Source organism: Sapajus apella, unplaced genomic scaffold, assembly GCF_009761245.1.
Source record: "Sapajus apella isolate SASKATOON/1434 unplaced genomic scaffold, GSC_monkey_1.0 scaffold54, whole genome shotgun sequence".
In the NCBI taxonomy this organism is placed as follows: Eukaryota; Metazoa; Chordata; class Mammalia; order Primates; family Cebidae; genus Sapajus; species Sapajus apella.
This window is the reverse complement of record NW_022436994.1, coordinates 10345853-10484514: the sequence shown is the minus strand read 5'-3', so window position 1 is coordinate 10484514 and position 138662 is coordinate 10345853. Positions and strand designations below refer to the sequence as shown.

General features: G+C 49.9%; 7 protein-coding genes and 1 pseudogene across 26 annotated transcripts in view; 4 read left to right on the top strand and 4 right to left on the bottom strand.

The window, feature by feature from the left end:
* The window catches only part of URGCP (upregulator of cell proliferation), a 35849-nt gene extending 24005 nt beyond the window's left edge, over positions 1–11844 (bottom strand). For all 3 annotated transcript variants that reach the window (XM_032244400.1, XM_032244402.1, XM_032244401.1), the window contains exon 1: positions 11337–11844. In XM_032244400.1, the coding sequence (XP_032100291.1) occupies positions 11337–11350 (14 nt within the window). In that variant the 5' untranslated portion in view covers positions 11351–11844. The remainder of the gene's footprint in view (positions 1–11336) is intronic.
* Positions 11845–23586: 11742 nt separating this feature from the next.
* LOC116527385 lies at positions 23587–24114 on the top strand (annotated as a pseudogene).
* A 7375-nt stretch (positions 24115–31489) lies between these two features.
* On the top strand, positions 31490–56162 carry UBE2D4 (ubiquitin conjugating enzyme E2 D4 (putative)). 9 transcript variants are annotated; one of them, XM_032244391.1, is made up of 9 exons: positions 32451–32535; positions 39648–39736; positions 41705–41755; positions 45941–45972; positions 46067–46144; positions 51479–51584; positions 53158–53251; positions 55254–55295; positions 55705–56162. In XM_032244391.1, the coding sequence occupies exons 2-9, from the start codon at positions 39661–39663 to the stop codon at positions 55823–55825; spliced, it is 600 nt and encodes a 199-aa protein (XP_032100282.1). In that variant the 5' UTR covers positions 32451–32535; positions 39648–39660; the 3' UTR covers positions 55826–56162. The 9 variants fall into 9 exon arrangements, with proteins under 9 accessions (XP_032100284.1, XP_032100289.1, XP_032100290.1 ...); XM_032244396.1 differs by having other exon boundaries at positions 32458–32535; positions 41705–41768; XM_032244393.1 differs by lacking the exons at positions 32451–32535; positions 39648–39736 and adding an exon at positions 31490–32220 and having other exon boundaries at positions 41705–41768.
* Positions 56163–60585: 4423 nt separating this feature from the next.
* On the top strand, positions 60586–79464 carry DBNL (drebrin like). 5 transcript variants are annotated; one of them, XM_032244384.1, is made up of 14 exons: positions 60588–60743; positions 63051–63611; positions 69056–69111; positions 70903–71015; positions 71936–72010; positions 74641–74787; positions 75384–75461; positions 75730–75881; positions 76035–76083; positions 76469–76574; positions 76952–77047; positions 77141–77253; positions 77646–77751; positions 78339–79464. In XM_032244384.1, exons 2-14 carry the CDS (start codon positions 63529–63531, stop codon positions 78476–78478), a joined length of 1314 nt encoding a protein of 437 aa, XP_032100275.1. In that variant the 5' UTR covers positions 60588–60743; positions 63051–63528; the 3' UTR covers positions 78479–79464. The 5 variants fall into 5 exon arrangements, with proteins under 5 accessions (XP_032100279.1, XP_032100275.1, XP_032100274.1 ...); XM_032244383.1 differs by having other exon boundaries at positions 76032–76083; XM_032244385.1 differs by having other exon boundaries at positions 60590–60743; positions 76032–76083; positions 76493–76574.
* Positions 79465–80268: 804 nt separating this feature from the next.
* PGAM2 (phosphoglycerate mutase 2) lies at positions 80269–84361 on the bottom strand. Its single transcript, XM_032244389.1, has 3 exons — positions 82330–84361; positions 82046–82226; positions 80269–80472 (listed from the first exon to the last, which is right to left on the bottom strand). Exons 1-3 carry the CDS (start codon positions 82741–82743, stop codon positions 80306–80308), a joined length of 762 nt encoding a protein of 253 aa, XP_032100280.1. The 5' UTR covers positions 82744–84361; the 3' UTR covers positions 80269–80305.
* A 740-nt stretch (positions 84362–85101) lies between these two features.
* POLM (DNA polymerase mu) lies at positions 85102–95650 on the bottom strand. 5 transcript variants are annotated; one of them, XM_032244379.1, is made up of 12 exons: positions 95344–95644; positions 93675–93858; positions 93330–93413; positions 92803–92901; positions 92515–92685; positions 91683–91754; positions 89417–89537; positions 87183–87315; positions 86925–87027; positions 86577–86819; positions 86417–86500; positions 85102–86240 (listed from the first exon to the last, which is right to left on the bottom strand). In XM_032244379.1, the coding sequence occupies exons 1-12, from the start codon at positions 95529–95531 to the stop codon at positions 86154–86156; spliced, it is 1569 nt and encodes a 522-aa protein (XP_032100270.1). In that variant the 5' UTR covers positions 95532–95644; the 3' UTR covers positions 85102–86153. The 5 variants fall into 5 exon arrangements, 4 of the variants coding, with proteins under 4 accessions (XP_032100270.1, XP_032100271.1, XP_032100273.1 ...); XR_004258521.1 differs by lacking the exon at positions 86925–87027 and having other exon boundaries at positions 95344–95650; XM_032244380.1 differs by lacking the exon at positions 93330–93413 and having other exon boundaries at positions 95344–95642.
* A 25622-nt stretch (positions 95651–121272) lies between these two features.
* On the top strand, positions 121273–131347 carry AEBP1 (AE binding protein 1). 2 transcript variants are annotated; one of them, XM_032244371.1, is made up of 21 exons: positions 121273–121909; positions 123541–123882; positions 124426–124485; positions 124579–124650; positions 124757–124885; positions 124961–125038; positions 125807–125884; positions 126016–126093; positions 126194–126247; positions 126875–126984; positions 127067–127206; positions 127552–127636; positions 127740–127884; positions 127978–128063; positions 128356–128479; positions 128779–128975; positions 129066–129245; positions 129483–129834; positions 129916–130055; positions 130186–130285; positions 130459–131347. In XM_032244371.1, exons 1-21 carry the CDS (start codon positions 121657–121659, stop codon positions 131046–131048), a joined length of 3393 nt encoding a protein of 1130 aa, XP_032100262.1. In that variant the 5' UTR covers positions 121273–121656; the 3' UTR covers positions 131049–131347. The 2 variants fall into 2 exon arrangements, with proteins under 2 accessions (XP_032100262.1, XP_032100263.1); XM_032244372.1 differs by lacking the exon at positions 124426–124485.
* A 117-nt stretch (positions 131348–131464) lies between these two features.
* POLD2 (DNA polymerase delta 2, accessory subunit) overlaps positions 131465–138662 on the bottom strand; it is an 8359-nt gene continuing 1161 nt past the window's right edge. The window contains 11 exon segments of the mRNA XM_032244373.1: positions 131465–131723; positions 132078–132179; positions 132545–132672; positions 132889–133046; positions 133204–133284; positions 133594–133792; positions 133909–134023; positions 134396–134519; positions 134717–134838; positions 138103–138355; positions 138357–138379. Coding sequence (XP_032100264.1) covers positions 131563–131723; positions 132078–132179; positions 132545–132672; positions 132889–133046; positions 133204–133284; positions 133594–133792; positions 133909–134023; positions 134396–134519; positions 134717–134838; positions 138103–138355; positions 138357–138379 — 1466 coding nt within the window. The 3' untranslated portion in view covers positions 131465–131562.

The window sequence follows — 138662 nt, the reverse complement described above, 5'->3', positions numbered from 1 at the left end:
ATCCCAGTTAGAGTAGCTATTATCAAAAAACCAGGCCAGGTGCAGTCGGTCACACCTCTAATCTCAGTACTTTGGGACGTCAAGGCGGGTGGATTGCTTGAGGCCAGGAGTTCAAGACCAGCCTGGCCAACATGGCAAAACCCTGTCTCTACTAAAAATATAAAAATTAGCCAGGCATGGTGGCACACGCCTGTAGTTCCAGCTACTCAGGACGCTGCATGAGAATCAATTGAACCCAGGAGGCAGAGGTTGGAGTGAGCTGAGATCACTGTGCTCCAGCCTGGATGGCAGGGCAAGACTCTGTCTCAAAAAGAAAGCAAAACCAAAAAAACCACCCAATGCTGGTGAGGATGTGGAGTAAAGGAAACTCTCATACACTGTGGGAGTGCAAGTTAGTACAACCTTTATGGAAAACCTTAATGGAGGTTTCTCAAAAACTAAAAATAAAACTAGCATTGGATTCAGCAATCCCACTACTATTTGTCCAAAGAAAAGCAAATCTGCATGCCAAAGGAATACCTGCACCCATGTTTAATATGGTACTGTTCAAAATAGCCAAGATAGGGAATCAGCGTAACTGTTTAGCAACACACAAACTGAAAAAGAACATATGGTATACATGCACAGGAATACTATTCAGCCATAAAAAAAGAATGAAATCATATCCTGTGTGGCAACACGGATGAACCTGGAGAACCTTATGTTAAATGAAGTCAGTCAGGAACAAAAACACAAATATTGCATGTTCTCATTCATATGTGGGAGCTAAGAAAAACACTGAGTGAATGGAAGTACAGAGTACAATTGTGGTTATTAGAGACTGGAATGCATGGGAGAAGAGAGGACAGGGAGAGGTTGGTTAAGATACAAAATTACAGCTAGATAGGAGGAATGAGTTCTGGTGCTCTGCAATACTATAGGGTGAATATGGTTAACTACAATTTATTACATATTATAGTGTCAAAAAGCTAGAAGACAGAAAGGTTAGTACTGTGTAAGTTTTCCCATGCGGTGGAAAATAGGGCTTTAAAACACAGCCCCAATACTCCAAGAGCTTATACTACCATTAGGTTGGAGAGATCGGGGAACGGTCACTGCACAAACACTAAACAAACAAAAAACACTACAAACACACATATGCTAATCTGTAAAACGAGGCTGACCATCCCTGATGTGCATACCTCAGATGTGCTACAAGGATCCAAAGAGATTTACATACATCTTAAGCAAATTTCTCTTGGATTTATCCATATATTTACTGTGGATTTATTATTATTTATTATTTATTGTAGATTTATCCACACATTCATTGCTAGGAAACTTTCTAGGAATTTAGGATACATTAATGGAGGACACAAAGGTTCTACTCTTGGATTACAATTCAACAAGGCAAGGGGATATTGGTAATTGACAATATCCCCTATATTTAAGAAATATAGGACTTGTAGTCTCAGCTATTGGCGAGGCTGAGACAGGAGAATCACTTGAGCCCAGGAGGTTAAGGCTGCAGTGAGCCATGATCCTGTTACTGCACTCCAACCTAGGCAACAGAGTGAGACTGTCTCAAAAGAAACAAACAAATAATTTTTTTAAAGGCTATGCTAGAAGATGTTAAGTGCTACAGAGAAAACAAGGCATAGGCCAAGGTCAGGTGTGCTGAGAATCGGGGTGGGAAGGGCAGAGCAGCTTGGCTGGAGAAAGGGCTGTGTTAGTTACTGGTTTGGGAGGAGGTGAAGGCAGGAGCTATATGACCACCAGGGGATGAGGACTGCAGGAATAGCCAGGGCAAAGGCCCTAACATACCCAGGGACCAACGGGGAGGCCTGAGTGACTTCAGCAAGAGAGTGAACAATGAGTAGGAAGTGGCAGCAGGAGAAGCTAGAGAAGACTCAACTTTATAGGCCATAAAAGACTATGGCTTTGGGGAGGAAGAGGAGGAGGAAAAAATAAAAATAAAAAAGATTTTTAAAGAAAAGCTTATTCTAGAGGATGCGGTAGCCATGGAAGGGCCCTAGGTGCAGGGTGACAGACCTGTCTAGGCTGCCAGGCTGAGAATGACAAGAGTTAACCTATGCTCAATTATCCAGCCTTATATTCAGGAAGACAACAATGAAGGCTCAGACCTGGGCAGTAGCACCAGCAGCAATAGCATGTGGCTGGACTCTCAAAAAGCATCTGTGAAGGACTGCAACAGACTGGACAATATGTCTACAGACACGAGCCAAAATAAGTTCAAATTTTCCAGGTTCAATCAGTTGTTCCTTTCTCAGATAGGGAGGTCTGTGGGTAAAGCAAGACTTGAGGGGATCGTGAGCAAATTGGCACTGACAGGCTGGCCGAAGACCCCTACCCTTGGATATGCTAAGCACTGAGCTGGAAGCGGTTTGGAGAGCTAAAAAAGGTAATCGTTCACCATGTACAGGTGACACCACCGTCGGCAACTTCCCTACAGACACACGCTCTGCCACCTCCACCTGACACCACAGTGCACTCCCAACAAAGACAGAATCAACTTGCATTTTCTCCGTAATGCAAAGAAACGATGGTGCAGGCAGACCTGGAAAAAAACAAGAGATCAACCTGAAAACTATCATAAACAATGAAAGAATGCAGTAAGCCAGGGCATATAAAGTTAAAATAAATAACTGCCTTCCTATTATACAAATAGGTTAAAAACGTGGAAGGAGACCTCCCATTTACAGTAGCAACAAGAAAAATAATACATGTTATAAATGTGCAACACCTATATGAGAAGAATTTTGACTCCAAATAAGACTTGAACTGAAAAGGGCTGGGCACAGTGGCTCATGCCTATAAACCCAGGACTCTGGGAGGCCAAGGTAAGAGTTATCCCTTGAGGTTAGGGGTTCCAAAGCCAGGAGTTCAAGACCAGCCTGGGCAACACAGTGAAACCCTGACTCAACAGAAAATTTAAAAATTAACTGGGTCTGGCGGCATGTGCCTTAAGTCCCAGTTATTTAGGAGGCTGAGGAGAATTGCTCGAGCCCAGGAGTTTGAGGCTGCAGTACACTGTAGCCTGGGTGACAGAGCAAGAAGACTCTGTCTCAAAAAAATAAAAATTAAAAAAAAATTTTTTTTTAATTTAAAAGAAATCTGTTTCTGGATTTTCAGAGGAAAGAGTTTAAAAAAAAAGAAAAGAAAAACATAGGCCAGGCATGGTGGCTCATGCCTGTAATCCTAGCCCTTGGGAGGCTGAAGCAGGCAGATCACCTGAAGTCAGGAGTTTGAGACGAGCCTGGCCAACATGGTGAAACCCTAGCTCTACTAAAAATACAAAAATTAGCCAGGCATGGGGCGTGGTGGCAGGTGCCTGTAATCCCAGCTACTCAGGAGGCTGAGGCAGGAAAACCACTTGAACCTGGGAGGTGGAGGTTGCAGTGAGCTGAGATCACGCCACTGCACTTCAGCCTGAGCAACACAGTGAGAGTGAGACTCTGTCTCCAAAATATATATATATGATAATGAAAAGGTGTATTCTGTCTCAGAAAGGCTGAATTTTTTTTTTTAGAGATGAGATCTCTATGTTGTCCAGGCCCATCTAAAATCCTGGGCTCATGTGATCCATCTGCCACAGTCCCCCAAAATGCCAGGATTATAAGCATAAGCTACAATGCCTGGCCTTTATTCTAATTTTAAAAGTCAACTCTCTCCAAATTAACACATAAGTAAATTTAGGTTCAAAACCAGTTGATTCTGTGAAAAAATATTTATAAAATAACAATCAGGAAATTTTTGAAAAAGAACAGTGAAGGACAAAACTTCCCACATAACAGAACATAATAATTTAATAATTTAATAGTCTACAATAATTTAAGGTTGTTCATGAATACACAGAGAAATCAGTAAAAGGAGATCCCAGAAATAGGCCCAAATGCAGTCAAAAATTTCATCAATGATCTAGGTGGCATTGAATGTCTAGAACTTATTCGATCATGAAAACCAGGAAAAAAAATTAAGATAGGTCCTTACCACTTCTTTCGCCCAAATGACTTACCAACTGGATCTAAGATTAAGTTTTTTAGTGTCCTAAAAGAAAGTATTACAGACTTAAAAAATTTGCACCATGAGCATATATTACTTAAAATAAAGCAACTAACAATTTATAAAAAGTCACAATGGGCTAAGTGTGGTGGCCCAAACCTAAAATCTCAGCACTTTGGGAGGCTGAGATGGGAGGATTGCTTGAGCCCAGGAGTTCAAGAACAGCCTGGGCAACAAAGTAAGATCCTCTCTCTACAAAAAAAATTTCTTAAAATTCACAATAGCCAGGTGTGGTGGCATGCACCTGTAGTCTCAGCTACTCAGGAGGCTGAGGCAGGAGGACTACTTGAGCCCAGGAGGTTGAGGCTGCAGTGAGCCATGTTGGTGCCATTGCACTCCAGCCTGGGGGAGTGAGCAAAACCCTGTCTCAAAAAGAAAAAAAGAAAAAGTTGGCTAGGTGCAGTGGCTTAAGCCTATAATTCCAGTACTTTGGGAGGCCGAGGTAGGCAGATCACTTGAGGTCAGGGGTTCAAGACCAACCTGGGCAACATGGTGAAACCCTGTCTCTACTAAAAATACAAAATTAGCCAGGGGTGATGGCGCATGCTGGTAATCCCAGCTACTCAGAAGGCTGAGGGAGGAGAACCACTTGAACCTGGAGGCGGAGGTTGCAGTGAGCCGGGATCACGCCACTGCACTCTAGCCTAGGCCACAGAGTGAGATCCTGCCTCAAAAAAAAAAAGAAAAAGAAAAAGTGACAATTCAACAAATTTAAAACAGAACCACCATGTCTGACCTAAAGTGAGAAGGATGCTCCTAGCATACAGGTAGGTCCCTTTTTTTTTTTAAAGACAGGAAGACAGGGTCTCACTGTGTTGCCCAGGCTTGAATGCAGTGGTACGATCATGGCTCACTGCTGCCTCAAACTCCTGGGCTCATGCCATCCTCTGCCTCAGCCTCCCAAACTGCTGGGATTTTAGGCATGAGCCACTGTGTCGGCATTGGATACTTTAAAAAAAGAGCTCTTCTAAGTTATTCCATTTTCAGGCATTTTTTTGTTAAGCCATAATTGAAGGTATTGTCCGCTCTGTCAACACAGCTTCTTACCCATGTGAGCCATGTGAGCCTATCCTTACTTCAGCTTTATCAAAATGTTCTGGAAGATGCTACACGTGCTCTGTGATCACAACAAAAACTACAGAATCCAACACTTTCATTTGTGCCTCAGCAACGAAATTTAAACCAACTGTAATAATCCTGAATTGGGCCATTTTGCATTTTATCTTAAACTGCCTAGCCGAGCCTAGAAGCCCGCTTCTGTATAATAGGAATAACAGTACTTATTGAACAGGTTGCTGTGAAGATTGAATAACTTAATATATGCAACAGCATTTAGAATAGGGTCTGACAAGGCCGGGCGCGGTGGCTCAAGCCTGTAATCCCAGCACTTTGGGAGGCCGAGGTGGGTGGATCACGAGGTCAAGAGATCGAGACCATCCTGGTCAACATGGTGAAACCCCGTCTCTACTAAAAAACATACAAAAAATTAGCTGGGCATGGTGGCGTGTGCCTGTAATCCCAGCGACTCAGGAGGCTGGGGCAGGAGAATTGCCTGAACCCGGGAGGCGGAGGTTGCGGTGAGCCGAGATCGCGCCATTGCACTCCAGCCTGGGTAACAAGAGCAAAACTCCGGCCCCAAAAAAAAAAAAAAAAAAAAGAATAGGGCCTGACAGCACACTTGTTGGAAGTGGGCAGGATCTAAATTTAAAAGAACATTCTCTAGGACTGCAAAGTCCCTGCTACTCATGTTTCTAGGTGAGAGCCCTCCCCTGAGCTGGGGTGGGTGTGCTCTTGGGTCCATCCCCATGGAGAGGTCAACTGCATGGCTGTTGCATCCCATGAAGTACTGGTGCACTCTGCCACCTATGGGCAGGTGAGTGAAGTCTGGAGAGCTGCCCTGAAGAACCAGCGACACTGACATTTTTGACCCCTGCTATAGTTCTCCCATATGTCCAGTGTGGGGAACCCTCTGGGTGGCTGCTGGCTTGTTCGGCAATCCCACGTTCGTGGGCAGAGAGCCAACACAAAGTCTCAGTCCTGCTGGCAAATCTATGTCCCTTCTGCAGAAGTCACAGCAGCTACTAAGCAAGATAAGGGTTCGCTAGACTTCTCCCAAGAGCAAAGATACATCTTGTTTGAATTCTTAATGATTAATTCTCAAAGTGTGGTTTACAGGGCCCCCTTCCTTTCCTTCCCACACCGTGGCGAGAGGACCCATCTTTCACCCAGCGTAGAGGGCCTATGAGCTCTGTGGCTGTGGCCTGGCCCATTCGGACCAGGATGGATCGCCAGTGGGAATGCTAAGCCCTTCCCTTCCCACAAAATGACAATGGTGACAGAGAATCTTCCTGGACAGCGAAGGCAAAAGGTAAAAAGTAAAGGTACTTTTGACGGCCAATGGATGTTAATGGGGGTGCCTTCAGCTACCAAGATAGATGATTCCTTGACAATTCCCAGGGGACGAGATGTTCCTGAGAGGCATAACCAGGAGGGTGGATGAGGTCTCCAGCTGAATGTGTAAAGGAACAGTGGGCTGGGGGAAGGACCTGAGGAGATCGCAGGGGAGGAGGGAGGAGGGGCGGAGAGGAAAGAAGAGGAGTGAAGAGGAGAAACGGAGAAGGAAGACAGCAAAGAAGGAAGAGAAAATGGAGGAGAAAAGGGATGGGGGAGGGGAAGAGGGAGGAGAGGATGGCTGAGAGGGAGGAGGAGGGGGAAGAGGAGGGGCAGGAAAAGGCCAAGGTCCATGTGCCCTCCCTCCTCAGGCAAGGAATCGGTCCAGGGAGGAACCACTGGCCTAGGGTTTGCTGTCCAGTGACGGCTTCTCCTCTACCCCAATTAGCCACACATTCCTGGGTTTCAGTCACTGTCACCTCATCCACTACCTTGAGTCCCACCTCTATATAGCCAAGCATTCTCCATAGCCCCACTCAGAACCCACAGATCCTCCCACCCATTCTCTGCCCAAGTTCCTCCCTTCTAGGGCAGATCTCACTCCATTTCTCCTGGCCAGACAGGGACCATATTTTCTGAAATAAAGAGCTGAGGAGTGGGAGTTTACTTATGGAGATCAACTGTTACTCACTTGCTGCTACCAACTGAATCAAAGAAACAAACTGAGTATTTCTAAGGGAATATAGGGGTCAGGGATGAAGTTTCTATCTCTAAAGACCAGATAAGGCTGGGCGATTTGGCTCATGCCTGTAATCTTAGCACTTTGGGAGGCAGAAGCAGGAGAACAGCTTGAACCTGGGAGGCGGAGGTTGTATTACGCTGAGATCGTGGCACTGCACTCCAGGCTGGGAGACGGTGAGACTCCATCTCAAAAAAAAAAAAAAAAAGGTAAACAAAGATGCCATTAGCATCCTATTTCTTGACTTAATTATTCCATCAGACAGGCCAAACTTTTCATGTATGATGTCATCATGTGTTGGGAGGTATAGAGAATCCTCAAAATCTGACGGTGGCGGGGAAGGTGGTAAACCATTTAAGAGGATCATTTGGCAGCATCAAGTTAAAACAGGCAGGAAAGACAAAAAAACAACAGGCAAGCCCTCTGCTCATGTAGTCCAAGTCTTCGAATATACTCTACATATCCAGAGACACAGATGGGCAGCATTATCTTAGAGAAAATCGGGAACATCCTTAACTGAATAATCTAACCATGCCATGGAATATTATATATCTGTCAAAATGTAGGTAGACTGGGAACGGTGTAATGTGCTTATAATTCCAGCAATTTGGGAGGCCAAGACAGGAGGATGGCTTGAGCCCAGAAGTTCAAGATCAACCTAGACAACATAGTGAGATCCTCATCACTATTAGATCAAACTAGGCAATATAGTGAGACCCTCATCACTATTTAAAAAAAAAAAAAAAGAGTGAGAGAAAATGCAGGTAAAACAAACAAACAAAAAAATGTATATGGATCTGTTCCTTGTTCCGGCATGGAAAGAATTTCAAGCCATATTGTTGGGCAAATAAAGCAAGCTGCAGAACAGTATGATAGCATTTACGTAAAAACAGAGCAAGGAACAAACTTAGTATGCAAATGCAAGGAAAACATCTGTCAGGGCACCCACCAAACTCAGATGGGAGGGAGGAGGGACACTAGTTGTTTCTATAAAGCTGTCTCTCTGATAAGAATAAGTGACTATTTAAAATTTTTTTTATTTATTTTGTCTGGTGGCCAGGAAAATTAAAAAAAAAAGATTTTAAGATCGGTGGTCTATGAAAAGCCTATTACACTTGATCTTTATTTTGTGTTTTTCAAATTATCCATCAGTAACAACTTGAAAAATATAGACTTTGCATAGGCAACCCAGGTTAAAGAAACGGGAGGAGCTGTATGTAGTGTTGCTGGAAATGAAAATCTGGAAATTCAGGATGTATAGTTGTAACATTGTTATGGATAAGAGCCCCTTTGAAAATCTGTTGAAAGCTACAGACCTTGCTCCCAGGAAAATTACACAGGACTCCCAATGCTGCATACAATTTCAGAGAACAAAGGGACCCCCCAGAAGCCCATCCATGAATCATGGAGCCTAGGTTAAAAACCTCTGATTCAGACAACAGTTGCCACTAAAACAGATGTGACCATGCAGAGAACGTGTGTTGGGGCTACTAGCAGAGATGGATTACAGAGCCCAAGGAAACCCCAACGGTGAAAGAGCAGGCAAAGGAGTTAACAGACAAGAAAGACCTAGGCAGCTGTGAGACAGCCAGGCAAGGGGCAGAGACAAGAGATGGGCTGTTGAGTGAGGCCAGTTCAAGAGAGGGCAGATGGTAGCATGAGCTGCTCCATGTCTTGTGCCCTCTCTGCCACCTCTATACTGCTGTAACGTGGATTCTCTGAGAGCTCCACCAGTGCAAATCATGCCATTTACCTTCAGCAAGTGGTGGGCAGTGAGTCCACAAAGGGGGTCAGGTCCCATGGCCTGGTCCCAGTCTCATCCTATGGACTTGTCTCCACTTTGCTCTAAACACACTGGGCCGTGGGCGGGGCATTTCTCAAATATTTAGCACAATGCCTGACACATTCATAAGGTCCTCAAAAATGGTCAGCATTTCTTCTTTCCTTCCCAATTCATGGAGACTGTCACTTAGTAAAAACATCAATTTGGAGATTCCTCTATGACTCACCCAGGCCGGATCATCCCTCCCGTCCCATCCCTGCCCTATACCTCTGGACTCGTACACCTAGTGCAGTAGCTTTAATGTTTGCAGGCTGGCTGACTGAGACAGCCCTCAGGGTCTCAGGAAGCACTGTCTTCCTAGCTAGACTCTGATCTACCAGGGAAGCCTGTCGTAGTGGACACGTAGGAGCTATGTCTGACAATGTACATAATATGCATAGTTTTCCCCACCAAATGAAATAAAGCACCAGTCATGTGTCACTTAACAATAGGGATACATTTTGAGAAATGAGTGGTTTGGCAGTTTGGTCCTTGTGTGAACATCATAGGGCAAACTTACACAAACCTACATGACAGGGCGAACTATGCACCCAGGCTATATATGGTACATACAGCCTGTTGCTCTTTGGCTGCAAACTTGTACAGCATGTTACAGTATGAATAGGCAACTAACACAATGATAAGTATTTGTGCATGGGACCACTGTATCATGCAGTCCTCCATTGTCATTATGTGGTGCATGACTTGTATACTAAAGGTTTTGAGACCTCAGCTTTTGCAATGGATACCCCTCAGAAAATTACAGATTACAAACTGTAGATTCATGGGGGTCACACAAATAATTAGAACCGCAAATATCAAACATCACCAACTACAGGGATACAGCATAAGCCCTATTGGCTCACAGAAATACCAGTGCAGCATGAAGTCCAGCTCTGACCCACGTCTACAAAGCAGTGTACTTGGGCACCCAATGCACCACGATTTTTTTTTTTAAAAAGCTTCATTCAGGGCAGTCCCACACAGGTTCAGCCACCCTCATGTCGCCTCCAGGAGGCTCTACCTCACCCTTTCCTGACAAGTGGGAAAGGAATGCTGCAGGACCTTGAACCCCTAGGTCAATCAGCCTGGCCTTCCCAGGGATGGTTCCCTGCTTACTCTATTTATGAGCTCAAAGTGCTGGGTGCTCAGCTGGCAATGAAAAGTCCTGGTACCGGAAATGACCACTGCCCCAAAACCTAGAAAGACAGCAGGCAAGATTCAAATTCAGCTTGCTTCATTCAGGTCTACTGTAGTGAGCCAAAACACCCCAGGGCATGGCTCATGCCTCCTCTAGAGGAGGCACAATGTCCACGATCCCCGCCACACAGCACCATGTCCCCCCTCCCCCGTTCCGGCCCCTCAACACACACCTGTAAAGCTCTTTGGGAACTGTAAAGATGCACTCTGAATGCTAGCACAGCCACTAGGTCCAAGACCCTCTGAATGATGGGTAACAGTCAAAGAAGAATTTTAACAACTAAAGCGATGACCTTGAGCCTAATTTCCTTCTCTGTAAAACGAACATGTTGGGCTGTCATTCCCAGATTTCAGCACTAGTAAAATTACTAAAACAAAAAGATAATAATGAATTACTGAGGTTTTAGTTTGCCAAGTGAAAATTTTTTTTTCCAAAAATTACAAACTATGTGTGTCACCATCATTTCCTAAAAGGAACAACATTTTAAACCAAAAAAGTTGAAAAGAGGTAATATCAGAATAAGCGCAGGCACCCCAAGGCAAGCCGGTAGGCAACGGCCCAGACCAAGGAGATCCCGGAGTGGCTCTCGGGCTCTCAGCAAAGGGTCTGCATCTGCCCCAATACTGACATTCTGGGTACGTCTCAACGACGCGGCAAACAAGCGTCCACTCCTAACGCGAGCAAGTTTAAAACCCAGGAACAGAGATGCCAGGCGCCGGAGTGAAGCCTTTCCAGGCCTCCGCGGGTTGCCCCGGGCCGCGGCAAGGACCCGCACCCTGGTTCCCCAGCCGCTCGCCGGGCCCTCGCTCCCGCTGCCCCCCGGCGCCTCCGGGCCTCTTGTCCTCCCTGGATCCCCTAGACCCGCGTACTCCGACCCCCGCACCCCGGGGGGCCGCTGTCCTCGGCCGGGGCCCCCGCCTGCCCCCCACGCCCGCCCGGCCGCGTCCGCCCAAGGTCGGCTCGAACGGGCCGTGGGCCCAGAGGGCCTGGCGGGCGGGGGCGCCCCTGGCCGGGTCCAGGCCGCGTCCGAGACCAGAGCCGGCAGGCCGGAGCCGCTCCAGGTCCCGCTCCCGTTCCTGCCGGCAGCCGCAGGGGCGCGGGGCCTGCGAGACGGCACTCACCCGGGCGACGCCATGAGCACAGCGAGGTCTCCGCTCCCGCCTCCTCCGCTTCCTCCGCGCGGCCGCGGCTCGGCGCCGGGGAGGGGCCTGGCCCGCCGGCCGCCCGCCCGCTCCGGAACGCGCTCCAGGGATGGAGGTGGGGTGTGGTGGGCCCGGGGTCCCCTCGGAGCAGCCCGGGGGTGGCCGGGGCGGGGTGGGGGCGGGGCGGCCCAGGTCCGCCCGCAGCCCGGAGCCCGCCCAACGCCCACCTGCCCAGGTGCCCGGAGGCCGGAACTCGCCGGGCGGTGCCAAAGCTGCAGGATAACCTGCCCTCGGGCCGCAAAACAGCCCCAGGGCCTTACTGAAGTCCACACCTCTCTGTGATTGGAGTTTAATTTCTGTAAGACAAGCCTTTTCTTTAGCCCTGAAGCGTAAGGCGTTATTATTAAGCAAAACAATAACTTTCCTTCTTCTTACTTGCAGTGTTGTGTTGGACAGTTGCTGGCCTCTCTGAGACTGTACTTACTGTAAAATATGTGTAAAGTGGCATTGTGAAGCTCTAAGCAATGCAAAGCAATTTTATTATTCTTTACATTGTGTTACTAAGTAAAAATTATAAGTCTGCAGTTCCTCCAGTGAGGCTTCACAGCTTCTGCTACGGGTTATGAGTCCTTAGGCAGGTAGATTTTTGAGCTTCAGTTCTCTCTGCAAAATGATCTAAGTGAAAATGCTTAATAAAAAGCTCTGGACAATGTAAATCATTGTTGATAGCATTTTTGGTGTTACATTAAATATCATTGGCTGGACACAGTGGCTCACGCCTGTAATCCCACACTTTGGGAGGCGGAGGCTGGAGGATCGCTTGGGCCCAGGAGTTCAAGATCAGCCTGAGCAACATACTGAGAGGACCCCCTGCCTGTCCCGCTCCCAGCTTATTTTTTAAAATAAAATTAAAGTTAAAAATATATATATATCATTAACCACTATTTTAAAATGTTTACTACTAATAAGAATACAAGACAGCAAAGCAGTGATTAAAACCTTAGCTCTGCAGCACTGAAGTGTCCTTTGAAGTGATTTAAAAAACAACAACAAAAAAAACCTTAGCTCTGAAGCCAGAATACCTGTATTGGAATCTGGGCTCCACCAATTACCAGCTCTAGGAGCCCCAGCAAGATAGAACCTTTCCAGGGCCACAGTTTCTTATTTGAAAATTAAGGCTAAAAATAAGTCCCTCTCTGTGAAGATTAAATGAGTTAGTATTTGCAACCATTTGTAACTATTTTTAAATGTTTGTTAACATTGTGTGAATCAGGGTCCCTTTTCCTCCTGGGAGAATCCAGTCAATGTTTCTGAGCCTCCAGTAAAGAAATTCCTAACTGCTACCTTGAGTTCAGAAGATAATTAATGCTCTGTAAATGGGAGCTGATAAGTAAAGCCACGGGAACTTATGACACCCAAAATAAGAACAAATCCAGGAGGACCAGGGTTAGGAAGAGTTTGAGGAGTGGGAAATCCTAAATCCTAAATGCCTGATTCAAGGGAGTAATGAAATGAAGGAGATCAGACTAAAAGAGCTTTGAGCTTTTTTTTTTCTTTTTGAGATAGGGTCTTAAGAGTGCAATGGCAAGATCTTGGCTCACTGCAACTTCCACCTCCCAGGTTTAAGCAATTCTCCTGCCTCAGCCTCCCAGTAGCTGGGACTACAGGCGCTCACCATCATGCCCAGCTAATTTTTGTATTTTTAGAAGAGACAGGGTTTCACCATGTTGGCCAGGTTGGTCTTGAACTCCTGAAATAAGCATTCTTTTTAAAATAAGAAATACATGTTTACTGACATAAAATCTCCTTCCTAATGTTGGGGTTCAGAAACCAATAACTTCCAAATATGGCACTTTTACATGCTGAACTGAAGAAGCCTCGGTCTTTCTGACCTCCCTCTCCACTGGTTTCTCCCAAAATACAAGATGTCTTTACTGCCTGAAGTCCAGACCCTCTAAGGAGAACAACTGTTGTTCTTGCCCTCCTTGTAAGACTAAGAATGTAACCACACCTGAAAAGACCTTTTTACAGCATAGTGTACAAGTTAATCTCTGTGCCCTGATCCATTCCTTCTCCTACTAATCCTTTATTGCCTCTCAAAAGAATTCCTCTTTCTCACTCCCATAAGTTGTTTTGCCAAGATGGTCTATAAGCTTCTGAACCCTGTTGGGTGGTGGGAAATCATTCTGTAATTCTCCCTGTGTACACATTAATCAAATTTGCATGCCTTTCCTCCAGTTAATCTCCTTTTTGTGAGTTGATTTTTCAGTAAACCTTCAGAGGGCAAGGGGAAGCTTTCCCATGGCCCCTACACTTAACATGAATTTTAGCATCCCACTGTATGGTTAGACCATCATGTTTAACGAACCCCTAATGCTGGACATAAATTTTGCTGCCAGACTTTCATTATTATAAGGAATGTGAGCAACAAATATCCTTATAGCCAAAACGTCCCATAAACACCAATGATCATTTTCTTATACCAAATTTTGGAGAGTAGAATTTCTAGCTCAGTAGGATATCAGTATCTTAAGGCTCTTCTGATACATATATACTCTGTGTATGCGTATACCTACACATATACACAGTCGTACACACTAATATACATATACACATATATAAATACAAAATACACATATAAACATATTTATACATATACCTGTACACATATATACAGATATATAAATATACAGACACAATATATATAAACACACACATGTACAGATTGTCTTTCCAGGAAAATCACCCACACTGATAGTGCTAGTTTTCCAAAACACTGTATAAATTTTACAATTTTTCAAAATCATTGCCAATTTCATAGGTTAAAAACCAGTATTAAAAAAAAAAAAAAACAACAACCAGTATTTTATGGTAGGTATGGTGGTTCAAGCCTGTAATCCCAGCACTTTGGGAGGCCGAGGTGGGTGGATCACCTGAGATCAAGAGTTCCAGACAGCCTGGCCAACATGGTGAAACCCCAACTCTACTAAAAATACAAAAATTAGCTGGGTGTGGTGGCACGCACCTGTAGTCCCAGCTACTCGGGAAGCTGAGGCAGCAGAATTGCTTGAACCCAGGAGGTGGAGGCTGGAGTGACTGCAGCCACTGCACTCCAGCCTGAGCAACAGAGACTGTCTCAAAAATAAAAATAAAAAATAATTAATAATAATAATAAATAAAATTGGCCAGCACTATGCCTCATGCCTGTAATTCCAGCACTTTGGGAGGCCTAGGTGGACAGATCACTTGAGGTAAGAAGTTCAAGACCAGCCTGGCCAACATGGTGAAACCCTGTCTCTACTAATAATACAAAAAAAAATTAGCTGGGCATGTTGGTTGGCAAGTGCCTATAATCTCAGCTACTTAGGAGGCTGAAGCAGGAGAATCACTTGACCCCCAAGTGGCAGAGGTTTCAGTGAGCCGAGACTATGCCATTGCACTCCAGCCTAGGCAACAGAGTGAGATTGTCTCAGAAAAAAAAAAAAAAAAAAAAACAGCTAAGCATGGTAGTACGTGCCTGTAATCCCAGCTACTCGGGAGGCTGAGGCAGGAGAATGGCTTGAATCTGGAAGGCAGAGGTTGCAGTGAGCTAAAATCACCACTGCACTCCAACCTGGGTAACAGAATAAGACTCTGTCAAAAAAAAAAAGAAAGAAAGAAAAAAAAATGTTCAGGTACGGTGGCTGATGCCTGTAATCCCAGCACTTTGGGAGGCCGAGGCAGGCAGATCACGAGGTCAGGAGCTTGAGACCAGCCTGGCCAATATGGTAAAACCCTGTCTCTACTAAAAACATAAAAAATTAGCTGGGTGTGGTGGCACACACCTGTAGTCCCAGTTACTCAGGAGGCTGAGGCAGGAGAATAGCTTGAACCTGGGAGGTGTGGGTTGCAGTGAGCCGAGATCATGCCACTGCATTCCAGCCTGGGCAACAGAATGAGACTTTGTCTAAAAGCAAATTTACGAGCCAGGCGCGGTGGCTCATGCCTATAATCCCAGCACTTTGAGAGGCCGAGGCAGGCAGATCACGAGGTCAAGAGATTGAGACCATCCCAGCCAACATAGTGAAACTCCATCTTATTTAAAAAAAAAAAAAATGTACAAAAGAAACCGTTGAACAGTATTTTCGCAAGCTGGTAGACTAGGAAGCTCCAAGCTCTCCTCTCCCTATGAAAACAAGGAGAATACTAGAAGCTGCCTGAACCAACTTTGTAGGAGTTCTGGAAAAGTCAACTATAGCAACTAAGCAAACACTCAAGCAAGAAAAAGCCATCTTTACAACATTAGGGAAGTTTTGTGGCATATTTTTACTTGCCATTCTGAATCCCTTCACTGGTGTGTTGGCTGACTTGGTCCCCAGTAGGTAGCAGCCTATTTCCCAGATCCCCCTCCTTTGCACCTTTGAACGACAAGGAACAGAACAGACCTCATTTATACTTTACCTACCCTATAAGAAACAGTTAAGGGAGTCCTTCAAATTGTAGTGAAAGGATGCTGGACAGTAACTTGCTGCAGTATGAAATGCAAAGATGTCCACTAAAGATAAATACACAGTCAAATATAAAAGCCAGTATTATTTAATTTTGGTTTATAACTCCACATTTTATTTTCAACAAGACTTAAAAGACAAATGCATAAAAAGTAATTATAGATTTTAAATCTACCTTATTGGATATACAATATATTATAACATCAATAACATGAAGAAGAGTACAGAATGGTATGAGTTGGCAAAAGAGGTAGTTTTTATATACAATTGAAATTAAATTGGTGTAAATTCAAATTAGATTGTTACAACTTTAGGATGTTGTATGTAATCCCCATGGTAACCACAAAAAAAAATGTCTGTAGAATATACAGATAAGTATATACAAGAAGGAAATCACTACAAAAAGTCAACTGAACACAAAAGAAAGCAGTATGTCTTCTTTTGTTTCTTTCAAAGAAATGAGGAACAAAAATACTATAAGACATATGAAAAATAAACAGCAAAATGGCAGTAGTAAATGTATCAGTAATTACTTTAAATGTAAATGGATTAAATTGTCCAAACAAAAGGCAGAGTCTGCCAAACGGATTTTTAAAAACACAATTCAAATGTATGCTGTCTATAAGAGACTCACTTTAGATCTCAAGATACAAATAAGTGGAAAGTAGAAGTATGGAGAAAGACATTCCAAGCAAATAGTAATTAAAAGAGAACTAGGTTGGTTATACGAATATCAGACAAAATAGACTTTAAGTCAAAACCTGTTACAAGTACTGAGTGGTGGCATAAGCCTGTAGGCCAGGCTACTCAAGAGATTGAGGCAGGAAGATCCCTTAAGCCCAGGAGTTTGAGACCAGCCTAGGCAGCCTGTCTTGGCTGGGTACTGTGGCTCACCCCTATAATCACAGCACTTTAGGAGGCCAAGGTGGGTGGGTCATGGGTCAAGAGATTGAGATCATCCTGGCCAACATGGTAAAACCCTGTGTCTACTAAAAATACAAAAATTAGCTGGGTGTGGTGGCGTGCACCTGCAGTCCCAGATACTCGGGAGGCTGAGGCAGGAGGATCACTTGAACCTGGGAGGCAGAGGTTGCAGTAAGCCGAGATTGCACCACTACACTCAAGCCTGGGTGACAAGAGTGAAACTCTGTCTCAAAAAAAAAAAAAAAAATTCTGTCTCTACAAACAAACAATTAAAAAAAAAAAAAGACACTCTGTTATAAGAGACATATAAGGAAATTGTAGACTGGGCATTGTGGCTCACACCTATAATCCCAGCACTTCAGGAGGCCAAGGCATAAAGATCACTCGAGGCCAGGAGTTCAAGACCAGACTGGGCAACATAGTGAGAACTAGTCTTTTTCTTTTTACATTTATTTATTTATTTCTGAGACAGGGTCTTTGTTGCCCAGGCTGGAGTGCAGTAGTGCAATCATGGCCCAATGCAGCCTCAACTTCCCAGTTCAGAGTGATTCTCCCACCTCAGACTCCCAAGTAACTGGTACTACAGGCATGTGCCACCAGGTCTGGCTAATTTTTTTTTATTATTATTATTTTTATTTTGTAGAGACAGGGTTTTCCCATGTTGCCCAGGCTGTTCTCAAACTTCTGGGCTGAAGTAATCACCTGCCTCAGCCTCCCAAAGTGCTGGTATTACAGATGTGAACCACCATGCCTGGTCCCATTTTTTCATTAAAAATTTACACTATAAGCCTGTAAGATTAAAAAAAAAAAAAAAAGAAGAAGAAGAAGAAGAAAGAAAAAAAGAAAAAAATTTACACTACAAAAAATTTTTTTAAGTCCCAGCATGGTGGCTCACATGACAACCCTTTAATCCCAGCACTTTGAGAGACTAAGGCAGGGAGATCACTTGAGCCCAGGAGTTTGAGATCAGCCTGGGCAACATAGTAAGACCTCATTTCTACAAAAAATAAACACAATTAGCCAGGTGTGGTGGTGCATACCTGTAGTCCCAGCTACTCAGGAGGCTGAGGTGGGAGGATCTCTTGAACCTGGGAGGCTGAAGATGCAGTGAGCCAAGATTTCACTACTGCACTCCAGCCTGAGTGACATAGCAAGACTCTTTCTCATAAAAATAAATAAATTAAAAAGGTATTATATATTGATGAGTCAATTCACTAAAAAGATATAACAATGATAAACATGTATGCACCAAACAAAAGATCCCCAAAATATATGAAGCTAACATTGACAGAATTGAAGAGAAAAAATATAGACTTCTATAATAATAGTTGGAAACTTCAATATCCCCTTTCAATAATAGGACAATCAGACAGAAGAACCGTAAGGAAATAGAAGGCCTGAACAGCACTATAAGTAAATTGGACCAGCCAGGCAACGTGGCTCACACCTGTAATCCCAGCACTTTGGGAGGTAGAGGAAGGTGAATCCCTTGAGGTCAGGATTTCGAGACCAGCCTGGCCAACATGGTAAAACCTCATCTCTACTAAAAATACAAAAATTAGCTGGGTGTGGTGGTGCATGCCTGTAATCCCAGCTACTCAGGAGGCTGAGGCAGGAGAATTGTGTGAACCCAGGAGTCAGAGGCTACAGTGAGCTGAGATTGAGCCACTGCACTCCAGCCTGGGCAGCAGAGCAAGAATCCAAAATCAGGAAGTGTAAGTCCTTCAGCTTTGTTCTTTTTAAAATTGTTTTGGCTATTCAGAATCCCTTCAGATTCCATATGAACTTTAGAATGGGCTTTCCATTTCTTCAAAAATGCATTGAGGTTTTGATAGGGATTACATTGTATCTGCAGATCACTTTGGGTAATAGTAACATCTTAACAATATTCTAATCCATCACATAAGATGTCTTTCCTTTTAAGTATTTATTCTTTAATGTTAATTTTGTAGCAATTTGTATGACTCCCTTCAGCATTTCTTGCAGGACCTGTCTAGTGGTAATGAATTCCCTCAGCTTTTGTTTTTCTGTAAATGTCTTAATTTCTCCTTCACTTTTTTCTTTTCTTCTTCTTTTTTTTTTTTTTTAGACAGAGTCTTGCTCTGTTGCCTAGACTGGAATGCAGTAGCATGATCTTGGCTCATTGCAGCCTCCACCTCCTGGGTTCAAGCAATTCTCTTGCGTCAGCCTCCCGTGTAGCTGGGATTACAGGTGTGTGCCACCATGCCCAGCTAATTTTTGTATTTTTAATAGAGATAGGGTTTCACCATGTTGGCCAGAGTGGTATTGAACTCCTGACCTCAAGTGATCTGCCCACCTGGGCCTCCCAAAGTGCTGGGATTACAGGTGTGAGCTACCACGTCCAGCCTCTCCCACACTTTTGAAGGACAATTTGCTAGATATAAGATTCTTGGTTGATAGTTATTTTTCTTTAAGCACTTTAAATTTATCACTCTATTGCCTGCTGTCCTTAAAAGTTTCTGGTGAGTAATCTGCTGATAATCTTATTAAAGAGCCCTTAAATAGGATGAATCATTTCTCTCTTCACACTTTCAAGATTCTCTCTCTGTTTTTTGGCTTTTGAAAGTTTATTTTATTTTATTTACTTTTGAGATGGAATCTCTCTCTGTTGCCCAGGCTGGAGTGCAGTGGCATGATCCCCTCACTGCAACCTCTGCCTCCTTAATTCAAGTGGTTCTTCTACCTCTGCCTCCTGATTAGCTGGGACTACAGACGTACATGCCACCACACCCAGCTAATTTTTGTATTTTTAGTAGAGACAGGTTTTTACCATGTTGGCCAGGCTGGTCTCGAATTCCTACCCTCAAGTGATCTGCTTGCCTTGGCCTCCCAAAGTGCTGGCTCATACCTGGCCTATTTTATTTATTTTTTATAGAGATAAGTGTCTTGCTCTGTCACTCAGGCTGGAGTACAGTAGCATGATATCAGCTCAAGCTGCTTTCTTGGGCTCAAGCAAACCTCCTGCCTCAGCCCCCTGAGTAGCTGGGACTACAGGTGCTTGCCACCACACCTGGCTAATTTTTGTATTTTTGGAAGTGGGGTTTTGCCAGGCCTATTTTTTTTTTTTTTTTTTTTTTTCTGGTGTCATGACTTGGCTCAAGCTGGCTTTTAAAAGTTTAATTATGGCTGGGTGCAGTGGCTCACACCTGTAATCCCAGCACTTTGGGAGGCCAAGGAGGGTGGATTGCTTGAGTCCAGGAGCTTGGGATCAGCCTGGGCAACATGGTAAAACCCCATCTCTACCCACCCTCAAAAAACAAATTTAGCCAGGCATGCTGATGCAGTCCTATAGTCCTAGCTACTTGGGTACCTGAGGTGAGAGGATCCCTTGAGCCTGGGAGATGGAGGTTACAGTGAGCCAAGATCATACCACTGTACTTCAGCCTGGGCAGCAGGATGAGGCTGTCTCAAAAAGAAAAATAAAAAAGAGTTTAATTATGTGTCAGTGTGGGTCTCTTTGATTTCATCTCACTTATGTTAGAGGCATTTGAAACACAGCAAGTCCATCTGAATAGAGGCTGAGTAAAACAAGGCTGAGACCTACTGGGCTGCATTCCCAGACAGTTGTGTCCCTCAGATTTGGTAATTTCCATTATCCTATCTTCAAGTTCACAGATGCTTTTCTCTGTTCAAATTTGCTTTGAATCCCTCCAGTGCATTTTTTACTTGTTGATATACTTTTCAGCTCCAGAATTATTTTTTCGTTTTCTTATGGATACTACTGATAGAGACAGGAGACAGTCATATGCCGCACAGGTCTTGTGCACAGAGTACTTGCCTAAACATGCCCATGGTGAAAAATTCCATCCCTTAACACATGTACAGCAAGGGAAATCAATGTAGAGTGTCTCAGACTAAGGGCCGGCATGTGCACTGAAAGAATGGGGTGGAGCCACCAGGAATTTGCAGGAAAAGGAGCTTGGTTTCTTCAGCTCACATGTGTTGACTTGGTATTCAATCCTTGAGGTGGGAGCCTGTTGGCAGGACCCTCTCTTTTTTGCTAAGAGCTTTCTTTTAATAAATTCCACTCTCTTCACCTTCCAATGTGTCTGTGTGCCTAATTTTTCCCAGTTGTGAGATAAGAACTCAGATTTTAGTGGCGCTAAAGAGCAAAAAATCTTGCATCATTTTGGTGGCCCATACAGGGACATGAGGAGGGGAGGGTAAATGCAAACCAAAAAAATATGTTTCCCTTTCCTTTCCACACCTTCTTGTCCTCAGACTTCTTCTGAGGATAGAGGAAACCGCACCTCCTCACCCCATCACTCTCAGAAGTCAGGAATGTCAGCCTTGGTCCTACCCAGCCTTTTCTATGGCATTTTCCTTCTTCTTGCAGGACTGTGATGGCCCTATCTTTTCTTTTACAATATTGGGGGTGTTCCATCCCCACCCCAATGGCTGCAGGTGCATGCATGGAATGGACAAGCAAGTGATGGCTCCCTGCCCTCTGTCCCTCCCAGCTGGGGCTGGGACTTGTGGCCCAAGGGACCTGTGCAACTGGCTGAAGCTGGCTGGCCAGCATTCCACAGATCATGGAGTCTTCCCCTCCTCAGGCTGAGGGGTCCAGCTCAGTCCGAACCCCAGGGTAGAAATGGCAATTAAAAGTTTCTCTGTTGGAGAAACTCATTTGCATAAGAATAAGAGGTTTGTTCCCCAGGCATCTTTTTCTTTTCTCCATCCTGTCAGCAGTTAACACAGCCCTGCATTTAAGCTGTTTTTCTTTTCCTTTTCTCCACCAGGTCAGGAGTTGGTAGGCTGGTGCAAAAGTAGTTGCAGTTTTTGCAATTACTTAGAATGGTGAGGACTGTGATTGCTCTTGCGCCAACCTAATAACACAGCCCTGCAAGTAGAGGGGGGCTTCCCTATGCCAGAGGCTTTTTCACTTTTAGATGTTTTACTAGGCTAGGATCCCAACTCACAAAACACCCTTTTCTCTCTTTTGTTGGAGAAAGACTCAATTCCACAGCTTCACCTTAGCATTAAGCTTATGATAAGGAGTCCATGCAACATCCTGGGACAGTTATTCTGTCCCAAACTCAATTCCAAGCTTCTGGTCAAAGTCCTAGGAAAGAAAGCTGGATCTGAGGAACCCAGAGGCACAGAATAACAGAAGTAAAAAGGCACAGCGCTGGTAAGCATGACTAATTTCTGCTGATTAAACTAAGCCTCTTGTTTCATAGATAAAAGGTCATGCTAGTATCCATGGCATAAATGACATCTAGAGAATGCAAAGGCTATTGACAGCAGAGGAGATAGGGCATATACAAGTAAGAGCAGATAATCCCACTCCCTAACCTCCCCAATTAACATGGGTGAAAGCCAGTTTGACACCCATGGGCAGCACCCTGTCATGATTGCTGGGACTCAGGGATATAAGGACAAAAGAAAGAGGAATGCCTTGCTTTCTCTCCCTCATGTACCCCAGGTATTCGCTAGGAAGAGAAGGGTACCAGGGATGCCTTGCTCCCCTCTTTCTAGATGAGTAGCCATTCATCTTTTCAATGCATCCCAAGTCCTGGGGCTCCTTTGAATAAATGCCCTCTTATTCCTTTCTCCTCCTCTGTCCTCTCTTTACAGATGGGTGGTTGTGTCCCCATGCTGCAGGATGCTCTCCTGGGATGTATTCACCAAAGTGGGAGAAGTTAATTTCCCAAACCTTAAACTGGTTGGCTTGGGATTGAGCTCAGTGGGGAGGAAACCCAGAAGCCTGACATATCAACAAAAGGGTAGGAGTTTTTTTTTGTTTTTTGTTTCTTTAATCAGTCATGATTTTGGCCTCCCTCTCCCTGTATAAACCAGAAAGGGAATAATAGAATCACTGTTTGTATTATCTGTAAAGTTTTAATTAATAAAAAAGGATTTGTAAGGTTGGTCTTAAGCTGTAGCCAATCCGGTGTGCTCTGCAAGTCTCTCTGTATGGTTCTGTCAGAAAGAGGGGTACCTTAGGAAGCGATGCAGGTCTAGGACTCCAAAGGCCTGCTGTTAAAGCCGACTCAGCAAACTGGTCAGTGCAAACTTTGCTGCAGCCCTCTATAATTCCCACAACATAGTAAGACCCTGTCTCTACAAAAAATAAAAAATTGGCTGCAGTTCCAGCTACCTGGGAAGCTGAGGAGAGAGGATCGCTTGAATCCAGAAGGTGGAGGCTGCAGTGCCAGCCTGGGCAACAGAGCGAGACTCCGTCTCAAAAAAAAAAAAAAAAAAACAAGCAAAAAAAAACCACGGCTGGGCACAGTGGCTCACGCCTGTAATCTCAGCACTTTGGGGGGCTTAAATGAGCAGATCACTTGAGGCCAGGAGTTCTAGACCATCCTGGGCAACATAGCAAAACAATTGTCTCTACTAAAAATACGAAAATTATTTGAGTGTGGTGATAGCTGCCTATAATCCCAGCTACTCAGGAGGCTGAGGCAGGAGAATCGTTTGAACCCAACAAGCCGAGATTTCAGTGAGCAGAGATCACACCACTGCACTCCAGCCTGGGCAACAAAAATTTTTTGAGATGGAATCTTGCTCTGTCACCCAGGCTGGAGTGCAGTGGAGTGATCTCAGCTTACTGCAACCTCCGCCTCCTGGGTTCAAGTGATTTCCAGCTAATTTTTGTATTTTTAGTAGAGATGGAGTTTCACCACATTGGCCAGGCTGGTCTTGAACTCCTGACCTCAAGTGATCCGCCCACTTTGGCCTCCCAGAGTGCTGGGTTACAGGCATGAGCCACTGCACCCAGTCCCCTCAAAAAGGATTTTCTTAAAAAGCACTCAGCTTAATTAAAAGTGGATATCTGTCCAGCCCCGGGCCCCAAAGCCACCAAGATGGTGATCCCTAAGAAAAAACGGATTGCCATTTATGAGCTCCTTTTTAAGGAGGGAGTCATGGTGGCCAAGAAGGACGTCCACATGCCTAAGCACCCAGAGCTGGCAGACAAGAATGTGCCCAACCTTCATGTCATGAAGGCCATGCAGTCTCTCAAGTCCTGAGGCTACGTGCAGGAACAGTTTGCCTGGAGACATTTCTACCGGTGCCTTACCAATGAGGGTATCCAGTATCTCTGTGATTACCTTCATCTGCCCCAAGAGATTGTGCCTGCCACCCTACACCGAAGCTGTCCAGTGACTGGCAGGCCTTAGCCTAAAGGTATAGAGGGTGAGTGACCTGCAAGACTCACAAGAGGGGAAGCCAACAGAGACACCTACAGACAGAGTGCTGTGCTCCCTGGTGCTGACAACAAAGTCGAGGCTAGGGGTGGGTCAGCAACCAAATTCCAGTTTAGAAGTGGATTTGGTCATGGGCACGGTCAGCTACCTCAGTAAACTGGAGAGGATGATTTTGCATTGAATAAACTTACAGCCAAAAAAAAAAACTTAAAAAAAAAGCGGGGGCAGGGTGGGGAGTGGATATCCTGGCTGAGTACAGTGACTTATGCCTGCAATCCCAGCACTATGGGAGGTTGAGGTGGGCAGATCACCTGGGGTCATGAGTTCAAGACTAGCCTGGCCAACATAGTGAAACTCCATCTCTTCTGAAAATACAAAAAAAAAAAATTTAGCTGGGTGTGATGGCACACACCTGTAGTCCCAGCTACTTGGGAGGCTGAGGCAGGAGAATCACTTGAACCTGGGAGACAGAGGTTGCAGTGAGCCGAGATCACACTATTGTACTCCAGCCTGGGCAACAGAGCAAGACTCTGTCTCAAAAACAACAAAAAAAGTGGATATCCAAGTTATAGGTGTGTGTGTGTATATATATATATATATATACGTGTGTGTGTATATATATGTGTATATATATATATAATTTTTTTTTTTTTAAAGACGAGTTTTCACCCTGTTGGTCAGGCTGGTCTTGAACTCCTGACTTCAGGTGCTCCACCCACCTCGGCCTCCCAAAGTGCTGGGATTACAGGCATGAGCCACTGTGCCTGGCGTTATAGGTATATTTTTAAAGTCTTTTTGTTTTTCTCTTCTTGGATCTTGTCTTTCTGGAAAAAGGTTTTTTTTTCTCAGTTGACTGAATTCCTTTTCTCTATTTTGTCTTGCTACCCTTAATGCATGCATGAGAGGCCCTAAGATAATTTCTGATGGCCTGGATCTCCTTGGGAAGAACAGAAAATTTGCTATGCATTCCATTTTGGGAGAAACCTCTGTTTTCCACATGAAAACCTATGAATTAAAAGTGAATAGGCCAGGCACGGTGGCTCACGCCTATAATCCCAGCACTTTGGGAGGCTGAGGCAGGTGGATCACAAGGTCAAGAGATCGAGACCATCCTGGTCAACATGGTGAAACCCCGTCTCTACTAAAACTACAAAAAATTAGCTGGGCATGGCAGCGCATGCCTGTAATCCCAGCTACTCAGGAGGCTGAGGCAGGAGAATTGCCTGAACCCAGGAGGTGGAGGTTGCGGTAAGCCGAGATCGTGCCATTGCACTCCAGCCTGGGTAACAAGAGCGAAACTCTGCCTCCAAAAAAAAAAAAAAAAAAAAAAAGTGAATAGGTCCCTCTCAAAATCTGTTTTTGTCTTCTAGCTAAACCTATTTATCGGGCCCCAGAAACTACATGCTTTTCTAGGCCTGATCTTAGAGGGCCCCACTTGGAGGCCAATAGTCCAATGAGGAGATTGGCGAACAGAAAATCTTGTAACTACTGGATCTGCTTCTGTTTGTCTGTGCGGTTATATGTCTTGTGTGTGATGTCTATTAAAAAAAGAGAGCTCCGGCGGGGCGCAATAGCTCACGCCTATAATTCCAGAACTTTGGGAGGCTGAGGCGGGTGGATCACCTGAGGTTAGCAGTTCGAGACCAACCTGGCCAACATGGAGAAACCCCATCTCTACTAAAAATACAAAATTAGCCAGGCATGGTGGCACATGCCTGTAATCCCAGCTGCTCAGGAGGCTAAGCAGGAGAATCACTTGAACCCAGGAGGTGAAGGTTGCTGCGAGTCGAGATCACACCATTGCACTCCAGTCTGGGCAACAAAAGCAAAACTCCATTAAAAAAAAAAAAAAAAAAAAAAAAAGACAGCTCTAATTAATTGGCCTAAAGGAAAATAAGTGCTTTGATAAAATATTTTTGAAGGAAAAATAAAAGCTGTAATGCCTTTTAGTTCATGTGACTTTAATCTTTGAGAAATAAAAACAGTCTTAAAGATTACTGGTAAGGCCAGGCATGGTGGCTCATGCCTGTAATCCCAACACTTTAGGAGGCTGAGGTGGGTGGATCACTTGAGGTCAGGCGTTCGAGACAACCCTGATTAACATGGTGAAACCCCATCTCTTAAAAAAAAATAAAAAATAAAGATTACTGGTAATCTTTAAGATTAAATAATGCAAATGTTGTTAAAATGTAGACAGTGGTCTAAATGATATGGGACAGATATTAAGTTTGTTAAACGTTTTACAGTTACAAACTGCTTCTTTGGACTTTGAGAACTGTTTGACTTGCCTACTTTACAACTTGGTAAGGACCAGGACATAGGTCTTAATCTTAGCAAATAATTAGTCATATAATCTCAGTAAAATGTTCCAAGAAGGCATGGAAACGTAAATTTTTGTCTAGGGTTAAAGGATTATTATTTTTTTTATTGCATTTTAGGTTTTGGGGTAAATGTGAAGAACATGCAAGATTGTTGCATAGGTACACACGTGACAGTGTGATTTGCTGCCTTCCTCCCCATCACCTATATCTGGCATTTCTCCTCATGCTATCTCTCCCCAGCTCCCCACCCCCTACTGTCCCTCCCCTGTTTCCCCCCAAGAGACCCCAGTGTGTAGTGCTCCCTTCCCTGTGTCCATGTGTTCTCATTGTTCAACACCTGCCTATGAGTGAGAAGATACGGTGTTTGATTTTCTGCTCTTTTGTCAGTTTGCTGAGAATGATGGTTTCCAGGTTCATCCATGTCCCTACAAAGGACATAAACTCATCGTTTTTGATGACTGCATATTCCATGGTGTATATGTGCCACATTTTCCCTGTCCAATCTATCATCGATGGGCATTTGGGTTGGTTCCAGGTCTTTGCTATTGTAAATTGTGCTGCAATGAACATTCGTGTGCATGTGTACTTAGAGTAGAACGATTTATAATCCTTTGGATATATATCCAGTAATGGGATTGCTGGATCATAAAGGATTATTTTAAATTAGGTAAGATAAAGCTAAAGGTTTAAACGAGTTGTGGAAGTTTTCTTGCAAAAGAAATTCTGTATGTGAACACTAAATTGAAAAGGGTATTATATGTTTTTCTGTAAATAATTGAGTATTAAAAGCACAACAAGGTTTTCTTTTTCTTTCCTTTTTTTTTTTTTTTTTTTTTTTTGAGATGGAGTCTCGCTCTGTTGCCCAGGCCGGAGTGCAATGATGTAATCTTGGCTCAATGCAACCTCCACCTCCCACATTCAAGCTATTCTCCTGCCTTACCCTCCCAAGTAGCTGGGATTACAGGTGCAGGCCACCATGCGCAGCTAATTTCTGTATTTTGAGAGGGGGTCTTGCTCTGTTACCCAGGCTGGGGTGCAGTGTTGTGATCTCGGCTCCCTGCTATCTCCACCTCTTGGGTTCAAGCGATTCTGCCTCAGCCTCCTGAGTAGCTGGGATTACAGGCATTCGCCACCATGCCCAGCTAATTTTTGTATTTTTAGTAAAGACAGGGTTTCATCACGCTGGCCAGGCTGGTCTCGATCTCCTGACCTCAGGTGATCCACCTGCCTTGACCTTCCAAAGTGTTGGGATTACAAGCATGAACCACCATGCTCAGCATCATTTAACTTTCTGAGAAACTGCTAAACACTGCTTTCCAAAAATGACTGCACCATTTTATAGTCCCACCAGAATGTGTGAGGGTTCTGACTTCTCCACATCTTTGTCAACACTTGTTGTCTGTCCCTTTAATTACAGCAATCCCAGAGGGTGTGAAGTGGTATCTCATTATGGCTGATTTGCACTTCCCTTATGATTAATGATTACTATTTTCTTGAGACAGGGTCTTGCTCTGTTTCCCAGGCTGGAATGCACTAGCACAAATGGGGCTCACAGCAACCTCAACTTCCTAGGCTCAAGCAATCATAGCTGGGACTACACGCATACACCACTGTGCTCTACTAGTTCTTAAAATTTTTTGAAGTATCAGCTTTTTTTTGAGATGGAGTTTCGCTCCTGTTGCCCTGGCTGGAGTGCAATGGCGTGATCTCAGCTCGCTGCAACCTCCGCCTGCCAGGTTTAAGCGAATTTCCTGCCTCATCCTTCAAGTAGCTGGGATAGCTAGTATTACAGGCATGTGCCACCACACCCGACTAAGTAAAGACAGGGTTTCTCCATGTTGGCCAAGGTGGTCTTGAACTCCTGACCTCAGGTGATCCACTCGTCTCGGCCTCCCAAAGTGCTAGGATTACAGGCGTGAGCCACCATGCCCAGCCTCAAGTGCCTGCTTTCGGTGAAAAAAAAAATTTTTTTTTCTTGTAAAGATGGGGTCTTGTCATGTTGCCCAAACTGGTCCTGAACTCCTGGGTTAGGTGATCCTCCCACCACAGACAGTCACCCAAAGTGCTGGGATTATAGATGTAAGCTACTATACCAAGCCACTTTTTATGTTTGTTTTTTGACAAGGAATCTCACTCTGTTGCCCAGGATGGAGGGCAGTGGCACCATCTCAGCTCACTGCAACCTCCGCCTCCCAGGTTCTAGTGAGTCTCCTGCCTCAGCCTCCAGGGCAGCTGGGACAACAGGCGCACGCCACCACCACACCCATCTAATTTTTGTATTTTTAGTAGAGATGGGGTTTCACCATATTGGCCAGGCTGGTCTCAAACTCCTGACCTCATGATCCACCTGCCTCGGCCTTCCAAAGGGTTGGGATTACAGGCATGAGCCACCGTACCCGGCCTTTTTTTTTTTTTTTTTAAGAGACAGGGTTTTGCTCTGTCTCTTGCACTGGAGTACAGTGGCTCAATCATAGCTCCCTGCAGTCTCAAATTCCTGGAATCAAGCAATCCTCATACCTCAACCTCCCAAGTAGCTGGGCCCTAACATGCACATCACTACATCCAGCTAATTAAATTTTTTTTTTGTAGAGATGGGTTAGCTATGTCGCCTAGTCTGGTCTCAAAGTCCTGGCTCTAAGCAGTCTTTCAATCTCAGCTTCCCAAAGTGCTGGGATTACAGCCCTGAGCCACCATGCCCAGCCTGATTTTTTTAAATGTGCTTATTGCCCAGTTGAGTATCTTCTATGAAGAAATGTCTATTCAAACCTTTTGCCCAGTTTTTAATTGGGTTGTCTTTTTTATTCAGTTCTAAATGTTCTTAATATATTCTGGATCCTAGGCTGTTGTGAGATATTATTTCAAATATTTTCTCCCATTCTGTGTGCTGTCTTTTTGTTTTCTAGTTGGTGTTGCTTGAAGCACAAAAGTGTTCCATTTTCATGTAGTCAAATTCATCCATTTAAAAATCTTTTCTGTATTATTCTGGTTTGTTTTTTGTTTTTTTGTTAGACAGTCTCACTGTTGCCCAGGTTGGAGTGCAGTGGTGTAATCTCGGCTCACTGTAATCTCCGCCTCCTGGGTTCAAATGATTCTTGGGACTACAGATGCACGCCACCACAGCTGGCTAATTTTTGTATTTTTTGTAGTGATAGGGTTTTGCCATGTTGGCCAGGCTGACTTTGAACTCCTGGCCTCAAATGATCCATCCGCCTCGACCTCCCAAAGTGCTGGGATTACAAGTATAAGCCACTGTACCCGGCCAATTGTGTATTATTCTTCCAGCATTTCTGTACATCTAAAATTATTTCAGTGTTAAAAATTAAACATTACATATAAGCATACTGAAATGTTTAGGAAGCTATGCACTAAACTACAAACGGAATAGAAATAGAATTTTTCATTTTCTATCCTATACAATTCTGTTTCTTTTTTTCCTGAATTACACAAATGATGTTAGACATTTTAGAAATTAACACATTAGTAAACCTACCCTCCAAAAATAATATTCTTTTTGAGATCTGACACTTCGTAACCATCATATACATTCTTACCACATAAATAACCATTCATATATTCTTACACAAATATATAAACATTCACACAATCTAGAATCACTTGTTTTATGGGAGGGAAGGCCATGTCAATAATGTAGGAGGATGGATGGCCCAGGGACTAACACAAATTTCTGTTGTAAATGTTTGACACCAAGGGGAAGTGCTTGACCTGGAGCATTTGACGGGTGATGCTTGAGCTGGCTTTGGAAGGTGAGTGCTATAGTCAAGGAATGCAGATGGTGCAGTGATGGAAAAACGATAGTCAGGTAGGCTGGAGGTTAGGAAGGAGAAGGTAAAGCTGGAGGATACTTGATTTTGTTTCGAGTTTTTGTTTTTTTGAGACAGGGTTTTGCTCTGTCTCCCAGGCTGGAGAGCAGTGGTGCCACCACAACTCACTGCAGCCTTGATCTCCCGGGCTCAAGCGATCCTCCGACCTCAGCTTCCCGAGTAGCTGGGACTACAGGCTCACACCACCATGCCCAGCTAAGTTTTGTATTTTTTGTAGAGAGAGGGTTTCACCATGTTGACCAGGATGGTATAGAAATCCTGGACTCAGGGATCCACCCACCTCAACCTCCCAAAGTGCTGAGATTACAGGCATGAGTCACTGTGCCTGGTGGAGGATCCTGGATTTTGAAGGCCCGTGGATGACAGTGAATGTGATGCTGTCAGCCACAGGGCTTCCATGAAGAGTTCTGGGTAAGAATGTAGTGTAGTAAGATTTATATTTCAGACAGTTCATGAAGTTGGGTGGAGGACAGATTGGGGAAATAGGAACATGAAAGCCAGGGACAAAGCTGGGCAACCACTGAAATGTCTATAATACATTTTATATCCTAAGTACAAACATAGAGATGACCATGTATCCTGTCTGGCTGGAGACAATCTCAAATTACAGCTTTGGTCCCAAGGTAATTATATGAGCACCCACTTTCATGTTCAAACACGTCTCAGTCTGAAGATTAAATATCATCTACATATACACACCAACAAAACTTTCACAATTCTTACCTTTACTATGTGAAATGCACTGATATTGGCCAGGTAAGGTGGCTCATGCCTGTAATCCCAGCCCTTTGGGAGGCCGAGGCAAGTGGATCACGAGATCAGGAGTTCAAGACCAGCCTGGCCCAGATGGTGAAACCCCATTTCTACTAAAAATACAAAAAATTAGCTGGGCGTAGTGGCGGGCGCCTGTAATCCCAGCTACTCAGGAAGCAAAGAATCACTTGAACCATGGAGGTGGAAGTTGCAGTGAGCCAAGATCTCGCCACTGCACTCCAGCTTAGGCGACTTGTCTCAGAAAAAAAAAAAAAGAAAAAGAAAAAAAGAAACGGAGATATTTTATTCTACTTTATTTTTTAAATTTTTATTTATTATTTTTTGAGACTCTGTTGCCCAGGCTAGAGTGCAAAAGCGTATCTCAGCTCACTGCAGCCTCTGCCTCCTGGAATCAAATGATTTTCGTGCCTCAGTCTCCCAAGTAGCTGGGATTACAGGCATATGCATATGTCACCAAGCCCGGCTAATTTCTGTATTTTCAGCAGAAACGGAGTTTCACCATCTTGGCCAGGCTGGTCTTGAACTCCTGACCTCAAGTGATCCGCCTGCCTCGGACTCCCAAAGTGCTGGGATTATAGGCCTAAGCCACCTCGTCTGGCATTTTTTTTTTTTTTAAATGTTGGTTGCAACCTATTAAATTGATTCCGTGACACACTAGTTCATAACCCTCAGTTTGAACAACTCTGACCTAGAAGGCTGCCAAGTCTTGGGAAAATAGGAAGGAGACAAATAATTAAGTTTGGGACATGCATAGTCTAAGGCCTTGGTTCTCAACGTTGGTAGTGCAAGATCACGTGAGGTACGACTGAACAGAGATCTCCACAATTGCGGAGTTGTGCGTGTGCATGTATGCACAGACATCTACATGGAAATGGCTGCACAGCAGCTATAGGGCGTACAAGGGTATGTATACTTACAGAGTTAACAACCCCTACGTCAGGGGTTACATGACAGCCTGGGAAGACGCCCAGGAGGTAGGGACAGGGAGCAAGCGAGCGTGTGGCACCTTGAGGGTGCTCGGCGCGTCTCCATAAAGCCAACGAGCCCCTCCTCGTCGCTGGCCTCTCCAGGCCCTTGCTGTCTAATGGTGGAAGCCACATGACCAGGTGAGAGTGGCCAGCATAACCGGGCAGCCCCGCGGCTTCCCCTCGGCCGCGCCAGGACGCTCGGCACGCGGCGACTACGGCCCCACAGTGCCCCGCGCGCGCAAGCGCAGGCGGCGGCTCCCAGCCTGCAGCTCGCTGGCTGCTGACCCGGCAGCGGGCCGCCTCAGGCAGCCCCAGCCGGGCCGCCAGGGTTCCGGGCAGCGGGGTAGGATGGCGCTAAAGCGGATCCAGAAGGTACGCACTTTCCCACCCTCCGACTCTTTGGGTGTCCGAAGCGTCGAGGTGTGGGCGGGGCGCCGCTGCAGCGAAGTGAAAGGTGACGGAGGCGCCGCGCGGCGCAGATACACCTGCCTAAGAAGGAGGCAGAACCGCCGCCAGCGCAGCCTGAAAAGGGGACACAGCCTGAGAAGGGGACTGCGCGAGCGCGGGGCGGGGCCGGGCCGTGAACACGTGGGCTGCGTCACGCGGGCGGGGCGCCCTGGGGCCACCTGCAGCCTCCTGGACAGCGGGCTGCTGGGTCCCGGAGTAAGGCGGACTTGTACCTGTAGGGTATCCAGAAGGGCGGGACAGAGGTATCGAGGATGGAGCTGGGTCCTAAGGGATGACTAGGAACTCGGCAGGTGGGGAAGAGGGAAAAAGGCTTTCCTGGCAACGGGGAGATCGCGAGACTTGGAGGATAGACGGGGTGGAGGGGGAAGCTGAAGGGAGCATGGTGCAGACTCGGGTGGTCCTTAGGGGCAGTGCTGAAGTAACTGGTTTTTATCCTTCAGGTAAGAGGGAGTTCATGGGGGTTTAATGCATTAACTAAAATTGGAAAATGCACAGCAGTAGAAAAAAGAAGTATTTCTAATTCTGTCACTTTACTGTTTGTTAACATTTTACCATATCTACTTCCAGTTTTTTTCTATATTTAAAACAATTATACCGTATTTTGTATTCCACTTTTTCACATAATATTAAACATAAGCATGTTGTGAAATAGTATTTATAACTGTATTTTTTTTTTTTTGAGACGGTCTTGCTCTGTCGCCCAGGCTGGAGTACAGTGGCACAGTCATGGCTCACTGCAGCCTCAACCTTCTGGGTTCAAGTGATCCCCTCTCCTCGGCTTCCCGGGTAGCTGGCACTACATGCCACCATGCCTAGTCAGTTTTTTATTTTTTGTAGAGACAGTGTCTCACTTTGTTGCCCAGGCTGGTCTCAAACTTCCTGGGCTTAAACAATCCTCCTTCCTCTGCCTCCTAAATGTTGGGATTACAACATGAGACACCCATGCCCAGTCCTATAACTAATTTTTAACATTAACCTTCTACAAGTACATGACTAGTAACTTGCTTAGTCATTACCTGTAGTAGGTAAAAGTATAGACTTGGGTGTCAGACAGACCTGAGTTAGAGAATGTGAGGTCACTTATAGTGGGACCTTCGGCAAGGCACTTAATCATTCCTAGCCTCCCAGTCCTACATATTTATAAAATTGTTTTGAGAATTAAATGCTATGAAATGTGTTTAGCACATGGTTGCTGTATACCAAGCACTCAATATGAGTTAGCTGCTGTTAGTCTGTTTTGTGTTGCTGTAAAGGAATATCTGAGACTGGATAATTAATAAAGAAAAGAGATTTATTTGACTCACAGTTCTGCAGGCTGTACAAGAAGCATGGTGCCAGCATCTGCTTCTGGTGAGGCCTCAGGAAGCTTACAATCGTGGCAAGAAAGCAAAGGGGAAGCAGGCGTGTCACTTGGTAAGAGAGGGAACAAGAGAGATGCCAGGCTCTTTTAAACACCCAGATCTCTCATGAACTAATAGACTGAGAACTCACTCATTATTTGGGGAGGTCACCAAGCCATTCATGAGGAATCCAACTCCATAACCCAGACACTTCCCCCCAGGCCCCATCTCTGACATTGGTGATCACATTTCCGCGTGAGATTTGGAGGGGACAAATACCCAAACCAGATCAACCGTCATTGTTCAATGAGCCTTTTTCTTAATTCACGTTACTGGGTTTGATTGCCAGAGGTGGAATTACAGGATCTCTGGGAGTATGACTCATTTTTAAAAAATTAAATAGCTGTCCAAAAGAGAGATAATTTTGATGAGTTATTATCTGAAAGGGGTCATCTGTCATCCTAGAACTTTGAAGCCAGTGAGTGGCATGCTGAGGTCTGTATTATAAAAAAATCCTTCTGGCTACAGTGTGGCCTGAAGTGGGGCAGAGGGAGACTAGAGGCTGTTGTGAAGGTTTAGCAGAGGCTTTGTCCAAATTAATGAACATGGAGTGGATACTAGGCCAAAGCAGTGCCTGGACCATATTGCAGAAGTGGAATTGACAGGACTTGAAGAGAGGATGTGGTGAAAGTGAAACAAGGAGATGCACAAAATGGGTCACTTGGTAGATAGTGGTGTCATTGTCTAGGATAGGGAATCAAGTTTTGGGGGCAGAGAGGAGGGTAGGAGAGATTAAGGAGTAAAGGTTTGAGCCTACATATTCAAAGGTGTCAACTGATAAGATTTATAAAACAGAAGATTTGGAAAACAAGTTTGGACCTTGAGCATGAAATGTCAACTATAGATCCAAGGTAGCTGAAGTCATAAGGCCAGGGAGAGCTTTTCCTTGATAAGAAGCAAGGACAGGCCAGACTCAGTGGCTCACACCTATAATCCCAGCACTCTGGGAGGCTGAGGCAGGTGGATTGCTTGAGTCCAGGAGTTCGAGACCAGCCTGGGCAACACAGTGAAACTCCATCTCTACTAAAAATACAAAAAATGGCCAGGCATGGTGGCTCATGCCTGTAATTCCAGCACTTTGGGAGGCCGAGGTGGGTGGATCATTTGAGGTGAAGAGTTTGAGATCAGCCTGGCCAACATAATGAAGCCCCTTCTCTAATAAAAATACAGGCCAGGTGTGGCGGCTCCCGCCACCAGCACTATGGAAGGCCAAGGTGGGTGGATCATGAGGTCAGGAGTTCAAGACCAGCCTGACCAAGATGGTGAAACCCTGTCTCTAAAAATGTAAAAAATAAAAAAATACAAATACAAATACAAAAAAAGTTAGCCAGACATGGTGGCGTGTGCCTGTAATCCCAGCTACTCGGGAGGCTGAGGCATGAGAATTGCTTGAACCCAGGAGGTGGAGGTTGCAGTGAACTGAGGTGGCACCACTGCATTCCAGCCTGGGTGACAGAGCGAAATCCTGCCTCAAAACAGTAAAAATAAATAAATAAAATTAAATGAAGAAAATTTGGAAAATACCCCCAAAATTCGGTTTTTAAAAAAGTCATCTCTAGTCATCTAAAGTGGGTCACTTTCTCTTGCTAGAATGTGTGCCATCCAGTTCCCCTCCTGGGGGGCAACCAATGTTAAGGTAGTCTTCTAGAAATATATATATATTCTACCCACTCAGGTAATTGTGTTAACATTTTGGTGGATTTTATTTCAGTGCCTTTGATGTGTGTGTTTCAGAGTGTTGTCATCATGTAGCACATCACATTTTATACTCTGCTTTTTCTTGCCCTTTTCCTTTAATGTTGTATCATGGCATTTTCTCCTGTTATTCTGTAGTCTTTAAAAACTGTAATTTTTAGTGGCTGCATAATACTTGGTTCAGTTTCTCAAAAAAAAAAAAGTTTAGTTAACTTCTGGTTATAAAGATAGTAATTGCTCTTTAAGAAATGTGGGGCCAGGTGTGGTGGCTCACACCTGTAATCCGAGCACTTTGGGAGGCTGAGGCAGGAGGATCAGTTCAGGTGAGGCATTTGAGACCAGCCTGGCAAACATGGTGAAACCTGTCTCTACTACAAATACCAAAAATGGCCAGGCATGGTGGCACATGCCTATAATCCCAACTACTCTGGAGGGTGAGGCATGAGAATTGCTTGAACCTGGTAGGCAGAAGTTGCAGTGAGCCAAGATGGCACTATTGCACTCCAGTCTGGGCAGCAGAGTGAGACCCTGTCTCAAAAAATAAAATAAAATAGAAATAAAGAGAACGTGGAAGTATAGATAATACCATATTCATGTACTTCAAGATGAATATTTTTTTCAAATGTTCACATATCTGAAATTATGAATTGATGCTTCTTACAATAGCTGTCAGCCAGGTTACCTTCACTTAGTTGTCACTATCTGTATGAATAAACTGGATCATTGCAGTTCATTATGAGGTAAGTGCATTTCTGGTACTATATTTGTTGAGTTTAACTGCTTTAAAAATATTTTCAAAAAGATAGTGTGATTTAGCACTGAAAAGAAAAGATTTTGTGAACACAGAGGCACAGAAACAGGACAGTGGAGAGTAAATTTCCTATTAGTGGAGCAAATATTTGTTGTTGTTAGAGGAAAGACTGCAATTTTCTAATTCCATGTCAAGCAACCAAATTCTTCATAGCCCCAGAAAGAAAGGTACCACCTACCCTCAAGTTGGTGAGGCTGGATCATTTTTTCTTGCTAGAATATGTGCAAAGAGATTGTGTATCACGGGGCCATTGCAGAATGAGTCTTGATGGCTTGAAAGAAAACTTCAGAAGCAGTAGTAGAGGATTCTAAGAATTTCCACATTACCATTAGTTTGGAAGACACAGAGGATGATACTGTGTAGACATCAATGACTCAGTGCTGGGCTCTGAATAGGAATACCTGAACAAATCAGTTTATTTATTTCACTTGTTTTTTCTTTTTTTTTTTTCCTATGCATGAATGACAAAAAGAAACACACAAAGCTCTGTTTAAGCCTAAAATAATTATTTTGATAAAAATAATTTTAATTTTTTAAATTTTTTGAAATAGAGTCTTTTTCACACAAGCTGGAGGGCAGTGGCACCATCTTGACTCACTGCAACCTCCCCTTTCCAGCCTAAAGCGATTCCTTTTTTTTTCTTCTCCCACAAGGAGAAAAAAAAGTATTTTCACTTTCAACAGGGAAAAAAAGTATTTTATTTGATAACCAAGTACACACACGTATTCACACACACACTTGTATATACAACTAAAACAATTATTTTACTCTTACCATGTGGGATGGATTGTGAAATATTCTATGTTCTTTCATTTAAAGAAAAATGCTGGTCACCTTTTAGTAAACAAAAAATTTCACAAATCACTGATATGTTACAACCCATAACTGCTCTAGAGCATTAACAATGCTAAGCTCTAATTTTAAGGAAATATATAGTCATGCTCCTCCTTAGAATTAGCCCATGTGGTATTTTAGGTACTCAACTCAGAGAAAAAAAAATTAACATAGCCTTGTTACCATGTATCCAGCCTGGACATGGTACATACTTTCAGTGAGCTTAAATCACCTACCTTCCTAGGCCCAAGATCTGAGGGAATGACTTGAACTATGTAACAGGACTCTTTGTCTGTATTACACATTTTTTTTTTTTTTTTTTTTTTTGAGACGGGGTTTCACCATGTTGGCCAGGATGGTCTCGATTTCCTGACCTGGTGATCCGCCCCGCCTCGGCCTCCCAAAGTGCTGGAATTACAGGTGTGAGCCACCGCACCCCGCCTTGTATTACACATTTTATATGTGTCTTTTTATGTACATTATTTCACTTGATCCTCACAACAACCCTGTGATGTAGGCGGGGGAAAATATCAGATTCACTTTATAGATAGTGAAGTTAAGGTTCAGAGAGGTTAAGTGACTTTCTTAGTTACCATATACCTAGTACGAGGCAGAGACAGGATAGGAACTATTAACTTTTAGGTTGGGGGCCCTTTTCTCTAAACCACATAGCTTCTGAGAGTATAATCTAACCCAAAATATTTTTACTGCTTCATCCTTATTTTCTTACTGTTATTCAACTTTTTACAGGATACCATAAAAGACCTAATTCCAAATTCATCATGCTAAATTTATGCTTCTCTACCAATGAAAACTTATGGCCACAGAACACATGTTTTTTTTTTGGAAAGCACTGTCTCTTTGCATCTAGTCTAAAGGAACATAAGCAATGTAAAAGATCCTAGAGGCCAAGGAAATTGAAGAGAAGTCAGAAGAAGGGATATAAAGGGAATGCATTAACGGATTTTAGTCCCTTTAAGCTAGTACTTTTGTGAGAGAGCTTTTGTGGGAGAGCTTTAATGCAGATGAGACTTGAAGCTTTTGAAGATCTCAGTCTTAATGAAGTTATTTAAACTCAAATCTTGAATGCATGATGATGATAGGCCGTGGTCTTCAAAAACTGGTACTCAATGATCTCCCAAAGTGCTAGTATTTGAATACCACAATACGTATTGATTGATGTTTTTGTCCATTAATGGTCCATGAATTTCTTTAAGTTAAGTCCATTTTAGAGTCCACAGATATCAGTGTCCTGCAAAACTGTTGGGGATTGGAGGCTCCCAGCAGACCGCAGACGCTCCGCCCTGTCCATGATGTCACCCTCTAAAGCAATTCTTGTGCCTCAGCCTCCTAAGAAGCTGGGATTATAGGTATGTGCCACCACGCCCAGCTAAGTTTTGTATTTTTAGTAGAGACAGGGTTTCGCCATGTTGGCCAGGCTGGTCTTGAACTCCTGACCTCAAGTGATCCACCCGCCTTGGCCTCCCAAGTGCTGGGGTTACAGGCATGAGGCACTGTACACAGCCTGATAAAACTAATTTTTAAATAAAGTATATGTGCAAAGAAAGCATTTGGTGTTAGTTTATTTGCCAGCACATTTTTTTTTTCTTAAGTGTATGTAAATTAAAAATATGTGTCTTACAAAGGATGGAGTCTTGGAGTTGATGAAACACAGTGAAGGAATAACTGAGTGTGTACCATGGTTTGCTTAACTCTTCTCTACTAATATTCAATACTTTCTCTTTTTCAGGACTTCTCACTTTTATCATCATTACTTGTAATAATAATTATAAACAATCTACTTAACCCTTTACAATTAATAAAATATTTTATTTGTATATTTAATGATTTGGTAATAAATTCCCACGGTCCAAAAGGTACAAAGGATATACAGGGCAAAGTCTCCCACCCAAGACTGTAGCCAGCCATCCAATTCCTCTCCTGGGGGAGGGCAACCAATGTCAAAATATTCCTCTAGAAATATATATATATATTCTACTTATTCGTCTCCTTTTTATAATGCTAACTGTAGCATCCGCTATATTACTATTGTCTTAATATTTACTGGGTGCTCTTGCTTACATTATATACATTAAAAATTTATATACAAAATTTGTAGCCACACAGTAGTGCCAGCAAGTTGGCAGACAAGTATGATTACAACCTAACAGATGGTTATACTGAGGCCCAAAGAGGTGAAAGTGATTTCCTCAGAGACAGAGCTGGGACTCAGACCTGAGTCTTCTAACCCTGTGAGGTGAGCACAGGAATTCGATGTGTGAGTGGACCAGTTTCTTTTAAGTCGCACCATTCTTCCTTGAAATGCCAGTTAGCATTCGAGACTCCTAGGTGCTGGTTGGAGTCTATCAGTAGAGATCTGCATGTGGCCTTTCAGGGATCATTAAGTGCTGGTGTAACCGTTCATCACACCTCTAAAGGAGGGACATGGATTCTGCATACAGGCAGTGCAAAAGCATGGAGTATGGGAAAACCTTGTGAGGTGGAGGGGAATTGGCCTGTACTGCTGGCTTTTCCTGCCCCTGGCTGCTTATATAACCTATTTAGGATTTGCCTTAACCATTCTGTCATAGAGCTCATTCATCCATGCAGTGTCACAATGTATATGAACTGTTCCCCTGCAAAGTGATAATGGAGGTGCTGAGGGGCACACAGCAGAGAGGTAAGCAAAAAGGAACTGTTCTGCAGAGATTTCTTTCTTTTCTTTTCTTTTTTTTTTTTTTTTTTTGAGATGGAGTCTCGCTCTGTTGCCCAGGCTGGAGTGCAGTGGCATGGTCTTTGCTCACTGCAACCTCCACCTCCCAGGTTCAAGCAATTCTCCTGCCTCAGCCTCCCGAGTAGCTGGGGTTACCATACCCAGCTGATTTTTTTGTATTTTTAGTAGACATAGGGTTTCACCATGTTGGCCAGCCTGGTCTTGAACTGCTAACCTCAGGAGATCCACCCGCCTCAGGCCCCCAAAGTTCTGGGATTATAAGTGTGAGCCACTACACCCGGCTGATTTCTGTAGCTCTTGCATTTCTGAGCCTGTCCTTGGTCTCCTTGTCTGACCTCAGTTGTTCCCCAAGTTAAATTATCTTTTGACCACTCCTGATGCTGCTTCCTGAGTGCTTGCAAAGTAACATTCATTTTACTTACGAGTAAATGTATTCAGATATATTAGATACTAATTGAGAATTGGCCAGTGGTATACCGGTAGATGTTTAAAGATCAACTCTTGGGGAGAAAACATGGCCCTGATTTGTAGCATGTGCTGGCTTTTGAGATGTTAATACTTCCATCTTGGTTGATTAAATTTGAAGCGAAGGAGATAAATGCAGGATTTCCAGAGAGGTGGTTACTGAAATGATTAGCATGTCCAGAGACATATGGTGAAACCAGGAGAGTTTGTGTAGATAGGACTGTGTTTGGCTTAGTTCAGCGAAGGAGGAATGTCATTAGCCAGGTGTGAACTTTGTATACATGCCAGGTCCCTGAGGAGTTTCCCTGCCACACAATGCATGATATACTGTTGCTTGTACCTCCTTCCTTCCTTTCAGAACCTGTGGAAACCTAAGGCATTTACTAAGATCTGGAACCTGGGAAGAATAGGGGGTATTGTATTAGGAAACTTTCTCATACATGTAACTTTTCTTTTTTTTGAGACAGGATCTCACTCTGTCACCCAGGCTGGAGTGCAGTGGCACAATCACAACTCACTGAAGACTTGACCTTTCAGACTCAAGTGATCCTCCAGCCTCACGGGACTTTTTTTGTTGTTGTTGTTTTTGTTGTTTAAATAGAGATAGGGTCTCACAATGTTACCCAGTCTAGTCTTGAACCCCTGGGCTCAAGTGATCCTTACACCTTGGCCTCCCAAAGCGCTCAGATTACAGGCATGTGCCCAGCCCCATGCAAACTGAAGTTTGAGAGTCACTGCCCAAAATCTTGGGCCTTGAGGCTCATGCCAGACCAGGCTCACTTTAAAGGATTATGGCCAGAGTTGGTGTCCCATAAAGGGAATCTAGTTGTGGTGTAGTCCCTGATCCCCACTGGTGTAGTGTTTGTTAGACTTTGGCTTACGTGCCAAAGTCTCCACATTCAGAGCCCTAGGACTTGCCACATAACCAGTGGTGAGTAGGGTGATTGGGATGGTGGTTGGGGAGGTAAAGTAGAGAGATGAACACTTCCTTGGTGCTAACTGCTTCCATGCATTAATTCATTAGCCTACAGTAAAACCTGGCACCTATCCTCCCAGAACCTCTCCTGGGCTGTTTTTCTTCCATATCCTGAGCACCTGGGGGCCTGGGGATGTCCTCTACCTAATCAGGTGGGAGGCCAGTCTTGGGGGTAAGGCAGAGCTACCTGTGACTGACTTCTTACCCTGCCGTCTTCCAGCTCTGTACCTTGAGTAGGTAACTTCATCTCTTTACAATTCAATTTTCTAATGTATAAAATGGAAATGATAAGACCTACTTCTCTGGCATCTTTATAGCAGGGAGTAGACTTCCATGACCCACCTTGTCTCTAACCCCCTCCTGAGGCCTAGGAGCCTCCTCCCACCAGGAGAATTCCTTCCAGCTACCAAGATTGGTGTGTAGAGGCAGCATCCCCACGAACAGCAGCTCTGACCCACTATCTCATGTTCTAGGAATTAACCGACTTGCAGAGGGATCCTCCTGCCCAGTGTTCTGCGGGACCTGTAGGTGATGACTGTAAGTATTTTTGGGGGCTTCAGGTTGCAGGAGCATTGTAATTAAGACCCCCAAATTTAGGCCAGGCACGGTGGCTCACACTTGTAATCCCAGCTACTCGGGAGGCTAAGGCAGGAAAATTACTTGAACCCACGAGGCAGAGGTTGCAGTGAGCTGAGATCATGCCACTGCACTCCAGCCTGGGCAACAGAGCAAGACTGTGTCTCAAAAAGGAAAAAAAAACAAACACCCAAATTTATCAGCCAAGCAGTGTTTAAGAAAACCAATCAATCAGTCGTTTTCCCCTCGTTTGCTTTTTCATTTGAGGTCTAGGCCATGAGTTCACAGTAGCTTGACTGGTCAGGTGATACTCAGAGTAGTACCTGCATTGCCTTTCATGTCCCATAGTCACCACTTCCCTCTTCTGGGGCATGAGAAAGCCAGCTTGCCCTGAGGAGTCACATCGGCTGCTGGAAAGTGCCCTTGGCCAAGTCAAACTTGGGTGCTGGTGTAAATATTTTTGGAGTTGCTTTAGAGGGCCTGGTGGTGTTGCAGCTCCTGGGAGCAGAGCAGGATGGCCAATGAGGGGCAGAGCAGGGTAGGGCAGTGGCCACTTGCCTCTGCCTCTGCCAAAGGGAAGGACAATCCCTATTCTTTTCTTTCACTTCTGCTTTTCCCTGGGGGAGACTAAGAAGCAGCTCTGGACAGGTTCTGGGGAGAGAGAGGGAGAAGCAGCACTGCCTGCGCCAGGCCTCTGCCATCCTTCAGAGGTATTGGCAGAGGCTGAGCTGCCCAGCATTAGGGTTTCCAGGTCTGTTCTCTGCCCACTCACCTCATCTCCACTTTGTGGGCTTCTTGGGCTCTGGGACACATTCCTTCCCTGTGAGGCTTCAGTAACTGCAGCCATAGGAAAGTAGGCAGGGAGGGGAGATACTGTGTGTTCAAGGAGAGTGGTGTCAGAGGTACACATACCAAAGAATCAAAAACAGACTGAGATAGAATGTATATGCCAATGTTCACAGCACTATTATTCATGATTTTTAGAAGCTGGTAACAACCCAAGTGCCCATCAGTGGATGATAGATAAACAAAATATGGTTCTGATACACAGTGCAACATGGATGGGCCTTGAAAACATGCTAAGCGAAATAAGTGGGAAAGAAAAGGATGAATATATGATTCCACTTACAGGAAATATATAGATTAGGCAAATTCATAGAGACAGATGGCAGATGAGAGATTACCTGAGGCTGACGGGAGGGGAAATGGGAGAAATGTTGCTTCATGGGTACAGAGCTTGTTGGGGGTGATGGAAAGTTTTAGAAATAGATAGTGGGAATGGTTCTAGAGCATTGTGAAGGCATATAATGCCACAGAATTGTACATTTAAAAGTTGTTTAAATTGCATATTTTGTATATTTTTTACTACAAAAATAAATTTTACCAAGCTGGAAAAAAATGAGGGCATGGTGTCATATGTGTACCTGCATGTTCTGGGAGGGGACCAAGCTTAGAGGAGCAACGGGTAGGCAGATGGAGCCACTGAAAATGGAGGACTTTAAAGGCTTTACGTGGGAGCTGAGCTGAGCTCCCACGTAAAAAAAATCTTGTTTTTGGAGCAGAACAGAAATGTTTCCCAGCTGCCTGTGCAGAGTGTAAGAAACAAGAACAACTCTGCTCCACTGTCTCCTGATACCTGCTCATCACCCTGCTCCCCACTAATCAGTGTTTACCTCATGTTGTCCTCACAAGCACCCCAGGTCTCCGTAGCATGCTTCCTCTCTTACCTGTCACTTAAGATCATATCAGATTAAACTGGGGTCGCTGTAAGCTTGAACTGGTTCTTGTTCCACCTTAGCTGTCTAGAGGCAGCTCCCTGATGCTCAGCTCAGCTCACATTTACCTTGCACCATAGCCCAGTGCTAAGAGAGGCTAGCATCAAGGCCACCCACCACAGTCAGACCTCATTGGGTGAGGTTTAGAAAGCATTGAAAGCTAGCCTTTGGGGCCATTTCACACCTGCCTTATGGGCACACAGCTGCTTCCAGCATCCCTCCTCTGTTTCCTTTCTCGTCCTCTCGCTTTTGGGGCCTTCTCTTCTGACTCCGCCCTCAAGTCCTGCTTAGTGTCCCAGCAGCCCTCAGGGTTAAATTGAAGGAGACCAGAGGATTCTAACCTTCTGTTCTGAAATATATTAATTATCAAAAACACTTTATTTAATAAAGAATTCCATTCACATTAATATTAAGCAAAGTTATATCTACTGCCAACTAATGATTAATGTTAATTGGAATAAAAACAGTCAAAGGCAAAAAAAAAAAAGTGATATTTTCATTAACTCAGGCAGCCTTATTACAGGTAAAGGTATTCTCTTCAGCACCATTTCTTTGAAGTATTGAAAAGGGCTCATGGGCCACCTTGACTATTGGACACCTCTAGGGATTGGGAAACTTCTACTTATGTCCCTGCACTTATGCTCCCACCCCAAACCTTGGTACTTTCCTGGGCCTCCTGTCGGGTAGAGCCTGTGGGGTATTTAAACAGGACCAGGTCTGAAACTTTGGGCTAGTTCCATACCCACTATGAACCCATATGAGACAGAATTCTGTTGCGAATAGCAGGCCCTTTAGATGGTCTCAGCAACCCGACTGGATGATGGCATTTTCCACAAAGCCTCTCGAGCCAATATCCCTGGGACCATTTGTATGACTTGGGAGCCTTCGATGTGGGTGTTTGGGCCACACTAGGCTAGCCTTGCTGATACACAGGAGCTGTTCTGGGAATGGGTAGAGCAGTAAAAATCACCTGAGACACTGGAGAGGGTGTGGGATGTGTTGTGCAGCAAGAGGAGGTTCTAAACCCCCATCAAAGGGTGGCGACCTGGAAAGGAAGTACAAGAGGTGCTCATTGTGATCTTGTTACTGAGTGCCTAGAGCATAGGGCACTGCCCAGGGGCTGGCCAGGAGAGGACTCGGAGGCAGCACCAATGAGGCTCCAGGGCCATGGGCGGTTGGCTCTTGAGAGAGAGTCTTTGGAGAGGGCTTCAGAATGAATCAGGGGAAACCAAGGAATAGGAGGGTTTATAAAGAGCAAGAAGGAAAATGGCTGAAGCCTAGCTAAGGCTTAATTCTGTGCAAAGAACTGACTGAATTGTAGTTATTGGCACTTGTGTAGTAAAGAACTTAATCTTGGCCGAGCACAATGTCTCACGCCTGTAATCCCAGCACTTTGAGAGGCTGAGGCTAGCAGATTGCTTGAGCCCAGCCTGGTCAGCATGGCAAAACCCCATCTCTACAAAACAACAACAACAACAAAAATTTAATCTTGTCCCCAAAAGATCTGGCCTTCATTCTTAACACTTAGGGGGCAATATCTAAGATATCATACCTGCTAGGAGTGTCTTTGTTTGGCTGGAAGCTTTGATGCACACTAACAATGTGGTTTCGGGTGAGGACTGGCCACACCAAGTAGACCACTCATGTGGTTTAAGGTGAGAGCCTAGCCTGGGCAACATAGCAAGACCCCATCTCTACAAAAATGAAAAAATAACAGTAAAAATATTAGCCAGATGTGGTGGCATACACCTGTTGTCTCAGCTCCTGGGAGGTTGAGGCACAAGGATAGCTTGACCCTCAGAGTTTGAGGCTACAATGAGCTATAATGATGACACTGCCCATCAGCCTGGGTGGCAGACCATCTCAAAAAAATAAAATAAGGTGGGGGCTTGGATCATGCCTGGAGGAGCTGGAGACCGGAGCCTGATATCAGCCCTGTGGGCACTCAAATCAGTCAATCATGCTCTCAGGAGCCCCAATAAGAATTCTGAATATGGAGGCTCTGGTGAGCATCTCTGATTGGGAGTTCTCTGTGTGTGTTGCTGCACAGCAATGCCAGGAGAATAATATATCCCGACTCTACAGAGAAAGAAGAATGGAAGCTCTGTGTTTGAACCCTCTTGATGCTAACCTATGCTGTTTCCCTGTGATAACTGGCCATCATGAGCACAGCCACTTTCAGTGAGCTCTAGGATTCCTAGGCATCTTGGGTGGTTTGGGGAACCCCAATTTGTAGTTGGTGTCAGAAGTGAGGGCATCTTGTGTGGACGGTACCTTGTAATTTAGCAGTGCATTTTCAGTAGATAGACATGTTTCTTGGGGGATCTCTTACATGCCCGTCTCTCTTTTGTCTTGCAGTATTCCACTGGCAGGCCACCATCATGGGCCCGGTAGGTAGTGGCTGCTGAGCACACCGCTACAGTTTTGCTTCTTGCACTTTGGGCTTAGCACATGCACTTATCTCTTTCTGTCTCATCCTTCCAGAATGACAGTCCTTACCAAGGAGGTGTTTTCTTCCTGACCATCCACTTTCCTACAGATTACCCATTCAAGCCCCCAAAGGTGAGGTCCCCCTCACAACTTCCCTGATGTTTGGATGAAGGACAGCATGTGACAAGGGGCCCTTCAAATCGGGTATAGGTAAAAAGAGCTGTATGTGGGGCTTCTCTTTGGGCCCACCGCTCTACCCTGTGGTGACAGCCTCCCAGGACTTTAACCACTGGACTTTGGGAATTAGCACCTGTTGTGAGCAAGGGTCAGTGGGGTGAGCTGGTGCTGGCCTCCTTACTGAGACCACAGTTTGAATGCTGCTCCTTGTGGCTGTAGCTGAGTCTGGTAATGTCTCCAGGTTCTGGCTCCCTTCTCTGCAGTCCTTTACTTAGAGTTAGGACAGGGGTTCTCAGCTGGGATGATTTTGCTACTACCCCAGGGATATTTGGGTAACATCTTAGGATATTTTGGGTTGTCAAAACTGTGGTGAGGGGGTACTACTGGCATCAAGTGGGCAAAGGTGAGGGTGTTCCAGGGATTCCCTATAGTGCACAGGACAGCCTCCCTTCCCATGAGAGAGAATGATCAGCCCCAAGTATCAATAGTGCCAAGGTGGACACACCCTGGTTTAGGACTGGTGAGTCACACATTCACTTTCCTTTATTAAGTTAAAAGAATAGCAGGCCTCCTTTGCTCTGTATGCAGACAGCATCCCCTCATTGGAGCTTTAGAGAACAGTGTCACCAAAGGGAAGGAGAAGCCCAGGGAGGTACCTTGACCATCCTGCTCTAGCACGTCTTGTTCACTGCAGGTTGTCTTGCTTCCTGGACCCTTGCACCTCATAATCCTCCTCACCTGGGCCCTGCATGGGTGGTCGAGCCTGCCATGAGGCTCACAGTCCTGTGGAGGAGACAGGGCGTTTAGCACATACGCCAGTGGGCACTGGGGAGGAGCATCAGCAGGGGTTGGCAGCAGGAGCTGGGGTGGCAGGGAGATTACCCTGAGGAGGGGCACTGTAGAAGCTAAGCAAGGGGGCAGACAGGTCTCCAGGAAACTGGTCCAGGGGAGTGAGACTGTGAGGAGCTGGGAAGGATGGCCCCAGGAGTGGGGTCTGCACGCCCTGTGTGGGGATTGCCACACCAACAGGATCACTCTGCGGCCTTGTGGAGAAGAGGCTGGGTAGGGATCCCAGCCAGGTGAGGCTCTGTGGTGAGGCATGGCTGGTGGCATGGAGGTGGGGAGAAGAGGTGAATTTAGGAGTGTTAGGTGGAGCCGGCAAGGACAGGCTACAGTCAGGTGTGGCCACACAACAGGGTGTGTGTGAGTCACATCATTTTTAACATCTGCTTTTTTCTGATTGCAAAACTGGTGAAAGTTCATTATTATCAGATAGAGAACTAAATTCGCTGATGATAGCCATGGCCTAATGCAGACCCAGAGAAGACCCAGCTGGCGTCCTGGTGTCCAGTCTTCCAGGGTGTTTCCTGCATACACTAGCATATATTTTTATTCTCTTTTAAAAATAAAGACATCAACTATCTTTTGTGAGTGAGGAAACTGAGGCTTAGAGAAGTTGTATCATTTCCTGAGATGACATGGCCCATAATGGAGGGTGGGACTGGAACCCAGATGTGGCAGCCTTTTAAAAAAACTTTTTATTTTGAGTTAATTTTAAACTTAGAAAAAAATTACAAAAACAGTACAAAGAGTTTTTATGTATTTCTTATCCAGCTTTCCCTGATGTCACCATCTTACATTACTATAGCACAATGATCAAAACCAGGGAATTAATGCTGGTCGCGATACCACACACTAAAGACCATACTCAGTTTTTTTTTTTTTTTTTTTTTTTTGGGACGGAGTTTCGCTCTTGTTACCCAGGCTGGAGTGCAATGGCGCGATCTCGGCTCACCGCAACCTCCGCCTCCTGGGTTCAGGCAATTCTCCTGCCTCAGCCTCCTGAGTAGCTGGGATTACAGGCACGCGCCAACATGCCCAGCTAATTTTTTGTATTTTTAGTAGAGACGGGGTTTCACCGTGCTGACCAGGATGGTCTTGATCTCTTGACCTCGTGATCCACCCGCCTCAGCCTCCCAAAGTGCGGGGATTACAGGCTTGAGCCACCGCGCCCGGCCTGACCATACTCAGTTTTTACCAATTTCCATCAAGTCCTCTTTGTGTTCCAGAACCCAGCACTCATTTATTGCCATGTCTTCTTAATCTTCTCACTCCGTAATAGTACCTCAGTTTTTCCTGGTCTTTCATGACCATGATGCTTTTGAGGAGTATCAAACAATTATGTTGTCAAATGGCCCTCATTTTGTGTTCGTGTGATGTTTTCTCAGGATTGGACTGAGGTTGTGCATTTTGGTTTTTTGATTTTGTCTTGGTTTTTGCTTTTTGAGATGGAGTCTCACTGTATTACCTAGGCTGGAATGCAATGACATGATCTCGGCTCACTGCAACCTCTGCCTCCCGGGTTCAAGCCATTCTCCCACCTCAGCCTCCTGAGTAGCTGGGACTACGGGCATTTGCCACCACACCCGGCTAATTTTTGTATTATTTTTAGTAGAGATGGGGTTTCACCATGTTGGCCAGGCTGGTCTCCAACTCCTGGCCTCAGGTGATCCACCTGCCTTGGCCTCCCAAAGTGCTGGGATTACAGGCAGGAGCCACTGCGCCTGGCCAGGTTGTGCATTTTGGCAAGACTTACTCCGAAGTCCTGCACCTACATCGGACACCGTAGCCGAGGGGTTGTGATGTTGCTATGTCTCACTACCTTGACTTGGCCTTGATGGCTCGATTTGAGCCAGAGGCTTAGCTGCTGTTTTGCATATTGTTTATCTGAGTCAATGTGAAGAAGCCCTTTCTGCGCTCACCAGCTGTAGCTCTGTCCAGACAGCACCACCAGAGGCTACCTGGTGCCTGAGCATTTTAAATCTTGGTTAAATATGTGTAGGATCCCAAAGACCTTTTCAGGTTTTGGCAAGGGAGTGGGGTGTGTGGAGCAGAGCAATGACAGATGCTAAAATAGCTTCACCGCATTGGAGTACAACTGCTGTTCAAGGGGGTTTGGCTGAAAAAGCATAAACATGCTTCACAGTGCTCTGATTCACCTCCTCTCCCTTCCCTTGTGGAGAGACTGTTGGCAGTGTCTTATCAAGTAGTAATTTTCTAGCTTACCTCTTTCATTACCATGTAAGCAGCTGAGGATTTTCCTTAAACAGATGCTGAGGTAGTTCTGAATGTCCGTTGGTTGTTTTCAGGATACCTAATTGCCCAAGGACAAAGGAGAAACAGTGGTTATTATTAAAAGACTAAGAGGTGCTGGGCGCAGTGGCTTATGCCTGTAATCCCAGACCATTGGGAGGCCAAGGCGGGTGGAACACCTGAGGTCAGGAGTTCGAGACCAGCCTTTTCAACATGGCAAAAACTTGTCTCTTCTAAAAATAAAAAAAATTAGCCAGGTGTGGTGGCGGGCACCTGTAATCCCAGCTACTTGGGAGGCTGAGGCGGGAGAATCACTTGAACCTGGGAAGTGGAGGTTGCAGTGAGCTCAGATTGCACCACTGCACTCAAGCCTGGGCAACGAGAAAAAAATCTTCCTCAAAAAAAAAAAAAAAAAAAAAAAGACTAAGTAAGCTCTGTGGGTGAGTTGGGATTATTTTAACAAGGAGAGATGTGAGGTGAAAGGTAACAGTGACACTCTGAGAAAGAAAGTGCTTCTGCCTTTAAAAAATCTCCTTCCGCAGGGAAATAGGAGCAACTGGACTTATGTTTTGTCACAATTTTTCTGAAAATAGGAGAAATCTGGCAAGATTGCATGATCTTTATTGGAGATATTGAGGCAGATAATATCTGAGACCCTTTTGAAGTTTGATCCTTCCTGGGAAAAATTATATGGTAATAGATATTCAAGTTCACAAGCACACAACTCTTTTGTCATATTCTAAAGTAAGTTTAAAAAAAAAACTATTAAAAACTATATCAAGCATGCAAAAAATTGTAGATGTTTGTGCTTAATGATATAAAGGATGATATAAAGGATGTTAATGATATAAAGGATGTTTGTGCTTCCTCCATCTAGCATAAAAAGTACCTGTGAGGCCGGGCGTGGTGGCTCACGCCTGTAATCCCAGCACTTTGGGAGGCCAAGGCAGCAGGATCACAGGGTCAGGAGTTCAAGACCATCCTGGGCAACATGGTGAAACCCCATCTCTATTTAAAAAAAAAAAAGTACCAGTGAGTTCTCAGAGCTAGCGGAGGAGGCGAAATCCTTATGTTACTTTGTCCTAGCCCCTGCAGTGGGGTCACTGCTAGCCCAGTGGGGGTGTAGGTGAGGCAAATTCTAGTGGAAGCTGCACGTGACTCAGAGCACCTTGCATATCACAGAGAGCAGACTCTCCGTGGGTCTCACAACATCCCTGGGAGAGGTACCATGAACCTAGTTACTGTGAAGGCTCTGAGGTCTAAGGAGGTCATTTGAAGAAGTAATGTGTGTCTGTGATTTAAAAAAAAAAAAAAGGTCAAATGTAGGAGAGTATAGAGTAAAAATAGGACCTTCTTCAAACTTTGTCTCTCTAGCCATGGCCCCCCACTTTCCTTCCACAAGGCACTGAGTCCTACTTGTCTTTTCGTTTCTCTTCCAGGAGTAATCTCCACCTGGATAAGCACTTGTTTGTGCTCCCTTGTTTCTCCCAAGAATGGAACAGACCTTTCCATGAATCTGCATCTTGCTTTTCCCACAGCAATACATCTTGGAAATTGTTCCATATGATCACATTCATGTTTTAAAAATTCACCTCATTCTTTTCAAACAGTTGTGTAATATTCTATTGCTCATATATAACATTAATTTAACCAGTCATCAGTCTGAACACATATAGGTTTCATATCTTTTGTTACAGTGGGTATCCTTATGTATTTGAAATGCACAAGGGTATTTTAGAGCTCAATTCTGTGAAGAGAGGGGCCTTACAAAGGGTGAAATAGAAAGTTGGGGAGGGTTTGTGGCCTGGCAGAGGGTTCACAGCCAGGGCTTTTCTCCTGATGATGTGTCTTATGTCCACAAAACATCACTGCTTTTTGCATAAAAATTCTGGGCTTTTGAGTCCTTTTCACCACCCTTGTTACTCCCTCAGAGCATACTGCTTTCTCAGAGATGGTATCAATCCCCTTATGTTCAGAATGATAATCCAAGAGGGAATGGGTCAAGGAACTTCTGAGTGATCACTCACTTCCATATACCATTAGAGTTTGGGAGTGGGTGTCTGGCTCAGCCTGCACTGTGGGGCCAGATATGCAGCACACTGCAGGTACATCCCAGCAGCAGCTGCTTCTGCTTTACGTGGTTCATTTCCCAGATGTCCCTGTGTTTGTCTGATTTGGGATCTCTTGTCTTTTCAGGTCGCTTTCACAACCAAAATTTATCACCCTAATATCAACAGCAATGGCAGCATCTGCCTTGATATCCTGCGGTCTCAGTGGTCTCCAGCATTGACTGTGTCAAAAGGTAGAGACACTGATGGCATGCTCTGTGTGCCTGTCTCTTACTCGTGTTTTTACCCCAGCACTGTCTGAGTGGAGATAGAGGCTCAGAGAGAGCAGGCACTTTTCTCAGGCCACACAGCCCTGTCCATAGTTGTGCCCATAAGTGGATATCCTTGCACCCCCCAGGAGGCAGCACCAGCAGAACCTTGTGCCTTGCACCAAGGCGGTTCTCAGCAGTCGATTGCCAAGGGGTGCTCAAGACTGTCACATGAGTGCAAAAAGAAAATATTGATTCTACTTAGATTTTTTTATCTAAAAATAAGAAAGGCAAATATTATATTACCTTTTCTGTTCCCTCATTTATTCATCCAATAAGCACAACACGGACTGTGAGTCAGCCCTGAGGGAAGAGATACAGGACATGCCCCTGGGGCCTTGAAATTGGTGGAGAAATCCTCCCTTCACAAAATAAATGATGTTGAGCATAATAAACCATGTCTGTGGTTGAAGTTGAAGAAACCAGTCTAAACTGAGCTTAGAAATGCAGATATTCCTCCTGAACTAAGATGGGCTGAGCATGGGCTGTGTGTACACAGGAGACCTGAATGTAGACGGTGCAGTATCCTGCCAGGTGGAGCGTGGGTAGGATGGTGAAAAATCAATCCCCCACAAAAAACAGAGCCCAGCCTAATTTTTAAATTTTTCTGTAGAGACAGGGTCTTTGTTGCCCAGGCCAGTATCCAACTTCTAGCTTCAAGCAATCCTTCCACCTTGGCCTCCCAAAGCACTGGGATTATAGGTGTGAGCCACCGTGCCCAGCCAAGTATCTTAAGAAAGGCAAACCTGCCCCCAGCCAAGTATCTTAAGAAAGGCAAACCTGACCCGTCATTTGTAGCTTTACATGTGGGGAACTGTGGTCAGGACTTTGATGGACTCGCTGAATCCAGTTTGTTTGGAATCATATGGTGAATTGAAAGCAAAGCTAGGAATGAGAGTCCACATTTCCGTCTGGGACCCCAAGAATCCGGGCACCACAGTTCTGCTCCCCACCACAGCCCTAGTGGGTGATTCCCTTCCCCCAGAGTTACTGAGAGCCACGCTGAGTGCACGTCCTAGAGACGGTGCTGGCATCTGCTTTATGGTTAGACCTGGTTCAGAATCTCATTTTTGCCCATTTATTGGGTGTTCCAAGTCTGTAACCTTGGACAAGTTACTTGAATGCTCTGAACTCTTGTTTCCTTACCAATAAACAGGACTCTTGGGACTAAACACCAGAGATGCATGATGTGGGGTACAAACAAGGATGGAAGGGCAGTTGGAGACTAAGATGGGGTACTTCAGTGGAGAAGGGGAATGACAGCCAGGATGCACCCAGGAGGAAAGTGTCCTAGCACAGTGTGCCTGAGGCCACACAGTGAGGACTGCCTCGGCTGATACGTGGGACAGAGCAAGTAGTGCATGAAGCAATTTAGATTGGGCTGTTGAAGGGAAGACAACTGCTTGGTCAATAGAGAATGTGAGTTCAGGGAGGTTCACCCTAGGGTGACCTAGCCACCTCATGGCTGCAGCTGACCAACCTTTCCTTTTCTTTCCAGTTCTCTTGTCCATCTGCTCACTGCTCTGCGACCCCAACCCCGATGACCCTCTGGTACCAGAGATAGCTCACACCTACAAGGCCGACAGAGAAAAGTACGCGTCCTCTTTGGGTTGCCTTTGCACCATGGCTGCCCCAGGCAGCTCCATGCAGTACCTGTGCTCTGAGCAGGTGCTTCAGGGCTACAGGTTCCCACGGACATCTTCCTGCCCATGCTGAGCCATGCGCACAGTGGGTGTGCCCTGGGCTTGGACTCCTGGCTCTCTCACTAACATGTCCTTTGAGTCTAAGGAGGGAGAAGGAGATAAAAGCAGTTCATCCTCCTGGATAACTCATTAGCTGCTGCTACTATTTACGAAACCATTGCCAAGCCCCGCCCTTGAGGCCAGCAAAATCAGTGGTCAGCCAAGAATGGACTCAGAAGAATCTGACAACAAGAAAATTCTGATTTTAATTCTAAGGTTTATAGCCTAAGACAAGGGGATGTCTGCTTGGCTCTACCCAAGGTGAGGCTGAGGGCAGTCAAGGTGGGAAAGACTGCTGTGGTCATTTCGCTGGCTCAGTCTCAGAGGTCAGCAGTGTGTTGCCGTCTCACCAGCAGAACTTCACAGCCAGCTCTCTGTTTAAACACCAATTAACAAACCCAGAATTGTAAAATTCTGATTCCCCGTAGGCCAGGCACAACCGTATGCACTGTAGCATGAGGATGTCTGTAGTTGGTTGGGCAAGCACAAAGAGTCATCACCATGTGTTAGTCTCTGAGTGCTGACAGCACTGTGAGAAAGGGCCAGGTGTGGTAGGGGCTGCAGCCCCATGAGTAGTGTGAATCTCAGTTGTGGGCCTCCAAGGAAGGCATTGCTGGCCCTTTTAAAAGGCATTTTTAGTGAGTGAGTTCTTCAGCTCATTACTCATTACATCTTTTCTGTCTGAAGAGATTAGAATGGAGTATGTTTTTTCCCTTTTTTTTTTTTTTTTTGAGGCAAGGTCTCATTCTGTTGGCCAGGCTGGAGTGCAGTGGTGCAATCACGGCTTACTGCAGCTGCCACCTCCTGGGCTCAACCTGTCCTCCTGTCTCAGCCGCCTGAGAGGCTGGGACTATAGGCATGTGCCACCACACCTGGCTAATTTTTTGTAGAGACGGGGTTTTGCCATATTGTCCTGGCTGGTCTTGAACGCCTGGGCTCAAGCAGTCTGCCCACCTAGGCTCACAAAGTGCTGTGATTATAGCCATGAGCCACCACACTCACTCAGCCACATGGTTTTTTCAAATTTTATTCTTCTTAAGACCTTTATAGATCTTATTATTTCCCTCACTGGAGTTTCTTCAATAACATTCAGCATTTCTAATTGACTGAGGTTTAACTTATATTTGTTTATTTTAACACTTATGAAATATTTTAGACATACCAAAGTGATTTTTTTTTAGTGCCTCTTGTAACTATAAATCTCTCTAATTTGTAGTCTCATGGCATCAAATCTCATTACAATGATGAGAGTAAGTGCACATACCTGCATAGCCCTCAGTGGATGCCCGGCCTCCTCCACATGCTTTACATACAGGCTTGTCTAGTCTTCCCCACAAGCACACAAGGCAGATACTCTCCCCATGGCAAGAAATAAAAAAATCCAGCACACACAGGGTCAGAACAACTGCTGAGGATGGTGCTGATTCACACTCCGGTGGGCAGGTTCCCTAGCCCTTGTTCTGGAGTTTGTGTGCTGGACGGCCTGTAACTAGTACAGACTGACCTTTGTGTGTCTCTTCTCTCTCCTCCCTGCATCCATATTGTAGGACAGGAGAGAGAAAGGGAGGAAGTCTGTTGCATTATTAAATCTTCCACAGCAGATAGTTATGAAGAATCAACAGTTTGGGGTTTGCACATGAGGGGTTCACCAAGCTGGGGGTTACAGCCATGTCTGATATGCTCCTGGTCCGGGAAAAGCCTTTATTCCATTCACCCATCAGCCCTAGATGTTTGACAAGCAGCAGCAGCAGCAGCAGCAGCACTCCCCACATCAGTCCTGTTCTCTGCACCATAGTGAAGGGAAGTGACCGTTTCAAGTGAGGGTGTCACTCCCTCTGCTTTTTTCTTCCAGGTACAACAGACTAGCAAGAGAGTGGACACAAAAATATGCTATGTAAGTGCCTCGGAGATTTTACAGGAGACATTGTCCAAGAGAAGCTAGCAGAGAGGTCTTCCCTTAAAACTTTGGGCTGTTGGCTGAGCCATTCAAAGAGTGTCATCTGTTCTTCAAAAAAATTTGGTCTCCACTCTCTCCAGCTGCAGCATGTTGGTGCCATTCTCAGCGGTTATGGCTTTGACAGTGCCACCTCTTTGCTGCCAAATCAGCAGCCATTGTTGTTATGATCTGCAGCCTTCCTGGTTACACTGGAATCTCTCTCTGCCACCCCAGTTTATCTGCTGGTCTCTTGGGGGGCCAGACCCTGCACGTCTCTCCTACCTGGCCTCAAATGGTGCTGCTGCCCATGATGGTACCATACCAGGGCCTCAGCCTGGTCCTTTACCACATACCCTTTGCCTTTTAGAACTCAGTGCCATCCTGGGTGCCCAAGGCAGAGCAGGCTTTCCTCACACCCGTCTGCTGCAGAACCTGAGGAGTCTCTGCCCATCCTGGAGGGAATTGGGAACAGCATTACTGGGAAGTGAAGGCCTAGCCCTGAGGCTTCCACCAGTCTCCTCCTGCAGTGCCACGTGCTGGCATTTCTTCCCTCACACCAAGAAGCAGCAAGTGGAAAATTTCAGGATACAAAGCACATAACATCCCATAAGAGATGACTATGTTTTTAGAAGCAAGAGCAAAATTATGAAACCTCTAGAGATTTGGGTTATGTTACTCCATTTGATGAGGATTCTCACTACCCCCTGCTCCTCCCACTAGGAGCCTACACTAAGTCCAAGTGTGAGCCATTCACAGACTAGAACACAAGGAGGGAGAGAGACTCTTAAATGTAAATAAAAATTCACTCATAATTCTAAATGATAATTGACATTTCAGTCTCTTTTTCTTTTAGGTAGAACAGAAGATACACACTTTAACAATTATTTGGAACCTTAAATTACAATCGCCTGTTGGGTGACTGGCTTTCTATCTTGGCTTTCTGATGCAGCACATTTTTTTTTTTTCTTTTTGAGATGGAGTTTCACTCACGTTACCCAAGCTGGAGTGCAATGGCGCGATCTCGGCTCACCGCAACCTCCGCCTCTTGGGTTCAGGCAATTCTCCTGCCTCAGCCTCCTGAGTAGCTGGGATTACAGGCATGCACCACCATGCCCAGCTAATTTTTTGTATTTTTAGTAGAGATGGGGTTTCACCATGTTGACCAGGATGGTCTCGATCTCTTGACCTCGTGATCCACCCGCCTCAGCCTCCCAAAGTGCTGGGATTACAGGCGTGAGCCACCGTGCCTGGCCTCTGATGCAGCACATCTTGAGGTTTGCCTTTAAAGCTGTGAGCCTTGAGACTAGGTTAGCTAGGAAGAGGACAGAAAAGGGAGGGGATTATTCTAATAAAGCTTCCAAAGAGGGAAGAAAATTTAGGAGCTTCAGATCTCTAAAGCCAAACTCGACCTGATTTTTCTAGGTTGCTTATAAAGCTGGTCTACCCTCCAGGAAGTGATGCTTGAATAAGAACAAGAGGGGAAGAAGCAGTAAAACTGTGACCAGATGGCCAGATGAGGCCTTTGCAGGCTGATTGAAAGGAAGTCTACAGACCTAATACCTGCAGTCAGCCAAAGGTGGCTATGGGAAGTTGATTTCTTCCAGACACTTCCAAGTTGTGGCTGCAACTTTATTGCCAGATACTCTCCCACTGAGGATACTGAGGTTATTAACATAATCACTTTCTTAGCAAAGGAAAAAGCACTTTGAACTTGGGCAGCATTTCCTTTGGGATGATCCACATTTAGGATCCTCCTGTTACCATAAGGCCACTTTTGGGGTCCTATGGGTGTGGCTCCATCTCACCAAAAAGGATTGCCTTTTTTTTTTCCTTTGAGAAAGAGTCTTTCTCTGTCTCCCAGGCTGGAGTGTAGTGGTGCGATCTTGGCTCACCGCTCCACCTCCCAGGTTCAAGCAATTCTTTTGCCTCAGCCTTCCAAGTAGCTGGAATTACAGGCGTGTGCCACCACGCTGGGCTAATTTTTGTATTTTTAGTAGAGACAGGGTTTCACCATGTTGGCCAGGCTCCAGGTCTCAAGCCTGCCTGCACTGGCCTACCAAAGTGCTGGGATTATAGGCGTGAGCCACTGCGCCCAGCAAGGATTGCCTTTTTAATTCTTGTATCTTCACTGCTTCTTTGGCCTTTTCTTAAACAAAACCATAAATCTTAATAGTTGGGGAGAATGCTGTTTCCACGGTGTCCTCTAGGAAGGCTGTCAGCATACAGCTCTACTGAGCAGCAATGCCATCTGGTGCCTGAGATCATGTGCTTCATCAAGGCAGTTGTCACAGTGCACCTGCAGCCAAGCATCACAGAACACTTTACTCATATGATCAAGGAAGGTGGGACTGATTCACTTGTTAGAGACAGGTCAGATGGGAAAATTCGGGCCCAAATTGGTGTTGGGGAATAATCATAAGCTGGTCTTTCAAGCGTAATAAGTTATGACTCCCAAGAAACTGGTGAATTTTCTGAGTTCAGTCAAAATTTCCCAAGCTTCTCTCTCTGTTGGTTATATGTAATAGAGAAAGTCAAATCAGCCCTTTGGGGTTTGTGGTAAAGATTCACACACCAATTGAAGCCTGAGGTGCTTTGTACCTTCCAGATCTCTCAGCAAATCTCCTGGGCAGTAATGTCACCTGCTTGCCATACCTTCAAGGGGCTCAGATCAGCCTGAAGAACAGGCTCCTTAGGTCAAAAACCTTGTTTTAAGAGCCACTGTGTTACAGTCAGTGTAAGCCACTGTAACCAATATGTGCAGAAGCCATGCTTCCAAGGAGAGTCCCAGGCTGGCAACTAGACAGCAGATCTGAGAAGCCAACTGTGGAGTAATGTGTTTTTTTCTCTGTGTACCACAGAGATAGAAAGGTGCTTGATCTTAAACAATTGATCCATGATGAACAAATGACCATTAACTCTCCCCCAGTAGCTTCTGGGTTTGCTGAATGAAGCTGAGATTTTGATCCACTATCAGAATCCAGAAAGATCCAGGAGTTCCAAGAACATGGCAATGAGTCAAAATCTTAGGATAAGGGATTAAAATGTCAATGCAAATTTCCAACCGACCCAGTAGCTCACAGCTGAGCAGTATATCAGCACGTTAGAATTCCACACTGCCTCACTGCAGTTGCTCAAGGATGGGTAGGTTTTTGTCTCTGAAATTCAGGAAAAAGCCTTAAGTGCCAGAGATGGTGCTTCCAAGACTGTCTGCAGAATTCCTTTGATAGGGTTTGTCCCAGGTACCCAAAAGTGTAGAGAAGGAATCCTAAGATTAGCATAGAACCACTCATCTCTCCTCCCCTCCCTACCCCTTTTTCCCATGCTTCCATTCCCCATGGCTGTCTCTTCGGACCGTGACGCACACTTCCTCTCCAGCAGTGTCAGGAAAAGTCTGGACCTGTATTGAATCTAGCCATAATGGAGACTGTGGCTGCCAGCACCTGCAAGACAGCACCCTCATGCCATGCAGGTAGCAAGCCCATCCTGAGTAGCATTCCTCCTAGAGGCTGCTCCCTCACCTGCTGTTCACTGGTGAGAGGAAAAGGGATTTGTTCTCCCTTGACCTGTTTTCTGGTTTTCCTGTTCCCACCCTGGTCTTTGCCTGGTGACAGAGAAACTTTCTAAAAAAAATAAAAACAAAAAGCTATTTAAAAAAAAAAAAAAATCTGCATGCCAGGCACAGTGGCTCAAGCCTGTAATCCTAGCACTTTGGGAGGCCAAGGTGGGTGGATCACCTGAGGTCAGGAGTTCAAGACCAGCCTGGCCAACATGGTGAAACCCCATCTTAAAAAAAAAAAAAAAATCTGCAAACCACCCCATCAGAAGTCAATAATTTCTTTAAAAATACATCCAATGGGCCAGGCGTGGTGGCTCACACCTGTAATCCAAGCACTTTGGGGGCCAAGGTGGGCGGATCACCTGAGGTTGGGAGTTCAAGACCAGCCTGACCAACATGGTGAAATCCCGTCTTAAATAAATAAATAAATAAATAAATTAAAAATACATCTACTTCCTTCCCATCCTTCTCATCTTCTCCCATGCCTCCAGACAGGTGTGTTTGCTGGTATCCAGCTACCTACATCAGATCTCCTCTTGAAGGCAGGTGCTCAGCTGGGCTCCATGTTGGAGGGCAACAGCAGAGCCACTTGTAGCTGGCCTCTCAACCCTGCTGCCCCCCCAGCCTACCCAGAATGGCTCAAAGGGCTGGTCTTCTGAGAAAGACTTGCAGCTAGCCAATTATCACAATCACTTTCCAGTTATGTTAAGTGGTATCAAAGCATTGATTGAGACCTTCCCGTAAGCAAAATGTGGTAGGAGGAAAAGGGAATTATAGAAAGAAAGCATGCAAACGTATAAAAGTCACTGATAGACTAGATACACAAATGAGAAAGAAATCAAGCATTATCATCACAGAAAACCACCAAATCTGAAAAGATAAGAGAAGAAAGGGACCAGGCATGGTGACTCATCCCTGTAATCCCCCACTTTGGAAGGCTGAGGTGAGAGAATTGCTTAAGGTCAAGAGTTTGAGACTAGCCAAGGCAATACAGTAAGACTCTGTCTCTTATTAAAAAAAGGAAAAGAAAAAAAAAAAAATAGAAAGCAAATTAAAAAAAGAAAAATTTTTCAAGAGGAAAAAAGAACAAATGACATACAAAACAATCAGAAACCAATTGACAAAATGATAGGAATAAGTCCTCACTCATCAATAACAACCTTGAATGTAAAGAGTTTAAACTTCCCAATTAAAATATACAGCCTTGCTTAGCCAGGCATGGTGGCATATGCTTGTAATCTCAGCTACTCACGAGGCTGAGGCAGGAGAATCACTTGAAACCTGGAAGTGGAGGTTTCAGTGAGCCGAGATTGTGCCACTGCACTTCAGCCTGGGCAACAGAGCAAGACTCTGTCTCAAAAAAAATACAAGTAAATAAATATATATACATACACACACACACAATTATATATACATATACATACATATACATATATATATACACACATATATACATATATATATACACATACACATACACATAGGTCACATCCTCTCCTCTTTAAAACCTATCAGGGATTCCATTACACCTAGAATAAAATCCAAAGCCTTTCCCTTGGCCTCTCCTTCTCCCTGTGTCCCATTTCTCAGACCAATTAGGCTGGCTCCTACCTCAGAACCCAGTCTCTGCTCCAGGGTTAGTTACTTCCTCTGAGGCCTTCCCTGGCCCATCAAGCTGAAACAGGTTTCCATGCACTACAACAGGAAGCAGAATCCTGATTCCTTAACCTTCTCACCACCAGAGACGACTCCTCATAGTCCTCTTTACATGGAGCCTGGTCACCTCACTGAGCTGATCTGATTCCAGAACACAGAGACCTGCTTCTTTGGCCTGTACAACCTGGTTTCAGGTAAGGGTAGCTTCTCCTCAGGTCAACTAAAATTTGAAAAGCGCTCCCAGACCTTCCAGGGCTTCCACCTGGGACTGGTGGCCAAGTGGGTAAAGGAACCTGACAACAGGAAGGTGATTAAATAGGAGTATTCCCAGAAGAAGAAGAGAAAGAACCACAGAAGAAAGTAGAAGAACCATAAGACTGATGGCCAAACTCCTCTAGAATATGGAGATTGGGGGCAAAGGGACCAGGGGCCAGAAAGTCACCAGAGGGCCTGATCTGAAGGAAAAATAAGCAGAGATGTTACTGAAGTAAGGGGGGAAAAGATTGAAAATTAGGATACCTGGAGAGCCCCTATTTATGCAAATTCACTTTTTTCTGATGTAAACACAGTAGTGATGTCAAAGTAGAGAAGCAAGGAGACCTGCACTGCGGAAAAGAGAAAAGATTGAAAAGAAGATCCAGGATGAATTCAAAGGAGGGGTGAAGGCTGCAGAATGGACTCCTGAAGAGAAGGGATATCTTGCCAGAACCTGAGACTTCTCCAGGTTGGGATGAAGTTATTGTTCTCTCAGAAATGTCAGAGCTTCTGCCTGTAAGACAAGTGCTATGGTTCGAATGTGTCCACCAAAGTTCATGTCTTAGGGACTTATCTCCAATGTGATGGTGTTGAGTGGCAGGAGGTGGGAGGTGATTAGGCCATCATGAATGGATTAATGCCATTATCTTGGGAGTGGGTTTGTTACCCATGGAGTATGTCCAGGTTCTCGGTGTCCTGAAGAAAGAATTGAACAAAATGCACAAACATAGCGAGGAAAGAATGAAGTAACAAAAACAGAGATTTATTGAAAATGAGGGTACACTCTACAGAGTGGGGTGGCCTGAGCAAGTGGCTCAAGAGCCTGGTTACAGAATTTTCTGGGGTTTAAATATCTTGTAGAGGTTTCCCATTGGTTACTTGGTGTACACCGTATGTAAATAAAGTAGTGGCCCACAATCAGTCTGATTGGTTGAGAGTGGGGACATCAGCCGCTGAAGTGAAGTTAGAAAGTTACACCCTATGCAAACTTCTGATTGATCCTGGAAAGGCTGAAGTGAAGTTACAAAGTTATACTACTATGCAAACGAAGACTTGGCCTATGACCAACATAATTGGTTGTGGGAGGGGACCAATTAAAGGTACTTTCAATTTTTCATCTGCCATGCAGAAAAAGGTGGGGGCAGTCACAAAGGGAGTAGCCTCTAGTCCTTTTGTTACTTAGTCCTTAAGTTGGGGTTTTCCTTTTAATTTGGTTCTAGGTTAGTGTAAATCAGCTTTAGGTTCCCTGCTTACAGCCCCTATTCTCCTGTTTATTATAAAAGAATGAGTTTGGCCCCTTTTTGTCTCTCTCTCATCCTCTTTGCCCTTTCACCACATTATGATGCAGCAAGAAGCCCCTCACCAGATACTAGTGCCATGATCTTGGACTTCACAGCCTCCAGAACTGTGAGGAAATAAATTTCTGTTCTATGTAATTACATAGTCCGTGGTACTTTGTTATAGCAGCACAAAGCAAACGACAACAAGCAACAATGATGTGAACAGAAAGAAAAATGGACATGACAAATGAACATTTTTTGTCCAAATTAGGTCCACAAGACTTTATCTGCACCATCCAGACCCAAACACCTTAAGATTTTGGTAGTTCATTTGGTAGCAAAAACTGACCTTAATTGCCATGAGGATATTTAGAGTCTTACATTCCACTTAGCTGATTATTCACACATATCACAGCAAAAGTATAAATGTGTCTGATTACCATTTCCTGCTCCAGATTCTGTGATGAGAGCTTACAGAGTATGAAGGATATACATGGTATAACTTTTCTGAAATCTTAGATTGAATTCCAAAGCATATCTGGGCTTAAGGGACTGTGGATTTGTATTTTAAGGAGGTAGGGGGGTTGTTCTCCATGGCAGTGAAAGAAGCTGTGAGCTGCCTTGGGCTTTGGCATATTTCCCTATCACGCAGATAAGAAGCTAGTTCAGTCAGTGTAGATTTGGCAGATTTGTGGATGGAAAAAACTGGTGCTCCCTGGAGGAGGGAAGCAGATTGAGGAATTACTGACACCTTCTAGGGGGTGACGATCCCAGATGTGCTGGTGAAGCACAGATAGGTTCTCTTCATGCCTCCGCTACCCTGGCCTCGACCAAACTGCAGAGGGAGAAACTCAGGTGAGAGTGAGAAAGCACAAAGGCACTTTCAGTTAGGTTTGTATCGGTGTGATCGTCACTTACCACTCATTTATTCGTGTATTCACACATTTATGCATGTTTAATTCATAGATCAAACTGGAGGGTCCACAAACAGGCTGAAGATCTCGTCTGGAGGGAGACTGCAGTGAACCCAAGAGCTCTCAAATAAGCGCATTGACATAAGAAGTATTAGAAAAGAATGAGCACAGTGCTGTGAGAGCAGCTACCAGAGGGCTGAACTGGGTCCCCTCGGCCAGGCTTCCAAGTCGAGTCGCTGGCTGGGTGGGACCAGAAGACGCTCTAGGCCTCGCCCAGGATCCCTCCCTGAGGACAAGCGGAAGGCAGGGTCCTCTCTTTTCCCTCTTGTCCTTCAGCGTTCGCGGGACCCGGATGATAGATCCGCCGTCCAAGCGCCCAGCTAGGATCCGCGGGTGCAGCTGGCCCCTGCCACTTCCGCTTCCGGCCGTGGGGCGGGGGTTTCCGGTTGTCGGAGGCGAGGCTTCGCTGCTGTCAAGGGGCGGTGCGGCCCGGAAGCGGCAGCGGCGGCGCGGAGACAGCCGGGCGGGCCATGGCGGCGAATCTAAGCCGGAACGGGCCGGCGCTGCAGGAGGCCTACGTGCGGGTGGTCACCGAGAAGTCCCCAACCGACTGGTGGGCGGCGAGGCGGGCCGGGGTCGGGCCAGGGGCTGCTACGGGGGTGGGTCTGTCTGGGGCGAGTTGGGGACTCGGGAGGAGCCGGAGCTCCAGCGCGGAGTGGCGCCGCCGTAGGTGGCCGGGGGCTTACCTGTCTCTCCCCTCCACGCCGCAGCGGGAGTGCTATCTCACCCTCGTCACCCCTTGCCCCGCCGATTGTGGACAGGTTAAATCTGGCTGGGGGGACCCAGTGAGTCCTGCCCCTCCCCCTGCCGCTCGCCACCCAGTGTGGGCTCCGCGGGCTTCCATGTTGGATCCTCGGCCTGATTGTGCTTGCTAGCTTCGCCAGGCTCTTCTTTCCAGCCCTGGGACTTCCCTGGAGAAGGGGGTCCTGCACAGCCCTCCCTAAGAAGGCGGAAGCCATGTCTGGTTTCTTGCAAACGCCGTATTCAGGGATGGGCCGTTGAGAGCGGTCTGGCAGCCGGGCTGGGAACGTGAGCCTTGCTCTGGGGGCTTCAGATGAGGAGCTCCGGGATCTGGGTTCTTGGTTCTTTGCGAACGTGGACTTCAGAACTTCCGTTTCTCCAAAAAGTGTACTCTTTCCTGTGCCTGAGCCATGGGAAGATGTACGAAAGTAGGAGGCTTGCTATCTATTTGGGAAAAGGTCCCATTTTCCCTCCGCCACCCACGATATCCTCACTTTCCCCTTTGCTTAACTGTTTTTAGTGACCGGTTTTGGGAAATTCCAGTTCTGAGAAATATGCTGAGTATGGTGGGCTAAGGTGACCAACTTTGGGGAATAGAAACTGGGCATTGGAGGCTGAGTCGTGCAGGGGCCACGCTGTGGTCAGCACTGAGGGCCTCCCGACTGAGTCTTCCTCTTGTGTGGGGGCCATCTCCACTTTTATAAGTGCTTTCTCATCTCCTCTGCACATCCCTAGTGCCCAGCACAGAGCGGCTTTTATACAGTGTACCTTTGTGATACTGACGATGTTGTAGCTTTGCCTTTTTCTCAGTCCCGGGCCATTAGGGGGAAGAGCTTTAGAACACCAGTTGCTTGGGTCTGTGAGTTCTCTGTAGACTCTCCTATCAGATCTGGGTGATAGGATGATCAGGTCTGGGTGCCCTGGATGGCACTTGTGCCAAACAGCACATCTTCTGTTTGGGAGGCATCTAAAGAAGGGTGTCTCTTCACTTCCTTGGTAGGGTTTTCTGCCTGCTTTATAATCCCTCAGAAAATTTACCCACATGTCAGTCACTGTTGCTTTTCTAAGGATGTCAGATGTCAGCCTAGATGTCAGCCCCCTGTTTTGCCTCTCTCCTATTCCTGTTCATGTTTCTCTTAGACCCCTCCTGTTACTTCAAACCCAGTCAAAGGTATCTCTGCAGTGAGTGCTCCATTTTCATGTCCACATGTTACCATTTGGCTTTAGAACCCAGAAGAATCTTTGTGCCTCTCCAGCCCTGCCCAATTAAAGATTTTGCTTCTCTACATGCTCTTGATCATTCTGTTTACCCTTGCCAACTTACCTGGGAGCCTCCTGGCCCTCCTGATCTATTTCCCTTCTAGGTCTCTCTTCATCATCTGTCTTCTCAGGAACCATCACTGATTTGGGATGATGCCTCACAGCCCATCTGGCAGTTTGGGCTTCCCTCTTCAGACCCCCTGTGTTCCTAGCCTTTCTTTGGTCTGCTTACCACAGCTGTCTGCTACCACTCCTGGCCTCACATGTTAACCCACCACATCTACTCTCTGTCCCTCATGAGGGTTATGGAGCCTACTCCTCTTTACTCTCACAAAGTCAGAACATACCAGCTTGTAAGATTTGAGGAAGAGGCACCTAACTGAAAGTGCCTTTGTGCATGAAGAACCTGTCACTGGACTCATCTGCCCAGACAGCCATGCCCTGCCCCCTCCCTACCTCCAGGCTCCTGCAGCACTGTAGGTTGTGTCACTCAGCAGCATAACCCACTGGCCTCCACCCTCATTGTCACAGCCATTAAGGTAGTTACTCAGCAGATACTGTGTAGCATATTCCCGCACACTGCGGAAAATATCTGGACCATGTCACTTCCGTGCCTGTAACTCTGCAGTGGCTTCCTGTTGCACATTAAATAAAGCCTAGACTCCTTGCTCTGCTGATGACCCAGAACCTACCACCCCTCCCATTTACCACACTGTGGCCACACCTGTTTGTCACCACTCTGGCTTTATTTCTTTTCCTCAAACTTACAAGGTGGTTCCTCTTCGGGATCCTTGCTCTGCTGCATCCTCTGCATAGAGCACACATCTTCCACATGGTCCCAGGCGGCTCCCCAGCCTTCACTTCTTGGCTGCTCTGAGGCTGCCTTCTCAGAGAGGCCTTCCTTGATTCCTGGCTTCCTGTCTGTAGGCACTTTTTCCCATCTTTCTGTTTGACTTCCTTCAGAGACATACCCACACAACATATGCTGGAAATCCTTAACTTTTCTTGTCACCTTTCTCTCTTACTAGAAGGGGTGGGGTGGGCCTTCTCTTTGTCCTTGGTGCCTGAGGCACAGTTGTTATGTGTAGCAGATGCTTAGATGAAAGGTGGACTGAGAGTAAAAAGTGGAGGTATCAGAGGAAGAAGAGGTGGTCTCTAATTTGGTGGGTCATAAGAGGTTTCACACACACAGTGCTGGCATTGGGGAGGCCATATAGAGTGGGGAGCCGCCATGACATCAGCTCTCCGTCTTGGATCGTATTGTTCTCACCTGGTTCATGTTTCACCTCCTGCACCTGCTTCACTCTGATAGTACATTCGTGTTAGGTGTGTGTTTTTTTTGTTTGTTTGTTTGTTTTTTCTGTTAGGGAGTAAGTTCCATGGGCAGGACCTTTTAGGGATTGTTCATAGCTTCATTCCTATCATTAGTAAGCAGTAGGCTCTGGGTACTTATTTTCAGAAGGAATGATTGAATTATAAGATGCTTGACACTCCATATTCCTTGCTGTTCAGAGGCCAGTGCACTATGTTTTTTCATGGTGATTTGAAACTTCCTTTGCCCCTCTTTCAAAGGGCCTCTGAAGTGGGAAAGAGCCTCTGAACTGGGAACATTCTTATTTTATTATTACTTTTTTTTTTTTTAGATGGAGTCTTGCACTGTTGCCTGGGCTGGAGTGCAATGGCGAGATCTTGGCTCACTGCAACCTCTGCCTCCCAGTTTCAAGCAATTCTCCTGCCTCAGCCTCCCGAGTAGCTGGGATTATAGGTGCCTGCCACCATGCCTGGCTAACTTTTTGGATTTTTAGTAGAGACTGGGTTTCACTATGTTGGCCAGGCTGGTCTTGAACTCCTGACCTCGTGATCCGCCCGCCTTGGCTTCCCAAAGTGCAAGATGTGATTACAGATGTGAGCCACCATGCCTGGCAGCTGGGAACATTCTTAAAGGTGGCCTGGGGCAGAGGGGAATGCAATCAGAGAGGTAGGTGGCAGGCATTGAGCTTGGTTCTTACTAGCTGCTGAGTCCCCCCCGCTTTTTTTTTTGAGAGGAGTTTCGCTCTTGTTGCCCAGGTTGGAGTGCAGTGGCATGATCTTAGCTCACTGCAGCCTCCCACGTTCAAGTGATTCTCCTGCCTCAGCCTCCCGAGTAGCTGGGATCACAGGTGTGCGCCACCATGCCCGGCTAGTTGTGTATTTTTAGTAGAGACAAGGTTTCTCATGTTGGCCAGGATGGTCTCAGACTCCTCACCTCAGTTGATCTGCCCACCTCGGCCTCCCAAAGTGCTGGGATCACAGGCGTGAGCCACCACAGCTGGCTGAGTCCCTTCTTGCAAGAGCTGGGTTGAGCTGCCATCTTCTGTTCCCTGCTGCTTGTGCTAGCTCGCTGTCTTCTGGCAGCCAGGGCTTTGTGACCACCAAGAGGAACGGGCTTTTTTCATCCAGCGAGTTCTACCAGCTCTCGCTGGCAGTGTACAGTCTCTCAAATCTTTCTCTTGTTTCTCTGTCGTCTTTTCTCTAGTTCCTTTTCTCTGAGTGTTTCTTGTTCAGTGTTTCTCTCCTTCTGTATTCTGTCTCCTCACCCGTTAAGCAGTGGCTCTTTCCTGGTGGCCTGTTTCCTCCCTAACAACCATATCCTCTGGGCATGGGTCTAATTTCTTCCATCTTTCTCAGACATAAGCATTTCTACCCCGTGGCATTGGCAAAGCCCTAGGGAAGCCAAGTTGAAGCTGATAGGGTTCCTGTCCGACTGGAGCTTCTGTCTGGCCCGCCTCAGCAGGCCTGTGCTTTAGAGGCTGGGGAGATGACACACACTGGACTGGGTTTTGCCTTTGACTTGCAGTTCAGTGGGTCAGTGCTCCCAACCCATGTCCAGCAACGCTGCTGGGGATGTTGAGTTGCTGCAAGGTTTGTGCTAATAGCTGGTTTTAAGTGTACTACGGGGAACCCCTCACACAGGTGACTTTTTACAGAGACCACATCTTTCCTCTGGGGCACAAGTTTATAAACCAGAATGAATCTTTTCCAGAGGTTTTTTTTTTTTTTTTCCTGCAGCTTCAACTTCCCAGGCTTAAGCAATCCTCCCACCTCAGCCTCCCAAATAGTTGGGACTACAGGCATGTGCCACCATGCCTGGCTGATTTTTATTTTTGGCAGAGACAGGGTCCTACCATGTTGCCCAGACTGATCTTAAACTCCTGGGCTCATGCGATCTTCCTGCCTCAGCCTCCCAAAGTGCTGGGATTACAGGCCTGAACCATCATGCCTGGCCCAGAGTTCTTATGAATAATTAATCTTACAGGAAAAGAAAGTCATGGCCTCATGTCACCCATGGAGAGATAAGACTCTGCTAGATAGAAAACTTGCTCATGGGGACCTGTCCGTGAAGGGCTTGGCAGGTTCATGGTTTTAACTGTGTGATTTCATGTTGTGGCATTGCCTTGTGGTTTCCGATTAATACAACCTGTAGAAGTGTGTGTTTACCAAAGAGTCTCAAGCCTGGAAGAACCTACTACCCTACCCACCAGGCTTCACTGGAGCCAGGGCAGACATGCACAGGAGTGGTGGGCAGCCTTCCAAGGGGTCCAGTGCATGTATTCTCCAACTTGCTTCTCCTTATGGGTGCTCTGGGTTCAGGAATATGTATGTTTTTTCTCTTCAAATCCATATACCTGGTGGCCAGGTGAGTATTTGACACATGACTGTGTAGCAGTCGCTGCGAAACTCCACAGCTCATGTTTTCCTCACAGTAGATGTGCGCTCCCCCAACCCCATGGTAAGTCAGGCCAGCATCATCCCAGCTGCAGAGCTGAGAAGGCTGCGTAGTTGCCTACTGAGAACCTCCCTAGTGGGTCAGAGCAAATTGAGAACAGGCCCGTGTCTGCTCACAGTGTTAGTGTCAGCCCAAACTCTTTGGGGTATAGTGGGAAGCCATGGTAGGTGCGGAGTGGAGAGACGGAACCCAAGATGCTAGCCACAGAACTCACTTGTGTTTCATTTCAGGGCTCTCTTTACCTATGAAGGCAATAGCAATGACATCCGTGTGGCTGGCACAGGGGGTGAGTATGACTCCAAATGGACTTGGGGACACCAGGAGGTAGGGGGTGAGGTGTGCAAAGGAGAGAGGATTGTGACCATCAGCAGTCCATCTCAGCTGGCATTTCAGCTCTTACACAGGAAGAAGGGGACTCTTATCACACTGGTGGCCTCTGCCATAGCTCAACACCTTCCTCCACTGAGGGTGGGAAGTGGGCTGGAGCCTGCCTCCTGCAGACCCACCTCAAATTAACTCCACTGGGGGTTCCCTGGCCCCCTGATCAGGACATGAGCTGGCAGGACTCGGGGCCAGAGCATTCAGCTGTTTTGGTCCACCAAGCCACGTGGGGTTTCCAGTGCTCACTGGCAACTTCTGGCAGGCTTTAGGTTTCAGATATGTGTAAATGAAAATACTCCTCCTCAGCTCTCCTCCTTTCAGGGTGCAGGAGAGTGCTTTCTCTGTGTCTACTTGGGGAGAGCTGAGTGGGAAACAGGCTGACCCTCTCCAGCTTGTGGGCAGCCTGCGTCCAGGGAGCTGCGGTGGGAAGCTTACCAGTCCCAGAACTGGTCCTGGTGGAGAGAAGGTCCATAGACATGTCCTTTTCTCCCTTTGTCCTGTCCTGGCCTCGTGCCGAGTGCTTGCAGGGGCCCCATCCTCACTGGGAGAGGCAGTATCACTACAGATAGTCACAGGAGAGGCTCTGGGGGTCTCTACAGGAAGGACAGACTCTTGGCCAGCATAAGGCAGAGGTTGTCAGGATAGGCTGGGTCAGAGTGTGACCTGTGGGCCCCCAGCTGACATCCCTGACTGCTCTTCCTCCAGAACTTGCCTGACCCCTTCTTCTGTCCTGAGCTGGACACGGCTTCATTGTTCAATGAGTGCTCAGAGTGTGTTTGCCATGGTTTCGTGGCTGTTGTTGGTAGAAAGCCCCTTCCTTTCACAACCTTTTCAGGAGGTGTACCCTTTCTAGAAGGATCACCATTGAACAGTAGACATGTGGTGTAGCAGGTGACTGGGAGTTGCAGGGATCAGCAACTCAGGTTTCCTATCATCATCCCCAGTGGCACAGGACAGGGCTCTGCCACAAACTCGACAAGTTGCTGTCCCCAGACTGGGGACTCATAACCGCCTCCACGCACAGAGCCCTGTAGCTAAAACACCTCATCAGTTCCTCCTCCTTATAACCTGGGAAAGCTTGTGGGGGCTAAGCCTAAGTGGCAGGGGAGAATCGTTTAGAGCTGCCCACTCCTGTGCTCCCCCCTGCTCCCATCATCCTCTCTTCTGTCTGAGAGTCTGTGAGGGCTGAGCCAGTTATACCACTGCAGGGCTTTCCATCTGGTCTGGCCTTCTGGGCAGCCCTGGAGCCTGAGCAGACACAGATGCAGGGAGGGGTGACTCCACAGGCCCTGCTATTCGTGTCCCCTTTGCAAGGTTGAGGCAACAATAAAATTTTGACATAGAGATCCTCCATTTGGAAGTCTGGTGACTGGTTTGCCGTGGAAATGACCCTGTTTTTCTTTCCAGAATTACCTCTGGATTTAGAGAAGTGGTTTTTAAATGAGTGTGGCTAAAAAAAATTACCTGAGGTGCTTGTCAGAATTGCAGACACCTGGGTCTCACTCAGCTCTCATCAGTCGGTTTAGTAGGGGTGGTGCCCAGGACTCTGATTTTAAACATACCCCTAGAAAGATTCTGATACAGTTAGAGGTGAGAAGCCCTGGTTTAAAGGCAGCTCGGCTTCCCTTCCTGGTGGGACCGGGGCCAGCAGGGGATGTCAGGGCCACCCCTTACCTTCCTTGTGACTCTACTGCAGAGGGTGGTCTGGAGGAGATGGTGGAGGAGCTCAACAGCGGGAAGGTGATGTACGCCTTCTGCAGAGTGAAGGACCCCAACTCTGGACTACCCAAATTTGTCCTCATCAACTGGGTATGTAGAGCCCGTTTCATCTAGGTGTGACCCAGGAAACCCCATCGTCTTCTTTCCTGTTTTGTCTTAACGTCAGGAACAGAGTGTTTTACTGGCATGACTTAGTAGATCAACAGAACAGCTCTGAGCTGGTGAATGAGCAGGGTAGTTGATAAGAGTCATTGTGGTCCAAGGAATAACTGTGGCTTTGCTATGCAGAATTCACCCTCCAAGCCTAGAGTTCTTTCTGCAGAATGGAGTAAAAGCATTCCCAGGGAGTCCTTGCCCCGTCCTCTTCAGGGTGGTTGTTCTGATGGAGTAGAGAGCCTGAGGGAGTGTTTAGGAGCCTGGGAGTGCAGGGACAGGGCCTCTTTCATCCCTTGGTGGAGATCAAGAAGACTCACGAAGGCCAGGTGCAGTGGCTCACGCCTGTAATCCTAGCACTTTGGGAGGCCGAGGTGGGTGGATTGCCTGAGCTCAGGAGTTCGAGACTAGCCTGGGCAATGTGGTGAAAACCCGTCTCTACTAAAATACAAAAAATTAGCCGGGCATGGCAGCATGTGCCTATAGTCCCAGCTACTTGGGAGGCTGAGGCAGGAGAATTGCTTGAATCCGGGAGGCGGAGATTGCAGTAAGCCGAGATCGCGCCACTGCACTCCAGCCTAGGTGAGAGAGTGAGACTCTGTCTCTAAAAAAAAAAAAAACCCCAAAAAACTCACGAAACCCCCTCTACAGTGGAAGACGGTAGCTATCCTGCTCGGAGAGCGTGCATGAGCCCCTTGGAGGCATGGGAACTTACCTGTGTGACACAGTCAGAATAGGTTCTGCTTTGGGTGTTTCAGTTTTCTCTTTTCTGAGACACAGGGTAGATACTGGGTTCCCAGGGGAGGGAAGCGGCTTTGGGGGAGGCCTGGGTCATTCTGGACATACTTGTGTTGCAGACAGGCGAGGGTGTGAACGATGTGCGGAAAGGAGCCTGCGCCAACCACGTCAGCACCATGGCCAACTTCCTGAAGGTGAGGCCAGGCAAGGCCTGCTCCATTGGGCACAGGTCTCACAGGCTTGAGGTCTCCCAGGTTCCTGGGTGCGAGCGAGCGGGAATCAGAACTGGAGTCGGGAGTGTGCTCATGACTAATGCTCTCTGCCTGCCCTTCAGGGCATCACCAGAGGCTGCTTCACTCTCGATCAGCAAGTGCATGGGAGGTCAGGATGTGGCCAGAGCCAGCTACAGTGGGGCAGGGTGAAGGACCATGATGGAGCTGGTGCAGTGGGAAGGCTGGGCCCTGGTTCTGTTTTGTTTTATGATCCCTCTGAACAGCTTAGTAATACCGTCAGGATTTGGAGGAAGGGGAGAGTGCCCACCACCTTAGCACACACGTGCCCTTTGATGCATTCCTTTCCAGCCCATTTCTATATGGATTCATGTCAGTCCTATAATAAAACCTTTTTAAATTTTAAAAAATACTTGTAGCAAAAACATTTATTGGTTTCTTGTCAGGTAACATTTTGCATTTCTCTGGTTGCATTTCTTTTGGCAAAGGAGATTCAGAATTTTGATATCTGGTTCTGCCGACATTTCTTCAGCTATACCTCAGTTTCCATCTAGGAGCTGATAAGAGAATTCCCAGCTTATCGAATATACAGGTTTGAGTATCCTTTATCTGAAATACTTAGGACCAAAAATGTTTTAGATTTTTTCAGATTTTGGAATATTTGCATTATATACTTACCAGTTCAGCATCCAAAATCTGAAATTCTCCAGAATCTGAAATGTTTTGAGTGCTGACATGATACTTAAAGGAAATGTTCATTGGAGCAGTTTGGATTTCAGAATTTTAGGTTAGGGATGCTCAACCTGTATAGTAACACACTTTTCTTTGTGTTGGGAACATTACAGTTTTTCTCTTCTAGCTAATTTGAAATACACAATAAATTATTGTTAACTGTAATTTCCCGCTGGGTGTAGTGGCTCATGCCTGTAATCCCAGCAGTTTGGGAGACCGAGGCAGGCGGATCACCTGAGGTTGGGAGTTTGAGACCAGCCTGACCAACATGGAGAAACCCCATCTCTACTAAAAATACAAAAAATTAGCCAAGCGTGGTGGCACATGCCTGTAATCCCAACTACTCGGGAGGCGAGGTAGGAGAATCACTTAAACCCAGGACGCAGAAGTTGTGCTGAGCTGAGATCGTGCCATTGAACTCCAGCCTGGGCAACAAGGGCAAAATTCCGTCTCAAAAAAAACAAACAAACTATAATTTACCTTCTGTACTATTGAATACTAAAATTTATTCCTTCTATTTAACTGTATTTTTGTATCTGTTAAGCAACTTCTCTTCATTTTCTCTCCTCCATGCCCTTCCCAGCCCCTGGTAACCACCATTCTCTCTCCCTCCAGGATACCCACTCTTTTAGTTCCCACCTATGAGTGAGAACATGCAATACTTGTCTCCTGTGCCTGGCTTATTTCCCTTAACATATGACCTCCAGTTCCATCCATGTTGCTGCAAGTGACAGGGTGTCATTCTGTTTTATGGCTGAATAATATTCCTTCATGTTTATATACTACATGTTTTTACCCTTTCATCCATTGATGGACATTTAGGTTGATTCCATATTTTGGCTGTTGTTAATAGTGCAGAACACCAGAGTTGCATATATCCCCAGCAGTGGGATTGCTAGATCATATGGTGGTTATATTTTTAGTAGAACGAAAATACTGTTTTAAAAGCTATACTATTGGCTGTGTACAGTGGCTTATGCCTGTAATCCCAGCAATTTGGGAGGCCAAGGCGGGTGGATCACCTGAGGTCAGGGGTTCTGAGACCAGCCTGGCCAACATGTTGAAACTCCATCTCTACTAAAAAAAAATTCAATTAGCCTGGTGTGGTGGCAGGCACCTGTAATCCCAGCTACTCAGGAGGCTGAGGCAGAAGAATCTCTTGAACTCAGGAGTTGGAGGTTGCAGTGAGCCTAGATTGTGCCACTGCACTCCAGCCTGGGCGACAGTGAGACTGCGTCTCAAAAAAACCAAAAAACAAAAAAACACGCTGTTTTCATAATGGCTGTACTACTTTACATTCTTATAAGTGTGTGGACTTATTTCTGGGTGCTCTGTTAGTTTCCATTGTTCTGTGTGTCTGTGTTTATGCCAGTACTGTGCTATTTTGATTACTATAGCTTTGTAGTTTAATTTTAAATCAGGTAGCATGAAGCCTCCAACTTTGTTCTTTTTGTTTAGGATTGCTTTAGCTATTCAGGGTCTTTTGTGGTTTCCAGATGGCATTTAAAATTAGTTTCCATTGATTAGAAGGAAGGCCTTTGATGCAAATCATGCCTGGGTCATCTACTGATATGCAGCAGGGAATATATATAGCTATAGAAGGAACTACTGGATAGCACGTGGAGGGCGAGGGTCTCACATGAGCTGGGGCAAGTATGAAGGGTTTGCTCCAAGTTGGCTTGTTCGAGCCCTTGAGGGGAGCTTGTGTCTTGGTTCTCAGCAGCCAGACAGGCACCTTCTGGTTTCCTGATTCCAGTCCTGTGTGGTGTAGTGGTGGCCTGTGCTGTGTGGACTGACAGGAGTTTGCCCCATCTTCTCCTGAGCTTGCAAAGCCTTTTTTTCAAGTGCTGCTCCTGCTGCAGGGGGCCCACGTGACCATCAACGCACGAGCCGAGGAGGATGTAGAGCCTGAGTGCATCATGGAGAAGGTGGCCAAGGCTTCAGGTGCCAACTACAGCTTTCACAAAGAGAGTGGCCGCTTCCAGGATGCGGGGCCCCAGGCCCCAGTGGTGAGTGCTGCCTGTCCATCGCCACCCTTTTGTTGCTCAGGCCCTGAGGGCAGGGGGCCAAGAGTGTGCACTTTCTATCACCCAGGCTGGCTGGGCACTTGCCTGCCTAGTTTCTGCAGATGGTCACCCCTGAGCTGTGGTGGGTGTCCACTGATTAGATGAGCAGGATTAGCCCTCTGACCTTGCCTGGGGATTGGACTAACTGTTCCAGAGCCCTCATCTGGAGCCTACCCTGTGCCGTCAGAATGGAGGCTCTGCAGGATGCATGGCTGTGATAGTCTGGCGTCCTTGAGATCATGACAGTGGCACATCCTTTCTTGCCCTGGCCCCCATCCATGAGGATCAGAGATCACCAGAGACCCCTCCGGTGTTTGGGATTGAGCCTCCCGCTTTGGGCAATGTCCTGGGCTTCTTTCAGGTCATCTTGGTGTGTGTCTCCTTGAGGGTCACTGGGCAGCGCTCTGTTGCCACTGCGGGGTCCAGTCCTGGCAGTCCTCACCTGTGCTGTTGCGAGTTTAGTGAATTCTTTCCTCTGGTGCCTGTGGGCCTGGGCTTCCACCTGGGTTCAGGTCTCTAATGAATGCTGTCCCCTGCAGGGCTCTGTATACCAGAAGACCAATGCTGTGTCTGAGATTAAAAGGGTTGGTAAAGACAGCTTCTGGGCCAAAGCAGAGGTGAGTGCTTCCCCGGGCGTGCCAGGCACGTGGGAGTGTTCTGCCTGCTGTGGCTTAGCTTTCCTCGCAAGCGAGCTTGTGCAGCGTCTGCACTCCTTGGTGCCCATTACAGATGGTCATACTGAGGCTCGGGTAGGTTAAGGCACAAGGCTAATGAGTGACTGGCTCTGTTGCCCGCCTTTGGCTATGTGCCTAAAACCCAGTCATGGACAGGGGATGAGGCTAAAGTGTTAGCACAGGGCTGAATGGGCAGTGGCTCTCCCCACAGAAGGAGGAAGAGAACCGTCGGCTGGAGGAAAAGCGGCGGGCTGAGGAGGCACAGCGGCAGCTGGAGCAGGAGCGCCGGGAGCGTGAGCTGCGTGAGGCTGCACGCCGGGAGCAGCGCTATCAGGAGCAGGGTGGCGAGGCCAGCCCCCAGAGGTGAGACAGAGGTGGGGGCTGGACTGGGGAACCCACCCCAGGGCATTGCTGGGCACCTACTCTATCCCGCGGATGCGAGGAGGACTGAGCAGTATGGCGCGAGGTGCAGTGTGGCTGTCCCTCAGCTGTGCCCCACCCGGCCCTTCCCAGCAGGACATGGGAGCAGCAGCAAGAAGTGGTTTCAAGGAACAGAGATGAGCAGGTAAGATGGGGGTGCTCTACTTGTTTGGGCCTGTCCTGGCCACACACGGAAGTCCCTGATCTCAGACTGAGGCCCTAGCCCAGACCTGGGCAGAGGCCACCCTACTCTCAGCTAGGGCAGATTGACATCTGGGCACCTCAAGAGAGGAAAGCCAAGGGGGAAAGCTTCCGGCATGGACCGCACCTGGTCCCAGGGGAGGCCCTGTGAACCCCTCGGTTTCTGTATTTTACTTTCTTTTTTAAAATTACTTTTTATTTTTAAATGACTTTTCACCTGAGGACATGTTTTGCCTCTTGGCCCCACACTCACCTTTGAGGGGCTACCCGGCCAACAGCTAGAGCGGCTGTGATCTGGGGAGAAGCGGTGAAAGTTTCTCCCACTGCAGGGGATGACATGTGCTTCCCCGCAGGAGTCTGCTGTGCACCCACGGGAGATTTTCAAGCAGAAGGAGAGGGCCATGTCCACCACCTCCATCTCCAGTCCTCAGCCGGGTGAGACCTCCCTCTAGGCCTGGCCACAAGGCAACAGCAGGCTGAGGGGGAGCCTGGGGTCATATGTGGGCTCCCCCGAGCCTAGTGACAGATGTATCGGTGACAGGGTTGAGTGAGTGAGGAGGAGGCACACTTGGGGCCCTTGACCTCATCAGTGACTACGCTGGTCACCAGTTTGGCCTCCAAAAGATACTGGGCTGCACTGTCTACCAGGTCACCAAATAACACATAGTCCTGGGGTATGTACCTGCACTAGCCTGGGCAAGCTCCTTGAGACTGCCCTGAGTACACCAGGTTGGAGTGTGGAGGGTGTGTGTGTGTGTGTTTCAGCAGGTAGTGTTTCTGAAGTGATGTCATGTGTTTACCTGGGTTTGCAGGCAAGCTGAGGAGCCCCTTCCTGCAAAAGCAGCTCACCCAACCAGAGACCCACTTCAGCAGAGAGCCAGCTGCCACCGTCTCAAGGCCCAGGGCAGGCAAGGCGCTTGTCACTCCATGGGGACCCTGGAGGACAGTGGTGGAGAAGGGGGATGTGTGGGAGTGAGAACCTACTGTGTTCCCTGGTGCAGATTTCCATGAGGAGCCGGTGCCCCAAACTCCTGCATGTCTGGTGCAAGCAGAAGAGGAGGCTGTGTATGAGGAACCCCCGGAGCAGGAGACCTTCTACGAGGAGCCCCCACTGGTGGGTTTCTGCAGTGGGGCTGGGGCCAGGAAGGGGCTGCGTACTCAGAAACACTTATCACGGGGCGCCTGAGTTTTCTGGGGGCATGGTCCCCAGATCCCAGGTTTTAAAGCACATGCATTTTTGGAGCAGCCCTGTGCTATAAGTTGTCAGAGCAAGCACAAGTTTGTAGGAGGTGCTGGGTGGGGAGAGGGCCTTGTGGCCCATGGCTGGGGGATTTGTGCACTGCCTGTGGCTTCTGTACTCTGGTAGGGTGGGGACAGCAGCAGCCCTCGAGCCTGTAGACTGCCTGCCCTCTGCGTACTCCCAGCTTGAACTGAGCCATGTGGGACAGAGCAGCGATTGGCTGTAAGGGCTAAGTCTGGGGTAACACCTTTGTCATCCCTGGGCAGGTGCAGCAGCAAGGTGCCGGCTCTGAGCACACTGACCACCACATGCAGGGCCAGGGGCTGAGTGGGCAAGGGCTCTGTGCTCGTGCCCTGTATGACTACCAGGCAGGTAAGGTGCCCTGGCCTGGCTGGCATGGACCACAAGGTCCTAAGGTTAGGAGACAAGAGGGTCTGGGGTTTTATGGGAGGATGGCTCCAGGGGGTGTCAGGAAGAGAAGACAGGAGGGTGGGCGGTGTGTTTGGAGGTAGAAGCACCTCTGGAGTATCCTGCACAGCCCAGGCCTCCCCATGTGCTCCTTGTAGCTACTTGCTGGCCGCTGATGTGAATCCCGGTTGCCATCCTTGTCATAGAACATGGAGTCTGAACAGGGAGGTGGGCCAGGCCTGGATGCTGGTTCCTCAGGCATCCCTGGGTGGAGACCTTGGAGAATGGAGCAGAGGCTCCCCACGGAGCAGGCTGGCAGGTGTCTAGCCTTTTTCAGGAATGCTCTGTAGGAGGGTGTGCCCTGGGGGTGTGGTCACCAGAGCTGCACTGGGACAGGGTGCAGTGTTGGCCAAAGCTTAGCAGGGTAGCAGGGGTGTTTCTGAGGGGAACCAGAGCCACAGGGAGCTGTACTGCAGGAGGGTGGGGCTGCCTGAGCAGGTAGGATGTGGGAGGGAGCCCCTGACGTGCATCTGGGCTCATCCTCTTTGCAGCCGACGATACAGAAATTTCCTTTGACCCTGAGAACCTCATCACGGGCATCGAGGTGATCGACGAAGGCTGGTGGCGTGGCTATGGGCCGGATGGCCACTTTGGCATGTTCCCTGCCAACTACGTGGAGCTCATTGAGTGAGGCCGAGGGCACGTCTTGCCTTTTCCCTCTCAGACCTGGCTTCCTTCTTGCTGGAAGAGGAGGCCTGGGAGTTGGCATTCTTTCAAGAATGGGAACCCCAGTGAGGATGGGGCCTCAGGGCTCCCTCTGGCTTGGCAGACTCTGCTTGTCACAAATGCAGCAATGACCTGGTGATTCCAAAACATCCTTCCTGCATCCTCCCAACCCTCCCAGAGAGCTTGGCTCTTGCCTCTGACAGGACATTGAGCCAAGCTCCACCTGTGGCCAGCCCTCTGGTGACCTCTGAGTGGCCACCACCAAGCTGGGGTGATGGATCCTGAGCAGGGCCATCTGGGAGGCTCTGGCTGCCTTTTGCATTTATTTGCCTTTTTCTTTTTCTCTTGCTTCTAAGGGGTGGTGGCCACCACAGTTTAGAATGACCCTTGGGAACAGCGAACTTAAAGAATTGTTTTAGCAGAGTTTGTGACCAAAGTAAGAGTGGATCATGGTGGTTTGGCAGCAGGGAGGTTGTCTTGTTGGAGCCTGCTCTGTGCTCCCCACTCCATTTCTCTGTCCCTCTGCCTGGGCTGTGGGAATGGCCAAGCTCCCACCCTGGGTATTGAAAACAGCAGACACAACGTGTTCCTCCACGTGGCTCACTCGATGCCTGCTGGCTCCAGTGTGTGCCTCAACTGATTCTGACTTCAGGAACAGTAACACAGAGTGGCCTTGGCCTGTTGTCTTCCCCTTTTTCTGTCCCAGTTCATCCATGTCTCTGAAGAACAAATATGCTTTTGGCCCATGAATTGCCAGTTTGGTCTACACAGGCTCACAGCTGTGACCCACCCTCCTGTAGCCTGAAGGCTCCTATGTGGGAACAGCCCCCCCACTTGCGCCCCGCCTGCCAGGTGTCTGCCTCTGCTCTGTGTCTGGGGTAAGCGCCCTCACCCTGAGACTGCGGCTGATCAGCCACCAGGAAGAAGCATAAATGTTAAGATGGGACTGAAGTTGGAGCCTTCCTGCCTTCCATTTTCTCTGGGAGAGGCCAAGGTCTGCCCTTCTCTGCGCCTCAGGGATCCTCTGCCTACATGGGATGGCATGCTATGTGTGGTGTGAGGTACCTGGCACCCACGGAGCATCCAGGGAATTAGGTTCCTCTGGGCCCCAGGGCTGCTAGGCGGACATGCTTGACTCGCAGTGTCACCTGCTGGTGCCTGGGGTGAAGGCTGCATGGAGCCCAACCCTGCTCCCGGCCTTCTTGTGCTTTCCCCTTTTTGCCAGGGCTTCCTGGTGCCTCTCCCATGAAGAGGGACTTCCTTTCCACTCCCATGGAAGACCCAGGTTTGGGCTGTTGCCAGCTTTGAGGCCCCCTGTGGGCTTGCCTGTCCCCACCCAGGAGGCAGGGCCCCAAGTGCTACCCTGGGTTGCAGGGACAGCAGAGGACCACCTGTCCTCTGCAGGAAGTTACCTGGGAAGCCGTGCCCTGGCTGTGGTCCTTGCTCCCCATGGGGAGGGCTGGGTTACTTGGCCTCTTCTCTCTAACGGGCCCCAAGCATGCCAGTTCTACAGTATGGTTACCAAGAAGCTCTGAAGGTTGAGGGTCACCACGGGCTTGTGCTGACTGCAAACTCATGGAGTGGCTGCAGCCCTGGCTCAGTGTCCTGATGACTAGGGGTGGGTACTAACTAGGCTCATGCCCCTGGTGACACAGGCATGGAGTGGGGGAGGGTGGATGGCTGCACCCCTTGTTCTGGAGTCCCCACAGCTGATAGTGGGTGAGCCTGGCATGCCGGCTGCGCTGCACTCCAGGCTGTGGGAGGAGGTGCCTTTATTGCCCAAGCCCACCCCTCACTTGGCCTTGCCCTGGGCAGCCACAGCCTCCATGGCCTTCCGCACCGTTTCCTCGTCACCCAGGAACTGCATGGGCTTGGTGGGCTTCAGCTCGTTGTTCAGCTCATACACAATGGGGATCCCTGTGGGCAGGTTCAGCTCCATGATCGCCTGGTCTGACATCCCTGTGCCGGAGGAACAGGTGTCCTTAGCTCCTCTGTACCCAGCCTGTTCACACAGCAGACACTGTGACATTTATGGGCCACAGAGCCAGTTCCCCTGGCACCAACCCTCCTAGCCCTGAGAGCGAGGCCACAGAAGTGTCCCTAAAGGTCAAGGCGTAACTGAGTTAGACCAAGCAGCCTACAGAAATAGCCCAGTGGCGAAAGAAATGGTGACTTTAGTCCCACTCAAGTGGCTGTGACTGTGGTGGTGCCGTCCACAGTCCCCTCAGCCCAGTGTGACTCCAGCCAGACTGAAGTTGAGGGTCAGGAAGGACATTCGCCCTTTAGTTTCTAAAGTGCTCTAAATTCTAGACATCCTGAACAGAGGAGCAAGTGCCCAGTGGAGCTGGAGGAGGAGGAGGGAGGCAGTGCCTGGTCCGAAACCCGACCCTGCCTGCCTCCTGCAGCCCCCGAGCTGGGAATAGCAGCTCGACCTTTGGTATTCGCACCACTCCACCCCCGCTCCGTGCAGGAGGGTTTAAGAGAATGTTCTCTGGGGAGTCTGGCTCCTCCACTCCACTGAAATCCCTTCACATTCACCACCAAAATATCAAGCTGTGGGAGGGCCATCGGGCTGCATGAAGCCCCCAAAAGGGAGAAGAGGCAGGTGGTCCTTCCCTCTGCCTGGCTCCAGTGCTGGGTGCCAGGCGTCCATGTGTGCAGCAGGCAGGCTTGGGGCTGGCCCGGTCTCCAGGACCTGCCGATCTGGGTGCCCTGGTCAGCTGCCCATTGGCCCCAGGAGCAGAAGGTTTGGGGCACACCCTTCTAGCCTTTCCAGGACTCGACAAGCTTGAAGGGCATTAAGATGCTAATTTAGACTGCCCTGCCGTTTGAGAATACGAAGGTGGGAGGCAGAGTGGAGGTGCCTGTCACTGTGGGCGAGGCCACCCTATACCCATGCATCCTGGGCCCATTTGTCCCTTGCTCTTCAGTGGGAGCCCCAGCTCTAAGCCTGGAGTCTGGCCACGCCAAAGTCTCTCACCCTGCTTTTGATTGGTCTTTCCTTTGCCCAGAGAGGGAGTCCAGAGGGAGATGGGTGGTGGGGCTCATGCAGGAATTCTGAGGACCTGATGGGGGAGGGCCCTGCGAGAGGTTCAAGCCTACATCAAGAGGCAGTACCAGGGGGAGTCCTGGGAGCTCCCTGCTACCCCAGAAAAGGTAGGGGCCCAGAGATGGAAGTGGCTTGTCCAGGGCCCCACGGAAAGTTGGGATTTGGAGCCAGATGCACTAAGCCCAGCCCTTCCATTTCCTGGCTGGGTGGCCCTGGGCAGATGCCACCTTTGGAGCCTGCCCTGCCTCGGGACACAGCGAGTTTCAAGTGCAGTCAGCCCCTGCGGAGTACGTCCCAGTTATACAGAAATGAGGAAAGTTTCATAGCACTAAAAAATGGCTTCTCAGCCCTCCCTTTTCAGTGAACAGTATGGAACCCCACGCCTAGAGAGTGGCCTGGGCCAGCAGGAGCATTTGCTGAGATGAGAAGCCAGCCAGGGCTGCTGCCTACCCGCCCTGCCTGGGTTCCCAAGGGCGGCCTCACCTTCCAGGTGCTTGACAATGCCCCGCAGACTGTTCCCATGGGCTGCGATGAGCACTCGCTTGCCGGCCTTGATCTGGGGAACGATCTCCTCATTCCAGAAGGGCAGGGCCCTAGCAATGGTGTCCTTGAGGCTTTCGCAGGTGGGCAGTTCCCCAGGCTTCAAGCCTGCGTACCGACGCTCCTGGAGAACACAGGCACACTGCTTTCCCTCCCGAGGCAGTGGACCCCCGCCCGACTCCCCACCCCACAGCCTCCCAGAGGCCGTCCCAGTGGAGGCAGCCCACCTTGCTAATGGAGTTGTAGTAGGGGTGTTTGTCGTCCATGGGGGGCGGTGGGATGTCGAAGGAGCGCCTCCAGATCTTCACCTGCTCTTCTCCATGCTTGGCAGCTGTTTCCGCCTTGTTGAGGCCCGTAAGGCCCCCATAGTGCCGCTCATTGAGGCGCCAAGTGCGGACCACAGGCAGCCACATCTGGTCCGTGATGTCCAGGATGGCCCAGAGGGTGCGGATGGCCCGCTTCAGCACCGACGTGTAGCAGATGTCAAACTCTATCTTGGCGTCCTTGATGGCCTTGGCTCCCCGCTTGGCCTCCTCAGCCCCCTTCTCACTCAGCTCTGCATCAAACCAGCCACAGAAACGGTTCTCCTGATTCCAAGTACTCTCACCGTGCCGGACCATCACGAGGCGGTGGGTGGCCATGGTGGCAGCAGGGACTACAGAGGACTCTGGACAGGGACGGCTGTTCCCCAACACTCCCAGCTTTATAACAGTGTTTTCCCAGCCCCCACCCCAGCCAACTGCCAATCAGCATTCTAGGCGGTGGCAGATGACCAGTGGCTGAGCTTCTGGGGGCCAGGGGAGTGCTGGCCAAGAAGATGTGCTTAAAATAGCCTCATGAATCCAGGGGCTCCTGGCCTGGGCTCAGGTGGCATGTCCATAACCAGCTGGCACCCAGAGCCCAGCCTGGGTAGGGCTGCTGCTCAGGGATGGGCATTATGGGCAGAAGTCTGGGCCAGGGGAGGTGGGGGCAGCAGGGGACAGAGGGTCTCTCCAGGGCAAGGCTCAGTGACCCAGTCAGTCCTTCTATGCTCAGGCAGAGGCACAAACAAAATCCCAACCCCTTTCTCCTGTGACTGGCAGCCAGGTTGGGAGGGGCCCCTCAGCAGACAGAGGAGGAGAGCTAGGGGAGCTGGTGCAGGCCACAGCTTTGCGGGGAGGGGTCTGGCTTTGTAGAAGGTACCAGGCAGCAGCATGGGCAAGGGCTGGGGCTGAGCTGGGTTTCCAGGACAATGGGGGGAAAGGGTCCCCATCTCTCCTGTGGGGTCCCTTTGTCAAGGTGTCATCCATACCTGCCACATGCTCCTACCCTGTCTGCCCTCACCCAAACCACGCTGATCCTCCTAGCTGAAACCACCTTGAAAAAGAGAAATCCAAGGGCAAGGTTGCGGGGTAGGACTGAGGACTATCAGAGGTCTTGATTGTTAGGTAAGTGCTCAGCTTAGCAGGAACCCACAACATAAGCGGAGGGGTGGCATGGAGTTTAACTCAGGACCAAGACTTCTGCATTCAGGTTTGGGGGATGAGGGCCACTGAGGCAGGGAAGAGACCATGAGTAATAAAGTCACAGTTGGGACCCTAACGAAGGGGTCTTGGCCAGACCCTTGGGCATGGGCCCTATCCAGGGCCTTCCACTTCCTCCCACCCCACCCCAGTGACCACACTGTCACCTGCCACACTTGTGATAGCAGGAGAGGGTAGGTGAGAGGCCAGCAGAGGGACCACCACTCGAGACTTGGATCCGAGTATGCAAGAAACCCTTGACATGCCTCCATCCATTCCTGCTGGCCCATCTGGGGAGGGGCTCATGGCTTGGGGCCTGTGAAGCTGAGGCTTCACAAAGGTTGGCACACAAGTCCCAGTGGGCAGAATCCTGTGGGCTGCCAGGGCCCCCAAGGCTGGTAGGTGCACTCCAGCTTGGGCAACAAGAGCAAAACTCTGTCTCAAAAAAAAAAAAAAGAGTTGAACAGACACTTCACCAGTGAGGATGTAGAAGCCCATGAACAGATGCTCAACATTGTCAGGCATTAGGGAAATGCAAAATAAAACCACACTGAACTACTATGTACCTACTAGAAAAGCTAAAGTTAACAAATTCTGAAACTATCAAGTGCTGACAGGGATACAGAGCAACTGTCTACTGTGAAGTGTTTAACTTACAGGGGTGCTCACACTGCTGGTGGACTGCAAAATGACAAAGGCGCTGTGGACAACAACTTGGCTCTTATGAAATAAACATGTACTTACCAAATGACCCAATAATCCTATGTCTGGCTATTCACCCAAGAGAAATGAAGACCTATGTGTTACACAGAAACCTGTACTTGCATGTCTATAGAAGTACAATTCATAATCTCCAAATCCTGGAAACAACCCAGATATTCTTTTTTCTTTTTAGGCAGAGTCTCCATCACCCAGGCTGGAGTGCAGTGGCACAATCTCAGCTCACTGCAACCTTGGCATCAAGGTTCAAGCAATTCTTATGTTTCAGCCTCCCGAGTAGCTGGCAATACAGGTGTGAGCCAACATGCTCAGTTAATTTTTGTATTTTCTGTAGAGACAGAGTTTCACCATGTTGGCCAGGTTGGTCTCAAACTCCTGGCCTCAAGTGATCCACCCCCCTCAGCCTCCCAAAGTGCTGGGATTACAGGTATGAGCCACGGCGCCCAGCCACAACCCAGACGTTCAATAGTTGAATGGATAAACTGTGTAACACCCATGGCATGGAATAAAGTACAAACTATCAATACACCCAGCAAACTGCAGGAACGTCAAAGGCATTAGGCTGTGGAGAGGCCACTCCAAAGGTAAAATATAGTTTGGTTCCATTTACATGACATTCTGGACAAAGCAAAACTATAGGGATGGAGAGCCGCTAAGTGGGTGGGGGTGGAAAACCATGTGACCACAATAGGACAGTGAGAGAAGTGTTCTGGGGATGGACCTGGTGTGTCCCACACGTGCAAAACTGCACCCCAAAAGAGTCAACCTTCCTGCGTGTTCATTTTTAAAGTATTTTTTAATGTAATGAGTGGTCTGGGAAGTCCTCGCCTAACAAAGTGACTTCTGATTTAAGGCCTGAAGAAGGGGAGGGCACACTCCGGGTGGATGGCATGGCCAGGGCAAAGCCTGAGGCCAGAGCGTGCCTGGGAATGTGAGGGACATGGAGGACACCCGTGTCCAGCCCACCTCAGTGCTTCTGCAGTGAGAAGGGGAGGGAGTCTGGGTGCATCAAACAGGAAGCCTGTGAGAGGCAGGAAGTAGCTCGGGGCCAGTGGGGCTGGAGAAAGGGGCTGGCAGAAATGCCAGAGCCCAGGACCACATGCAGACTTAGGGTTTGGAGCCATTAAAGGGCAATGAGCCAGGAGTGGCAGGAGATGACCTATTTTTGAGAGATCGTGCTGAGAACAAGCCTTAAAGGCAGAAGCCCAGGGCCTGGCTTGGGGCACTGCAGTACTGAAGCCCTAGAGTTGAAAATTCTCTTCCTCCTAACTCCTACCCCGTCCCTCTCCCTGTCCAGATGCCTACAGCACACTCCACAGTATGCTCCTTGTGGGCAAGAACCACAGCCTCCAAGTCATGGCTCAAACGCAGCGCAGGGACACATCGTTCTCTTCCGGGAACTTCTGGACAGGGTGCCCTACAGGAGCCACAGTAACTGCAGTGCAACTGATGGGACACTGCACATCAGGCAAACAAACCACTTGCCATTCATGACTACGGGCTCTGCCAAGGCTCCACAAAGTGGGCCCCACTCACACGCCCTGTCCAGGGCAGGAACGTGAACCACGGGGAGGCTAAGAGCAGACCCAAGGTCACACAGCAATGAGGCTGGCACCAAAAGCTCCCCCCTGCAGCACACCAGCAGGGGCTCAACTGATTTCCTCAGGCACAGCTGACCTCTGGCAGAGCCAGGCCCTGGTGGGGAGGGGCTCCTCCACTTGGGAGGGGTGAAGGTAGGGGTCGGGGGCAGCATATCTGCCTGGAGACATTCAGTGGCCAAGTTGGGGGTGGCCCAATTTCCTGAGTAGAAGTGGGGGCCACAGGCAGGCTCAGGCGTTTCTCTGCTCTGGAGGAAGGTACTCAAGGCCCAGGTGTCTGAAGATGTCTTCCTCTGAAGCTGCATGGAAAAACATCTTCTGCAACAGAAGCAGGACTTCTGTGACCTAGGAGTTAGGCCAGGACTGCTTCCCTGGAGGAAGGCTGGAGCAGAGGCAGAGCCCAGCACGAAGGTGGGGTATGGGGCCATTTCAGATTGTGGGTCATGGAGCAGACTATGGGTGCTGTTTCCTGTCCCCAGTCCCTAACAATGTACCTGCTCTGGGTCAAACAGCCCATGGCTATTCAGCCACAGGCCCTTCTCCTTCCGGCTGAAGCGGCGCAGCTCCCGCTGGAAAAGCTGCAGGAAAGGGATTGTCCTCAGCAGGGCTGGCCTGGGCCTGCCCCACAAGTTGGCCCAGCAACACACTGCCTACCTTGGAGCCAGTCCAGCCGAGCAGGGCGAAAGGGAACTGGCTGATGGGTACAACCACCAAGTCCACCCTCACAGCCTTCCAGGATGGGCAGGACCTCGGGGATGCCCCCATAGCAGCCCCTGGAGGTTGTGGTAGGCGGAAAATGCAGAAACTCCTCTCAAAAGCATCCATGTGGCTCTGCTGGGCCAGGTGGGTAGGGGACTCCCAGCGACTATGCTGGTGCTGGTGGTACAGGATGAGGCCCTGTGGAGAGAGGTGGGCGTGGCTGAGACCACCCTGTGGCATAGAGAGAGCAGGAAGCAGTGGCATTGGCCAGCAGTGGCTCTTGGGGAGCAGGGAGGCCCTCACCTGGTCCTGCAGGCGGTGCATCACTCTGGGCAGCAGCCCCGCCTCCTGGCCCTCCTTGGGGTGGGTGATGAGGAAGTCCACGTCATGGCCCTGCAACTTCCCCCTGCGGGGGCCGGTCTAACTTTGACTCAAGGACACAGCTTGCTCACTCCATCCCTTCCAATGAGTGGGAAGGCCTGCTTCAGGGTCCCCAACTCAGGTCCCTTCACTGGGGAGGGGTCTGATGCCAAGCCAGAGGGGCACATCTGGCCTTCTTACCTGCGGAAGCCACCGGTCAGTGTGACAGTGGCCCCAGGCATGGCCTGCCCCACAGCTTCTTCCACCGCCTGCTGTAGGGCATCTACATCGGACCGCAGGACTGGGGTGCTCAGGTCCTGGTGGTGCTGGAGCCCTGGGGGCAGCACCAGCCCTTCTGACTCACCCAGCCCATCCACCATGCCAAGCCCCCACCCCTCACCAGCATGAAGTGGTCACCCTGGGGCTGCAGGACTGGGAGAGGCTTCGGACAAAGGTGAGGCTAGGGCAGGGAGCAGAATGAGATCCCAATCTAAGCATGATACTATCTTCTCTCCCCCTTTAAATATTAAACTTTTATTTTGAGATAGTTGTAGATTCACTTGCAGTTAAAAGAAATAGCACAGGGAGGCTGGGCACAGTGGCTCACGCCTGTAATCCCAGCTACACAGGAGGCTGAGGCAGGAGGATCACTTGTGCCCAGGAGTTTGAGACAAGCCTAGGCAACATAGTGGAAACAAACAAAAGAAAGAAAATAAATAGCACAGGGAGATCCCACGTGCCTTTTACCCAGCTCCCCAAAAGGTAACACCTTGCAAAACTATAATTTTGCAACCAAATATAAGGAGACTGATGTTGACACAGTCATGACACAGGTCATCTCTTTTGATGCCTCAGTTTTCTTGTGCATAAAGTGGGACCAAGAGGTGGTGAAAAGACGGAAGACGGCTCTGCCACTGTGAACACCTCACTCTGGCCTCCTTCTGTCTCCTTACCGATGAGCCTCCCACATCCAGTTAAGGAAAGGTTTGTTTGTTTGTTTATGACGGGGTCTCACTCTTGTTGCCCAGGCTGGAGTGCGGTGGCGCAATCCGGGCTCACTGCAATCTCCACCTCCCAGGTTCAAGTGATTCTCCTGCCTCAGCCTCTAGAGTAGCTGGGATTACGGGTTCCCGCACCACACCCAGCTAATTTTTGTATTTTTAGTAGAGATGGGGTTTCACCATGTTGTCTGGGCTGGCCTTGAACTCCTGACCTCGGGTGATCCACCTGCCTCAGCCTACCAAAGTGCTGGGATTACATAAAGGTATGAGCCATGGCGCCTGGCCAAGGAAAGGTTTAAATGTGAGGAACAGCAGCACCTGGCACAGTGAGCCCTCCGTAAACGCTGCCAGCCATCCCTGACTACTCTTGTTGTGGGGAGAGGCGATCAAGAGGAACCAGCTCTGCGGGTCTCACTTCCTGTCAGCTGAACTGGGCAGTGGCCCAGGGGGAGATCTGCGAAGAGGCAGTGGAGCGGGCAGTGCCTGCTGGGCTGTGGGATTGCTTCAGCAGAGCCCTCAACCCGAGGGAGGTCTCAGATGGTGTGATCAGAGTAGCCAGACAGGCCATGCAGAGAGAGCAGAGTACTTGCTAAACACCTGCCACTTGCTGGCTCTCACAGGGGAGCTTCTGAATTCCATGCGGTCACTTCCCACTTGTTTTTTTTGTTTTTGAGATAGGGTCTTGCTATGTTGCTCAGGCTGGAGTGCAATGGCTTGATCTCAGCTCATTGCAACTTCCACCTTGGCCTCAAGGCTTGACCTCCGGGGCTCAAGTGATCCTTGTATCTTGGCCTCATGAGTAGCTGGTACTACAGGAATCCACCCTTATGCCTGGCTAACTCTTGTAGTTCTTGTAGACGTGGGGTTTTACCATGTTGCCCAGACTGTCTTGAACTCCTGAGCTCAAGCGATCCACCCACCTCAGCCTCCCAAAGTGCTGGGATTACAGGTGTGAGTCACCGTGCCCAGCCTGTCTTCTCCCTTTTACAGAAAATGTAACATACTCAGAGAGGTTAAGTCTTGGGTAACGGTCACCTATCTGGCAAATGGTAGACAGAACTCAGACCCGAAAACTCGAAAGCTGATGTTCTTTCCCCTGCATGGTGCCACCTCTGTAGGCCTCTGTGTACCAGGCACCCTCTGGGCAGGGTGCCCAAGGCCCAGGCTGTCCCCGGTACAAAGTCTAACCAGTAGGTAACGTAGTGACACAAGCCGCTGGCATGCCATGGCAGTTGCTGTGGTCAGCATCATCCATTGAGAAAGGGCTGTGCTAGGTCCTGACTGCACTTCCTGGAGACCCCAGGAAACCCACCACACAAGGCTGCCGTCAAGCCCTCTGCGCCAGCCTGCTCTCTTGCTTCTAGGGAGTCAGTGCTCAGGGATCCAGGATGCAGTTTGGGGAAGCCCAGGGCCCAGGCTCTCTGGAGGGCTCACCTGCTTTCTGCTGCTGGGTCAGTTTCTGGGGCTGCTCTCGGAGGTCATCCAGGGTTCGCAGTCCTTCCCGGTACCACCGGTCAGCAGTCCTCACACCGACCCCGAAGACTTGGGTGAAGAGCTGTAGGGAAAGGCGCACAGCCCGGTCAGGCAGAGCTCTCATGGCTGGACTTGGATGACCACCAGCTCCGGGATGGTGTGGCCCATGGAGCCACCGTGCACCAGGCAGGCGCTGTCCCCACTCACAACCTGCCCTAGACCACAGGGCAAGGATTCAAACCTGGAGCCTGGCTACCCAGCCTGCCGTCTTGGGGAGCAAACCCACACACACCTCTCTGCTCTCCTCTATGAAAGGTCTCTCCCAGGCCTTACACAGCTCTAGCCTGTGATTCCAACATAACCAAAACAGTCACCCTAACACATCAGCACAAGCAGCTCCTAAGCTTGGAAAAACCATGCCTTTCCCACCTAACAGCAACTTGAATGAATTTTTGTGGTTCCCCTTAGCAAAGAGCAAAAACAATGAGGAATTAACAATCAAAAGGGTAAATTTAGGAGTGGGGCTGGTGGGGCTGGTGGGGCTGGTTGGGGCTGGCTGGGGCACTCACACATCTTCCCACACAGCGTGGGCCCCAGGCCAAGCATGTCACCTGCTTCAGGTCAGCCACTAGGAGACCCTCCCTAGGAATTCTGGATCTGAGACTGCGAGCAGGCCCACGCAGTGGTGGAGGCTGCAGCCTGTGGCAGCCGAGCACCAGCACCTCTTATAGCCACATTTCCAACTGGTGGAGGAAGCTGGTGCACGGCAAGAGAGGGTAAAGCCACAGTGCAGAGAGGCAGAGGGGAGGAGGAGTGGCCTGGTGATACCCAGGTCGCTGAGCCCAGTTCTCCTGCAGACTGGCCACAGCCCTCCCATCCTGGGCACTGCTAGCCCTCCTTTCCTTGATTCTGTAAACCAAGGGTGTGGGGTGGGTCACTATCACTCATAACCCACAGAATCCCGACTAAAAATGATGAGATTAACCCAATTATATTGTTAATAAACTTCTAATTACTAATGTAATTTTCTGGCAGTCGAGGTGCCTTCCGGTCTGGGGCTGACAGTGAAAGCACTCACTAACCCCCCTCCACTTTAAGGGCATCTCATCTTCTCCAGGCCCCTCACTCCCACACTCACCACGGTGGTTACGCTTATCTGGTCCCCTGTCCCTGCCAGTGCCCCTTACCCTTTTCCCTGCATATTTGAGCCCATTTATCATTCACACATTGCTCAAGTCTCCCCTCTTTGAAGCCCTCCCTATCAATCCTGACAACATTCTGTGTGACCTCCCATGGCCCCGTCCACCCAGGAAGCCACACTTCACTGACAGTTATCCACATGGCCACCACTGTGACATCTGCAGCTACAAAGCCAGTTGGCAGAAGGGTGTCAGAGCAGGCACATCCAATGCATTCAAAAGAGCTCAGACAGCATTTCCTATCGGATCAGGAGTGAGCAGAAACAGAGGGGAGATGGCCTTGGAGACAGCCAGGCTGACAACACTGAGAAAATCATACACAAGGTCCTGCAGCAGGGGGGCAAGGGCAAGGCCAGCACACTCAGTGGCAGCACCCAAGCAAAGGGTACATTTGGCTCAGTGTGCTCTGTTTAAGATGCCACAGTGTGTAATCTACTTAAGAACATTCCATCAAAAATAGTCAAGGCAGATCGCAGTGACTTACGCCTGTAATCCCAACACTGGGGGCCAAGGCAGGAGAATCATTTGAGCATGGAGGTTTGAGACAAGCTTGGGTAACATTACCAAGAGCCCATCTTGACGAGAAACTCTTTTTAAAAACATTAGTCTGGTGTGGTGGTACATGCCTGTAGTCCCAGCTATTCCAAAGATGGAAGTGGGAGGATGGTTTGAGCCCAGGAAGTTGAGGCTACAGTGAGCTGTAATTACACCACTATACTCCAGCCCGGGCGACAGAGCGAGACCCTGTCTCAAAAACAAAATTAAAAAAACAAAACCCCCAAAAGCCAGATGGTGCTGAGTGATCTAGAAAATTCTGTCCCCAAAACAAGCTTCTTCCTTGCCTGTCTCCACTTGGCTGCCTTGTGCATATCAGGTATCAGCTTAGCTGCCACTTCCTCAGCAAGACCTTCTCTGACCCTTGGGCTGGGTCAGCTGCCCCAGCTTGCCTCCCCATACATGGTGTGGACCGTGCTGTCATTCCCAGGGCAGGACATTCCCGGGACAGGTCCCAGCCCTGCCCAACGCACCTTCATGGTCTGGTACCTCTCCGAGCCTTGAACTCTCTCCACCTCCTCACACACTCCATGCTCCAGCAGCTCCTGGGGGAGGGAACAAAGCAGAACTCTAAGCCTAAGGGCATGGGAGGAAAGAGAAAGGCAGGGAGTTAGGGTCAGGGCTGCGGGCCCAAGGACTGAGGCAGTCTCCTCCAACATCCTGCAGAGATAGCTTTGTGGGGTCAGGGTCCAGTGCGACCTGGAAATGGAAACTGTGCCCAGAGAGGTGACCAAAGTTGCTGCCACACAGCTGCGAGGCTGGGGCTCCAGCCTCAAAGCTCCTTCAGGCCTGGAGTTACAACAGCTGAGATTCCAGGTAACACGGATCATCTCTCAGTTGAATAAGTCCCAAGACACATAAATATCTGCTTTTCAAAGCATGTGAACTCATTACTACTTCATTTAAAAGTATTTTCTGTCACTACATATTCTTGTGATGAAAGTGCGCTAAAGGACAACTCAACACATTGGGGCACTGAAAAGGGATGCTCACGCTCAGCGTGCTCTCTTCCATTCCACTGTGGAGGGCAGTTTGGGACTCATGACAATGACAACAGTGTCACCCCTAGCCCTGCCAGGCCCCTTGCAGTGCCATTCACTGGGTCCTCTCAGCCACCCAGGGGTAAATGGCTGGTGTGCACAGGAGGATTCTGAGCACAGAGGGTGGCCTGTTGAGGCCTTAGAGCAGTGCCAGTACCCATGTCTGTCTGTCCCCACCTGCCCCCACAGCACCCTCTGCTGTCTCACCAGGCCCCAAGGCCTCCCCACCCACCCACTTACCCTGCTCAGGTTGGCAAGCACCTACCTGGACAACCCTAGAGGAGTGTTCTCCAAGCTGGGGCAGCCCCTGCAGCTGGCTCAGTGTTGTGACAGGGCTGGGAAGGGCTTTGAGCACCGAGGCTGCTCTGCAGAAGGCGAGGTGGCGGCCCTCACTGCCTTCAAAGCCCGCCGCCTCTGCCAGTGTCTCCAGAGCCTCCTGCAGGGATGGGACCTAGGTAAGGGGCAGGGTGGGCACCTCCAACCAGCCAGCTACCACCCATCTGTACCCTCATCCCCAACCCCCAGGGCTGGCCAAGGCTCAGAAGTAGCTCACTGTGAGGCTAGTATTGTGGTGTGTGAGGGGCGTGGAGCGCTGGCAGGCATAGGTAGGTATCCATGCTGGGCTTGGAGGCCCCTTCCCGGGCCTGGCCACCTGGGGATGTGCAATAAACAGGTTGCCGTGAGGCGCAGGGCTGGCAGGAGAGCCGGGCCGTACCCGGGCCTTGCTTCTCCTGGGGTGTCCAACTCAGGCCCTCTGGAGCTCAAGGGACAGAGGTGGGCAAAAAAACACTAGAGGCATGGGGCCAAGGGAGGTGCCACCCTGTAGAATAGGCTGTGGACAGGGCTCCTCACAGCAGGGTAGCAGCAGTCATATCTGCCAGCTCTTTGGGCACTTCTCCTGCTGCTGCACATGACACATGTGCTCCATCGCCCCAATCCTCACAACCAAGTGGGCTAGGGATGCTGAGGCCTTGGAGGCTAAGGAGCTTGTCCCATGACTGTGGCTCACAGCATGGGCCAGGATTTAAACACAGGCAACCTGGCCCTGAGCCCACATCTGTCAGAGGCCGGGAGCCTTACAGCATCCTGAGGACAGGCTCCTGCTGATCCATGGGTCATCCTCCTCAGAGTTGCCATGTCATCTACCTGGTGAGGAAGAAAGGCCTGAAGAAGGTAAAAATAAGGGGACCCCAGAATTTGCACCAGTCGTGAGAACAGAAGCTGGGATGGCCTGGCTCCCTAAGCCCCTGCTGTGGTTCCTCTACTGGCTTCCAGGTGACCCCTGGTGATCTGGGTAGAGTCCTCACTGCCCACCTCCTCTGAAGGACATTGAGGCAGTGCTGCCATGTCACCTGTCCCAGCTGAGTAACAGTCTACACTGGGGCCTTCACTGTAGCCCCAACTCTAGTCTTCCATCTAGCTCACCTCCAGGCGGTGCCGGCACTCCACAGGTACAGGCTGCCCAGCTGCCAGGCTCTCTGTGAACCAGCTTATGTCCAGCAGAGCTGGGGGGCTACAACCTGGGGGAGCAGCTGCCATCCTGCGTTCCTGCCAGCTGATGGCCTCCTCTGCTGAGGTCTGTTCCATCACAACATGTGTCACTTCGGAGCTAGTGGAGGGAGGGGGGAAGGGAGAAGAGGAAGAAAAGGGAAAAGGAAGAGGAGGAGGAGGGTGAGGCCCAGAGCCCTCTCTGGTTGGCTCTGTACCTCCAAGGCTTCATTCTTGCATGGTGAGTGCCCATTCATCCTGCAAACAGCCCGTCCTCCCGTTAGATGAACACAACCGCCACTCAGCCCTCAGAACTGTAGTTCTCTGCCTTGGCTACCCTCACAAGCACAGCCCAATCTTGTGCTCTCTCTCTCCTTCTCCACCTCAGAGAAAGGAATTCCTTAGGGGTCAGGACCAGGTGGTCTTCATCTAAGGGCAGGGGTTTCAGCAGAGATGCAGGAACCTGACTGGGTCTGAACCCCAGCTCTGCCACATACTTGTTTCGCTCTTGGGCAAGCCACGTATCAATACTTTGATTTCCTCTTCTGTAAAGCAGAGATAATATTAACCCTGTGGGGTTGTTTGGTACAAAGATAGTGCCTCCTACACTAAGCTGCTGTCATCATCCTCTCCTAAGTGGGTCTGACGGTGCACTACTGATCCCGAATAACATTAAAAAACCAAACACAACTGTAGGGGTATACTAACTCTGAGTTTGTTTGCGCTCTCAACCTCCAAACTAGGGGCCACCCCCAACTCCCTTGCTCTGGGTGTTGTCTCTATAGCCGCCGTTTTTTCTCTTCTTGGTTCCCTCCCTACTCAGGCCTGAGGACAGAGGAGCCAGAGGTCTCCGGGTCTTCCGAGCAGTCTTGCTCACAGGTGGGACTTGGCCCAGGCAGAAGGGCCGTTAGTAAATACAACTGCTTATTAATTACTCCTGACCTCTGGTTTTGATTCTCGAAGTGATCCTTTAAAACACTTCTGGCCCTAATTAATAGCACTCTACAGAAGAGGAGATAGAGGCCCAGGGAAAGGTCACACATCACGAAGTACCACAGCAAACTTAAAATCCAAACCAGGCGGGGAGTGGTGACATGCCTGTGAGACGCTGGGGAAGCACTTTGAGAGGCTAAGGCGGGCGGATCACCTGAGGTCAGGGGTTCGAGACCAGCCTGAGTTAGAAACCCCGTCTCTACTAAAAACACAAAATTAGCCGATGGGCGTGAGGCGCATGCCTGTAATCCCTGCTACTCGGGAGGCTGCGGCAGGCGAATCGCTTGAACCGGGAGCCGGAGGTTGCAGTGAGCCGAGAGCCCGCCACTGCACTCCAGCCTGGGCAACTGTCTCATTAAAAAAAAAAAAAAAAAAATCCAAAACCGCAGGTGCCGCTGCCCCCGGCAGCTGGGTGCAAGTCATTTCCAATTTGCGATCTCAATATCCTCTGCTGCCAAGAGGCCTTCCGGGCCAGGCGAGAGTAAAGTGGCCAGCCTCACTCCAGGGTCGCCGCGAAGTCATCTACTGCGGCTCCGCACCCTGAACGCACACCTCCCGCGCCCCGCGACAGGGCTGCCCACGGAAGACCTCGCTGCGCAGCGCCCCCCCGCACCTGCAGGAGTCGAGGACGCGGAAGCCTTTGGAGCGCGCCAAGCGTGTGAGGAAGGCCCGGCGGCTGCGACCCATGTGAGGCTCGACCAGGTAGACGGCGACGCCGGGGAAGCGCGTGGAAGGAAGTGTGGAGAAAGCGGCATCGCCGCTAGGGGACCCGACCCGCGCTCGCCGCCGTTTGGGGAGCATCGGGACCACAGCCGCCGGCAGCGCAGCACCAACGCAGAGGAAAATACGGAGGAAGACGGAAAGAAACCACAGTGAGACTGGCGGAAGCGGGCGAGCGGGCGCCCGCTGGAAGAGGACGTGACCCCGCCCTATGCAAATGAGGCCTCTCCGTGGGACTCGCGACCTGGGCCAATCGGAGCGCTGGGGAGGGTCCGGGCTCCTACAGGATTGGGTGTCCCGGCAGCTCCGGAAGCCCCGCCTCCATGCAAATAACAGCATAGGACACGCCTTTTATTTAAATTACTCCCTCCGAAAGCGTTGCTCAGCCCCACGGGCTTCCAGGAGAGGAGGCGGGGCTGGAGAGGGGCCGGGAGGGTGTTGAAGAGGGTGGAGGAGGCGGGGTCAAGGGGGCGTCCTCTGCCTCTGCGGGGTGGACTGGGACCTACGCCCGGGCGGGGCGGGGCGGGCTGCGTCCTCGGCGCGGGGGGTGGGTCTAGGGTTGAGCTGGCGGCTCGGGTCGCGCGCGTTCGGGCCCTACCCGGTCCCTCTGCGCTCGGGACTGTCACACGGAAGCCGGCGGCCGCGGGACGGACACGCGGGTTTCCAATGCGCTGGTGGGGCGGTGTCTTCAAACACGCGGGAAGATTTTTCAGTCGAATGGCATTAGGACAACTGGCGGGCCATTTGGAAAAATAGAAGTTGGTGCCCTTCCTCATTCCTTAACACCAAAATAAATTCCAGATGGGTCAAACATTTCCATTTAAAAAGGAAACCAAAAATGTACTGGAAAAAAGTCAGTGAATGTTTTTATGATCTAAGTATCACAATAAACTTGAAAACTCTAAAGGAATGGTAAACTGGACTACAGACAAATTTTAAATGTGATTAAAGTCAAAAGATAAACCATGGGGATAAAGTGTGACATATTTTGGAATTAAGATCTTGTAATCATAATAATCTTATCAAATTGTCCATAGATAAGAAAAAGACAATAATCTAATAGAAAAATTAGCAAAGAAACTCAAATAGATGATTCTCAGAAGAAATCCTGGTCAATTAATTTATGAACAGAGTGCCAACCTTGTCCAGTTGTTACAGAATACCTAAACGAGAGTGTCTTCAGCTGTAGGTTTATCAAACGTTCAAAAAACTTGATCACACATGTTGAAGCTGTGAGGGAATTTGCAATCTGTAGGATGGACTCTGGAAGCCAATGTGGCAACCACATCCAACAAAATGAAAACAATATCATACACATTGATCCAGCAATTCCTTTTCCAAGATTGGGATTGCATTGACTCTATAGATAAAGCTGGGAAAAACTGATGTGTTGACAATGTCAAGTCTTCCGTCTATCTTATTTAGATGTACCCCGTTTGTAATCTCTGTTACAGTAGTGTGGCACTGCTCAGCCTAACCGATGGGACAGGCCAGATCAGATGCAACCCTCTTTCTCATGCCTCTCCTCATCACTGCCCCATGGTCCTCAGTCTTGAGACCCACACACCCTGAGCACCTATCCTTTTTATTTGGCCCCTCTCTGACATCTTTAGTGGGCTGGCTCTTGCCCATCTGCGCACTCACAGCACAGGGCTGAGGGGAACAGAGCACATGGCATCTCCCAGCCTCCTAATTTATCTACCTCCAGGTCTGTAGAGCTTCCTGGGCCTCAGAACCCACTCACAGAAGCCAGGAGGCCTGCATGTGGTCCCTCTCTCCCCACCCTCCCCTTGTGCCAGCAGGGATGGGCAGGCTCTTAGGGTCAGAGCCCAAGTTCTTCATCTGTGGATCTGGCTTCTACCCTCCTCAAGGAGGAGGCTCTGCTGGAATATCCCCGGGCAGACTCCTCTAGCCGTCTATCACCTAAAACCATTTCCATTCCTCTCAATGTCCTCTGTCTGGCCAGAGCGACTGGGCACCCCTTGGTGCCCTTGTTCTCTCCCGGGAAGGCAGAGGCAGTTTTAAATAGTCTGTCAGAGCTGGATAACTAAAACACTGGGCAACTGTGCAAAAATATTTGTGCAAGGAATTGCATCCAACTGACACTGGAAGAAACCACCTGACTTAGAAATCAGCCAGGCCTTCTGAGTGGTTGCTGCAGTGTCTGCTAGGACAACATAGGGTCGAAAGAGTCATGAAATGGGTCAGAGGGGGCAAAATCGGGTGAGGAGGTGGAGAGAGGGACTTGCCTGCTATGCAGGAGGAAGATGGGCCCTGTACCCAGGGAGAGGTGGCCTGCTGTGGAGGTGAAACTGCCTTTGCAGAATTATAAGTCATAAGAGAAATCTAACATGACTGACTCCCTCTTACTTCTAACCTCACAGGCTAAATTGCTTTTTTTTTCTTTCTTTCTTCTTCTTTTTTTTTTCTAAAAAAAAAGAAAAAGAAAGAAAGAAAAAAAAAGAATAATAAAAAAAAAAAAATAAAGGAGAGGAAGAAAGAGGAAGAGGGAGAGAGAATGGGGGTATTACTTTATTGCCCAGGGTAGAATGCAGTGTAAAAATGGGTATGCCTATAATTGTGCTTAATAATAAAGACATGAAAAAATAAATAAATAAATAAATAAATAAATAAAATAACAAAGAATACCAAAAATCAGAACGCCTCTCCCTCTACAGGGGATCACAGTTCCTCATCAGCAACGGAACAAGGCCTGATGGAGAACGAGTGTGTTCCATTAACAGAAGCAGGCTTCAAAAGGTGGATGATAAGAAACTTCTGTGAATTAAAAGAACTTGTTCTAACCCAATGCAAAGAAACTAAGAACTTTGAAAAAAGGTTTGACGAAATGTTAACAAGGATACACAATTTAGAGAGGAATATAAGTGAATTAATGGAGCTGAAAAAAACAACACGAGAACTTCACGAACTATGCACAAGTTTTACAGCCGAATCGATCAAGCAGAAGAAAAGATATCAGAATTCGAAGATCAACTTAATGAAATAAAACAAGATGACAAGATTAGAGAAAAAAGGATAAAAAGGAACGAGCAAAGTCTCCAAGAAATATGGGACTATGTGAAAAGACCTAATCTACGCTTGATAGGTGTACCTGAATGTGACGAAGAGAATCAATCCAAGCTGGAAATACGCTTCAGGATATTATTCAGGAAAACTTTCCCAACCTAGCAAGGCAGGACAATATTCAACTCCAGGTAATACAGAGAACACCACAAAGATATTCCTCAAGAAGACCAACCTCAAGGCACATAATCGCCAGATTCACCAGGGCTGAAATGAAGGAGAAAATACTGAGGGCAGCCAGAGAGAAAGGTCAGGTTACCCATAAAGGGAAGCCCATCAGACTCACAGCAGATATCTCAGCAGAAACCCTACAAGCCAGAATAGAGTGGGGGCCGATATTCAACATCCTTAAAGAAAAGAACTTTCAACCCAGAATTTTACATCCAGCCAAACTAAGCTTCATAAGCGAAGGAAAAATAAAATCTTTTGTGAACAAGCAAGCACTCAGATTTCATCACCACCAGCTCTTTACAAGAGCTTCTGAAAGAACCACTACACATAGAAAGGAACAACCAGTATCAGCCTTTCTAAAAAATACCAAAAAGTAAAGAGCATCAACATAGTCAAGAATTTACATCAACTAATAGGCAAAACAGCCAGCTAACATTAAATGGCAGTATTAAACTCATATATATTATTATTAATTCTGAATTTAAATCGACTAAATCCCCAATCCAAAGACACAGACAGGCAAAAAAAGCCGAAACCCATCGGTATGCTGCATCCAGACCCATCTCACATGCAAGGATACACAAAGACTCAAAACAAAGGGATGGAGAAAGATTTACCAACCAAATGGAGAGCAAAAATAAATAAATAACTAAAAAGCAGGAGTTGCTTTAAAGCAACAAAGATCAAAAGAAGCAAAGAAGGATATTACATAATGATAAAAGTATCACTGCAACAAGAAGAGCTAAAGATCCTAAATATGTACGCACCCAATACAGGAATACCCAGATATATAAGACTTATAAAGAGACTTAGACTCCCACACAACAATAGTGGGAGACTTCAACATCAATATTAGACAGATCAATGAGACAGAAAATTAACAACGATATCCAGGATTTGAACTCAGATCCGGAACAAATAAACTTAATTAACATTTATAGAACTCTCCACTTTAAATACACAAAATACACACTCTTATCAGTACCACATCACATCTATTTACACGTTTCAATGAAATATTGGTTGGCTGCTTGTTTGTTATTTTCTTTTTCTTTTTAACTTCTTGTAGTGCAGAGGCCAACATAACTATGAGAGGAATTTAGTTTTTTTCTTCTTCTTCTCATATATATATATATATATATATAAAGACGGGATTTCACCATGTTGGTCAGGCTGGGCTTGAACTCCTGACCTCAGGTGATACGCCCACCTTGGCCTCCAAAGTGCTTGGATTACAGGCGTGAGCCACCATGCCCTGCCAGGAATTTAGTTTATAATTAAAGGCAAGGAAAAGTGACTCCCTCCTTGTTCAGAGATTGAAAACACATTCATAAGACAAGGTTAGAATCGTGATGGGGCCTGAGCTTTGCTAAAGAATGGGCATAAACAGTGACCTGCCATTGCTCACTTAGCTTGCTTTGCTATAGTGCTTACTACCCTGGACTTACATAGCCGGAAACGGCAAGTTTTCTAACTTCTCCAACTGCTCATATAAAGGCTGGGCACGATGGCTCACACCTGTAATCCCAGCATTTTGGGAGGCCAAGGCAGGTGGATCACTGGAGGTCAGGAGTTTGAGACCAGCCTGGCCAACATGGTGAAACCCCATCTCCCTAAAAATGCAAAAAAATTCGCTGGCCATGGTGACACATGCCTGTAATCCCAGCTACTCAGGAGGCTGAGACAGGAGAATCGCTTGAACCCAGGAAATGGAGGTTGCAGAGAGCCAAGATTGCTCCACTGCACTTAAGCCTGAGAGACAGAGCAAGACTCCACCTAAAAAAAAAAAAAAAAAAAAAATCAGTATTATGAAACCTAAAGAACTTTGAGATATTTTCCAGATTTAGAATGTTAGCAGTCCAAGCGACACCACCTGGACCAGTGACCCACACCAAGAAACTGACTCAGCTGCTTGAAGATAGTTTTAACATCTCTGTGATTTCATCCTCCACCAATCAATTGTCTCAGTTCCCCAGTCCCCTGCCTGCCAAAGCACCCTTAAAAACCCTAGGCACGGCCAGGCATGGTGGCTCACACCTGTAATCCCAGCGCTTTGGGAGGCTTAGGCAGGTGAATCACCTGAAGTCAGGAGTTTGAGACTAGCCTGACCAACATGGAAAAAACCCATCTCCACTAAAAATGCAAAATTAGCCAGATGTGGTGGCACATGCCTGTAATCCCAGCTACTCAGGAGGCTGAGGCAGGAGGATCGTTTGAATCTGGGAGGTGGAGGTTACCGTGAGCCAAGATCCATTGCACTCCAGCCTGGGCAGTAAGAGAGAAACTCTGTCTCAAAAAAAAAAAAAAACAACCTAGCCTCTGAATTCTGGGGGAGGTGGTTTTGAGAATTATTTTTCATCTTCCTTGCTTGTCTGGCCCTGTAATTACAAAACTTTATCTGCTACAACCATGTCCTCATTTGGAGAACATGGAGAAAGGGGTGTCCTTGCTCATGGATGGATAGGGAGGGATCCCCACTTGAGGATGTGGAGGGTATACCTGCTGGAGAAGGGAGGAGGGAGGGTTTCCCACCGGATGGAAGATGGGGGTGGGGCACAGGGGGAGACATACTAGGGCCAAGAATATTCCCAGGACTGGAGGTAGCTTTTGCAGCTTAAGCAAGAGACACAGTCCCTAGGGCCGGTTAGGACTTGTGTGTGTCCAAGAGGCATCTGGAAGGAGTTACATTTTTCAGAGGGTGGCCCTTGAGCTATGGAAAAGATCCCACTGGAAAGACGGTTAGATTATCCCCTGCACATTGGAAATTGTCTTTGGGTTTCCATCTGGAGTGGGCCTGGTTTCCCTGTACTGGTCTGTGGCAGTCACTGTGGAAGTGAGGAGTGTGTCTGGGGAGGGAAACTGACGGCTGAGGGGCAGCAGTGGCCACCCTCGGGCCCAGACCATCCCCTCTCCAGAGTACAGTGGAGCAGGGTGCACCTAAGAGCTCCAGATAATATTTATGCCCAGGACCTCTGTTTGAGGAGGGATATGCCAGATAATATTTATGCCCAGGCCCTCTGTTTGGCCTGGAAATGGCTTGGGCATTGGCATTTTATTATTATTAGGGACAAGATCTTGCTCTGTCACCCAGGCTGGAGTGCAGTGGTACAATCATTCTTGGCTCTTGGGCTCCAGTGGTACCCTGAGTGGCTGGGTCTACAGGTATGTGCCGCTGCACCTGGCTAATTTTTTAAGATTATTTTTTGTAGAGGCAGGGATCTTACTATATTGTCCAGGCAGGTCTCAAACTTCTGGCCTCAAGCAGTCCTCCCATCGGAGCTGCCCAAAGTGCTGGGATTATAGGTATGGGCCACTGCACCTGGCCGACATGGGCATTTTTGAAGCTCCCCAGTGACTGATGTGGCCAAGCTTGAGATTCATTGCTCTAGAGGGTGGGGAGCTTTCAGGGAGAGGGAGACCCTGACAAGAAGTTTATGTGTGTAAAAGTAAAAGCTGAGAACCACCTTATTATTGAGCGACCAAGAGCTGGTGGGTAAATGTTGCGGTGTTCATACTGTGGAATATTATGCAGCTCTTAAAAATGATTCTGTGAGCTTTTACTCTTAATCACCCAAAAGTGTGAACACTCCGGATGTTCTTCACCCAGGGAACGGCTTCACATACTGGTGGGTGCATTCCTTGGAATGCTCAGGAATGTTGAGATGAAGGGAACTGGTGATGCAGCAGCTTGGGTGAGTCTTCAGTGCCTCAGGCTAACTGGCAGGAGCCACATATGCTCTGATCCCATTTATATGATAACTTGGAAAAGGCAAAACTATAGGACAGAAAACAGACCAGTGATGGGCAAGGCTGGAAGCAGATGTTGACTACAGAGGGCTTTGAAAGCATTTGGGGGTGATGGAATGTCCACTATCTTGACTGTGGTGGGAGTTACAGGTTATAGGACTGTGTTTGTCAAATTCATAGAACTATGAACTGAAAAGGGTGAACTTGACAATATGGTAACTATGTCGCAATCAGCCTGACTTTTAAAAACTGGTGCTGGCCAGGCATGGTGGCTCACACTTGTAATCCCATTACTTTGGGAGGCCAGGGTGGGCAGATCACCTGAAGTCAGGAGTTCGAGGTCAGCCTGGCCAACTTGGAGAAACCCCATCTCTACTAAAAATACAAAAATTAGCCAGCCATGGTGGCAGGTGCCTGTAATCCCAGCTACTTGGGAGGCTGAGGCAGGAGATTTGCTTGAACCTGGGAGGCGGAAGTTGCAGCGAACCAAGATTGTGCCACTGTACTCCAACCTGGGTGACAGAGCAAGACTTTGTCTCAAAAAACAAAACAAAACAAAAACAAAAACTGGTGCTGTGTGGCCATATTCAGTGGCATGAGAAGACCTGACCCGGTTACCTGATGAAAGCAGACAGCTGTAGGTACCACGTGAGGCTGTTTTGTAAAAACATACATAGAAAATATAGGGGCAGCAAGGCTAAGCAATTGTTTGCAGTGGTTAGTGGAATTGCGGGTGATTTGAACAATTTTCATTTTGTTTGTACTTTCTAAGATGTCTACAGAGGGCATGGGTTACTTGGAAGGCAGGCAGGGAGGGAGGGAATGTAAGTTTTCGTTCTCATTTTGTGGATGAGGAGCCTCTGTCTGAGCGGCAGAGCCAAGACACACACCCGGCCTCCCCTCCTGGCTCTGAGTCTGGAGTTCTCTCTGGAGAGGTCCACGGTGCCTGCTCAGCCTGCTCTGTGGCCTCCCCTAGGAGCACAGGCCCAGGGAATGCTGTGAGAGAGGGGAGGGTGAAGGCAGGCCTGGGCAGCTGTGGGCAGGGCCGGGGTCTGGGTGGGTGGATGGGGGCCACGGGCCGCTGTCAGGAAGTAGAGACCTCAGCCCTCTGTTTTGGGTGAGCTGTTCCAATAAACTTGGCTTAGAGGTTCCCAGAAGTCCAAGTCCCCAGCCTCCCCTCCTTCCTCTGAGGCTGCCTTCCAGAAAGAGCTGCACAGCCACCTTTACGGCGGGACCACTTCCAGCCAGTCTGGGCCTTTCCGCTGCCCTGGGGGCTGCAGCCTCCCTCCCTGCTCCCGCCGACCCATGGCTATTCCTGTCCATCCCTTCCTTATGTTTTTGATTACTTTTGCCCAGATTGAGTTTGCATTTTTCCAAGATGAATTTCATCTAGCTGTTTCCTGTCCCTACTTTCAGCTCTAGAGGTCCCTCCAGGAGATACCTCGGTATCAACGACCTTCACCCCCTCTTCCCACCTCGTCCCCACCATGGCACACCTCTCTCCAAGCTCCCTTTGGTGCTGTTTCCACCTGTGTGCGATCTGTCCAGAGGCCTGCGGGGGCCAGGATGCGGCCCTGCTTGGGGGCCTGCCCCGCTACCCTGGTTTCCTCCCTCCCCTGGGCTGCTTGCCAGCAGCATTTGGGAGAGTGTGTGGCCAAACTGCTGATGCTGCTGGCCCCGAGCTCCTGAGGGCTGCTGGCCCCAGCAGTGCTGGCCCTGAGCCTTCTCTGAGCTATTCCTGCACATTGCTGTGGCTGAGGGTAACCTGGTGTATTCGGATCCTGTGACTGCTGTAACTAATTGTCACAAACTAGGTGGCTGAAAACAACAGAAATTTATTCTCTCCCAGTTCTGGAAGCCACAGTCCAAACTCCAGCTGTCAGCAGGGCCACCCTCCCTTAAAGGCTCTGGGGGCATCCCTCCTCACCTCTTCTAGCTGCTGGTGCTGCTGGTGTTCCGTGGCTCGTGGCAGCATGCCTCCACCCTCTGCCCCTGCCTGTAATGGCCTCCTTCCCTCTGGGCCTGTTCTGTGTCTGTCTTCTCCTTCTCCCTCTCTCTCTCTTCTTTTTTTCTGAGACAGAGTCTTGCTCTGTCACCCAGACTGGGTTACAGTGGTGCCATCTCAGCTCACTGCAACCTCTGCCTCCCGGGCTCAAGTGATTCTCCTGTGTCAGCCTCCCAAGTAGCCGGCGTTACAGGCGCCCGCTACCACACCCGGCTAATTTTTGTATTTTTAGTAGAGATGGGGTTTTACCACGTTGGTCAGGCTGGTCTCGAGATCTTGGCTTCAATTGATCTGCCTACCTTGGCCTCCCAAAGTGCCACGATTACAGGTGTGGGCCACTGCACCCAGCTGTCTTCTCCTTTTCTTATAAAGACACTAGTCATCCAATTTAGGCTTCTCTTTTTTTTTTTTTTTTTTTTTTTTTGAGACAAGGTCTTACTCTGTCATTCAGGCTTGAGTGCAGTGGCACATATCTCATTTCAACCTCATACTTCTATGCTCAAGTGATTCTCTAGCCTCAGCCTCCTGAGTAGCTAGGGCTACAAGCGTGTGCCACCACACCTGGCTTGGCTAATTTTTATATTTTTTGTGGAAATGGTGTCTCACTATGTTGCCCAGGCTGGTCTCAAACTCCTGGCTTCAAGTGATCATCCCATTTTGACCTCCCAAAGCGCTGGGATTATAGGCTTGAGCCACCTTGCCTGAAAGACCATCCTAACTCACGATTATCTCATTTCAAGATTTAAAAAAAAATTATTATTATTCTTATTTTGAGGCGGAGTCTCTCTCTGTCACCCAGGCGGGAGTGCAGTGGCACAATCTCTCACTGCTACCTCAGCCTCCTGGGTTCAAGCAATTCTCCTGCCTCAGCCTCCCAAGTAGCTGCGACTACAGGCATGCTCCACCACACCTGGCTAATTTTTGTATTTTTAGTAGAGACGGGGTTTCACCGTGTTGGTCAGGCTGCTCTTGAACTGCTGACCTCATGATCCTCCCACCTTGGCCACCCAAAGTGCTGGGATTACAAGCGTGAGCCACTGCGCCGGATTACCTCTTAGTCTTTTTAATAATCACCACTGTTTCTTCTGGCCAATATTCTCATCTTAATTACACCAGCAAAGACCCTTATGCCAAATAAAGTCAAATTGTGACATTCTGGGTGGACATGAATTTGGGGGGGCCACCATTTAACCCGCTGGCTTGAGCCCCATTTTTCCGGGGATGAACTCTGGACTCTGTGACCTGGGATCAATGGCCAGTCTTTATTTGTGTAGACCCACCAGAGCTGTGGGATTCGTGTTTTTGACAGTAGATGCGCTGCTAGTGGCTTGCCCGGGACCTGGTTGGTTATGTAACAAAAAGAGATGCTTTATTTTTGAGAAACCATTACTGCCTTTTAAGGAGTGTGTGCATCGCCGCTTGCTGGATGGGTGCCATGTAAGAACTGGCGTTGGTGGGGGAAGGCTGCTCGGAGAGGGGAGTTGGAAGCCTAGGACAGGACTTGGGGTGGGATGACTGGGCTGGAGGTACAGAGAATTCCCAGCTCCCTGCCATGGGGATTTGGCTGTAGAATTCCCTATGGAGGAGCAAAGTGTCTTTAAAATGAAGGCTTTTTGCGTTCATCTGTTTAACCAGCCCAGGCTCAATCAGCAGTTCAGGTAGGGCTGGCAATGGGGAAGGGTCTAGCAGGCTGAGAAGGCTTACGAGAAGAGGGATGTTTGCTGACCTCCACTGTATCGCAAGGTGACAAAATTGTCCACTGTTTTCATCGTGGATTATTTCATTTATGTTAAGGGCAGACTGTAATGTCATTATATTCCTGAATAAACAGATCCAACGTCATTTATTTAGTATTTTCCCATTTATTGCTGTCATCCTTGAAATACAACAGAGCCGAACAAGAGGACTTTCAGTTTATTAGCACCAAGGAGAAGCCCTGGGCTAGAAAGTTGCTGGAAGCCCCGAGGTTGCCATGGATGCTGGTTTTGGGATGAAGAGTCCTGAGAGGCTGGACGTGCTGCCTGGTACATGGAGTAGGTGAAGGTCAAGGAGGAAGGAGGGGTGGAAGCCAGGAGGATATTCATGGAGGGAGTCTCCAAAGTCCTAATCAGAGGTGGAGCCCAGACCAGAAGTTGGGGTAGACAGACAGACTGGGAAGTGCCAGCTGCTAACATTTATGGAGGGCTAGAGTTAGGCCAAGGACTCTGCTAAGTATTTATTATGTTATATTTTTATTCTTTTTCCAATTGTGTGGAATTGGCACTACTGTCATTTTTTTTCCATCTTACAGATAGGGAAACTGAGGTTTCAAGCTAAAATAACGTTGCCAAAGTAGTCAAATCATAAGAGGCAGAAATGTGATTTCAACATAGGCTGTTTGACCTCAGAGCCATCCTCCCACCGATTCATCCAATAAAAGTGTGTTGAGGCCGAGCGCGGTGGCTCACGCCTGTAATCCCAGCACTGTTCGAAGCTGAGGGGGCGGATCACATGAGGCCAGGAGTTCAAGACCAGTCTGGCCAACATGGCAAGACCCTATCTCTACTAAAAATACAAAACTTAGCTGGGCATGGTGGTTCTGTAATCCCAGGTACTCAGGAGGCTGAGGGACAAGAATTGCTTGAGCCCAGGAGGTGGAGGCTGCAGTGAGCTGAGATGTTGCCACTGCACTCCAGCCTGGGTGACAGAGTGAGACTCTGTCTCAAAAACAAACAAAAAAGTGTGTGGTGTGCCTGGCTTTCTTCTAAGTGCAGGAAGTATAGCAGATAAGACATACAGAAAACCCTGCCTCATGACATTCCTGTGGGGCAGGACAGACAGATAACAATTCCCTAGGGAGGACATGGCCTGTGCTGGATGTGGCTGGTTATAGCAAACATGGCTACAGGAATCCGTCCCATCTGTGGCCCTTCTGCAGAGTGACTTTGATGCTCCCCCCAACAAAAGGGGGTTAGGCCTCCCCTTGATTCTGGCTGGCTCTGGGACTTGCTTTGACCAACAGAATGCAGCAGAAATGACATTGTGGCACTTGTGGGCTTAACCTTACAAGGTCTTGCAGCTTCTACCTCTGCCTCTTGGAAGCTGCTGCCATGTGAAAAAGCTGGTCTGGTCTGTGGGTACTGAGAGGCCACGTGGACAGAGGACGGAGGTGCCCAGGTAACAGCCAGCATTGAGTCCAGCTCCCCGCTGACCACCATTGCATGGGCGACCGCAGCTGACACCATGTGTGGCAGCCAATTCACAGAATCCTGAGGAATGCTCTCTCACTGCTGTTTGAAGCCATCTGTTTTGGGGCAGTTTGTTACACAGCCAGGGGTCACTGAAACAATGGTGAGAAGGGCAAGTGCGTTGGTAGACCCAGAGTCAGGCAAGGAGAGGGAGTGTCCAGGACTCCCTGAGAAGATGACATTTGAGCAGTGACCTCATGGAGGGAGGGAAGAATGTCCTCAGCGACCGAGGCTGGGCCTGGTTGGTTTAAGGAAGAACAAGGAACCCAAGCAGCTGAAAAGTGGGGCCAGATCTCGGGGTGCCCCACACACCACCGAAAGGACTGTGATGGAAGGCTCTGAGCAGAGGCGAATGTGATCCCACTCCGTTTTTGTTTTTGTTTTTGGAGACAGGGTCTGGCTCTTTCCCCCAGGTTGGAGTGTGGTGGTGCAACCTCAGCTCGCTGCTGCCTCGGACTCCTGGGCTCAAGTGATCTTCCCACCTCAGCCCCCCAAGCAGCTAGGATTATAGGCGTGTGCCACCACACCCAGTTAATTTTTGTATTTTTTGTAGAGACGAGGTCTCACCATGGTGCCCGGGCTCAAGCAATCTGCCTGTTTCAGCCTCCCAAAGTGCTGGGATTACAGGCTTGATCCATTGTGCCCAGCCCCCACTCAGCTTTAACATGAGGGGCCAGGGCCAGGGCAGGGAGGCCCCTCTAAGAGGCTGCAGCATGACCCACGTGAGTGTGGACGGTGATGAGACCAGGTAAGGAATGCCAGCTTCTGCCTGTGAGAAGGAAAGGCTTGGATTGGCTCTGGAAAGGCTGAAGTTGCCACATCCTGAGATGGGGCCACCTGTGCAGAGGCTTAGGAGTGTGACTCCGAACAGGTGACCCTGAGACCTCTCTAGAAATCAAGGGAAGACGTTGAGGCTCTGATCTGGTTTGGATGTTTGTTCCCTCCAGGTCTTGTGTTGAAATGTGATCCCCAATGCTGGAAGTGGGGCCTGGTGAGAAGTGTGTGGGTCATGGGGGCGGATCCTCATAAAGTGCCCTCCCCAACGGGGTGATGAGTTCTCACTCTAAACAGAGAGCTCTCTTTGTTTAAGAGCCTAGAACTGACTCCTCTCTCTCTTGCTTCCTGTCTAGCCACGTAATGTGCCTGCTCCCACTTCACCTTCTGCCATGAGTGGAAGCTTCCTGAGGCCTCATCAGAAGCACATACTGGCTCCTTGCTTCCTGTACAGCCTGTGGAACTGTGAGCCAAATAAACCTCTTTTCTTTATAAATTACCCAGCCTCAGAAGTTCCCTATTGCAATGCAAAACAGACTAACACAGGATCCAATTTGACAGAAGAGGCCAGCATGGTGGGAGTGGTGTGGACCGCAGCTATAAACAAGGGGACTGTCAGGGGCAAGGAGGTCACTAAAGGAGAGGTGCCCTGCAAAGGATGTGCAAGAATTAAGCCCAGGGCCTCCTGGAAATTTAGAGGATGGAAACTGAGAGGGGTGGGGGGAAAACTGGGTCAGCATGGTGTCTGAGAGACCAAGCAGAAAGGCTTCCAAAGAGGAGGGTGTAAGCAACTGTATCAGATATCTGATGAGTCATCTAAGATACAGACTAAGGGCCGGGTGCGGTGGCTCATGCCTGTAATCTCAGCACTTTGGGACGCTGAGACAGGTGGATCACAAGGTCAGGAGTTCAAGACCAGTCTGGTCAAGATGGTGAAATCCCATCTTTACTAAAAATACAAAAATTAGCCAGGTGTGGTGATGGGCGCCTGTAGTGCCAGCTACTTGGGAGGCTGAGGCAGAGAATTGCTTGAACCCGGGAGTTGGAGGTTGCAGTGAGCCAAGATCCTGCCATTGCACTCCAGACTGGGTGACAGAGCGAGACTCCATCTCAAAAATAAAAAATAAAAAAAATAATAAGGACTGAGGAGTGACTGGTCCCTGGAGGCTTGACTAGACAGTTCTGCTGTTAGGTGGGGGCTGGAAGGAGCCTTCTGCCCTTGCACTGACTTTTGGAGCATGGCACTTCATCTTCTAGCCTCTTGAATGTGCTGCTTGGCTTTTGTCTCCGTTATTCAAGTCACCTCACCAACCCAAACCCTCGTTTCCTCATTTGTAAAATAAAATTACGGAGGCTCTTGTAAAGGGTGGATGTGCAAACTCAGTGTGAGCTGACAGATGCCAAATTGCACCCTCTGTACCACCTGGGCATCTTTTGGTTGGCTCTTCAGTGGTGGCTCTGCAGTCAGATCTGGATGGCTGGCCAGGTGTCTGAGTATGCAGGTGACCTCCAGGACCAGATGCTCCAGCCCCAACCCCAACCTCCCTTCCTAGTGCCCTGGAAGACCTGGAAAAAGGGAAGATGGAACCCCACATGACTGCGTTGGAACAGAGTGCCCAAAATGGAAATGAAACCACTCAAAGAAAAATTAAGTTGCATTTCTGGCATTCTGAGTTTTTGGACAAATTCACACACACAACAAATATAATCATTTCATTTAAGTTTAAAATATTTAGCACAGAATGCAATCAGCAAAATCCAGACCACAGGAAACTACAAAGGACAAACAGTCTAGTTTCAACAAATAAGTTGCCAGAAAGAGAGAGAGAGAGAGCCTGTAGGCTAAAACAGATTTAAGAGATGAACTAATTGCAGCACACGGGCCTTTCTTGGATCCTAATTCAAACAAACAAACTGTAAAAAATAAAATGTATGAAGCAAGAGAGGAAATGTGCACTCTGGATATTAGGGAATTATGGTTGAGGTTGAGATTTGCACGAGTGATACCAGGTTAAGAGAGAAGAGTGAGGGACAGAGGGAAGGGGAGGCGGGTGGGGAGAGAGTCCTCCTCTTTTTAGAAATGCACGATAAAGTATTTCCTGGTGAAATCATATGATGTCTGGGATTTGCTTCAAACTTATCTTGGAGAGGAGGCAAGGATGGAACATAGATAACACAAGACGGGCTGCGGGTTGAACTGCAGGAGCGGGTGACAGGGCAGGGAGCACAGGATGCCATCTTTCTGCTTTTGCATATTTGAAATTTTCCATAATAAAGTGATTTTCTTTAGCAAATGCATAATGAGGCCAACCCTCACTCCGTGCTCTCTGCCAGACTGTTCTAAGCACTTGATATGTGTCAACTCTTTGATGCCCAGGACTCTCATGTCAGGGGGTGACACTGATGTCCCCATCTTGCTGGGGAGGAGATGGAGACACAGAAAGGGCAAGCCACTTGCCCAAGCTCACATAGCTGGTGACAGCAGTGCTGGGCTGTCAGCCCAGGCTGCCTCCATCGGGCTTCTCCAGGTCTACGTGCTTCCAAAACAAAGTCTGGAAGATTATGTAACAAATTGTGATGGTTCTCTCTGGGAGGTGGGACAGTGGCATTTAATGAAACTTATCATAGTAGTTTTGTTATTTTGCCTATCTGTGTTTTCTTATCTTTCTACAATGAGCACACAACTTGTATAATAAAGATTTTTTTTTTTTTTTTTTTTTTTAATAGAGATAGGGTTTCACCGTATTGGCCGGAATGGTTTCAATCTCCTGACCTCGTGATCCACCCACCTCGGCCTCCCAAAGTGCTGGGATTACAGGCAGGAGCCACCACGCCTGGCCATAATAAAGAATTTTTAAAAAGGAAGAGCAGTCAACAGACACACAGGCAGTGGCCATGAGCAGCATGGGCCACAGAGGGGCTTCTGCTAGGTGGGAATTCTGAGCCCAAGGTCCCACTGGCTCGGAGAGGTGCAGCTGAGTGTGGCCATCAGTGGAGGCAGGCAGAGGTGAGGCTTGAATCCCACCGTGGGGAAAATGCTGCCGATCCTGGCAGAGCCTACTCTGGCGGGTCACAGCCAGCAGGATTTAGACCCCGCAGGGAAGTCAGAGCATCGCCTGGCATCCAGCCCAGTGCCAGGCACCCAGAGCCGTGCAGGCGCACAGGGTGTATGCTCCTGTGACCCTGCAGGTCCCAATAGCACACACTCATTTGGGGATGGGGGGTGACGGGGGTAGGGCACCGTGGCCCCTCAAGGGGTGGAGGTAGGGCAAAGTCACAGGTACTGCCTCACATCTGATTCTTCCATTAAACTTGGATGGGCTGGGGTCACCACCCCACCCTCATCTGGGTTTCAAGGCATGTGTGACCAGCAGGCAGGTCCCAAACGGGTCCACCTTGCCTCACTCCTGTGATTGCTGTTCTCTGGACCCCTCTTGGATCCCCACCCACCATTTCCCAACCAGACATCTCACTGGCTCCTCCCTCAGCTCCTGGGCCCAAGTCTCCTGGGCACTGCCCCAGCATCAGACCCAGTTGGCCCACCTTCTCAGCGCAGGCCAGCCCACCCCTCCCTCTGCCCACAGGATGGAACCTCAGCTCAAGATGGCCTCTGAGGCCCTGCTCACCTCCCCAGGCCTTCCACATGCCCTGCCACAGTCCCCACAGTGTGCCACTCCTTGGAAGGTCTGTACCTGCCCTCCGGGGATGTGCCTGCCTCATCCCACCCACCCTTTCCTCCAGGAGGTCTGGGCTGGGCCCTTTGTGAGCCCCTTGACCACTGAGCTATAGCTGTCCGTCTCTTTTGCTGGAGAGAAGGCTCCCAGGGGCCAGGCCCTCCCTGTGCGGGCTGGGGTGGTCCTGTACACACCTCTGAATGTTTACCATCTGAGCAAGTCATCCTCATGGTTAATGCATTCATCGGATGCTTGCTGCTCTCAGGAAGTGCTTCTACCAAGAGATGGCCCTCTTCCCTGTCCCCAGGCCACAGCCATGTCTACCCAGGAGGGCTGAGGGCCTGTCTCACGGATGCACAGGAATGGTGCTCTCCCAGAATTCGAGTTCTTTTTAGGTCCTAGATGGTGAGCTTCAGTCTTATGGACACAGTAACTGAGTCTGACTTCCTCACCCTTCAGGAAGGTGTGTTCCTGCAGGACTATGAGTGGGTGATTTAAAAAATGGGGAAGGGGGCCAGGCCTGCTGTGGGCAAGGGTCAGCCATGTTATGGAGTGAGATGGTATGAGCGTTGCTAAGGCCCAGAAGTGAGGTGTCAGAGCGTTGGGGTTCCAGGCTCACCCCAGGGCTGGAGGGAGGAGGGGAAGGCGGATAGGGAGCAGGGTCTTACAGGCCACTCAGAGGGTGGGATTTCCTCCTTGAGGAGCACAGGGAGCCCTCCAGGCCCTCAGGGGTGGCCTGTGGGTGGTGAACTGGAGGTGCGAAGACAGAAAAAACCCCCAAGCATGTGGGAGGCCAGCAGGCCCAGCCTCTGTGGATGCTCATGGAGACAGGGCAGCTAGACATGGGTCAGAGGTCTGAGCTAGAGGCAGAGACATCGGGATCATTGGCAGGTGGCGATCTCTGCAGCAGGGGTTCATCCAGCTCCCAGGGAGAGGAGGCAGAGTGAGAAGAGAAAGGTGCCACCCCTGGGACCCCCACCAGGGAAGCGGGGGAGGAGTAAGAGAAGCCAGCCTAGAGGTGTGAGCAGCCCTAACCCTAACCCTAATTCTAACCTTGGCAGGGGGAGGAGATCACAAAGGGAGCTGTGGTGGCTGGCAAGGCCCGTTGGTCTTGGGTGATCCCTGGGGCCCTAGTCAGAGTGCCAGGTGCAGGAACAGCTGCCTGGGGCTGAGGAAGTTGAAACTTTGTGAACAACTCCTTCCAGAGCTTGGGAGTTAAAGATGAGGTCAGAGATAGACACTGGGCAGCTACAGATTTTAGCACTAAAAACTCTGGGTCCACAGTGGCCTTGGGAGCATTCTGGCACTCCTCTCTAATGGCAGGAGCTGGGGCGCTGGAGGTGGGTGCCTGCCAGGGTCCCCTCCTCTCATGGAGCTGGCTGCCAGCCTCGCCTTTTCCTTGGCTGGGCTTCTTTTTTTTAGTTTTTGAGACCCAGTTTCGATTTTGTTGCCCAGGCTAGAGTGCGGTGGCACGATCTCAGCTCACTGCAACCTCCGCCTCCTAGGTTCAAGCGATTCCCCTGCCTCAGTCTCCCAAGTAGCTGGGATTACAGGCGTGAACTATCACATACGACTAATTTTATATTTTTAGTAGAGATGGGGTTTCTCCATGTTGATCAGGCTAGTGTTGAACTCCCAACCTCAGGTATCTGCCTGCTTCGGCCTCCCAAAGTGCTGGAATTACAGGTGTGAGCCGCCACACCCAGCTTTGTCTGGGCTTCTGACGGGGCCCACAGACAAACAGGCAATAACGTGAATTCCGCACACAGAAACTGGCCACGAAACTGCTGATACCATGATTGGTTTTTTATTATTGTACTTTCCTTGGATTCCAGCTTTTACATCTTCCTTTACCAGACACTGATTTTTTTTTTTACACCTTCCTAATACTTTAGTACTTTTACCAGACATAAAAGTATAAGGAATATCATCTTAGCAATAGCAGAGACTATTAATTATTCTGCAGTCTCTATTATCCATTCTTTAGTCACAAAGCTGACATTTAGCTGGCACAAGCCTTCGGAAAAAGACTACACTTCCCAGCTTCCCTTATAACTGGGTGTGGCCTGTGACTGAGTTCTGGCCAAGGCCAATGGAATGAACCAGGAGCTTTGTGTGAGCCTCTGGAAAGTGTTGTTGTTTTTGAGACAGAGTCTTTCTCTGTTTCGGAGGCTGGAGTGCAGTGGTACAACCTCGGCTCACTGTAACCTCTGCCTCTGGGGTTAGAGCTATTCTCCTGCCTTACTCAGCCTCCCCAGTAGCTAAGATTACTGGTGTTTGCCACCATGCCTGGCTAATTTTTATATTTTTAGTGGAGACGGGGTTTCACCATGTTGGCCAGGCTGATCTCAAAATCCTGACCTCAAGTGATCTGCCCACTTTGGCCTCCCAAAGTGCTAGGATTACAGCCATGAGCAGTTGCGCCCAGCCCTAGGAAGTGTTTTTAAAGGAATAGATTGTGCTGCACTATTCCCTTTCCTCCTTTCTGCAGGCTGGGATGATGCAATGATGGCTGATCTCAAGCAGCTATGTTGTAACACAAGATAGAAGCTGTACATTGAGGCTAGGAAAGCAACAAAATGGAAGGCCAGATGCTTACCTTTGGATTTTGTTTATATGAGCAAGAAATACATTTCCTTTAAAAATATTATTATTTGGGGGGGCAGGGCCTCATGGCCCTGCAGCCTCATCAGGCTCAGTCCCCTCCCGATAAAAAAACAAAACAAAACAAAACTATTTTTAAGGACAGGGTCTTGCTCTGTTGTCTAGGATGGAGTGAAGTGGTGAAATCATAGCTCACTGCAGCCTTGAACTCTTGGGCTCAGGTGATCCTCCTGCCTCAGCCTTCTGAGTAGCTAGGACTACAATCGTGTGCCACCATGCCCAGCTAATTTTAAATTTTTTTGTAGAGACAGGGTCTCACTATGTTGCCCAGGCTGGTCTCAAACTCCTGGGCTCAAGCAATTCTCCCACCTTGGCCTCCCAAAGTGCTGGGATTACAGGCACGAGCTACTACACCTGGCAAGAAAGAAATTTCTATCTTATTTTAGTCATTGTTCCATTTGGTTTTCTATGAGTGCATGGCAGGATGCTTTGCTGGATCTCAGCTGCTTTGATGGGCTTCTTTTTTTTTTTTTTGAGATGGTGTTTCATTCTTGCTGCCCAGGCTGGAGCGCAATGGTGTGATCTCGGCTCACTGCAACCTCCGCCTCCTGGGTTCAAGTGATTCTCCTGCCTCAGCCTCCCGAGTAGCTGGGATTACAGACATGTGCCACCACACCTGGCTAATTTTGTATTTTTAGTATAGGTAGGTTTTCTTCATGTTGGTTAGGCTGGTCTCAAACTCCCGACCTCAGGTGATATGCCCGCCTTGACCTCCCAAAGTGCTGGGATTACAGGCGTGAGGCACCGCGCCTGGCTAATGGGCTTCTCTTTTTTGCAGCCAAGTGACCTTGAATAAGATGCCTGAATGGTGTGGAGCTCCTTGCCACTAGTTGCTTTCAGAGAGTGATCTCCCAGTAACACCTACACTGGAAGGCTTTTAATCTTTGAGAAATTGATATAGAAAAAGTTGTACTCAGTATATTTTATTTACATTTTTATAACTTTTAATGAGGGCAAACATTTTTGTATGTATTTAGGGGCCACTTACGTATCTTCTTTTATGAATTGCCTATTTATTTCTCTTAGCTCACTTTTAAAAGTGGAAACAAAGTTAAATTATTAATAGCTTTAAAAATGCAAAAAAATGACTGGGCGCAGTGGCTCATGCCTGCAATCCCAGCACTTTGGGAGGCTGAGGTGGGCGGATCATGAGGTCAGGAGATCGAGACCATCCTGGCCAACATGGTGAAACCCTGTCTCTACTGAAATACAACAAGTTAGCTGGGCATGGTGGCGTGTGCCTGTAGTCCCAGCTGCTTGGGAGGCAGAGGCAGGGGAAGTGCTTGAATCCGGGAGGCAGAGGTTGCAGTGAGCCAAGACTGAGCTGCTGCACTCCAACCTGGGGACAGAGCAAGACTCCATCTCAAAAAAAAAAAAAAAGTAAAAACCTAGCTGAGTATGGTGGTGCACACCTTAGTCCCAGCTACTGGGGATGCTGAGGTAGGAGGATTGCTTGAACCCAGGAGGCGGAGGTTGCAGTGAGCTGAGATCACGACACTACACCCCAGCCTAGGTGACAGAACGAGACTCCATCTCAAAAGAAAAAGAGTAAACAACTTTATTTATTAATAGCAGCTTCCCTTTATCAAAGACTTACTATTTTTCAGGCATGACTCTCCAGATTTATCTCAGTGAACCCTTGTGGCATTTTTGCAAGGCATGGTAGTGTCATTATTGTCCTGCTGTACAGAGGAGAGAAACTGAGGCTCCCAGAGAGAAGGTACAGTGAGTACAGAGGGGAGGTTCACAGCAGATGGGTCTGAGGCCGCAGCTGCTTCCTAAAGCTACAGGAGGCCAGGAATGTCCACCCTGTAAGGACTGCAGATTCTTTCCCAGTATTTTGTTTGCTTTTTTATTTTCATTTTCAGTATATTTTGATGTACAGAAGGTAAAAACTTTTATGCAACCAAAGTTCTCTATCCTTCCTTAAGAGGATGGCAAGAACTCTACACCATTCGGTCATCAAGAATGTAAATACAGGCCAGGCACACAAGCCAGGCACAGTGGCTCACACCTGTAATCCCAGCACTTTGGGAGGCTTACGTAGGCAGATCACATGAGGTCAGGAGTTTGAGATCAGCCTGGCCAACATGGTGAAACCCTGTCTCTACTAAAAAAAAAAAAAAAAAAAAAAAAAAAATTAGCCAGGAATGGTGACATGTGCCTGTAATTCCATCTACTCAGGAGGCTGAGGCAGGAGAAGTACCTGAACCCGGGAGGCAGAGGTTGCCATGAGCCAGAATTGCGCCATTGCACTTCAGCCTGGGTGACAGAGTGAGACTCTGTATCAAAAACAAACAAACAAAAACTAAATGAAACCTAAAGAAACCTCACAATGTAAATAAAGACTCCTACATTTTCTTGTAGCCCTTCCCTGGTTCCTCTTCTAACATCTACCTCATTAATCTGGAGTTAATTTTGAGGAAGGTACGAGGTGGGGCCAAACATTATTTTTTCCACCAGACTCCATTTTGAACGACCTCTCCTTCCTTCTGACCTAACACTGGGCGGATTGTTGCACTAAGTTGTCACATGTCCTCTTCCCAGATCTTCGGGCTGCAGAATTACTCATCAGTGCTGGAAGCTTGCCTCCCCCCACCCCCGTGCCTCGCTGTGGTGACCCCCACCCCAGCTGAGTCTCCCCACAGCAGGGCATGCTGTCTGCCCTGTGGTGAGTGGAAGGAATTCAGCATGAGCTCTGCTCACTCAGCAGCCAGGCCTGGGGAACACTGGACTGTGGAAAATCACATGTGTTTTTCAAGTTGTTGAAAACCAAGGAAATTGTTCTGCCAGTTGTGAGTGTGGCTAGACACTGTCTGGGAGACCTCAGGTCCCCATGGCTCTGGGAGCCATCCCATCTTGTGGGCCCAAACAGGCTAACCCCACTGGTGATATCCAGGGACTTGGGCAGCAGAGAAAGGGGGCGTTTCCAGGGGCCTCCCCCAAGAGGGAAGAACAAAAAGGAAGAAGCCTAGCCTGGTCCCTTCTCCTTTGGTCCCTGGAGGCAGATCCAGGATTCAGAGGGGCTGGCACTTGTGATCCTAGTGGCCTGCCAGCCAGAGCCCAGGCCCCCCGGACTTTTGATTTAGCTCCGCCCCCAGATACACATGCTGGTGCTGGACAGCTGGGCTGCGGCAGAAGTGTACAAAGAAAGGGTTTGCTGGGCCATCTTGGTATATGCAGCTTCACTTCCTTCTGAGGCCCAACCCATTTCTGAGCTGCTGCCATGGGGGTCCTGGGGGCCACAGAGGCCATGGGGCAATTGGGAGGGTCTGCTCCCAGCCTCGCAGATCCTGCTATTCCTGCCTGTCCCTAGACCCTGATGGCCTCCCAACCCTCTGTGTCCTGCAGATCCCCGCAGTCAGAACTCAGGCACGCTGGGCCCTGTTGGCAGGTGAGTTTCCACCTCTGACCAGGCTGGGGCACCAGGCAGCTCTGGAGGCTCAGGAGCTGCAGTTTGGGTCCCAGTAGGAGGAGGCTGGCTTGTCCTCTTCCTCAGGTGGCACTGCTAGGTCCCTGACCCACCCTCAACTTCTCTCCTGGGGTCTCAGCCCTTGTGGCAAGGTTGATGGCCTCAGAGCTACATAGGACCTACCCACTGGGCCATGCTTTCTCTCTCCCTCTGCAGGTCAGTTTCACCAGCTTCTACCCTCGGACAGCTCTGGCTCTCCCAACAACTCTCCTTTCCATTCCAGCAGCATCAAGGGAGAGGGGGCACCCTCTCCAGCGCAGGCCCCACCCTCCCCAGCCCAGTCCTGCCGCAGTGCCTGTCCCTTAGGCAGACACTTGTGTCAGGGGAGGGAAATATCAAAGCAGTCCCTGCCACATCCATGTGAGAAGCTGGAAGCGCATCACCAGAGTGTCTACCAGCCCCCGACTGTAGCCCGGGAGAACATTTGGAAGCAGGTGCAGACCCTGCTGAATGGCAGGGGTAAGGAATGCTGAAAGCCACTAGATGCTCTTGGCTACACGCCTCCCATCCCCCTAACTGGCTTTGCTCTGGCAGCGGAGGGGAGAAGTCCCCTCGCCGGCCCTATGGAAAAGCCTGGGCCAGGGCTAAAGGACGTCCTGGATGCAGGTCTTCAAGTAGAGTGGGAGTCCCAGCCCCACCACCCAAGGGGAGGCACATCAACCTGGCGTGGAGGGCAGCTGCCCCCCATCCACCTGCCCAGACTCTTGGCGGCAGAGAGCCCCCAACTTCATGGCCCTCCTTTCGGCCCAGCTCTCCATGAGGGCTTTTGCACATGTTTTTGTTGGTGACTCACTATGACTGAGAAAAAGCCTCCTTCTATTCCTTCTTTGTTTTCTTATGGTTTCTGTTTTCCCTGGCAGAGGATGTTGGGCCCAAATCCAATCCATGTGTGAGCTGTTCCCAGGGAAGTGACGTGCCACACTGCCTCACCCAGCCTTGGGCCATCCGGCTTGACACACTCAACTGGGGGGCAACGGAGCAAATTTCCAGAACAAGTTTTAAGAAAGATGATTCAGAGGTTTGCAGAGGATGAGGAAAGGTGAGAGCTTGAGCCTCCTTGCTGCCACCAGGACTGGCCTGGGGGCACGTAGTAGGCAGAGGCTGGCTCAGGTGCACATGGAGAACTGGGTGTTGGGGCTCAGGGGCTGCTCCGAGGGCCCCAGTGGGTAGAGCTCAGGTTGATCTCTGAGGGGAAATTATGAGAGCCAAGAGGCAGCAGTGTGAGTGCTGAGGATGTGTGCTAGGCACAGCACATGCATGATCCTGTGTGAGCCACACGGAGAACAGGGAAACAGCTGGACAGCACTGAGGCTACCTGCTGAGATGAGGTAGCTGGGAGGTAGAGCTGGAACCTGACACAATCCCACCGCCTTTTTCAAGGAGATGCAGTGAGAAAGCAAAGGCAGGGTCTTGGCAGGACCAGATGTGAGAGGAGGTGAGGCCTGCCCGTGGTCCTGCTCCCAGGAGGCAGCACATATCCCAGGCCCAGCAGGCTCCACTGTGGCCTCCCTGGCTGCTGCCTGCTCCAACTCACTCAAGGCTGCTCTAGGACCCAAGTGCTTTTTGACCTGCTTTTTCTCTTTCCTTTTGACCCTAGGTCCAAACCCTGCCCTGCCAATCATGCCAGGGGCTCCTACGCTTCCCTACCTGACTACTTCACTGACTACTTTACCCCACAGACAACCTTGGCTTAGGGATGTCTGCCTCTGCATTTGGCCCATGGGCTATCTGTAAGCCTTCTTGGGCTTCCTCATTCCTTTGAGGGGGAATGTTCTCAGAGCTCTGTCCTTAGCTGTGATGGCCACTGGGGGCCAGCCAACATTTGCCCTGGAGAAGCCTTATGACAAGCACCAGGCACCAAGGTGCACATCCCTGATGGATCCTGGGATCGGCTGACACTCAATCCACCTGCTCTTTGGGTCCACGTGGCAGCTGAAGGTACTATAGATACTTTTAAAAAAATGGGTTCTACGGCCAGGTGCGGTGGCTCACGCCTGTAATCCCAGCACTTTGGGAGGTCGAGGCGGGCAGATTATCTGAGGTCAGGAGTTTGAGACCAGCCTGGCCAACATGGTGAAACCCTGTCTCTACTTTAAAAATCCAAAAATTAGCCAGGTGTGGTGGCATGTGCCTGTAATCCCAGCAACTCAGGAGGCTGAGGCAGTAGAATCGCTTGAACCTGGGAGGTGGAGGTTGCGGTAAGCAGAGATCATGCCACTGCACTTCAGCCGGCTCAACAAGAGTGAAACTCCGTCTCAAAAAAAAAGGGGGGGTGGATTCTGGTAAGAAGAAGGTGAGAAATAGCTATTTGTCCACTCTGGGACCCGGAGAGGAGGGATGACATGCCCTTACATGGGATTCCTACCCCTGGCAGGGCAGCTGGCTGCTCTGAGGGCAGTTTTGCACCTGCCTTCTGGCTGGAAAGTGAGTTCCCACCCTGTGGTCCCTCCCTGGGGCCCAGCACAGGGCCTGGCCCTACACAGACCTGAAGAGGTTGGTAGGACGACTGAATGAATTGTCCCTGGGTGCAGTAGGGCCCACGGGCAGAGGCTCCAGGTCCTGGGAAGGACGGGGTGGCCTTTCTGTGGCCCTCAGAATTGGGAGAGGTCTCAGAGGCCTGACACTGAGGCTTTCCGTCCAGGGTTCCTGGTCACCCGCGGCGGGCTCAGCGCCCGGTGGTCTTAGGGTCCCGCCTTAAGGGCGGTGCCTAGGGCAGAGGGAGGAGGGACGTCGGCCCCTTCAGACTTGCACTCCAGGCCCTTCCCACTAGCTTTTCTTCCCTGAGGCCCTCTATCTTCCCAGTCGCCCCCGCCCCCTGCCCCTCTGTGCTAGGCGCAAGTCTCCGGGCTTGGGACGCTCGCCTCCCGCAGTCCCGGCTTGGGACGCTCGCCTCCCGCAGTTCGCGCTTTGGACGGTGCCAGGCGCGCGGCACCCTCCTGCCTGCCCCGCCCCTCGCCCCCCGCCCCCCCGCAGCCCCTCCGTCCACTCCTGGCTCCTCCTCCTCCTCCTCCTCCCCGGGGGTGGGGAGCCGGCTCCGGAAGCCCCGGCGCCCCCGCCCCGGCCCCCGCCAACGCTTTGGAGACGGCTGTCAGCGCGGGAGTGCGCCACGCGGGGCCTGAGCGCCTATTAGCCGCCAGGGTCTCGGAGAGCCCCGACCACCCCTGGGCCCCGCCGGCCTCGGAGCCCCCCAGCACTCTTTCCCGGGTCCTCTCGCCCACCCTAATCCACTCTTCCGCCCTTTCCCGGATTCCCTCGCTCACCCCATCCTCCCTCCCGCCCCTTCCTGGATTCCCTCGCCCGCCTCGATCCCCTCTCCGCCTTTTCCCGGAGCCCCTAGAACCCCTGACCCCCCGCGCCCTCTCCGGAGCCCCCCGCGCGTGCCGCGGCCATGGCGGCCGTGCGTGGGGCGCCCCTGCTCGGTTGCCTCCTGGCGTTGCTGGCCCTGTGCCCCGGAGGGCGCCCGCAGACAGTGCTGACCGACGATGAGATCGAGGAGTTCCTCGAGGGCTTCCTGTCAGAGCTCCCGCCTGAGCCCCGGGAGGACGACGTGGAGGCCCCGCCGCCTCCGGAGCCTACCCCGCGGGTCCGAAAAGCCCAGGCAGGGGGCAAGCCAGGGGCGCGGCCGGGGGCGGCTGTAGAAGGTAAGAGCCCGGGGCAGGGCGGGGGCGTGGGGGCTGGTATCACAGGTGGGAACAGGGTGACTCGGCAGTGTCTGGCCACTCCCCAGTCTGCCGCGGGGAAGAATGGCTGGCTTTACTAATGCGCACGCGAGCCCAGATGCCTGGCGGGACCCTGTGCCAGGACGAGGTCAGTGCTGGCCTGGAGGCACATCCAGCATCTGGCAGCAGGGCTGCTTTTGGGGGCCGGTGGCTCCAGGGCTGGCGCTGTGGTTGCACAGGTCCCTCATCCCCAGTCCTCCAGTACCTGACAGGGACTAGGCTTGAGCCACAGGGGACTGTGCCGTCTGTGTCATCCCTGCCATACTAATGGGACCACTCTGCCTGTTGGTGGCACAGCTTCAGGTCGTCCCTCCCTCCTGCCTTTGCCCTCCTACTCCAGGAGGACTCAGGCCGGTAAGAAGGTTGTTGAAGACCCGTTTTCCCACAGGGCTTCCAGGTGGTGGTGAGCAGTGGATGGTCCTGCATGAGTATGGGAATTAGATGAGGTGATGCATCACTGAAGCATTTAGCCCATGGCCTCTTACATAATCAGTAGCTAGTAAATCTTAGCTGTTTTCATCGTGGCCCTCTGGAAGGTGGCAGAGGGTCTTGTGATTCCTCTCTCCCAGGAGATTCCAAGGCACCATCCAACATTCCTGATGTCAGCAGCCCCTCCCCTGCCACCCCAGCTCTAGATCTTTCCTGGCTGCTCCCCACACCCTGGGCTCCCTGTGCCCCTCCTGCCTCTGGCTCTCCTTCCAGGCTTGCTCTCCTGGCTCTGGGGCACCACTCCAGCAGCCCTGAGTCCCCTGGCTCTCTGCATTTGGTAGCTTTCCTGTGTTTCTGCCAAACTTCCCTCATGCTCCCCACCTCTCATCAGGTTCTCGAGCACTTGCAGCTCCTGCTTAGGGTCCCTAGAGGATTCCCATGGGGAATCCTCAACCCAGCTCCCTCTTCTTCTCCCAGACTCTGAAATGAGTAGCCACAAGCTCCCTACCTGTCCTTTCAAAAGTCCTCTGTGTGGTCCTGGAACCCCCCAGGACTCCCTATCCTTCCAACCAATTCCAAACCCCTTATTTCTCGGAGGGGGACCAGTTCCTCTTCTTTGGGCTTCAGTACTCACCAAATATCCCTTTCCTTTGAAGTTTTCTTGCCCCGTAGGAGACCCAAGGAAGGTCCTGGGCCCATGTCCTTTCCTTTGTATGGCAGTTGGCAGGGATGACCAGGTGCTCCTCCAGGCCTGGATGGCTCAGTCACCTCTCTGCCCCTTCTGTGCTCAGCACAGAACAGTGGAGGAATGGATAGTAAGGAGCCCCTGTTGAGGTTTTGGCAGGTGGGGGGAGTGGTGAGGGCCTGCCCCTGGGAACTGGGCACCCTATGCTCAGTCTTTAGATAGGTTGAGATGGGTTCCCACAGTCCCAGATGTGCAGACAGAAAGCCCAGGTCCAGATTGCAGTTTGCCACTTGGGCAAGTGACTTAACCACTCAGTTTGCTGATCCTCACCGGGAACTGATAAGAGTCCCTGTGCCCGGGTTGTGGGCATCTGGAGAGGGGCCCCTTGGGTGTACAGAGCTGGCTCTATTCATTTGACGGGAGTCTGCATCTTGGACAGTGCCTCCGGAAAAGACCAAAGACAAAGGGAAGAAAGGCAAGAAAGACAAAGGCCCCAAGGTGCCCAAGCTGTCCCTGGAGGGGTCCCCCAAGTCACCCAAAAAGGGGAAGGAGAAGCCACCCAAGGCCACCAAGAAGCCAAAGGAGAAGCCGCCTAAGGCCACCAAGAAGCCCAAGGAGAAGCCACCCAAGGCCACCAAGAAGCCCAAGGAGAAGCCACCCAAGGCCACCAAGAAACCCCTGTCAGGGAAGAGTCCCCCTACTCTGGCTCCCTCTGAAACCCTGGAGTGGCCACTGCCCTCACCCCCCAGCCCTGGCCCTGAAGAACTACCCCAGGAGGGAGGTTTGTGCCCGGCTTCTCTGGGGTGATGGAGCTCTGACCGCCTGCTCGGTGGAGGCAGAGGGTGGGAGGCAGTTTTCTGGGGCCCTGCTTCCTATAGGCCTTCAGCTCCCGGCTGGATGGGACCTTGCTTTTGCTGTGAATTTCTCAATTTGATTGGTGGGTTCCCTTAGTACTGTAGCCTTTCCTGGGTAAGGAGAGGGCTTGGCAGCCTTGTGGTGGGACCTCTGTCCCCCAGGCCCCTGCCCAGATATCCCTGGGCTCTGAGTCTGTGGAGTTCCCTTCTGCCTTCTGCTGGGGGTGGCTTTGCGGCAGGGCCTCTAGCAGCACAGTGTGCTCCCCAGAAGGGGGGCTCTGCTTTCTGTCCCCATGGGATGGCAGCAGAGAGCTGAAGGTCAGGGGAGCTCAGGCCTCCTTGGAGTGAGCTCAGCCTCAGGAGGGTGGCTGCAGGCTCTGTGGGCTTCACGGGTGGCTGGTGGCCTGAGGCTCCCAAGGTGGTCAGAGCAGGCCTCCCGCCCACCCGCTTCTGGAACTCCTGTGTTGCAGGGGGGCCCCTCCCAAATAACTGGCAGGGTCCAGGAGAGGAGGCACGGGAGCACCAGCCTGGTGAGTGGCCGTGGTCCGCCCGGCTGGACTGAGGGCTTCCCCAGAGTGGGCCTGGGTGGGGTTGTCAGGCAGCTACCAGCGCTTTCCCCTCAGAGCCGGAGGAGGAGACTGAGCTGCCCACCCTGGACTACAATGAGCAGATCGAGAGGGAGGACTATGAGGACTGTGAGTAGGCCCTGCCAGCCCCACCTGCGTCGGACCCTGGTCTGGGGGACCCGCTGATGGGCCCATCCCAGCCTTGGGCCCCACTCAGAGCCCGCCTCCCCCTCAGTTGAGTACATTCGGCGCCAGAAGCGGCCCAGGCCACCCCCAAGCAGAAGGAGGAGGCCCGAGCGGGTCTGGCCAGAGCCCCCTGAGGAGAAGGCCCTGGCCCCAGCCCCGGCCCCAGAGGAGAAGACTGGTAGGATGGGGGGCAGGGGTGGGGTGCCGCAGACATGGGCGCTCTGGCTCCCTCCTAACCTTCCTGCCTCCCCAGAGCCGCCTGTGAAGCCTTTGCTGCCCCCGCTGCCCCCCGACTATGGGGATGGCTATGTGATTCCCAACTACGATGACAGTGAGTATCCAGAATCCTAGAGTCCGAGGGACGTGGGTGGGTGGGGCTCGGGGCTGGCTCACCCACCTTGCAACCCCACCTGTGCCCACGGTCACCTTGCTGCCCCCACTGCCCACTGGGTGCCCAGGCCAGCCATTGCCCTGTCTCCTCTGCCCTCAGGCTAGTCTTTCCTTGGCTGTGGCCGCCGCTGTGGTGTCCCTAGGCATGCACTCTGCCCTGTCACGCATGTGGGCTCCAGCCCTCCCAGTCCTGTGCTCTAGTTGGCTTCCTGCGAGCTCTTGGCCACCGCCCCACTCTCCTCAGGGAGCCCGAGGAATGTTGCCTCCCTCTCTCATGCCCCTGTGCCCCTGGAGCCCTTAGGTTTCCTCTTCCCCTGGGCGGCAGCCTGTGTATCTCCATTTCCCTGCCCCTGGGTCCCCATCAGTGCTTCCAATGTCCCCCCACCTCACCCCCAGCCCGCAACCCCAGGCACAGGTGCCAATTGCCCCTCCAAGCCTTTCCCATGCCCTGGGCCTCGAGTCCTCCTTTCCTCAGGCCAGATCCTCCTGGGAGGCCGGGCTGGTGACTTCAGCAGGGTCTTGCTCAGCTGCCCCCTGAGCTCAGGCTGCTCCTGACTCCTGCAGGACCCTCTCTCCCCACTTGGCTGTCCCCCACCTCCCGTCTTCCTCCCCTGTGTTGTGGTCCTGCCCTGCTGAGCTCCTGTGGACGCAGGAGCTGAGGCCCCGCAGCAGGGTCAGGGCGGCCTCAGCCGGCTCTCCCTCCCTGCAGTGGACTATTACTTTGGGCCGCCTCCGCCCCAGAAGCCCGATGCTGAGCGCCAGACGGACGAAGAGAAGGAGAAGCTGAGTGAGTGGGACCAAGGACTGCCCGCATGAGGACTGCCCTGAAAGGCCACCTGGGGCCTGCCTGACCCACCCTATGTGGCCCCTGAAGCCCGGAGCCAGGCTGACAGGCCCCTCCTACTTTGCACCTTCCAGAGAAACCCAAAAAAGAGGACGGCAGCCCCAAGGAGGAGACCGACAAGTGGGCAGTGGAGAAGGGCAAGGACCACAAAGGTGTGTGGCTGGGCTCGGGGCCTGGTCCCTGTGGGGCAGCAACTGGACTCCCGATTGCCTCCTGGCCCTTAGTGCCATGTCCTCCCTTCATTGTCCCTAGAGCCCCATAAGGGTGAGGAGGTGGAGGAGGAGTGGATGCCGACGGAGAAAGTCAGTAAGTGGGGGACCCAGGGGTATGGGGGTGTGGGGCCACAGGATGGGGGTGCTGGGATAAGTGACTGGCCCAAGGCCACAAACAGGACCCAGACCAAACTTCCTACTCTTAGATTCTTGGGACTCAGAGGGGAGGACCCCAGGCTGGCCTGCTTCAGGAGGGTGGCAACTCCCTAGGTCCCTAGTGGCTGGGTGTGGTAGGGGGAGGACTGGGGCCTTGGTGGGGAGTGAGGACCCCAGGTACCTTCACAGGTGTCTCTGCAGGGCTATTGTGCAGAAGGTCGCCATCTGGATGACATCTGTGGCCGGCCCTGGGGCAGCTCTACCTGTGATTTCACATGTGCCCCATGTCCCCCGACAGCTGGGCATGGTAGCCCATTTTCCAGATGCAGCAGTTGAGGCCCAGGGAGGGGAAGCACAGGCTGGAATCAGAAGCAGCTCCTTGCCTGGGTTTGAGTCGATTCCAGGTGGGCTGGTACAGGGCACCAGGGAGCCACCGGCCCACCATAGCTGCCCTCTGACTGGTGCCCCTGATGTGCTGGTAGTAGGCTCTGCACTCTTTGGTTCTGGGTTTGATGGAGAGAAGGATGGTGCTAGTGAGATACCAGTCTGGGGTACGTGTCCTTAGAGTGTCCCCCCATTGGGATGGAGTCACACCGTATCGAGGACAACCAGATCCGAGCCTCCTCCATGCTGCGCCACGGCCTGGGGGCACAGCGCGGCCGGCTCAACATGCAGGTGGGCACTGGGATGGGCCCATCTCCCAGTTGGGACAAGGGACTCCTCCGCCCATGCTCAGCCTCCTCTGTCCCCTGGACAGGCCGGTGCCACCGAGGATGACTACTATGATGGTGCATGGTGTGCTGAGGACGATGCCAGGACCCAGTGGATCGAGGTGGACACCAGGAGGACTACCCGGTTCACAGGCATCATCACCCAGGGCCGAGACTCCAGCATCCAGTGCGTGGCCAGGCTCATGGGCAGTCGGCAGGGGCAGGTGGCTCCACAGGCATGGCTCTGTGTTCCAGTGGGCCCTTGAGCCAGCCAAAGAAGGCCAGAAAGATCAGTGAGGGGCTGACCCTGCCCATCCTCACTCTTCAGCCATGGCCAGTCAGCCCCTGTGTCATGATGAGCACATGAGTTTAGGGACAGATCACCTGCCCACGGCCATGTGATGGCCATAGGACCCAGGCTCGACACTTGGGCCATGCGCCACAGCCTTGCTAGCTCTTAAATTCTTGGGGGTTAGAAGAGGGAGGCTCAGGCCGCCTGAGGGCCTTGCTCTGACCACTGTCCACTCCACAGTGATGACTTTGTGACCACCTTTTTTGTGGGCTTCAGCAACGACAGCCAGACGTGGGTGATGTACACCAACGGCTATGAGGAAATGGTGGGCACCACACACAGGCTCTCGGCTCCGCTCCTATTGTCTGGGCGGGGGGTGGGCTCTCAGAGGGCCTGGCAGTACCGCTCTGAGGCCTGCCTCTCCCCAGACCTTTCATGGGAACGTGGACAAGGACACACCCGTGCTGAGTGAGCTCCCGGAGCCAGTGGTGGCTCGTTTCATCCGTATCTACCCACTCACCTGGAATGGCAGCCTATGCATGCGCCTGGAGGTGCTGGGGTGCCCTGTGGCCCGTGAGTGTGGGAGCTGGCAGGGACTCGGAGGGGAGGTGGGGTGTTAGGGTGCCAGCTGGCACCTGGCTAAAGACAACCCTGCCTCCCTTGCAGCTGTCTACAGCTACTACGCACAGAATGAGGTGGTGGCCACCGACGACCTGGATTTCCGACACCACAGCTACAAGGACATGCGCCAGGTTGGGAGTGGCTGTCTCGGGGCTGGGGTGGGACCTGTCTGTGACTGACAGGGGAATGTGCGCCTGGTGCTTCTGTCACTGGGCCCAGTCCCTGCTGGTTCCAGGGATGTTGACTGTCCCTCACTTTAGGAAGGAGACCAGCACCTGGGGGCTGCCTGAGGGCAGCTGGGGTTGCCCGAAGGGGTCATGGCTCTCCATCACCATAGAGTGGACCCTGACAGTGGAAGGGGTCTGGTCAGTGGGGGAGGGGGGGATTGTGTGATCGATTCCATGTCCTCCCCCTCTGCCCCAGCTCATGAAGTTGGTGAACGAGGAGTGCCCCACCATCACCCGAACTTACAGCCTGGGCAAGAGCTCACGAGGCCTCAAGATCTATGCTATGGAGATCTCAGACAACCCTGGGGAGCATGAACTGGGTGAGGGTCTGTGGGGGCATTATTCTGCCCTGGAGGCATGTCCCGAGTGCTGCTCAGGAGAGGGCTCAGCTTCACCTCCCACATGGGATGGAGGCACTACAGCTGGCCTGCGCTGCTAACGTGCAGAGCTCACTGACTCCTGCCTGTTCTGGAGCCTCTTTGGGGATTCTGGCCTGTCTTGTAGGGCCCTAGAGCCCCAGTTGTCCTCCAGACCCTCGGTGTGAAGTGGGTCTGAGTCCTTCCTCAGCTGACCTGGGCCTCGGGAGACTGAGTGCTTGCTGAGGCTCCTGCCCTTGCAGGGGAACCCGAGTTCCGCTACACTGCTGGGATCCATGGCAACGAAGTGCTGGGCCGAGAGCTGCTGCTGCTGCTCATGCAGTACCTGTGCCGCGAGTACCGCGATGGGAACCCACGTGTGCGTAGCCTGGTGCAGGACACACGCATCCACCTGGTGCCCTCGCTGAACCCTGATGGCTACGAGGTGGCAGCGCAAATGGTGGGTTGAGGGGTGAGGCTGGCCAGGGGCCAGGCCGCCAGGACTTGTGGGGGTGGGGTGGCCCATGCCTACTCTGCTGGTTCCCCACAGGGCTCAGAGTTTGGGAACTGGGCACTGGGACTGTGGACGGAGGAGGGCTTTGACATCTTTGAAGACTTCCCGGATCTCAACTCTGTGCTCTGGGGAGCTGAGGAGAGGAAATGGGTCCCCTACCGGGTCCCCAACAATAACTTGCCCATCCCTGAACGCTACCTTTCACCAGACGCCACGGTGAGGCTGCCGCCGGGCTGACAGAGCAGAAGGGAGCAGCCGGACCCTGGGGTCCTGGTGTTCTGGGCTTGGGGGTCGGGTTAGTGGTGCCTGAGCTCCAGACGCTGAGGCTCTGGGGGTTGGGGAACAGGGGAGTGTGCAAGTACTGGTGTGACGCTTCCTGGAGAATGACTGGGCCAGGTGGGGCATGGTGGCCAGAGGCTGCAGCCTTGGTCTCACACGGGCTGGCCACCCCAGGTATCCACGGAGGTCCGGGCCATCATTGCCTGGATGGAGAAGAACCCCTTCGTGCTGGGAGCAAATCTGAACGGCGGCGAGCGGCTAGTATCCTATCCCTACGACATGGCCCGCACTCCTACCCAGGAGCAGCTGCTGGCCGCAGCCATGGCAGCCGCCCGGGGGGAGGATGAGGACGAGGTCTCTGAGGCCCAGGAGACCCCAGACCATGCCGTCTTCCGCTGGCTCGCCATCTCCTTCGCCTCCGCCCACCTCACCTTGACAGAGCCCTACCGCGGAGGCTGCCAAGCCCAGGACTACACCAGCGGCATGGGCATCGTTAACGGGGCCAAGTGGAACCCCCGGTCGGGGAGTGAGTCAGCCTGGGAGGGGCTGTGGGCGGGGCCTGCCCCGGAGAGGGGCTGACTCTGGGTCTGTGTTTGCTCCCGGCCAGCTATCAATGACTTCAGTTACCTGCATACTAACTGCCTGGAGCTCTCCTTCTACCTGGGCTGTGACAAGTTCCCCCATGAGAGTGAGCTGCCCCGCGAGTGGGAGAACAACAAGGAGGCGCTGCTTACCTTCATGGAGCAGGTGAGGCGGCCGGGGCAGCGCCTGGGGAGAGGAGGGCTCACGGCCCTGCACAGGCCCTGGACGGGCGGGAGGAAGCAGCGGACCACATTGGATCTTCCTGAGGCCCAACAGCCCTCACCTGCTTCCCCAGGTGCACCGCGGCATTAAGGGGGTGGTGACGGATGAGCAAGGCATCCCCATTGCCAACGCCACCATCTCCGTGAGTGGCATTAATCACGGCGTGAAGACAGGTACTTAGTGTGCACACCTTTACCCCCACTTCCTGAGGGAGGACCCTACGGGGGGGGGGGGGGCCTGGGGTGGGACTCAGAGGGGGAGGGCGGGGCCTGGGGGCAGGACTGAGTGGGAGGGTGGGGGCCTGGGAAGGGCGCTTTGGAGCACCCGGCTCGTCCTCCCTCTGCAGCCAGTGGTGGCGATTACTGGCGAATCTTGAATCCGGGTGAGTACCGCGTGACAGCCCACGCAGAGGGCTACACCCCAAGCGCCAAGACCTGCAATGTTGACTATGACATTGGGGCCACTCAGTGCAACTTCATCCTGGCTCGCTCCAACTGGAAGCGTATCAGGGAGATCATGGCCATGAACGGGAACCGGCCCATCCCACGCATAGACCCATCGCGTCCTATGACTCCCCAGCAGCGACGCCTGCAGCAGAGGCGCCTACAGCACCGGCTGCGGCTTCGGGCACAGATGCGGCTGCGGCGCCTCAACGCCACCACCACCCTAGGCCCCCACACTGTGCCCACCACGCTGCCCCCTGCCCCTGCCACCACCCTGAGCACTACCATGGAGCCCTGGGGTGTTGTACCCCCAACTACCGCTGGCTGGGAGGAGTGGGAGACTGAGACCTACACAGAGGTGGTGACAGAGTTTGGGACTGAGGTGGAGCCCGAGTTTGAGGAAGAAGAGGAAGAAGAGGAGGAGATGGCCACTGGTCAGGCATTCCCCTTCACAACAGTGGAGACCTACACAGTGAACTTTGGGGACTTCTGAGATCAGGATCCCACTAAGGCCCCATCAGCCCATCTCCAGCTACAGCAGCAGCACTTCGCAAGCCTGCTGACCATAGTCACATCACCCATTAGCACACAGAAGGCCCTGGTGTGGACACTGCAGGAAGGGCTGGTCCTACCCTTCGAGGGGGTGCAAAGATGACCAGGACCTAAGAGCCAGAGGCTTTGTGGAGGCTCCTGCTCCACCTGCCAGTCTCATGAGAGATGGGGTTGCTGCAGTGTTGGAGTGGGGGCAGGGGAGGGAGCCAAAGTCACTAGAATAAAACAAGCTCATGGCACAGACTGCTCACATTCTGAGGGCTCCGGGAGGGGGAGGACGAGGGAGATTGGCCTATGGGTACAGAGGCTATGGTCACTGTGGACACCCCATACCCAGAGTGCCCAGGGGCTCAAGGCTTGCATCAGCAAGTGCTCAGGCTTTATTTACAATGCAGACACTGTGGGGAATGAACAGCCTCCATCTGGGCCTCTCTGGTCAAAACCAACTTTTTGAGTCAGGGGCCCAGTCCCAGGCCTCCCAGGTCATCATCCTCTGCCCCAAAGCCCGAGAAGCTGATGGGCTGGCAGGCCAGGCTGCGCAGGTTCACGAGGCAGGCGGTCTGCGTGGCACTGAAGTCAGGGACGGTCACCAACAGCACTTTCTGGTTCTCAGGACCTGCAAAGAAGCCACATAGGACCCACTGTAGGTTTCAAGTAAGTCCTGCCTTAAAGAGAAGCTGCCAGAAATAAACAGGAGTCCCCACTGGCACGCAGTGGGGTGGTGACAATAGGAGACCAGAGGCCAGCCCTGAGAAGCACACAGGCTGGGAGCCGTTCCAGCCCCTGCCCAGCTGGCCAGGCAGCTTGGCTCCCACAGTGACACGATGGCTGTGCAGCAGACCTCGGCTGTCCATCCCACAGGGGCCAGGGGGACTCCACAATGCAGGTTTTCCTTTGTGAACCTTGTCCCCACGTGAGAGCAAGTCCTTCATGACAATTCAGGCTTGGGTCCCCAGAAGACAAAAATTACCTCGGATGATTTTGGAGCCAAAGCTGGGGGTGCTGCCACAAAAGTAGACATGTGGGCACTCTGCGAAGATGAATGGGTCGGTTTTGTAGAAGGGGTAACAACCTAGAGGAGAGGGCCAGCTCTGAGGAGGGTTCCAGCCTCAGCATGAGTACCCCGCACAGGATGTGGGGCCACAGCCCACCCTCCCACTGCAGGCCAGTAGCAGACCCCCAGGGTGACAACAGGAGCACCTGCAGACATTGCCACAACAGCTTGGCCCTGCTATTGCTACCCATTGGGGTGGGCAGCCCATGGTCATAGAATTAAGATTCCAGAATAGCTTTCAGAGCAGGCACCAAGTCTCTGAACTTGTCGTCAGTTCTCAGCAATACTGGCAAGTGCAAACCCACAAGGGGACCCTGTGCACTTTGGGGCCGTGCCAGGCCTCCTGGCCCCCTGCTTCCACCCCATGTGGCTGAGTGTGTTACCTAGAGTGTCAGGGGCTGTGGGGCTGATGTGACGGACCCGGAGGGTCCACTCCAGGATCTCCAAGTGATCCTCCATGCTGCTGTACCGGAAAATGTCACTCACATTCTGTCCTGAAGTCCCCAGGAATCTGCAAGGCAAAGCTCGGCTGACCCTTGGCTAAGGGTGCCACCCACAGTGTTCAGCCCAGAGCTCATCTGGTGATCCTGTGGGGGTGCCCCAGAGAGAAGGAACAGATGCCAGGTGGGCCTCTGCAGCCTTGTCACCTTCCTGGACCCTCCCTCCCCTCTTTGTGCCTCCTGAGGCAAAAGGCTAGGTGAGACTCAAGTATGGCTGTGCCAGCTACCTGACTCCATCAATGGTGGCCTGGTAGGGGTTGGTGACCAGCTGGAGTGTGGAGTAGGCAGTGGCCAGCGGGAACATGCAGGGGTGGAGGGGCTGCTGCGGGAGTGTGTAGTTGGTGGGATCAAACTCGCCTGGCATCACATCCACGGGCACTGAGGCCTGGAAAACACAGGGCAGGGAGAGCTCACAGGGCCCCAAAGGAGCCCCCCGCCCCAACTCCAGCCACTCCCCCTGCCTTCCTGCCTGCCTTCTGTTACCCAGTGGCAGCTTTGAAGACTGCAATCCCCATCACCCCTCCAGCCACCAGCTCACTCACGCTCAGCTGCAGGAGGATCTCATCTAGCATCTTCACAGCCTCCACGCTGGCTGCCTGGGTTTTCTTGGTGAGGTACTTGGCCTAGAATAGAAGCCCAGGAGACCATCAGGCCCAGGCAAGTCCCAGCCTCAGAGGAGAGCAGAGCACCACTAGCTGGAAGATGCAGGTGTCGTCCCATAGACCCTCACTCCCTTCTAGCTTCCCACCGCCCTCAGCAAGGGTCAGGGCACGAGGAGCCCTAGTGCAGGAGGCCCCAGGGTCATTGCAGGGTGCTTCCAACTGACCTGCAAGATCCCATAGGGTCCCTAACTTGTCATGGGGAAGGAGGGTCTTACAGGAGGCTCACAGGCTCCCGGGCTGGGGCTGAATGCAGCCAGGCGGGCTCCATACCTTGTTGATAGAATCTCTGCTCTGGGTGCTGTGGCTGAGGAGGTTGCCAGCGAGGATGACCCGGGAGACGTGGGCAGCACTGCACTGCTCCCCTTCGTCCCCAAGCTGCCCTGTCACCACGTCCACCAGCAGCTGGGTGCCCAGCAGGCTCTCGCCTCCACCTCCACCCAAGCCCAGGCCGGACACCAGCAGCACGAACCTACGGGAGAAGGGGGGTCCTCCAGGGTGCTGAGAAGGGAGGGAGCCCCTCCCAGGTGTGAATCAAAGATTCCACTGACCGTGAGCTGGTTCCGGCCCCCAAGAACCACTGCTCACCTATCTGTGTCAAGAGGGGGTGCGGGCTTCTGGGGCGCGAGGTCAGCAAAGCAATGGTCCTCGACCAGAAACTTCCCGTCATCTCTCACGGAGCCAAACACGGCCAGAACGGTCCCTGGGGAGCAGTGGCATCAGGCCTGAACGGGGAGCCCCAGGTGCTACCAATCCTTCCAGTCACCCCAATGGGCAAAACCAGTCAGTCCTCCACAGCCACACTGGTGAATTCTCACCTACGACTCCAGGATGCATGCCTGCTTCCTCGGGTCACTGCCTTTGGATGGAGGCGGGGAGACCCATCTCCCAGCCAGATCGCATCCACTCTGATGGCCTCCGACTGCCTGGAGCCTCAGATACCTCCTCAAGAACATATGCGTGCCCAGGCCACACGCCCCCAATGCCTCCCTGAGTCCCCACTCACATCATCTCTAACACATTCCTGCTGGGCTCTTCACCTGCATCACCCTCGCTCCCTCATTGGGCTACCTACCTGTAACCAACTTTGACACATCAATAGTGCCTTTTAGTTTGATACGCTGCAGTTCATCTTCCAAAACCAGCTCGTCATCTGGGTGGATGTATTTGCTCCGAGGAGGCTGGGGTAGCAGGTTGTGCTGGAATGCAGAAACAAGAGGTAGTCTTGGGGCTGGAGCCCAGCAAGGCTCTGGTGTTGGTGAGCTGGCACTGCAGCCCCCACCCCTCTGCAGCCCATCACCTCTGAACCTGCTTCCCCACCCCTCATCCCCTGGGAGGTGGTCTAGGGGAAGGCTGGGTCTGCCTGGCCGCTCCTCTGTGGGGTGCCCTGCCTCACCTCCTCGCTGATCTCCCGCAGGATAGAGGGCTGCAGCGGCATGGCTTTGAACAGAGTGCCCACCACACAGCACTTCTCCCCAGGCTGCAGCTCACACAGCTTCTTCACTCCCACTCCACTGCCTGGGACATGACGGGCACAGACTCAGAGATGGAGTGGCCCCCACCCTGACAGAGGCCACGGAGGCCCTGACCAGCCCTCCATGGGGGACCAGTAACAGGGCCCTGGCCCTTGCCAGGAGGAGAAAGCATCAAGGGCAGCGACCCCCTGGACTTCAGGATGACAGTAAAAGGTGAGTCAGCCACAGGAGACCAGGGACTCTGGGTGTGGTTGGGCCCTGGATGCCAAGTGTCCCTCATGAGGCACAGAGAGACAGACACACAGACAAGATGGAGTGTGAAGACAAGGCCAGGAACACCAGGGCGACCTCCAGATGCCGGAGGAGGCCAGGAAGGATCCTCCCCTCAGGTCTTCAAAAGGAGCCAATCCTACTGACATCTGGATTTCAACTTCTGGCCTCCGGCACTGCCAGAGGGTAAATGTCTGTTGTTTTAAGTCAGTGCTATGTTACAGTGGCCGCTAGAAATGAATACAAAGTATTGCTTCACTTATATACCTAAATTACAACACTGATTCTTAAAAAGAAGCATGCCAAGTCTCAACACAGCCCTGCCCTACAAATAACTGCCATTTTCTTTAAGACTTTAGATTTCTTCACCCCGCCCTCACCCCCACCAAAAAATGCTTCATCCCCCTTAGAGCAGAGATACTCAAAATGTAGACCTCAGATCCCTTCCACCCATTCCATTCCCTGTGGAGTTACGTGGCCTTGTTTACCCGGGGCACCTGGGCACCATCTTCCCCAGCCCCTTCCCGGGGAAGAGCAAGAACACATGGGAGGGGCTTGGCACTCTCAAGGAGAAAGGTATGGAGAGTCAGTGCGGGCGGGAGGGAGGAAAACAGGTCCCCGAAAAGCACACATCCAGGCCTGGAGGAAACACTGAGGAAGTGACGGGGTAACGCAGATGCCAGACCAGCCCCTCAGCCCAGCTGACTCCAGCACAGCCCCAGCCCCTGCGGCCTGGGAAGAACCAGGAACATTCCTCAAATCTATACCCTAGGGAGCAGACAGAGGTGAGTAACTCACAATAAGACAAGAAGGATGGCAGCAGCAGACAGCAATGCAACAGACCCCACATCCTCACCTAGCCCACTCATCTCCCCAAAGTGGCCTCAGCGCTATACATGTAACTCAGCCAACCCTGAAAACATGCTAGGAGTAGATATTATCATCCACTGATGCACAGAGAGATTAAGCAATGTGTCCACGGGCACATAGCTGGGATCCAAGTGTGTGCCCGAGTACTGGGCAGAATGACATCCCTGTAACCGATAGCAGGACACGCTTCCACCCAGGCAGTGTCCTGGCACCGAGATCAAAACCGGACACAAAGGCCAACACTTGCCCCCACCGAGCCCACTGGGTCTAGGCAGGAGAGCGACAATAGGCCCTAAACAAGTAACTCACCACTGTGACAAGTGCTGTGAACAAACGATGAGCTGAGGTAGAAAACGGAGGCCCTGGTCGGGCACAGTGGCTACGGGTGGCCTCTCAAAGAACATGACACTTCAGCTGACAGTGGGGCTGAGATGGGGCCATGGGAAGGCCAGGAAAAGAGTGTGCCAAGTGAAGGGAAAAGCCTACAGCAGGAAGGGCTGGGCAGGTTCGGGGACCAGGTGAGTGGAAAGACCAATTTGGAGAGACAGGCTGAGCTTCAGTGAGGTTGCGCAGACCACACGGAGAAGCCACGTGGAGGTGTTCAGGGTGATGGCCAGCATCGACCGCCAGGCCTGGGAGTGAGCACTACCGCTGCCCCGCCGCTATCAACACATTCATTGTGGCAGCTGTTTGGTTTCCTGACCGGTGTGTGGGCACAGTGAAATCGCTGTCGTCCAGCACTGTGGAGCTGTGTTGGCAGCTCCAAGAACTGGAAGAGAAATGTGCTACCAGAGGAGGTGCTGCCAGAAAGAATCTAGAAGGTGGCACTGACATTGCGCCCGAGTGGTAAGTGAGCTCTAAAAGGCCAAAGAAGGTGAAAACATCCTGATATGCTTTGGCTCTGTGTCCCCACCCACATCTCATCTAGAATTGTAATCCACGTGGTATTGATGGAGGGACCTGGTGGGAGGTATGTGATCGTCAGGGTGGATTTCCCCCATGCTGTTCCTGTGATGATGAGTTCTCATGCGATCTGATGGTTTAAAAACGTCTGGCAGGTCCCCTCGCTCTCTTTCCTGCTATCATTTAAACATGCCTTGTTTCCCCTTTGCCTCTGCCATGATTGTTAAGTTTCCTGAGGCCTCTCCAGCCATGTGGAACTGTGAGTCAATTAAACCTCTTTTCTTTGCAAATTACCCTGTCTCAGGTAGTTCTTTATAGCAGTATGAAAACGGACTAATACACATCCCTAATGAATTTCATGATCTAGCTAGATTTCTGGGCCCAGTGTTCTCCTGGCTGCCTATAATGAGAGTTGATCTAGGCTTGGTGCGAGATGAGATGGGCTTCCCAAAGCTGCCCAGGGGGTTCCAATGTACAACTAGGGCTGGGATCCACTATGCCTGGTACCAGGGCCAGTAAAAACAAGTAAGACAAGCTCTCACCTACAAAATTCTCAGTGTAAAAAGATAATAGGAGACGGATTTGAAAATTACCTGGAAAGCCACTCTTATTTAAGTGGTAGGAATGGGGGAATGCAGAATCACCCAAAACTCAAAGGGGGAGACAGGGGTCCCCACTTCACCATCAAGAATAATCCAACTGCAGGTGAGATCACCAAGGAAGAAATGGGGGCAAAGGACAAGGGTTGTGTTGGCCAGGCCCCTTTTTAGGAAAGACAGAGAGCCCAAGAGACAGGAAAATAATGGCCAGCAAATATGGGGCCAGGAAGAGAGGCAAACAGATGTGAGTGAACACAGGGGGTCCCCTCGAGAACAGAGAGTGCATTCTGACCAATCTTGGCTCCTGGTGCCTGGCACCAGGCTTGCCACACTGAGGGGCTCTCTGGCTACAGCACAGGCAGACACTTGAATAATCTGCACTGAAGATAGGAAAACCATTTTCCTCTGCCAGTGAAATAATCACCATCACTGCCAAACTAAGCCCTTATCTCCAACTAGCCTCTGAACTAAAATTAACTTCAAACCCACAAATTACTTAATTTAATTCTCGTTACTATCTTAAGAAGAAACTGAGGGAAAAAGAGATTCATTTTCCCAAGGTAACAGGAAGTGGGATAAATTAGAGAAATATTCCCATTCTCTTGCACAACATTTCTAAGTTCTGGGCTGGTGTGGGGGAAGCACCTTCCCAAACTCTTACTTACCCCAGCGCTGCTGGGCCCGGTTCTCCAGGAAGGGTCTCATTTGGATGAGGCGGGTGGCATAAATGTGGGCATACTGCCGGTTAAAGCTGCGCTCTCCTAGCCGGAAGGGTTGCGAGGAGTTGGTGTAGGTTGCCACTGACACACGAGCAAAGGTGGCATTGTTGGCTGATGGTGGGGACAGCAGAGTGTGGGCCCTCTGGGCAGCCTGCTCAGAAAACATGGCCACACTCCTGGCTTGCTTGGTCCACACAGCTTTCGCCCAGGCCAAGGAGGGTCACTGTGAAAACACAAAGGCATTCCTGCTGCCCCTGCCTATTTCCAAAGCAGCAGCTCTCCTGGTGTCTCAATGCACCCAAAGGGTACTGGGAAAAAGGGGGAACAGCTGTAGTTGACACCAGACATTGTGTCCACTTGGAAATTTATTCTGTCTGGATACCGATGTCTCACCCTGTAGCTGCCATCCAAAAAGAGAAAAGGAAACCTAGGAGTGTCTGTCCCACCTGGAGTTCTCCCGGAACCCCAGACTCAGGTGTCCTGTTCCATCTGGACAGGGTCTCAAT

What these genes read in the sequence shown, in the direction of transcription:
- UBE2D4 (XM_032244390.1), top strand. Translation starts at nt 32,588, where the DNA reads ATGACTAGGAACTCGGCAGGTGGGGAAGAGGGAAAAAGGCTTTCCTGG. An exon ending in CCCAGTGTTCTGCGGGACCT is followed by an intron (nt 41,756 to 45,940) that starts GTAGGTGATGAC and finishes TTTGTCTTGCAG; the next exon opens with TATTCCACTGGCAGGCCACC. An exon ending in AGCATTGACTGTGTCAAAAG is followed by an intron (nt 51,585 to 53,157) that starts GTAGAGACACTG and finishes TTTTCTTTCCAG; the next exon opens with TTCTCTTGTCCATCTGCTCA.
- DBNL (XM_032244383.1), top strand. Translation starts at nt 63,529, where the DNA reads ATGGCGGCGAATCTAAGCCGGAACGGGCCGGCGCTGCAGGAGGCCTAC. An exon ending in CCATGGCCAACTTCCTGAAG is followed by an intron (nt 72,011 to 74,640) that starts GTGAGGCCAGGC and finishes CTCCTGCTGCAG; the next exon opens with GGGGCCCACGTGACCATCAA. An exon ending in GCTTCTGGGCCAAAGCAGAG is followed by an intron (nt 75,462 to 75,729) that starts GTGAGTGCTTCC and finishes CTCTCCCCACAG; the next exon opens with AAGGAGGAAGAGAACCGTCG.
- PGAM2 (XM_032244389.1), bottom strand. Translation starts at nt 82,743, where the DNA reads ATGGCCACCCACCGCCTCGTGATGGTCCGGCACGGTGAGAGTACTTGG. An exon ending in ACTACAACTCCATTAGCAAG is followed by an intron (nt 82,227 to 82,329) that starts GTGGGCTGCCTC and finishes TGTGTTCTCCAG; the next exon opens with GAGCGTCGGTACGCAGGCTT. An exon ending in CATTGTCAAGCACCTGGAAG is followed by an intron (nt 80,473 to 82,045) that starts GTGAGGCCGCCC and finishes CCTCCGGCACAG; the next exon opens with GGATGTCAGACCAGGCGATC.
- POLM (XM_032244379.1), bottom strand. Translation starts at nt 95,531, where the DNA reads ATGCTCCCCAAACGGCGGCGAGCGCGGGTCGGGTCCCCTAGCGGCGAT. An exon ending in TGCACCGCCTGCAGGACCAG is followed by an intron (nt 86,820 to 86,924) that starts GTGAGGGCCTCC and finishes CTCTCTCCACAG; the next exon opens with GGCCTCATCCTGTACCACCA. An exon ending in GGCTGTTTGACCCAGAGCAG is followed by an intron (nt 86,241 to 86,416) that starts GTACATTGTTAG and finishes CTTCTGTTGCAG; the next exon opens with AAGATGTTTTTCCATGCAGC.
- AEBP1 (XM_032244371.1), top strand. Translation starts at nt 121,657, where the DNA reads ATGGCGGCCGTGCGTGGGGCGCCCCTGCTCGGTTGCCTCCTGGCGTTG. An exon ending in GCGGCCGGCTCAACATGCAG is followed by an intron (nt 126,985 to 127,066) that starts GTGGGCACTGGG and finishes TCCCCTGGACAG; the next exon opens with GCCGGTGCCACCGAGGATGA. An exon ending in ACGAGGTGGCAGCGCAAATG is followed by an intron (nt 128,976 to 129,065) that starts GTGGGTTGAGGG and finishes GGTTCCCCACAG; the next exon opens with GGCTCAGAGTTTGGGAACTG.